Source organism: Hakea prostrata, chromosome 10 (genome assembly GCF_041222555.1).
Source record: "Hakea prostrata isolate BN-2017 chromosome 10, UWA_Hpros_2, whole genome shotgun sequence".
Taxonomy (NCBI): Eukaryota; Viridiplantae; Streptophyta; class Magnoliopsida; order Proteales; family Proteaceae; genus Hakea; species Hakea prostrata.
The window spans coordinates 46,672,531-46,784,997 of record NC_142609.1 but is presented as its reverse complement, the minus strand read 5'-3'; the positions used below and the strand labels follow the sequence as shown (position 1 = coordinate 46,784,997).

Sequence of the window (112,467 nt, the reverse complement as noted above, 5' to 3'; positions counted from 1 at the left end):
TAATAGTCAATCATGTCATTGATGAGAGACTAGGTATTATTCGCAATTCTACTTGGAAGCGATTAGAGATTTTTATTTGTAGCAACCGCTGCTGGCTGTTTTGCCAAAGATAGTGATCATGCTACGTAATCAAAATAAAATCAAACAATTGCGAATCAAATGCCGGATTTACTTGTAAATATTATTTTTTATTTTTACATCTTAAGGGTTTAAAGTTTACCAATTGTTGTCGACGATTGAGGGATCTTCACGCACACCAGAACTATTGTTGTAATCACAATTCTCCTTTAGAGCTGAAACGTACATGAAGTACTTTCTTTAAGGTATTTAGATACCCCGAATTGTGCAATACGGGTTCTAAAAGTGTCTTCACTCCAAGATCAATCAGCCCAAACCAAATATTTGGTAATAACGACGAGTCTATTATGAATTTTAGAATTTATGTTTTTAAACAAATATGATTTAAAATGAACACAAATGCATCAACAAAATAAAAAATCTTAAAAACTAGAATGAAGTTTGAATTAAAAAAATAAAAACCTTAAGTAAAACAAATTGTAACACGATTTATGATGTGCTTTGAGCGCTGAAAATGTTTTCAGAATCAACTTTTATCAAACATTAAAAAAAAATGTTATTCTCATATTTTTCAAAATTGTACATTAATGAGGGAAAAAGTTGTCACATAACCATAGAAAATGTTTAATCTTTCAGATGGTATTATGCTTAGAACTAAGTAGTGTCTGGATGAAAAAAAGAAAATTTTAAAAAAATTCAAAAAAATAAATAAAAAATATGTTAAAGTCCCTTTAAAATTTGTAAATTATACTATAGACGAAATCATAAGAAGCAATAATAACATTAAAAATTGTTCTAGAAGCATAGAAATCAGCAGGTAGAAGTAGAACAGGCAAATGGTACCTTAAATACGAATTCTTGTTTTTCATAGTTTTTTTTGGGTAAATATCACTTACTTCCCCTCTTAGTTGGATAATATCACTTACTTCCCCTCTTACCTAATAAATATATCAAACACTTCCCCTCTCTTAAATTTTTCGGTTAAATTTAACTTTTACCGTTAAATATTTTTGTAAAACCCCAAACCACCATTGGCTAAAAATATTTTTTATTCTAAACCCTAAATCGCGTAATTACCCTAACAGTTGAAATACTAAATTACTCTCAATTAAAATATTTATTAAAAACCAAAACTAAAATCCAAATTATCTGTAGTTATTAAAAGCACAACATACTTTCGTTTTTCTTTTTTCTTTTTTTAAATTATCAAACAATTAGAAAAACCCAAAATAGTAGTACGTGTTTGAACTTTATAAACATACCTTTTCTTTTTTAATTGCATTTTTAATTTTACTTGATAGTAGTACCTGTTTTTCTAATTGTTTGATAAAAATTTAAAAAATTGGGCATGTTGGGTTTTTAATAATTAAAGATAATTTAAATTTTAGTTTTAATTTTTATAACTATTTTAATTAGGGGCAATATAGTATTTTAACTGTTAGGGTGATTTACAGAATTTAGGGTTTAAAATAAAAAATAATTTTAGCCAATGCCAATTTGGAGTTTTAGAAAAATATTTAACGATAAAAGTTAAATTTAACCGAGAAAGTTAACGAGGGGAGGTGTTTGATATATTTGGTAGGTAAGAGGGGAGGTAAGTGATATTATCCAGCTAAGAGGGGGTGTAAGTGCTATTTGTCTAGATAAAAGGGGAGGTAAGTGATATTTACCCTTTTTTTTTTGGATACGAGGTACATCCGGGCCATCTTGCGCGCACCACGATTTACATCCTCAATGGAGTTTTTTTTTATATTTATGCCGCCGAGTGGGTGCGAACCCAAGACCTCCCCTAGGGAAGTTGGATCTTTAACAGCTTTCATAGTTCTGTGGCTTAAATAGGAATTCATTTTCATACCCACGAAAAACAAGAAGAAAAAACAGAAGAAGAATGAATTCACTTTCCCTTTTGGAAAAAAAAATCATCAGAATTCATCTTTTTCCATTTAATTGAGATGACCCGACCGGTGATCCGTTTACCCATTTCGTTACTCTCTTTTTAATTATTTTTATTTTGAAAAGAGATCGATGATTGCCTTTTCCCTCTCTTCAAATTTCGTCTCTGTGCCTCTCTCTCTCTGTGTCTCTGCCTCAGTCTCTCACTGGCCGAAAGAAATGAAACTGAGAGAACCCTAAAAGCTCTAATCTGTTCCTTGCTTCAGTAGAACCAGTAGTCTGAACTTGTTCTCACAGTGTTCAGTTTCTTCTGAACGATCAAGTGCATCTGCGATGCAGGATTTTGTCGGTTCTGTTCGTCGATCTTTGGTTTTCCGAAGCACGAGTGAAGATGAAGAAGGTGGATTTGGAGGTCTCTTTGACAAGATCGGTACTTCTCTTCGAAGATCTAGGGTTGGTTTGCTCTCCAGACCTTCACCTCCAGCACTGCCTCCTATTGTGAAGAGCAATGCACCTTCGATCAGATGGCGCAAGGGGGAATTGATCGGTTGTGGTGCCTTTGGTCGTGTATATATGGGGATGAATCTCGACTCTGGAGAGCTTCTCGCTGTAAAGCAGGTGAAATATTCGAGGTTGATTTTTATTTATTGTGTCTGATTCGCTATTTTAGTTTTCTCGAGCCTTATCGCTACTATTGGTTCCAGGTTCTGATCCCAACCAACAATGCGTCGAGGGAGAAAGCACAGGTAGAGTTTCGGATTTTCTGTGTGTGTTTTTGAACGTTGGCGGCTGCATAATTGATTCTTATGTATTTACTTTAAGCGTTATTGTTTGATGATATAAACTCGTTCGAAATTCCGGATTGTTGGATTTTTGTTCCCCTTGTCTATTTAATTGAAAATTTTCACGATATCAATTGTTCATTATTCTTTCCTCCACTCTAAGAATTTGAATTTGATTGAGTTTATTTGATCTGCCTCCATAGGCTCATATTAAGGATCTTGAGGATGAAGTGAAGCTTCTTAAGGATCTCTCTCATCCTAACATAGTCGTGAGTATAATCTTAGTTACAATGGTGAAAATGATGTTCTCTGTCTTGTTCAACTATGATTTCTATTATTTATTGTCTCACTCAGAGATATTTGGGAACGGTTAGAGAGGAGGGAACCTTAAATATTCTCTTGGAATTTGTTCCTGGTGGATCTATCTCGTCTCTTCTCGGAAAATTTGGGTCTTTCCCTGAACCTGTAAGTAAGTGTGATTCTTGAAAATGGCAACATAGGTTTTTTTTAATTTTTTGCTTACTGATGACTTTTTGTATTCCGACCTGATAAACAGGTAATAAGAATGTACACGAAGCAGATATTACTGGGGCTAGAGTATCTTCATAGGAATGCAATTATGCATAGGGATATTAAGGTTTGTTTGTTTATTTTAAAATGCTACTGCCTAGGAAAGCAAGTATTCTTTTGTTACTTTCTCTATATCTGTTTAGTTCCTTCTACTGCTTTGTGAATATGTTGTTTATTTTTATTTGCTTGCAGGGAGCAAATATACTTGTAGATAATAAAGGCTGCATCAAGCTGGCTGACTTTGGTGCATCCAAGCAAGTGGTTGAACTTGTATGAACTCTGAGTGTCCGTCCTATCAATTTTATTCTACAGTTCGATCCTTTAGCAATATTTCAACTTCATGGAAATGATAAATGTCAATATTTTTTTTATTGATTTTCAGGCTACCATCTCAGGTGCCAAGTCAATGAAAGGTACACCATATTGGATGGCTCCCGAAGTAATTCGCCAGACAGGGCATGACTTGTAAGGCCTATATTACTTCTCCTGGAACTTCTTATTAGCATGAGATAGTTTTATATTGTTAAAACCAAATTTAAATCACAATCGTAGGAGCAATGTGACAACATCCCGTAACAAATCAGCAGCTGTAAAATTAGTTTGTTGGTGTTTTTTGGAGTTGGAACACCATTTTGAGCTTTTTCAAGAGGTTTGCCTATTTAATTATGTCCCCCAATTTTCTTGTGCGTAATGTCCAGCCAATAGCTTGCCCTTAGAAATGACTTGACTGCTTTGAGCCTTTGACATATCATAATAGGAGTTAATTCCGCTCAAGAACCTAATGAACCTTTGGCCTCTAGGCTGGACATTTAGTCTATCTTACCTGGGACTGCTCAACTTACATATGTCTTGGGAAAACTTCCAAGATTCTGCTCTAATTATCTATCTTAATGGTGAGAACATTGTGTTGTTTGAATTTATTCGAGATTCACTCTTCTGCGTTTCATTTCTCAATGTTTCTTGAAATTCTTGTAGAATGAAAGTCAAAGTTTCCTTTTCCTTGTATAATTATACTATTTTTGTTTGTTGTTGATTCATCATGGTGCAGTGGTGTTGGTCTTGTGTCTTCCTTTTGGTTTCACTCTTTTCTATTTTTTGAGGGTCTGTTTTTTTGATGGTTGGGGCGGTGTGGTGGTGGTGGGGGGGGGGGGGGAGGGAGGCTGTGGGTGGATCTTGTTATATCTCATTTTTGTGCTGCAGTTTGCTGATTTCTTCCTGACATTTTCTAGTTCTGCTGATATCTGGAGTGTTGGATGTACTGTTATTGAGATGGCTACTGGAAAGCCACCTTGGAGTCAGCAGTACCAAGAGGTACACAATACATTGTTATTCATAGTTTTACTGCATTCCTTTGACTTCTAAGACTATATCAAATTTGAGTTTATCCTTCTGAAATCATGCATTGTCCTTCAATTCATTAAAGGCTAACTACTTGTGTTTTCTCTAGGTTGCTGCTCTTTTCCACATTGGTACAACACAGTCTCATCCACCCATTCCTGAGCATCTCTCTGTTGAGGCAAAGGATTTTCTGTTGAAATGTCTGCAAAAGTATATTCCTGATTTCCCTTATCCCAACATCCCTGTCCATAAGTGTTGATGTATACATTTATTGTCCCTCGGTGCCATATGATCTTGGCCACATGCAAGGACCATGTGATCTTGCCCTGCATGTGTGGGGGGATTGTTGATGTATATATTTATGTTTCCTTTGTGAAATGGTAGCTAACTGTAAGATGGTTTTATGTATTTCTTATCTTGAATACGATTTAGACTCGGAATCATTTCCTTTCTAATTAACTAATACTTACTGATCATGTTTGGTTACAAGGCTTAAATTGCAACCAAGGTTACGTTAACAATTAATAGGCACGAGAATTGTGTTTTCTAGAACTCCTGTCAGTAGTAGTGTTTATGATTCTCCAGAAGATACCGAAATGTCACAGATAGTGTGGGTGTCAATTATGATTGGTTGCCACCTATTAGTGTTTATGATTCTCCAGAAGATACTGAAATGTCACAGATAGTGTGGGTGTCAATTATGATTGGTTGCCACCTATTACCTTTTTTTATTTTTTCCCGAAACAAACGGAAAAAGAATTTAATCTGAATTGTTCTCTCCTTGTTTATCTTTTCTTGAAACCCTTTTCATTTGACACTTGCATTATGTGGTGTCAGGGAACCAGGCTTGAGACCCAAAGCATCAGAACTGTTGGAGGTAAAAGTTTAGTTCCTATATATCTGAAATATTATGCCACAGGAGTGTTGTTTTGTTTAGTAGTTTTTTGCAAGTTAGTAATTTTGCAGTGTTTTAATGAAGCACCCATTTGTTACTGGAGAATACCGGGAATCTCATCCAATCCTTCGTACTTCATCTATGGTTAGTGTTTCCTTTGGATCTTTGCCACCTTTAATTGTGGTTATATTTCTGATTAAACCCATTTCATGTTTCCTGCTGCTGATCTTATAATACATCATCATCAGGGACCATCTGCAAGTGCATTGCCTTCATCTGGGTCAATTATGAAGAACTCGTAAGTGTTAAAATGAGATAGGTGCTTACCTACTCTGTATTTTCTGCAATCATGACTTTAAGGTTGTTGATGCAGCAGTACTATTCCTGCAATACAACCTCAGACAACCTGCAATGGCTTGACAGATGTTTTTGATGAGGGTAGAGTGGAATGCTCAACTGTATATCCTGAGAAATTTTCAGGGAGTGAACAATGGGGAACAAGCACCAGTGATGACATGTGTATGCTTGATGATAAAGATGATTTATTGCTGGATCAATCAGTAAACCTCACTTCTGTTTCAGCAGTTGACAACTTCAATAAGGTAATGCACGTTCATTAAGTTCCTCAGTCAATTAGCCTTGAGCAGTTACGTGGAATTTCAGTGACCAAGTTTTGTTGGATTTTTTTTTTTGGGTTTGAACCAGAGTTTTAATCCAATGTGTGAGCCTACTGATAATTGGCCTTGTGAGTTTGATGAAAGTCCCGGGCTAGAAAAAAAAGAAGACTTGCAGTCATGTTATCCAGTGACAGGAATATCTGGGAGTCCTAGGGCTTCTACCAAACCTGACAATGATTTCTCATTTCCATTCGGGCCATCAGTATCTGAGGAGGAGGATGAAGTTACCGAGTCAAAAATTATAGCCTTCTTGGACGAGAAGGTATAATTTCTTCTTTTTGTTCTATTGTGTAATCATTTGTGTTATCAGTCATGGTGTCCTCTCCAATGGGATAGAGTTACCTTAGGTTTTAAATTTTTGGTCACACATTGCCAGGCTCTAGATTTAAAGAAGCTGCAAACGCCACTTTATGAAGAGTTCTATAACACCTTAAATGCCTCTGGACCTCCGGGTGTTGTTGGGAGCACAAACAACGAAAATGCTATAAATTATTTGAAGTTGCCTCCAAAAAGCAAGTCACCCAGTCGAGTTCCCAGTGGAACTCCTTCCCCAGCTGTTGATGCTGTGAATACTGCAAGTCCTGGGAGCTGTAGCAGGCGCGTATCTAATATTGGCTCTCAAAACAATCAATGTTTGCGGGAAATTCCTTCACCTCAGCTTAATGAATGGAAAGGGCTTCTTGACAGTCAGCAGGAACCAATCAGCCCAAGGTTTGTTAATCGGTTTGCATTCTTTACACTGTTTGTTTTCAATTGGTATGTTTCCTTCTTAATGCTCTTGTCCTTTCTTCAGTGCAACTTTTTCTGAGAGACAGAGGAAGTGGAAAGAAGAGCTAGACCAGGAGCTTGAAAGGAAACGTGGTGAGTTGTTATTGTTCTCTCTACTACCAATTACATTATGCCGCATCACCCTTTGCTACCTCCTGTTTGAAGTAACAGAATGCCACAAGTCAAACAATGCATTTTCTATTTCACCCCAGAAACTATTTCCGTTTTCAATTACGTCCAACTGATGATCTACATAATATGTAATGTATGTTAAAATATGTTTGGTTGATGTAACAGCATAGGCTTTCTTGCGCACGTTGTCCAACTACCTGAAACAAAATCCTTCTGCTGACAGTCGAAAGTAAACTGCTAATCAGAATGATTGGAAAAAGAACTTGATATGGATAGATAGATTGACCATACAGACACCCCTTTTTCAGTACCATATAATAGGTCATAGATGTAGCCAGTTAGAAATGTTAGTTGTAAACTGTGGAATAGACTTGGGTTTTTGAAAGAGTATAAGATATGAAACATTTATTTGATACAAAATACTAATGAGGTGGCCAACAAGGAAGGAGGGATTTTGAAGGAGGCTATTTGTGTTAAGAAGGTTACTAAAGCCATTGTAGGCCAATTGAAAGGAAAATACTATTTCTTTAGAGGGACTTTGGTGGTTAAGATCATAAGCAGGGGTAGAACCAGGATTCAACATTTGGGGGGGGGGGGGGGGGAAGAATGAAAGTCAGATAACCTTCCCGTTGGGGAAGCACTAATGTTTTTTCGCCACACATATTGTGTGGGCCCTTATAAGACCCATTGGGGGTCCCACCTCTAAATTATTTTATTATATTAAGGAATAGGTCCACACATATTTGAAGAAAAAAGGTAAATTATTGATAATGATTTTTTTTTCTGACAAAATATAGGTAAATTAAAGCAACAATACAAAAAAAAAAAAAAAAAAAAAAAAAGCACATGACTGCAACCCTAAAATTTTCTTTGGTAGGAGATGCAAACCATTTTTTTTTTTTTAAAGTAAGGGATGCAAACCAATTGTAGTTAATTACCTTACTAACTATAGACATTTTATTCACAATGCAAAATCAAATAACAAAAATTGCTGAAGAAATAAAGAAATGGAGAATATAAAATCAAATAAAAAGAATAACAAAAAAAATGGGAAAAGGAGAAACAATAAATAAATTGAGAAAGAGAAAGAGTACCTGATTGTGGAGAAGATTTTTTTTTCCAAATTTTCCTTAACCCATGCTTATAGAAAGGGAAGAGAATAAATAGGAAAAAAAGATGAGAGAGGAGAGAGAATATAGGAGAGAATAAATGGGGATCAAGGAGTTAGTTTCTAATTAGGAATGACATTTTGAATACCTAATTATATTTTTTTTCAAAAATTTCCTTTAACCCACATTTAAAGAAAGAGAAGAGAATAAATAGGAAGAAAAGATGAGAGAGGAGTGGGGAGAATAAATAGGGATTGAGGAGTTAGTTTTTAATTAAGAATGACATTTATACCCATTATTTTACCTTTAAAAAATGTTCTCAATATTGGGGGGGGGGGCACTGTGGTTCCGCCCCTGATCGTAAGTTTCAGAATTCAACTAGCTATTTATACTATGAGAAGCTAATTTTAGGATATGGTAAATGACTAAGGATGTAGAGGATTCATAAAGGTATAAACTTGTCATAAATGAAGCCAAGAAGATTGTGGTTGAAGTGAATAAATATAATATCTTTAAAACAGTTTGAGCGTGAAGGGTAAAAGCTGTCTCTAAGGTAACTGAAAAGAGGGAAAGGCAGAATCAAGATCTGAACCATGTTAGAGGAATTGGAAAGGGAGATGATAAAGTATTAGTAAAGGATAAGGGCATTAAGAAGAGATGAGAATGTTAGTTCTACAGCCTACTAAGTGAACACACTTCAAGTAACGGTTTTTGCAAAACTGCATTATTTATCAAGAAACCACATGTTGATACCTACAAAGAATAAAGTGTCTAAAGTAAAAGAAGTTTTAAGGAAGATGAAAGCAGGCAATGCACAAGGCGCATGAGATCCCAATAGAAGTATGGAAGAGCTTAGGAATCTATTGTTTATCTTGTCTGATCAAGTTATTTAATAAGATAATGAGCACTAGGAAAATGCTAGAAAAGAAGGAGAAGCATCGTGGTTCCCATTTACAAAAATAAAGGTGAGATTTAGAGTTGTAGTGACTATGGAGGCATAACATTAGTGACTCATACTATGGAATTATTGTAGGGGATCATTGAAACCCACTTAACAGACAACCAATTTAGTTTTATGATATGAAGACCCATGGAGGAAGCTATTTAAATAGGAGACTTATGGAAAAGAGATTGCTAGAAGGATCTCCATATGCTCTTTATTGTCCTAAACAAAGCATATAGCAAAGCTCCTAGAGAGTTAATATTGCAATTTCTGAAGAAAAGTAAACATGTGGACATAATAAATGATATGTAATGGTATGGTGACAAGTGTAAGAATTGTAGTGGGACTAGGGTGGTGAATTCCCAATTACAAGCTTTAAGCCAACTACATATGAATGATGCTCTCTTTAGTCTTGCTAGTACCACTTATGGCAATCAATTCAAATAAAAAATCGTAAAGGAAATACTCTTTCTTAAACAAGCTTTAAGCCCTTAATTTTTTGCACTTATATTGGATGATTTAACCGAAGACTCTTTTATTTTTATGAATTAGCCAAAGACATCAAAAGTGAGGTTCTTTGGGTTTTTCTTTTGGGTTGATGAAAAGAAAGCAGGGATAAATTTGAAGTTATCAAGATTATCTTTGGAACAAAAAGTTCCTACACATAGTAGAACGAAGACCTAGTATATGGTGAAACTTGATGAGAGGGAGATCCTACAAAATGAATTTCGGTATCTTGGCCTAATCATAAATAAAGGAGATGTGGAGGACAATATTTCAAAAAAGGCAAATCCGATGCTAAAGGCTTCCACACAAGCGGAGTGGGGGGGGGGGGAATTTGTGAAAATGTGTGTCCAAGGTTTTGTTATCATTGTATGACAATCATTCTACCAGCGATGATGCATGGTGTGAAGTGTTGGGCAAAAAGCATCATATAGATATACCCAATATAGTGAAGGTGATAATAATGAGATGGATGAGTAGCAAAATTGGGAAAGATAAAGTAAGGAATGATTATATCAGAGTTGGCATGTAGCTCTAGTACATGATAATCTACGAGATATCATTTAATTCAGATTGAAGATTGAAACTTAACTGACCTTAGGAGAATTTGTGAGAAAAGACATGGATTGCTAAGGCCTCATATTAAGTAGGACTTGAATAGAGCTTATTGGAGGTGAAGGATCTCCATTTTAGAGTTGTTTGATGCAAAATAACGATGATCTGAATAGAATCCTTAGGGCTGGCATATCTAAGTTACGGTTATTTTTGTCTGAATGTTTTTATCAGAATATCTGACTGCATTAATTGTCACCAAAAACTTGATAGTCGAACTGTGGGTCTTTAGATTGTATACTTTCACTGCATTAGGTCTTTCTTCTAATTGTTCAGTATGTCTGATAACTGTCTGCAGAATTGCTGCGTCAGGCAGGTGTTAGTGGGAAGACATCGTCTCCGAAGGATCGAGTGGCAGGAGTTGGGATGAAAACATCATCTCCTAAAGATCGAGCTTTAAATTGGCCAAGAGACAAGTTGTGGTTTGGATCCCCAGGAAAATGAGTGTACTTCTTCCATATGTATCTACTAAAGTTCGTAACCAAGTTGCGTTTTCCCAGCGAGTATTAATGTATGTAGCTCTATTTTTGGTAAAATGTTCTTAATAATAAAATGTGGCAACAAGCCATCCGTACATGAGAATAGCAGGCAAGGCACCGCATACCTCCATTATGTTCAGTTTTTTGTGGTTCTGCCTGAAAATCACAGCAGTTTACTGTACGGCTTATAAGCTAAAATGTATGTTATGATGCAATGTGAAACATAGTTCAAAGTATTTGTTTGGAGGAAATATATATTTGTCAGGGTTGGATACGTTAAGAACTGTGTTCTCTATTTAGATTGGTAAGAGATGGAAGGCCTGCAAGTTTTTGTCAGGCAACGTACTTCATATATTGAAACTTTGTCAGATGACCATTTTGAATAAGCAGAATGCATGGAATTCTTGGTTAAAAATCCATAATATCCTGTTAGATCCGAAACACAGAATGATCACACTTAAATAAGCAGACTGCATGAAATTCCTGATGCTGATTCAGTTGAAATATTGGTTAATCTAATCTTGAGATATAAGCAAGTACAAACAAATTAGATTATGGAACTAATCTGCATGAGTGATTTGTTTGACTAGGGAAATCTATTAATGTTCTCATGTTTCAGGGCCAGTAGTTCCATATGAAGACTCTTGAGGACTGGTCGGTGCATAAACTTCAAGCAAGCCTAAGGAGAGAATTATTCTAGAGAAAAGAGAAGGCCCTATACATGGGAGAACATGATCGTGAGAAGCAACAGAAACAGATCTGAAATATCCCGAAATGGTTGGGGAAAGAGGGTGGTCGGTATTTTGGATTTGGATTCCTCTAATTTTGAAATTTTCATTGAAAAGAGGAGCTTGTTTTTAATTTGTCATGTATTTTGAATCCGTTGAAAATTTTTCTCTTCATATGAGTGGAGGATACGCGCTACAAGAAATCCAAATATTCCCTTATGGATTTGCACAATAGGATATCCATAGTCCAAATATTCCCTTATGGATTTGCACAATAGGATATCCATAGTCTCCCACGTGTCACAATCCTAGGTACTGATTACACACGAAATTGCAAGAAATGTGAATTATAGAAGATGTGGAATCTCATTCAACACTATCTAACAGACCATTATTACAAACCCCTATTGAGTTTTGTGTCATAGACTTGAAACTTTGTCTGCAATTTAGTATAAAGTGAAGATTGTAAAATCTTAAGCAGTGCTGGGAGAATGAGCCAGGAACGTTGAATCACTAGCCTACAACAGAGGGGGTAGAGAGGCGATATTCAAATCTTTTTGAGGCACTAGGGAACGGTTAGTGGTTTAAAGGAAGGGTGAAAAGTGAAAAGTGAACCTCACTGATGTGAAAGGGTAGGATTGTGTGAGGTCAAATGCTACATATATAATCTTACTGGTCTCATTCATGTCCTCCACTTGATAGAATCTGCTCAAGACTTTCTTCGCCCTTTCTAGGGTAATGCATGGGAGATAAAAATATATGGACAAAATTTAGCTTTGATGCATAGAAACAGGGGGTTTCAACCTGCTTGGTTCGTTAGTTTTGGTGTGTGATTTGAGTATATTCTCTTATAAAGGCCCATTGGTTTCTGTTTTGGTGTGAGGGTTTGGTTGGTTAGTTGGAATGGAAAAAAATTGTCTGCTTTGTGCAATTGTGCACTTATATGTCAAATAGAATGCTATAATTAAAGGTTTAATTTTGAATTAAAAAAATTCTCAAAATTCTTTTAATTTATAAGTTTTCTCGACCACTTGTTTGACATATAAGTGCATTACTGTCTATGACAGAAAGATGTGCACAACGGATGATGTTTTCTCGGCTGGTATTGGTATGAGAACAACACCATTACCTCAGCTGTTACAAAGCACATCAATAAGTCACAAATTGAAACAGAAACAAAACGAAAAAACACAAGAAGGTGGCATGCTACATTGACGGATGAAGAAGAATTTTCTACAACAAAAACCTCTCAATCAATTGTCAGAATGGCATTTCAAGAACTTTAAACCCAAAATCTTAAGGTGAAAAATCCAAATCTTTTATGACTTTTGCTTCCATCACATTTTCAACCAATCGCCACAATAGCATTTCAAGAACAAAAATCCCAAATCTTTCAATGACTTTTGCTTCCATCACAGATCTTTAAAATCAAGATATTCCAGTTGCCCACTAAAATATGGAGATGCAGGTCCATTTTCCAAGTTAACTACTAGAATTTGGGTCACAAGATAAAATCATCACTGGTATAATAATGAATAATTGCTAGTGGACGAGTTCTCATGATTCACAAACCCACAGAGATTTGATCGGATTAATCAAATCCTCCTCCTTGTGGGGGAAAATGGGTCCCTCATTGATCCTAGCCCTGATCTTCTCTGAGGATCCAATCAGTTCTCCGGAAGATGCTCCTTTCTTTTGCCTGATTGAATCTCCAGTAAAGATCCCTTCTTTTCTGAGAAGCCCAGAAATGAGAAATGAGAGATGCCACTTGTTGTCCCATCCTTGCTGCATTAAAGGAAGAATTGTGATTTCCTATTTCCTATTGCTGAAATTGCCCATCAAAAAACACTAGATGGTAACTGATGACACAGATGATGGCGTTTTGTAAACAAAGTCAATCCCAGAGTTTCAGGCACAGATCCATTTCAAATGATGTGGCAGCTAGCTAGATTTAAGTGGGCATACATGGAATTTAAAGATTATATACATGGAGAAGAGACAAATTTATACAAAAGGAAGAAAGAAAAACCAAAAAACTCTCCAGATTAAGAAATCCATCTTTGTCATCCAAATTCTCACCCCATCAGATCCTTCTAATGGTCCTTTGAAAGACACTGTACCCCCAACAATGAGTAAGAGCAAGAAAGCTTCCACAGCTGGGAAAGATCAAGATCACCATGCAGCAATGCATTGAAGGAGAACCACACCTCTCAAGTGTCTACCTCTTGGCCAACACAAGAAACACTCTTCTGTCCAACCCAGCCACCATCTTTTGTTTTTTCTTCTCTCTCTCCTATGTGATTTCGTGCTTTGGTCTCCACATGTAACTCCATGTATACATCGAGTCCTGTTTGCCAAGTCTTTCATGTCATCTGGGCCACCAGTCTCCTGTCACTTTCCATGCATTTCAATGGATTCTGGTGATCAATTTCTCATAAGTAAAACGCAAAGCATATATATGGGTGTGCTTGGATGCTTAAGAGGTTTCCATTTAATCATTTATATATAAATCTGAGTTGGGTTTTCGGAACAGGATAAGGATTATAAGTCTAAGCCATTAAAAACAAAAGGGACCAATCAACAGTGGTGGACTTCAACCATGGCCACGAGAGCTATTTGTGCTTATCTTTCCATGTTGGTCACTTGTGGAGATTGCTATGAGATGGAACGCTTCATCTCTTGGCAACCTTAAGCAATACCATAAAGAAACCAGTATGCATGTCCTCAAGCAAAAGAATGAAGATCAAGAAGAAAGAAGAAAGTAATTGATGTGTCCGTTGAGAAAGAGTTATCGTTATGTTGCTATCCGAATTCTAAGCTCTCTGTTTGCTCCACAGATCTCCCAAATCAAGTCATTTGGATCATCTACTAAAATATGTCGATGATATGGTATGACCTGAACTATTTATAGTTATAATCTATAAGTATGTACCCTCATTTATGAGGTTATTGTAAGATTTCTTTAGATTTTTGTTGAGAGTTCTCATAACGCAGTTCAACAATTAATTGAGAGATCTCCATTTTTTTTTTTCTTCTATATAATGAGAAGATGGACGTAGTAAGCCAATATTAGTGGGTGAACCACGTTAAACCTGTGTACTTCTCATTTTATTTCTATTTTAACTCAACTCATTGATTTCTTAAAGCGTTCTTTCTAACAATTATCATTATCATCATCATCATCGTGTTCGTGGACGGTTCAAATGAGGACTACAAGAATGGCAGAATATATTCTTCTTGATAACGCGGCGAAGGAAAACATTCTCCTTTAAACATTTAAACATGGGTTTATTTGCCACCACTGATCTGTGTTGTCCCTTTGTGCCTGAGCTATACAATCCACATGAACACATAAAACCAGAAACTCCTCATCATGGGTGAGAGACACAGAGAATGGAAACTTGTCATCAACTAGAATAACTGACAATAATTATGGTATGCAGTTACATTGAGATCATCAACACCACAAGAAGTGGGGTTGGAAAAATCCCTAGATTTGGATTAAACAAATCCATAACTTTTGAGGGAAGATGACAGAGTGAGAGAAGTAATTAAGAAAGACAACATAGAAAAAGAGGCAGCTACCCAAGAGTTTACAATGATTTTTTAAGAGCTAGCTACCCAACAACAAGGTTCCTGAATCAACAGCAGTGTGTTCCTATGCCCATCACCTTCATTGCACCTGCTTCTCCTCCTCCCCCTCTCGTAGTTATCCATTTCAACTTGATTATTATTGTCATTACCATTTGTCCCCCAACCCCAGTATTTCACATCATCTTCTTCTTCTCCTACTTCTCCTCCAATTTCTGCTGCTGCTTCTGCCTCTTCTCCTTCGATTTCTTCGATTTCTTTTATTTCTTCTTCTTCTTCATCATCATCATCATCATCATCGTCTTCTTCTTCTTCTTCTTCTTCTTCTTCTACTGCTAATGTGACTGAGGAGTCAAATTCTGGGTCAATTCTTTGAGAGTAATTGGTTGACAAGTGAAGCCTCAAACGCCCTTCTACCCTTTCGGCTTGAAAATATGCTTGAGGACAGGGGACTCTCACTGTTTTCATCAACAACCGTCCTCCTTCTCTGTGGGTCTTCACCTGAACCTGATCAGACCAGCTTATCGTCGTCAATGGTGGAGGAAATTCCCGTGAACTCACGCCTGAGTGCTGTCTCAGAGATGATAAGTTGGGTTGTTCTCTTCTCCTTGTTGGTGGCTTTCCTATGTCAGAGTCTAATGGCTGAATGATGAAATCTTCACTGAGTATAGAACCCGTTTCTGAGCCCAAATTCTCTGTGCACATCTCCAAGCTCCTTTGGTTTAGTGTCAAAGAACGCTTCTTCACAAGAGGGTGGATGTAGGGCTTATCCTTCTCTTCTGCTACTGCTTTGGGAGCTACAGAAGTAGAATTGGTAAGAGCTTGGATGAAGCTCCAACCACCCATGTCGTTGTTTTTGTTTTGCTGATCACCGTTGCTGTTGGTGTTGTGTTCATTCTTGTTGTTGCACTTCTCTTTCAGGTGTTTATCAGAGTCAGAATCTGAGACACTAGCCCCCCAAGTAACATTGAATGATGGGGAGAAGTAGGGAGTAGTTGCAGTCAGTTTGGGCCAGGGCTCCAGACACGATTGCAGCCCATGGCAAGCCACCGATGACATCACTACAATGGCAGTTACGAGAAGAATAATATTAATGAAAAAGTAGTCTGGTTAAGAGAATAAACCAGAAACTTGAAACAGAGGAAAGCAGGCAAGAGACAGAGAAGTTGGGTTTTTGGATTAGAATGCAGAGGAATTCTGGTTAATAGAGAATAAGGGCTGAGAAGGAAGAAGATTTGAAGGTTTAAACCAAAACCCAACTGTGGGTTTAGGTGGAAATGTAGAGCCACCAGAGAAGAGGAGGAATGAGTAGTGAGGGATAAGTGAGAGGCTGATACGCGTATTTGTAGTGCCCAGAGCTCAACAAAAGTGCCCATGGCCCATGGTGGGACTAGGGAGACTTGAAGTCAGAGAAAGAGAGAGGCTTCTTGTGCTCAATAGAGAACCCCTGGATACAATTGGAATGGAATAAGTGCTGGAGTCATAATACATTTATTTTATGGAGAACTCCCATAGATTACTAACAAAATGAAGAAAGACAAAATCAACAAAATTTGGAAGAGAAGGATAGAAGGCAAAAGCTTTCAGTTAGTTTTCATTGGCTTCTGTTAATAGGAGGGAGGGGGGAGAGAGAGAGAGAGAGAGAGAGAGATGAGTCAATTTTAGCTCAAAACAAAAAGCATCCATGCTTGGTGTCTCTTCCCTTACATAAGAGCCAACAAAGCCCATGAATTCTGGGAGAATCTCTTGGGAAAGTGACACTTCCCTACAGCATATTCCTTGAAAGTTGAAACACAATTTTTTTTCAGATTTCTCAACCTTTGTTAAGGTCAAAACTATATCTTAGTGATCTGGCAGAAATCCCCTTCCTTTTTCTTTCGGTCTCTTTTCTTGAACCATTGTTCCAACTGCACCCATTGCAAGTTCTAGGTGAATTTTTGTCCTCATAAGAAAACCTAATATGAATTGCCTTCCAGCCCCCCAAGTATGAAGTAAATCAACCAAGCACTATTTTAAAGCCCAAAAACATTGACTTGGGTAGTAAGCCCTAGTCTGGCAAGCTCAGTGAGATTTGAGAGCCATCAGCAATAATCTTATTTATTTATATACATTGGAAGTCCTAGTCATGCTTGGTGCATTGATCAAGTTCTCACTTACTGAACGCTTTCTTACTGATTCAAGTCTTGAAAACATACTATTTTGGTATCAATGATATTTGCTAAATGCAAGAGCTTTCTGCACTGGCCATCATCGGATTTTTGTATTTTGATTAAAATTTCTTGAGTGCAAAATCAACTAGTATCAAAATAGATTAGTAACAACCATTATAGTTAAAACTTACAACACAATGATTTTGATTAAACCAGAGATCATAAATTGTGGATGAAATTGCTTTTGTGAAACATGATATAATAGTTTTTCTTTCTTTCTTTCATGTCCCTATATTGATGAGCATAGAGATCAGATTCATAATCAAGTTACTCAAAATTTGAACTTCAATTTTCAGCCTTCGAACTTGATTCACAATCTATACTAATTATTTACTAATGGTAAATGGTTTTGCACAGCATCATGCATCATCCACGACCATGAACAGAAACATTGGATGGGAATGAGAGTCTATGATGGCTGTATCCGTCACCGAACACCATGTACAACTTATAATCTGTTTTTCTTTTTCTTTTTTTGGTTGGGGGGGGTATTTATTGTTGAAAAGAAGACTTCCACTGTGCGAAACAAAACAACCAAACAGAGCCAAAGAAGTAGCTGACTCATGAAAAGAAGGATAAATACCAACAAAACTCCTCAAACTGCAATTTCATGAACTGATTTTAATATAAAAAAAATATAAAATAAAAAACTTACTAAAGCAGAAAAGATCTTAAGAAGAAATAAAAAAATAAAAGAACAAAGATACAATAAGACAATCAGATATCTAGTAAATATTCAATTCACCAATCCTATCCAATTTTTTTTTTTTTTTTTTGGTAAATCAATCCTATCCAATTTGCAAACCCCATTTAGTTGAGAAAAGGCTCATTATTTTTGTTGTAATACTCTACAATTTGAAAGCATTTTGTTACTCCAGGTGCATCAGAGATTCAAAATGAACCAAAACATTCTTCCAGAGCTATAAAATCTTCCAAAGGTTTCCATGCATATATTTCTTAAAATGTCTTTTTGCTGTTGGCAGAACAGTCCTGCATTAGTGGTTCCTGTGAGATCTTGTGTCTCTTTCCATCTGATACTCCGACCTTTTGAGTTGGATATTTACATGTATAAATCCCTTCATATGCCTCTCAAACCCTCTGTGAAGTAGTTCAAGCTTTTGAGTTAGATATTTACTCTGGTAATGTCAATGGCTTGGTAGAATGGTCACAAGTCTGATTAAGTTATTTCAGTCACATAACCATGAATACCCAAAATGGCATTAATCCAAATTGACTTATGCTCTGGCTTAGAACAGTAAACCACCAAGGTATATTCTTCCTCCACCTTCCTCTCCCTTTGCTTTCTCCTACCATCGAAAGGGAAGATGGTTTTTGTGGGAAGTGTGGCCCTTGTGTCTGACCACAGAGGAAGAATGTAACAGGTCCATCAACATGAAAGACAAAATGCTTGTCCTATTGATGCTTCTGGGTATGTTACCATTGGCCCCAATAAGAGCAGAGGCGAAGCTCCTTTATAGCGAATCCCTTCCCATTAATAATATAAAAGAGTTGAGGTCATCAACTTTAACCAACAAAAAAAATTAGTAAATGTTCTACTTTGTTATGATCAAAAGTAGGTGAGTATAAAAGATTTTAATAACAGGTGATAAGTGAACTTCATGAATTGTTTGTACAACCGACAAAAGGTGAAGAACCCATTAACATTTAAATAAAAACCGCCAACCTCCTTGAATCCTTTTTAGTTCTCCGATTTTTCTTTTCTATTTCTTGTGCAAAGCACAAGTCACATCTTTTTCTTGTATGCTACTCTGATATTCTAATTCCAGAACTCCAATGTCTTTAGTCTTTAGTCATAATATATTTTGGCTTATCTTGTTTCTGTTTTGAGTAAAGAACCCATCATCTCACAGCTTTCGGCCTGGCCTACCCATTAGCAAGCCTTGTAAAGAATGTCCAAACAGTAATCACACAAACCACTTTGATATAAAAATTACTTGTGTTTCAGAGCCATGAAAAGGGAAGATATGTATCTCTGTAGATTTCTTACTGGTTACTGGATTGAGCCCACTGTCTCATTAAAAACATGTTAACCTGTACAAATCAAGTTTTAGGAGAAGTACAGAAGAACACCAAAATCCAGACTCACTATCACTAACTAGTGGTTCCGCAAACAAAGCTTCAGAACACATGGAAGATAGATAAATTCATTCTGCAGCTATACTGAAACAAGAAGTACAGCTTCCATATAGAACTCTCCAGAGCCAGAGATAGATTATTATCTGAATTCCAAACTATATTTTTCCTAACATAAAGAAATCCAACACCTTTGCAACTAGCTAAAAGATCATCAAAAAGAAGGTAGAAGCTTTGGAACTAAATGCACACCCATTCTCACACCTCAAGAATGGCTTGACTCAGACATTATCTTCATTAATTGAACATGAAAAACTTGCATCCCACTCACTTTTGTCTGTAATAAATTTAAGGGAAGAGGGTTCTTTGATCAAGTTCATTTCGTGTAAAGAAAAGAGAGAGATAGAAAGAGACAGAGCCCTTTCTCTATACATATATTAGGTAGCCGTTGGCCCTATTACATTTTTTCTTATTCTATTTATTTATTATGATGATCAAAGTATCAAACGAAGTGACAACAAGAACACCACACAAGTGTTAGAACTTGACTATCATTGGACGTTTCAAATCTCAAATTCTTGATCCACTACTAATCCATTGCATCTTCTTTTAAAAAAGTAATAATGATGATAATAATACCAATCCATGAATTAGCTTTTAGCCTATAACAGATAAGATCAACTGGGATTTTCAATAGGGGAAAAGGGTTTGAAAAAAAAATTGTCAAACTGAACATCTGCATCTACCAACCAAAACTTCTAGATCAAACTTTGGTGGACATTACCACCCAATAGGAAAAGGGTACATCTGTTTTCTTTGATTAGTCCAAAAGAATGTCCACGACTGGACCTTCATGACAACACACCCAGTTTAGTTGTGTCAAGAATAATTTAATTGTGTTTCTTTTCCTTCATGACTCTGTTAAATAATGTGTTCAACCCATTGGAATATATTTGTATGGTTACTGCTATACCATGCCCAAATATATTTCATGTTAAATGCCTAATATGGTTATATTCGCATTAAGGCACAGAAGAGGGGAATGGTGGAATGGTCTTTTCTTTCAAAATGGAAGAGTAATTATGTTTAGATGCTCAAACCCAATTAATTAATCCTTTTTAAGCCCTCATTTGTGGTCTTAAAGCAAATGCTAATTAAAACTAGAAACACTGATTAATGACCTATACCCTAGGTTTGTTATGAACAGAAATGCTTTTGTATTTTGTAGCTCTTTCTTCCAAGTATACGAGCCTATTTGTCAAGACTCAGTGATGAGAACATGTACCTTTTGCCTACCCTCTAAAATCTAACCATCAAACTTCCCACTTGCAATTTGTCTTTGCTTTTATTCTAATTTAGCCCACAAAGGAAAAGGGATCTCTTAAACTACGAAAAGTTAGATTTCTTCTGTTGTAATGTCCCCTTGGTCTCTAGTGAAACCGTAGAGCTACCCTGGGTTCTTACCTTAGTTTATGATTTCCTTAAGAGGTAACTAAGAAAGCAGAGGGATCCAGTTCATGACCTGCACAGGCATTTCTGGAGTTAAGTGAATTCTCTTAACTTTTGACCATGTTAGTGTTATCTTTTTCTGCTCCATTGTTCATTCTTGTCTAAGCTAAACAAGAAAAAGAATCAAAGAAAGACAGAAAGAAAAGAGAGTCTAACATGCAATGCGTAAATGTGTCGACTGGCTGATGGTCATTTGAGTGCTAACTAGAATATAAACACAAAACTACTTCATTGAGCCCAGGAAAATCATCATACAGAGGTCCTTGTCAAAGCAAAACTTTATTAAGGACGGTGTATGTAATTGGATTGAATCTCAACTGACTTAAATGATTACTGCTTTCCTGAAGAAAATATAAAGGAATAAAGGTCTTATAAAGTCTGTATAATAAAGTAATGCAATATTGAACATTCATTTCATAGTTCTCCATCCAAGCTAGTGGTTGGTATACCAATGGATTGTGATAACTTGTCAGCTAAGCTTCTGGATTTAAGAAATTCAAGGAACAGTGAAGTCAACAGTGTATATATATATATATATATATATATATATATATATATATATATATATATATATATATATATATATATATTTATTTCAACAACAACAACAATAAGCCTTGTCCCAACTAAATGGGGTCGGCTACATGGATTCTTGCCCTCCAATCAGTTCTATTCGAGGCCATGCTAGATACAAGGCCTAAGCTATATATATCCTTTCTCACCACTTCTCCTAAGGTTATCTTAGGTCTACCCCTAGCTCTTCTAGTTCCTTCAATATGGATTATATCACTACTCCGTACAGGAGCATTTATAGGTCTCCGTTGAACGTGGCCGTGCCACCTCAAACGACTTTCTCTAAGCTTATCACTTATGGGAGCAACTCCCAGCCCAACTCTAATATGATCGTTTCTTATCTTATCCATCCTAGTTTTGCCACTCATCCATCTTAGCATCCTCATTTCTGCTACACTGAGTTTATCTATATGATTCTTTTTAACAGCCCAACACTCTGCACCGTACATCATATATATATTTATTTATTTATTTTAGTTAAAAGTCAACGGAGATTTAAGGAGCCCAACACATGGGGTTGCAGAACTTGATTCCAAAATAAAAAATTGCAGTACTAACTTTCAAATATTATAGAATATAGATCACTTAGAACAGTTAGTATAATTGGTTTTGTGTAAAACACTCAACTCAACCATGTTCCCACCATAAAGGGAAAAAAAAAGAGAGGGGGGGGGGGGTTAAATCATGTCATCTTAGGTACATGCCATAGGGAGGCTAGAGGCATGATTACAAGGCACCAATTTTGCTTCATATACATAGATCAGTACAACAACTTAGAACAGTCAGCGTTTACCCAAAAAAAAACTTAGAACAGTTGTATAATTATTTTTCAAATTTTATACCATTCACATTTACAAAGAATTGATACACAAAGATGGCAAGCTCCGCTAGCCACATTACATAGTGACATTAAGCAGACAAAGTTTATACAGGCTTGATTGAAAGGAAATACTATTGAAACTGCTTGCATCCATTTGGCATCCATGGTTCAATATGCCAGTCTCCCACACACAAGAAAAGATAGATGGCTGAGAGGCACCTGCTTATTCTGCAATACTGAAATAAATTGAGCTCAAGATACATGAAGGTTTTGGATTTCTTTCCGTAATGATTTTAGTTTTTCATCAACACTTGTTAGTTCCCCTCGAATCTCCAAAAGATGGTCTAACTTATGTTGTGCTGCATCCCGATAAGGCTCACTGATGAGTTTGACAAAGCTTTCCAAATTCTCAACAGTCTGCAACAGATCCTTCTGCATGGCTACTTCAATTTCATGTGCCAAGGCATCTGCTGTCTTCTTCACCTTGGCAGTCATCACCTTTCGACGGGCAGCAAAATTTGAAATTGCTATGTAACTAATAAAAGATGTGCTGAATCAGGTCCCTGTTCATGACTTAGTTTGAAGTAGTAATTGTATCATAAATAATAGAATAATACAAAATTCTACTCTGTAAAGCATTTCTGGTGGACAAGGAGTAATTGTACAGCATCTTGAGAACCCCCCCCCCCCACCCAACAAAATAAAAAAGAAAAAAAACAAAAAAATAAAAGAAAGATAAATCAATGGGCAACTTTTTCCCTCCTCAAATTCACCACCGAGTTGGTTCAAGCATTTATTTATCCCTGGACTCACCATTACTCATAGTGCCCTACATGTTAATTTCCTCAACATTTTAAAGATTAACCAGTCACAAACCTAGATCTTATATAACAGGTGTGCTGTACAGAAGCATAAAACAATTTTTGTTTTTTCATCTGAAGAAATTCTCGCAGACCTGAAGGTTGTAATGCAGTATCCAAGATATTACTCAAAAAACCATAATAGCACCAGCCAAACAACAAAGTAACAGTCTAGGTCCATATGATTCCCATGACTAATGTATTTCATTTTGAGAAGTGTTGAAACTGAAACATGTTGAAATTTTGAACTATAATTATGCCTCCTTCCTAAAAGCTTGAGCTTCTGGGATGAGCCGTTGTAAAATCATACCAGAGCCATGAAAATTTGAAATCAAACGTTTGATCCCTAGTAAGCATAAGGGGTTTGTATAATGTGTTATTGTGCCCCTATGGCTTTGCATGTTTAGTAGTTCAGTGTCAGGAGAGAGTTATCACATGCAAAGCCATGAGCTTGTGGGCCTGCACATGAGGCAGTCTTGATATACACCGTTCTCAGCACTTCTTGAAAGTTTGACCTTTTGGGATAAGAGATTTTAACAGACTCTAAGCTACAAAGCACTTGCATCTAATCAAATTCCAATTAAAGGTAGATTTCCGACACATGTAGTGGCTCCTTGATACAACCAATCTGCAAATGATTAGCACTGGATGCATGTTTTCAATTATTTATTCCTCGCATAGTTTTTTTCCTTCATCTAATATCCAACTGAACTGCCAAGCAAGTGCAGAAAAAGAGAAGGTAAAACTGGATAGAGGACCAAACCTAAATCACTTTCGATTGATTGAAACATAGTTCCACATTTGGGTGAAGCCATGGGATATAATGATTTCCCAAGAACCAAAACAGAACTTGGTAGTTGGTACAAGTCAAGTTTCCACCATATTTTGCACATTTCAGCAGTTTCGGTCAGCTTAGTTTCGGCAGGTTCAACAATAAAATACCTGGTCCCAGTCAAAAACTGGGAAATCTCATTTTCTTGGCTGGTCAAAACCAGCCATGTTATCAAGATTTAGAATGTCAGATTCAAATACTCTAATCCCTCAGCAAGAAAAAGAAGAAAAGATTCATTACCCGCCAGCAGAACAGAGGCCTAAAGCAAGAAGATCTTCTAATGTGGTTGGTAGAACTGATGTTAGAAGGGAAGCAGATAAGCCAGCTGCACCAAGTCCTCCAAAAGTTCCTAAAAACTGAAAATTGGAAAGAACATGAAACATGGCCATTGAGTTTCCCACTTCAGTTTTCACAGGTGCAAAGATATGTTAAACTCTTTTGCCTTATTAAAGAAACATGAGACCCACCACTTCACGGATTTCTTGCTCAAAAAGTTTTGCAGCAGTACTAGCACTGAAGTCCTCTACCACTTTCATGCTGAGCTCTTCACCTTTCTTCAGCAACTTGTGAGTTTCAACTTCCTGGTTGTGTGCATTTTCAAATGAAGGCCATCTTTTCTCAAAATATTTCCGGTAAAGCATCCCTTCACGAGCATTATTTGACTGTAACCATATCAAATACTCCCCAAGTAGTTTCTAAATGCCAACAAAAAAAAAAGGGGGAGGAAAAACCAACCCGTGAGTCCATGAATAGTCAGATCCAAATGGCTGCATAAAGAATTATCAATGTATCATTACGAATAGATGATTGACCAAGGAAATAAATGATAATAAACATAAGCATAGCCACAAGAACCAGAACTTTTGGAGGACTTGAATGCATTCTCACCCAAACTAATTAAAAGATAGGACCATGAACTTACTTTTGCATCAGAAAGAGCAGGGCCAATAATTTCATCTTGAATACTTGAGGTTGCAGGCAATGAAGCAGGTTTATCTCCTTTGAAAATGTATGACGCAACAAGATCAAGATTTGATAATTGAAGAGTTGATTCTACAACCTTCAGAACACGGGCTTTTGAGTTATCAACCTGCAAATCAGATCAAGTGAATTAACAAAAATCGGTTGACAAAGGACATTCAAGTTACAATGGAAATGGTGTTGCTCAAGGAATCTAAAGATAAAATAGTTTTACAACCGTCAAAATTGAATTCAGAAGGATATACCAGTGATGATGTTTGTCTCTTCCAAGAAAGACTCTCACTTTCCATCTTCATTGCATAAACTTCGACTCCGGTAATGATTTCATTAACTGATGCTAAATCCTTGTTTGCAGATTCACAGCCCTGTCTCACAAAATTTTCGCAAGTAGAAAGTAGTTGTTCTGCAATGCTAATTGGCGTTTCAAGCTTGAGTTGAATTCTTTCCTTTCCATTATTTGTTGAAACATCTAAAAAGCTATACAAGAACTTTTCAAGTTCATAGAAACTATTAGTTCTCCGATCCGGAATAGTGGACAGTGTCTCTTCATAATCTTTTTCAATATCTGAAGAGACAGAAAGTTTTGCTACAAGCGCAGACCGTGCAGATACAGGATATAATGTCACATGTTCAGTATTCAGCAGCTTCTGAGCATTAGCCTTAACAAATGTAGTGGCTTCCTCAAGCTGACATCCAATCCAGAGAAAAGAAGAGTGAGATACAGAAATTTCTAGGAAGCAACATGTCAAAGAAATGACTGTCAAGAACAAATAAAACCCCATCGTGTCAAAGGGAATTTTATTATTATTTTTAATTATTTTTAAGCTTCAGAATGTGCAGCTATGAGTGAGAGCTCCTACCTCACTGGTACTCCGGTAGATGTCAGATTTATTTAATACAAAAACAACCTTTTTTTTCCACTGCTGAATATAACGAAGAAAAGCAACCTGAAAAGTATAACGAATGACAGTTGAATTAGTCTCATGAAAAGAAATAGAAGGACAATATTTTATACTTTGAATTAAAACACAACAAATAACAGGGGGGAGTATAAAACGGAAGGGTCAAACTGGGACTGGGATGACTTTTTTTTTTTTTTTTTTTTTTTTGGGGGGGGGGGGGGGGAGAAAGAGATAAACCTCCAGTTTGCCACTAAGTGTGCTTTTGTCAGATATTTTGGGACAGTGGAGAGAATGTCCGAGAGAATAAGAGGGAAATGAGCATAGGTTTTACCCCAAAATTATGATTAAAGCACTACTAAATTCATCTCTTAACCACCTAAAAGCAAGACTATCGAATACAGGACACCCCCCCCCCCAAAAAAAAAAAAAAAAAAAAGGAAAAAAACCCACCCACCCAAACCCCAGGAAGAAAAAAGGAAAAAAGAAGAAAATAGTAAAAAGGACAACAGTCAGAAGCAATCACATAATACCATTTCACATATTGACAAAGATGAATAAAAAGTAACCATGAAACAACAAAATAAGGATGCAGAGAAATGAAATAATTCTAAAAAAAATATTTGATTTACTAGAACCAAACTAAGTTGTCACACTCGTCTTTCACGGTCGGCCAAGAGCATTTCAATTGCCAGAACATGAGAAGACCCTATTGCAATATTAAGAAAGTTCAACTGCGCCTCTTTATCCACAATGCACTGGGATCAATGTTTCAAAGAGCAAATATGGAAGTATAGGTTTTTAGCATTTTAGCATTTCAATTAACTGAGTTCCTAAGTTTTATAGAATCATGGCAACATAATATGCAACCTTGACAAATGCAGCTTACCTCACTTTCAGCTAATGGCCGATCAGCAGAAATTACAAAAAGAATCAAATCAGCACGTGGGACAAACTCTTCAGTAAGGTGTTGTTGCCGTTTGAGAATCACATTAGTTCCTGGTGTATCAACAATGTTCATCTGCTTCACAAAGAGATTACAAAAGGTCAAGCAAAGTCATCAACTTTTAGGAAACGGTATTATGAACAGTTAGATCATTAAATGCAACAAGGCATGAAATATAGCAAATACCACTGGAAATCATAATAGTATGTTATTGGTTGATATGAGGAGACACAATTTAATCCAACCAGGTATTATAGTGGTATGAAATAAGGCATATCAAACAATACAAAGGACATTAAAAGCATAAATATCAATTCAGAATACATAAATGACTCACCTCTTTAAGAATTGGAGCAGGCAAGGAGTATGCTAGTAGTCCATTCGGATGCTTTTCACAATTTTCTTGCCCATGAGGTTCCAACTCAGAATAGCGTAACAAAGTGATCTCATTAGTTGTAGGGACAACTCCTTCTTTTAAGTACCTTCTTCCGAGGAGTGCATTGATGAAAGTAGATTTACCCGAGTTGAATTCACCCTAGAATATCAAGATTATGACCATGAGGCAAAGAGGATAACATGAAGTAGCAACATTAAAAAGTGCTTTTGGCCATAGAATACAGAAGACTAATAAATAATGGGAGTAAATATATTCCTGATCTCTCTGCACATTATGATGCAAAAACCTAATAAGTAGTACCAATCAAATCAAAGTATACCAGAGAAATTAACTCTGGGAAGTGCATCCACTAAATCAGAAAGCATAGAAATCGGAAAAGTCCATGCAAGATGTTTACATTTAACTTAATATCAAAATACATTGATAAGAAGAACAAAATTCAAAAGAGTTTGTTTACACTGCACAATTTGTCATTCTATTTTGGATATATAAAATATTATGAGTTTATGACCATACTCCATTTTGCTTTAATTATTTTGAACCTCAGGACATTTTCTATCATTGAGTTACATACAATGATTTAGAGTTGGCATAACTGCTTGATCCGGTGTTGTAATTTAGCATCAGTTGCCAGATCCTATGTTAGTTTCTGAAGGGGGGGAAAATGTGGTCTCAAGCAATTTCAAAATAACTACTACTGTGAATTCAGAAAGAAAGCAGACTTTGCAAAGGCTGAGATCATATTCAATTCAAATATATAAAAGGAAAATGTTGCATTATTTATATGTGTTTCTTGATGAATTACACATAGACACATATTCTGTTATTCCCCTCCAACAAATGCAACATTCGAAACTCACAAATGGGTTCAACACATTTCTATTAAAATAGTTCCTTCATATGCACCGTTTTATACTGAACTGACATTGAGTAAACCAAAAGTTTGGTTGAAGCAGCACCCAATCAAGAGCACAGAAAAGGCTCAATTAGAACAAGAAGCTGACAAAACAAGGGGGGCGCAGCTAAGAGAAGCACACTCGATAACACAAGTCATACAAATCTACTCAATAACACAAGTCATAGAAATCTTATTATTTCTCCCTATTCAACATAGACAAATAAGGTTTACTCAAAAACAATATACATGAGTTATTCACCACAAGGACACAAATGGGTACAGAAAACATCAGCACTTAATGTTCATGTATATGGAAAGACATGAAACAGATCACCCAATTTGAAAGAACTAGTAGAGAACATATTTGAAATTTGGAGCTAATACCAATGCATGTCTGTGGGACCAGAGTTTGTTGAAGGACAACACACAATTACCACTATGACCAGCAAAAACGGCTCATCAAGCTGAGCCACTGCATCAGTAAGCAGCACGACATCGTTCATCTGTTAGTCAATGGCAATATTTCCATATGCAATGTCAAGTACAACTCAAAACAATTATAAGAAACAGCAACTCCAAGAGAAACTTCAACTACCAAATGTTAAATTAAAAGATCACCAGTGGTGCCGCTTTGTGGATAATAGCAATTGTCTCTTCCATAACCTGTCTCTCTCGTTCTATGATGGTTTTCTCCCTATCCTCCAGCTTAATGAAGCCAGCATATCCTTTCTTCCCGTGAATTTTTTCAACCACTTCCCCTTTTTCCAGCTTATTGACGTTCTGGATTTCATGTTGGGCTCTTCTATTTATTACATACGTAGTAGAAAACAATTTGTTCAGTGTGTCATCACTAAATTGCTTCATCTCTTCCAATGTAATGACAAGACCACTTGCACCTGAGTTGAGTAACTTTGCTGCGTCTGTCAGCAGGGTGCCCTGTCCTACTAAAGCAATTGTGGTGAAAACTGGTACCTTGGCATTCTGAAGTACAGGGTTCAGTGGTAATTCAACATGGTTTGCTCCACCATTTCTATACAAAATACAATCAACCTCTTCATAATCAAATGCATTTAAGGCAGCAGCAAGTGTATGCAAACTTCTTGCCACTAAAGGGGAGATGGAAGACTCAGACTTGGCCTGGGCCATCATATTCCTTGCAAGAATAGGAGGCAGACCTGCAGGGAGACATATAAGCAGACTAAGACAATATGTGAGAGAAAGAATTCTGTACTTTCAAACATTGTAGACAATATCACATTGACCATGCAAATTCAGAAGCGTTACTGGTTCCAGGATGGATGGACGATGTTGTACTGAAGCACTCATTGTCCTTTTAAGCATATGACTTTAATGTTGTACCCTTCCAAGTTCCACCACTATGACATAATGGCAGTTCAAATTTTTGGAGATGTATCTAATTACACTGTAAGTTCTTGCTCTAATTGATGCAGGCAGCCTTGGCCTGGCTGGACCAACAGGCAACATGATCCACTTTCAAACCCAGACCAAGGCTTAGTCTAAATCAGTTTCCTAGTCTGGGAAGGGCTGGAATTAGTAATATTAGTATTAGTTTATTTAAGAATTATAAAAGCTTGGGTAGGTTATGTAGGAATATTTCATTATTTGTTTCCTTTTCTCAGCATTAAAATAGTACTGTAGTTCCCTATTCCAGCTGGCTTTATTTTAGTGAAGTTTCTATTTTTAAAGGCAAGGCTTATTGCCATTTATTCTTGTAACCATATAACAAACTCTCAGTCTTGAGTTATGAAGTTGTTTAATGAAAAATTCAGTAGAGAGCTGCAGCGTGAGTGTGTGTGATCGAGTTATCATTTCACCCTTCTTATTCTTCTAACTATCTCTGTAAAACCCACCTTAGCATACCCTTCTCAGGACTGCGTTACTAATACACTGACATAAATAGGGGAGATATCTTAGAGTAGTTCTACTTGAAGGTATATTTAAAATAAATAATTTTTTTAGCAGTGTACATGAAATCAGGTTATCAACCATAGGGAGATAAAACTATTCTTACTTAATTCCTGGCCGTACTGATTGTAAGCCATCAAAGACTCAGTTGCCCATTTCACCAATCTGTAAGTTGCCTAAATGGATAGAATTTAAGTATTTAACTATCTACCATGAGACTTTAGACCAGAATCTCTGCTGATCAGAATTCTAAGGAACCAAAACTCCCTACGCTATGATAATACAATACTAACCACAGAAATGGTGGGAGAGGACCCTGTTTGAACCTCTCGAAGATGCTATAAATACTGTTCTCCTTGCCAAATTTTAAAATTTTCTATCCAGTGAACTGAACACCTTATTCTTTAAAAATAATCGCTTTTAAATGACAAAAAGTAGAAGAATCATCTCCAATGGAGAAGTATCAAAGGGAGGAAGAACCTTGGTCCGAGAGCAGAACGCCGCTAGCACGAACAGCAGCTGCAATATCGACACGCTCCGCGATAAGCAGATAAGCCCGATCTCTAACAACCGACTTCAAAAGGCAAGCTGCTTCATACAAGCGGCCACCACTTCCTGGCGAATCATCAAGCACGACAATTCCAACCCATTTACTGAGTGCAACATCAATAACATCCAAAACTCCTTCTTTATCCAATACCTCATCAGATTTCAATTGAAGCACCAGAGTTGGTACCTTAATCTCCGGCCTCTTAAATCCGCCCGGAAACATTATTTGTCCCTGTTGCTGCTGATAATTCGAGTTGGATGAGTTCATTCCAACTGACCCATTGATACATAAGCTACTGCGGTGATTTTGGGACTTGAATGTATATGTTCGAGTTCGACCATACAGTGGAAAGCTCGAAGTGTTACTTTCTCTGAGTACTGCAAAACTCGGAAGATGAACGCAGGTCACAGGTAAAGAGACCATGGAATGGAATGAAAAGAAGGGAAAAGATAGATATCAAGATGGATGCGGAAACTGAAAAATTTTGAAAGTTATAATTTTGCAGGAGAAGATGAGGAATAAGAGTGCATGGTGGTGCTTGGAGAACCGATGGGGACGGGATGAGGGAGCCTTATCTGCTGTCTTCACAAACATCCTGACTCTTTATCTGGACCCTCAAAAGAATTTTCTGCAATGTGCCGTTAGGCCCAACTCATGATGGGCTCACGTGTCTATCATGTGCCACGGTGCATTCCTGGAGTCCGGATCAGCTGCCTAGAAGAGGTATTCGCTTCCTCACACTTTCTCTATCATCCATGCGAATTTCACTAAGGCTTTACCTCTAATTTATGGTGTTAATTTTCGACAATGGCCCCAGCCTTATTGTGGGGGTGGAAGCAAGGTTTAATGTGTCGGCGATATACGCCTATGGGCAACATGAAACCCCAACCCGAAACAACATATTCCAAAAACAGCCCATATATCACCAATTTTAAAATTGGCAATACATCGTGAAAAGTCAAATTTTCAGAGATATATCGCCAAATTCACAATGTCTAGTAGAATTTCATTCGATTTTTGCCAAAGTGATGTAGGACCTCTACAGGCTCCAGGGGGCAGCGTCCCCCATAGCCCGCTGGAATACTTGTGTTTTATTTGCATGTTTACATTAGCTTATATGAGTTTTTCAGGGTCTAGTTTTGCCTGCATATAGTCGAGCATGTGTCAACCAGGAACTTTAGATTAAATTATGATTTAGGCCAAAATAATGCTCCTAGTGTGTTTGTTGGCCTCAAATTAAGCTACACAACAAAATTCAAGCCAAAAATACCCTAAATACCCCCCGGGAAACTAGGGGTTGAATTTCGTCAACACCCTACCAAAAGTAGCGACTTGTCGAACCATGGGTGGAAGTATGAGGCACATGAATAAGTCCAGATCACACATACTTTTTTTTTTTTTTTTGTTAAAGGGAGTACATATTATTCACCCTAATGCTTCTTCACCACAAAATAAATTTTAAGCCTACATTTGCATACTAAAATAGTAATTCAAAGATGTCACTCCAATGGGAGTCCCACATGGACCATCCCTCCCCTGACCGACCAGTGATCCAAATCTTGACGCATATACTTCTTCACTAACGGGTAGAAGCATCTTGAGATCTAGATAATTTGCCTCTAGGCTGGGCATGCGTCGCATCCGTGCATCCTACCCCTGGATGCCCTACCAACGATGACAAGCAACCTCACCAGGCCCAGGTGCAGATGATCAGACCTTGCTTGGGTCGCAAGACCATCAAGCCATTCATTTTGGGCGGTGGGATCGGAATTTCGGTCGAAATTTCAATCTCGACCGTCGAAATTCAACGGTCGATACCGAAATTTCGGATTCTAGCTTTTTCACTTGCATTCTTGATTCTTGTTCCCAATATGAAATATACAGTGCTGGTTGACCGAAAAAATTTGCAAAAAACATAATGTTCCTTTCTATAGCTTTTTACAAGAAGAAAAGAAGACCCCATTCACAGATATTACAAATCAACGCGAGTTATTGACGTAGACACCTCTCAAACTTGTACATGATAACGTAAAGAAAGCAGACATCAAGAAAAATGTAAAAGGACTTGCAAATTTGCGAATAACTTTTGAAGTGCCAATTAGATTCTCCAACCAGTGGTTCTCGTGGGAGTTGATGGCCTCTGCTTCAGTACACTCTTGAACCCACCATACTTTTGCATTGACACTCTGCTCTTCAATGGAGAGACCAATCTGTTTGCGAGTCTTGATGGAGAGAAAGATCCTCGCAACTTTGAGGCTGTGGATTGCTTGGGTGATTTCTTACTCATGTTGATGGATCTAGTGGGAGATATACAGACAGATGCATTCTTGACTCTCACTTGGAATTTCGATGGTGCATTTGGGGATTTAATCAAAAATTTATGTGGAGTTTGTCGAGCTCTAGATATCACAGGAGATCCTGTTTTGCAGAACTTGTGTTGTTTGGTAGGAGAAGAATTGAGAAATAAAGGGTTTGGAAAAAGAACAGTTTTTTTAGCCCAAGGCCTGTTCTTGGGAGATACCCGGTTAGCGAGATGCCAATTTTCTTTCCCAGATCCTCTTTTCCTTGGAGGTGAAACCTTAAAATCAATCCGTGATCGAGCCCGACGAATGCTTTGGCCATTGTTCTCTGATTGAATCGATTGCAAAGCAACTTGTTTCTCTTTCTTTCTTCGAGTCCGAAGTTCTGCATTTTCAGGACAAGGAGTTCGAATTCTTCTTTGGGTGACTGGGGTTTCTGGGTCATCGGAAGGAATTTTCTTGGTATTGGTAGCAGCAGCTGCGACTATTTCCTGTGCAAATCTGCTAGCTTTCAGTATTTCTCCAACTGTCTCTCCTACTAACATCGCCGGCAATGACATCCGACGCCATTCCCCTGTTACAGAGAGATGAAATTGTTGAAAAACAAAGATAACCTGGTAAAAAAAAAACTCACAAGAAATCGATGGAGAAAAATACCGATTGTGGCTCCTTGAAACTTTCCCACCGGAGATTTCCGAGCGGCAGAGTTTTTAATCCTTCAAAGAGGCGAAACAAAAAAAATATCCATTTGACAAGAGAGGTCGAAAAGCTAGCCGATAGAGCAATAAAAAGGAGGGTTTTGAGAAAAGGAACTGAAATCTCTCTCATACCTAAGTGATTCCTGCTTGCATCTGAGGCTGGATTTTAGACAACCTCTCGTACTGCGAGGACTGAGATTCACACCAGATATCACTTTCGTTCCTCCAGAAACTGTGTACTGGAGTTCCTGCAATCGAGCCACGCATCGATCGACCTTCAACATCAGAAAAACAGAGAAACGGCCAGTGGGTCAGAGAGAAACAATAAGAAAAGATCTAGCGCCGCCGTAGGAGCAATTGAGAATAATAGTTCATCTGGGTCCAGAAGACCATTAGGCCCTGTACTCTACCTTCTTCACCGTTTCTCTCAGGAGATTCGGATTGAGAGGAACCGCTGCCATTCTCCTCACCTTTGGTGGGGTTTTGGCAACCATTTTCTCTCCTTTTTTTTCAAGATTCAGAGGTAATGGGAGGGAAAAAGGAAGGAGGTGATGGGTGAGGGTCCTCCTCTCTTTTTTCTTCTTCTGTCTCACTCTAGTGCTTCCTCAATCTTTGAAGGAGAAGGTCAAACGGGGTTTCAGTAAGAAAGAAGGTTCAGGTAACGTATATTTTGTTCCAACGGTCAAATCTACCAATCAGACATGCAACGGCTACTTTAGTTTCTACTTCGGAAGCCGTTCGTTTCAAAAACGTTCGACTTTACCAAATTGATGGTGTACGTAAAAGGGTTACAACGCCGGAGGCGGGGACCACTCAAATAACGGCTGATGTGGCCGCATCCGTTACGTTATTGGCATTGGAATCATAAATTTTCGACGGAGCTCATGTGATCTATTTCACATTTTCACTATTGTTTGGGTAGGGAATTAGTGCAAAGCTCGTCTTTATATTTTGATTATTTATAAAAGCTATACCCCTTGAGAAAGTAGTCAAAGTCCTAAACTAACCCTCGAAGAGATTTGGACTCTTGATTTCTTACCATGAGACATGTAGATGTGCTTTGAGGTCTTGGTTTGAATCTCTGTCCTTACCTCTGCCCTTTCTCATCATTTTGGCCTACGAGCCCCAATTTTGTTCTTTCAGTTCTGTTCTTTAGAAAATCAATGTTATGGCAAACTCCCTAATTTAGGAGACTCTCTTTGATGGTCTTTCTATAAATAAAATTGAATTTTCATTGCCATTAAAGGATTGTTCAATTAGTAATAACCAACACCTCTAAGTGAAGAGATTATAGATTTGACACTCATATGATGCATGTAATATAGTTTCTACCTTGTAATATATATAAAGCTATCAATTAAATGGTAGTGAATGATTGGCATTCCATGTTTCCTCTTCAACTTGTACTTTAAAATGTGTCAAAATTTGATACAGAAGCTTGTTTAAACTTACATTATTTCTTTCTTTCTTTTTTGTCTAATTATTTTCCTGATACTATGTTATTAGTTTAAGCTCCTTCAATTTAAACTTTTTTTCAGGTTCTCAGTTAAGGTTTGATTAGATAAATTCTTTTGGCTGTAGTTATACATGTTGTTTCATGAATCTTTAACAGAATCTCTGTCATGCAAGTGAAATGAGTTTTAGGTTGGAAAATGCTCTTGGAAAGATTAAGACAGTATGTCTCAAATTCTTTGTTTAAAATTTCTCTGTTTTGTGGTGTAAGACTGTAAGAGTTCTTTAATGCAGATTATTATGGAGGATAATATTATATTTGTGATACCAGTAGATATCTTGATACTTAGAACTCTTTCTATTTTCATCACCCTTATGAATTACAAGTTGGTTTTCATTTGATTAACTTCACTGGCTTTCCAACTCTAAATTTTTGCTTAGATGGCCTATGTGTATTCCTTCTTGGGTAGTTGAGTGTAATTAATTTCCAGACATTAATTTTGGAAAATTATTTCATTCGTTTTGTAGTACATTTCATATTGGTTATCAGTGAACTAAGCAGAGCTAACTTAGTCTACATAATTGATGCGAAATTTTAGAGTTCAAGCTGTGCTGTAAAATGTTATTGAAGTTTCAGTATTGTGTATTTTTTGTAGCTTAATCCTTCTTTGTGAAATTGCTGCATGAAAAAGGACAATCAATTTTTCTCTGAAACGACAGAGAAGCTATAGGATGCAGTGTTGACATCTGCTCTTACAAAAGCAAATGAAATGATGTTTGGTTTTTCGGTTCCTTGGGCAAAAATGGTGATTATGCCACTCCAACTGTAACAGAAGCCAAAGCTCCAGTCGCTTAAAACAGAAAGAATGCAAAATCTAGTGGAACCAACTGTCACTATTTCCATGCAAGTATGCAACTGCTGTTTTCTTTCGTAGTGTTGAAAAGTTGATTCAATAGGTATTTGGCGTGAACTACTTTGGTGTGTTTGTAGAGCTGTGCTATTCTCGGACTCCAATGCTGAGAGGTTCCAGTCAGATTCTTTATGGCCTACAGATTTGTCAAAAGAACATATCAATTTAGATGCTAATGACATGATCCTGAACAGTAACAGAATCCTTCAAACTTGTCTACCCACCCAAAAATAAATCTGGATTAACTTATTGTCTCCTCTGCAATTGGTGTTGGTGGAGACGAAAATTCAAGCACATCCCATGTATGACTTTATTGAAAGAGGCTGAGAGATGTTGAGAGATCTGTTGGCAATACTCAGAAAGCTGCTAAAGGCAGTAGTCCTCACTCGTCCTGACTGTCTAAACTCAATTTTCAACAAGCAATTACTCCAATTGAAGTCCCACCGATGAATTGTTCAAGCAGGTCCAAACAATTACAATATAGAAGGTAAATTTTTGATGATCCAAATTGTAATTACTTGGTTAAGTGGAAATTCTGAGGGCATGGTAAGAGTCTTCTAAACTGTGTTTAGAAATTAGCCCTCTGATCCTTTTGTGGACAAGTAGCAAGACTCAGACAACAAAGTCTGGAGAACAAGGATCACCAGATCTCCTTATATACTCATGTTTAATACTCCTCTGCCATATCTGTCATGTAGCAGACTGTAATTGTTTTGATGCCGATGAATGAATCTTTGAGCTGGAAATAATCCCTTGTAAATAAAACTGCGGTCAATTGTTTTGAATCTATGCTTCTAACTGGTCCTTGACACCTAGGTTTTGCTGCAGAATCAATTAGCCCCAGATATCTTTTAATGGCAAAAAATTATTTATTTTAGTGGCAAAAATACTAATCACTTTATCATGTTACTGGAGGAAAGAGTGACAGATGCAACTGATACCAAGTTAGGATTAGAGACAGAATTGAAGTGAATTTCGCTTGAGATTATCTCAATAAGCATTGTATATTTGTAAGATAACGTCCAACAGAATTTATGATCGGTTACAAGAACTTGAATTTGAAATACAGTTCTATTATCTCCAATGTTGCTTGACTGTTTCAAACCTGACTTTGAGTTCAAATCTTGAACTCAAATAGTTACCTGCTAAACTTTAGTAAATGGAAATCCGAAGCTCATATTCATTCGTTAGTTCTTCCTTCTTTTGAGTAAGAAAAGGATGCCCAAAATGATTCAGAACACACACACTTGTTGATGGAGCCAATTCGAGTTGGCTTTAGAGACAACTCAATGTCCTTCCGCTACTCTTAAAACAGATTTGGCTTCTCCAAGCATTTTGTTTCACTTCTAAGCGATCCAAGTTCAATAATAATCACTCCCATGTCCTGGCTACTTGTCCATTCAACAGCAACCCAATGTTTCAGTTGGAAGAATTTCAGGTTTAAACTCTAACCAAAAGGGTAGGAGAAAGAAAGGTCATTTTTATTAGAAATTACAGAGCATCGAGAGATGTTGAGAACCAATAAGCTGAAACTCTTTCTTATCAAGAGTGGTACTAGGAAAATTGGGTGACATTACAGTTCTTCCTCCGAATTGCACTCATCAAGCGATGTTGAGAACTCAAATAAATCAGTGCCAGGTGTTTGAGGCCTATTATCACCATAGCCATCATGTTCATTTGCCTCTTCAGCAGTTGATGGTGGTGGAGAAGAAAAATCCAAGCACATTCCATGTATGACTTGATCAAAAGAAGCTGAGAGATCTTGAGAGGTCTGTTGGTGGTACTCCACTAGCTGGTGAAGGCACTGGTTCTCCCTCTTCAGGTTCGCATTCTCATTAGCCAACCTTGACTTTTCAGCAAGCAATGCCTCCAACTGAAGTCTCACCTATAAATTGTTCAAGAAGACAAAATCAAATTACTGCAGAGAAGATAAACTCATCATGATTCAATTAGAATTGCCAAATTATGTTTTCAGTCTCTTCTAAACTATGTTTAAGAATTAGTCCTCTTATCCTTTTTGTGAACAAGTGATGTTTGTTACTAAAAAAAAAATTTATATTTAACTGAGGGGATTACCAGATCATCTTCTTCATGTCTAATTCCTTTGCCAAAACCATCACGTAGCCGACTGTTCTCTTCCTCAAGCAGAGAACATCTTTCTTGCAAAAAATCCACCTCTAATTTTACCGATTTTAATTCTCTTGTCAATGAAGCTGCTTTAGTTGCCATGGAAACAGCAAGCTGCGGGAAGAACAAAGGAAAGAGGAAACAAATAAAAAATTAGATACATATTACTGAAACCCACTAATAGTAGCATGGAACAGAAATCAAACTCTTACATCTCTTGCTTTCTTTAGCTTGCAGCTTTTGGGGCTTTGCTCAGGGTCTCCTTGGTCATTGGGTGATTCACAAGAGTCTTTCTTTCTCTTCATTCTTCTCTTAGTTCCTTCATGTTTTTCTTCTTCTCCAATTCCTGCTTCCTTTTGAACGCTGTGCATCAATTCAGTCAATTTAGGTTCGGAGAGCTCTTTTGCTCCCTGCCATACAAACAGAGAAATCATTATAGGTTAGATCAAACCGTAATTTAGCTCGATACCAAGTAAGGGTGCTTTCAGAAAGAGAGAAAAAACTGAATTACCTGCAGAGCGGATTCTAATGTGCAGTTAAGATGAGATAAAGAGGAGGCAACTGAATCAAATCCTCTAAGCAAAAGGGAACAATCTTCGTTCAACTGTTTACCATGTTCAGGCTCTGCCGTATCCTACAGAAATCCAAAGAGAAGTCCATGAATTGTTCTTTCCACCATTAAAAAAAAAAAAGTGGGAGTGGTTTGAATAAAAGCAAATGGGAGTGGTTTGAATAAAAGCAAAAGCAGAGGCTCTCACATCTGCTACTTGAGGATCCAGATTAGGGTTAGGTCGGGAACACCGGATCGGAACATCTGGCCTTCGATTCTCTAGAAGGGTGTCAACTCGGGACCGTAGAGCACTCCAATATCGTTTCTCTGAGTTGGGGCTTAGCAGAGGAGAAGACACCACGGACATGGTCAGCACCTGCAGACATCAAATCTAACAAGTAAATGAACCCAGCAATTACTCTTGAAGATACACTAATCTGGTGGCTCTATAGAAGGATGTGATACCTTGGTGCAAGCAGGAGAAAGGGTTTCCAAGGAGACTGCCATGGATATCTCTGAGAGTTGCAGAGAGTGAGAGATATGTCTGAGTTGTAACGGCTAGTTGAGGAGCCTGTGGCGTAGAAGGAAAAGTTTAAATAGATTCGCCGGCCTCTCTCATGTCTCAACGTTCCAAAATAATTTCGAAACTCAATTACGAATTAAAATTCGTTGTTTAACGATTAATAAGTCCGATACGGTTTTCAGGTAAATTTCGTTGGTATTTTAAATGGCGAAAAATAAATAATTGCCTAGCTGAAATGGCGAAAACACCCTTACACCAAGTGATCTTAGGGAGAGCCGGAGAGACAACAAGAATCAAGAGGAGGGTAGTTTAGATTATTCTACAAATGGTGTGAGGGGGAGAACAAGTATGTCAACTAATATTGTATTGGAATAATAAATTCATCTTTTACCCAAAAAGAGGAATAATAGATTCATCATTAGGACATTAAATAAACCCCAAAGTAATAATCCCCCTTTGGATAAAGTTTTCTAATTTTCATCTTGGACCATATTAATAATATGATGTAAGTCACTTAGTATTGGATAAATAGGCTAGTTAAGATTTGAATTAGTTATGAATCAACTTAATCAAATAATACCGTATTTATACCAAGGTTCGAAATATCATTGAAGTTCGGGTTTTGCTAGCCAGCAAAAAGAGTGAAACCCTAGTATTTCAGTCGGGTTTCTTCAGTCTTCAATTTTTACGAGGCTTCTGTAGTATTCACTGGTATTGTTTGACTTTTAACAGGAGACTGAGGTGGGACCATTTGGTCATCTAAGCACGGGATCTAGGCCTTTTGTGGTGAATGGAGTTTAAATGAATCAATCCAAGTGTTATATCCCAAGTTCTCAACCCAATATGTTGTCGATTAATTTGCTTAGTAAAATCTAGATCGCTAACAAGTGTAGGAATAATAGGGTACAACTAGCTAGAGAGGAGTTCATCAGTTGACGATGAAGCTAGTTTAATCCGATAAAAAATAGAGAAACAAAGCAAGACAAGGGAGGAGGAGAAGATAATGGTAAGCCAGCGGCGATCAAAAGCAACGCCGCTACTGCTTCGATATTCTCAATCTATTGGTTCTGTCCTTTGACAATCGGGATTGGGATTCACTGGAATTTGTTACTCTTGTCTCTTCTCCATCTCTACTTACCTTTGTTAGATACTTGATCAGCTTTAAAGATGGGAAAGTCTTATGGTTTCGCAAGAAGGTGGGGAGAGAGTTAGAGAGGTTGGACATAGCAATAGAAATTAGCAGCAGCCATGAATGCTTTACAATGGAGGTTAGGGTTCGAAAGAAAATAGTAAACAAAAGCTACATTCTTTATTTTTACCTGAACTTATAGCGATAAAGTGACTTTTCGGTGATAAATTGCTGATTTTTCGGTGCAATATCATTTCGTAGGGGTTTTCGTTTCACCAACTTTCAAAAATGGCAAAGTACATATCTTACCTTGATTTATATCCATCATCTAACATTTTTTCTTATCTACAATAAAATAAAATAAAATAAAAAATTACATTTTCATAATTATTGTGTTTGTCCATGCATCTTATTAGGGTAACTCTAGTATTAGAGGCCGAGTTGATAATCTTTTAAAGCTGATGCGATACGTGCAGGCCTTTTCCAAACCAAAAGATGGGGGCCCAGTGCCGTAGTATTGAATCTAATTCAAATGAGGAATTTGCATTTGAGCTGATTTTCTTGAACATTTTTTTCCTCATCAATGCATTTGAATAACTTGTGTTTAATTTTATTTCAAAGAAGTGAAGAACTCGAACTCTTTGACAGATTCTTTGACCAAATCTACCTTTTTATTGGAGCTTTTGAAAGTTGTACATATGTCCAATTCTTGGCTTTTGAGTCGTTGTGACCCAGATGCCATTGTTTGTAATAACGTTTTTTGTTTTTTTAAATCTCTTCTTAAAAAAAAAAAAAAAAAAAAAAAAAAAGAAAAGTTGATAGTCATTTATTAATGCCTGAAGCTTGCTCTAGATAAATGCCTGAAGCTTGCTCTAGATAAAATTTGTGCATGGAATCCAATTCTATGAAAGCAATTAACTTGCTTGCTCCCTCCTATCTTTTGGTAGATGTGCTAGGTTTGTTTTGAATATCAGAAGAAGGTCACGTTTTCAAGGTCGAGTGCCACTGCATTGTGTGCTCGATGCAAATTTTCTTATTGATAGAATGTCCAACAATTCAGTTTTCTTTGCACAACAAGATGGTATTCTTTTAGAACCCTCAATTGAATTTGCAAAAATCCTTTAAACAAATTAGTGTCAAGGTTTAAATACCTTTTACTAAAGTTTAATTGTTTCTATTTGGACCATTGGTCCTTCTGTTAAGGATAATTTATATTTTGTTTATGGACAAGTGCAAAGCCTCATCTTATATTTTAGATTATTCCCCTAAAGTATAGTCAAGGTGAACAAAATATAGCTTGGGAGGAGTTCGGATCATCTTCCTTGACGGGGAGCACTCTGTGCTTTCTCGACAGCTGTTGACCACGAATTATAGGGGACCCCGACATCTATTGACCATGAATTATATGCGGCGATATAATTTGTGGTTGTAATACCATCATGGGATAGCACAAAGTGCTCCATGTTAGGAGAAATGATCCACACTCTCATTATTAATTTCGAAAAAATAAATTTAGTTTGGGGATTTTCAGTTCCCAAAAAATAAGTTTACGCAAAAACCGCCACAAATTAGAAATAAATTATTTTTTTTGGGTAGGAATCAGAAATGGAATTATGTTTGTTGCTCTTACACCTTCGCATGGAATTCGAGTTATTCAGGAGGGTGTTTCGGTAATTGTGGGAGAGTTTTGGACTCTGAGGTTGTTCTTGTCACTTGATAAAAGCCCAAGATATTTTGCGCTGGCCCGATACGATCCTTTGTAATGATACGATACTCTTTATTGAATTGAACCTAAACCTAGAAGGCCAAGACCCAAGAAAGAGAGAGAGAGAGAGAAAGGAGAGAAAGGCTTGTGCGAAGCCAAAGAGAGGGGAAGAGAGACTGTAAGCAGAAGGGAATTACCGTTAGTGCTTATATAATTTGAAATCTCAAATACTCGTTCCAATCTTTTGCTCTTTCCCGCCATGGTGGCTCAGGCGGAGAGTAGAGCCTCCCTCGACCAGGTTCAGAAAACTAAGACCTTGATCTACGCCCTCAATCTCATATCCAGGAACCTCCCTCTCCCTCCTGACATCGTAGACTCTGTTTCCTCTATTTTCCTAAATGAAGACACTGCAGATAACACGCTTGAAGGAGGATTTGGTGTCGAATCCCCCAATAACGATGACAATCTCCTCGCTGAGGATGATTCGGTATGAATCCTTTCATTCCCTTTTCGCCTTTTTGACTGTGTTCAATTGGATTGTGTGTATGTTTTCTTTTTGGTGACCTTGAAGGTTGCCTCAACGAACTTCGGTATTGTTGCGCGTGGTAAGGATTGGTCTCTTGTTGGGTTTCTTTTGCTCTTCTTCTGGATAGGTTTATTGTGGAATACGTTGGGCTCCCCCCCTCTTTCTCTGTCGTGTGAAACCTTTCTATTTGTTTGTTCTTTCTAAATTCCTGATGGGCGCGTTGGAATTTAATCTGGGTTTTTTATATTGATGATTTTTGGTGGGGTCTTGTGACTTAAAGGGGTGATAAACCTTGAACAAAATGGTGGATGTTTTCTTTCTGTTACATTGAACTTTATGGGCTAGTGCAAATCACCATTCTCTGGTTTTATTTTAGTTTGTGATTGGGCACCGGGGGGGGGGGTGTATATTCAGAGAACTGAATCTATGAACACAGCTACGTGGGTTCCAGGATAATTTTAACTGTTACCTAAAAGCCTATGATTCAGTGTTGGTAATGGATTTCAGTTCGGATTACCCATCACAAAAGTTGCATAAACTCTTTGGTGTGTGTAATCCTCACTACGAGATTGTAGTGACCTCACACCATTAATTTATCCAAAATTTTGAGGTTGGCCACATGAATGATTCTATCCCATTCTATGAGAAAATCTCTGGGCAGAAGTGTTGATCCTTGTATGTTGGGGTCTGAGTGACAATATGAGTGGATCACGCTGGATAAATCAAACGAAGTTTTGCTTGAATGACAACTTCTGTTAGGTTGTCCAAGAGATGATTTTTAATTTTGTGAATCAGTTAAACCTCATTTTAGGCAGAAAGCTAATGTGAATTGTGTATCAAACTGTTTAGATACTGCTATATGAAAGTAAATCCGACGCTGATTCATTCTAATATTGTTATACTGATTCTTCTCATGTACTATTTGATTGCTCTGGACTTGAATTTCTATAAAACCTTTATGTGCAGAGTGGCCATCAGATTGTTGATGGAGGAGCTTTAATTACTGAGTTTGAGGATGCACTGTTGAAGCAACGACCAAATTGCAAGTCGGGTTTATGGTTAAGAGAATCAAAGGAAAATCGTTTTAGGAGCCACATTCAGCGCCGTTTAACCGAGCTTGAAGGTTTGCCTGCTAGCCTGCTAAGAATCTTAAATCTGAGATTTCTACTTGTGTATTTATGAGCAACGTGAAATGTTTACTTCACTCTTGATCCTATTCTGCTTCCATGTGCATTATCATATTTTAACATGCTCATCTAAGTGCTAACTGCATTTGATATTAGATTGGTTCTAGGTGAAGTTGTCAAGTGCTTGTTGTAGTAACATAGATGAAAATATTTTCTGGATCATTCAGCTAATTCAAAGAAGAATAAGTTATGGTTGTCTTCTGGATATTCAGGGAACATATCTTTCCTTATGATCCTAGATTTAATAATGAAAATCTAAGACAATGTACTAGGTAACCTAAAGATAATCGACAAAGGCATATTGATACACCTGGATATGGGTTGAGTAGGACAGATTCAACTGATGAAATGGTTAAGTTTCAGTTATACAGCAAATTTGTGCTTAGTTCAGATTACCCTGCCTCAATCTGCCAGTCACTTGTCCTGGACCTCCTGGTCCCCTTCTCCAAACCCCCCCCCTCTTGATGAACTATATTGAAGTAAATGTTCCACAGGGGAAGGGAACTCAGGGCCTCTGGCTCTGAAAGCAAGAGTGTTTCACTGTGGCAAATGCATAACCTATCTGTTTGAAGTTCGTTGAAGCCTCGAAGGAATAGATTCAATTTTAGGCTTGACTTTGTTACTGGGCATCGTATTGTTATCCTACTTCAAACATGTAAAAGTTGCAAGTGGCACTCAATGGCTTTTTGTGTGCACATTCTGTTTGGCTATTGTTCTTTACAGCCCAAGCAAATATTTTGCCTTCCAACTGTTGAAAATTTAGGGGCACACGATTCAAGGAAACGGTCTATTGAATGGAAGTTACTTTCATCCCTCTGTGCTGATATTTTTGGCATTGGAAAACTCCTTTACTAGATTCTCTATATATTTTGGTGATGGAGTACTGGAAAGAATGCTAAATTCCAGTTCCTAGACATTGTATAGGTTTCTCATGATTTCTGTGCGGGTATTGACTGTGTGTTTTGGCACAGAGTCATGCTGGTTTGTGAAGGTCTCCTGTCAATGTTCTGCCCTCAACTGTGGTTTTTTTGCTCAATGTGTTATATGGATCACTTTTACCTAAGCAACAAAGTTTGCCACTTATATAATGAATGTTATGTTCTGACTTTTACATTTTGGATTGTACACTTATATGATATTTATCATCCCATGCATTTGAATCATATTTCTGTGGGGTTTTTCTTCTTTGGCATTACAAATGCTTAAGTTCCCCAAACACTAATCTGAAGGGCACACATCTTTTGTGGCTACAATGAAAACCAAGAACATATTTTTTTTCACATAGAGCTATACTTTCTCCTTTTCCGGTTTTTACCTTGAAATTTGTTCCCCAGAGCTTACATTTATACCTTATAATGAACCAGAATTGCCTTCAAGTAGAGGTGAGGTCCTGCAGATGAAGTGCTTGCTTGAGCTTTATGGGCTAAAGGTAACCTTTGATTTACAAACCAAGCTTAATTGTATTCAGTCATTCCAGATCCCCACCCTCAACCCCTAAAAAAAGGACAGGAAGTGCTTTGAATGCTTTATGTGATAGTTCTTCTTGTTCTTTGATCATTTCCCCCATCCCCCAAGAAGAAGAAGAAAAAAAAAACCCACAATTTAACAGAGGAATGACATGTGTCCTGTCCTTGTGGACAAGAATTCTTTTTCTACCAGTTAGCGGAGTTGCAAAGAAAGGTTCGATCTGATGTGAATTCAGAGCACTGGCTTCGTGATAAATGTGCATATCCTGAGAAGCAGTTGTTCGATTGGGGAATGATGAGATTGCATCGCCCTTTGTATGGTGTGACAGATGTTTTTGCAATGGGAACTGATGAACGCTTGCGAAAGAAACGGGATGCAGAGGTTAGTAGTATATGCATTAGTTATTCCCATGGATTCTTTTATTAATGAGGATTTGGGCTGATCTCCACTTGAAAGAGTTAGAGCTGCTATTTTATGGGTCTCAATTAGGTATTCTTTGTGAAATTTTTTTACCTGCTACAACAAAATTGTTTTGTCAATTTATCTCATCCATCAAAGTATCTTGGATAGTGAAGAAAGAGTTTGACATGGTAATTACTTGATGGCTATAACTATACTGTTTGGATATACCCTCAGATATGTGCCTAGATTGTGGCTTTGAGGTCAGGATTATGCTTAAGAGTTTGCAGTATGCTTTCTTCTCTTTTTCCTAATATTTTGTTATGCACTGCTATGCAATTTCCTTGTTGCAGAGGTTGTCAAGGTTAGAGGGGGAGGAAAAGAATGTAATAGAGACCAGAAAAAGGAAATTTTTTGCTGATCTTCTCAATACTGCTCGTGAGTTCCAATTGCAAGCACAAGCTGCAATGAAGCGCCGGAAACAAAGGAATGATGGAGTTCAGGCATGTCTTCTCTCCCTCTCTTTAGAAAGAAAAAGACTTCTCAATCTGGTTTTATGTTGATCATCAATGTAAAATTTTATTCTTGTTCTGTTATCCTGTGTTTGCAATTAGAAGCTTCAAACTTGGAAATTGGAGGATTGAGTAGTTCACCATTTTCTCCTTTTCAGCATCTAACTTGCTTGCCAATACTTGGTTACGCTTGGCAATGAGTTAACACCACAGAAAATGCAATGAAAAATGTTGATATCAGAAAACTTATCCATTGACATGTTTCTCCAGTTTTAGAGTACAGTACACTTCTATAATGGCTATACTATTGTCCTGAATAACTCAAAAAATATTTCTCCACCTTATAATCTTAATATCTTAATTACAAGAACAGAGGCCACAAGCCTTATCCCAACTAAATGGGTTTGGCTACATGGTTCCTTGCCTTCCAATCAGCTCATTTTGAGGCCATAGTAGATACAAGGCGTAAGCCGTGCGTATCCTTTCTCACAACTTCTCCTAGGTTATTCTAGCTATGCTAGTTCTTTCAATTTGGATTAAATCACTTCTCCACATAGAGGCATTTAAAGACCCTTCATTTAACGTGGTTGTGCCACCTCAAACGACTTTCTCGTAGCATATTATTTATTGGAGCTACTCCTATACCAACTCTAATATAATTGTTCCTTTACTTGATCATCTTAGTTTTGCCACTCATCCATCTCAGCATCCTCATTTCTACTACATTAAGTTTATCTATATGGTGTTTCTTATAGCCCAATACTTTGCACCATACATCATAGCTAGTCGTACAATAGTTCTGTAGAATTTTCCTTTGAGCTTTAAAGGTACATGTTGATCACACAACACCTTGTACACACCTCTCTACTTAATCTTCTTTTTTTCCATCAATTCTTTGAGAAGCATCATCTTCTATATCACCTTCTTTATTTATGATTAAGCCAAGGTACCTAAAATATTCACCTTGCGGAATCTCCATCTCATCAAGTTTCATCACCTCATTATTTCTTTGATCACAACCAAAGTTACACACTAGATATTATGTTTTCATTCTACTTGGTTTAAAATCTTTTCATTCCAAAGTTGCTCTCAATAGCTCTAACTTTATATTAATCCTTTCTTGTATCTCATGATCTCATCTATCAAAACAATATCATCAGCAAAAAGCATACACCAAGGAACCTCATTTTGAATGTCTTTGGCTAATCTTCCATTGTATGTTCAAATAAATATGGACCTTGATGTAACGCAACTATAATTGGGATTCACCACCTTTCTTACACTTGTCAGTGAACCATCACACATATCCTTAACTGTGTCTACATATTACTTGAAACGTTTCTCTTCACTCAAATTAACTCTTTAGGGACTCTATCATAGGTTTATTTTATAGGTCAATAAAGATTATGTAATAATAATCTTTTTTACATTCTTTATACCTTTCCATAAGTCTCCTAATAAGGTATGGAAAATAAATGAATGATTGTGAAACTCCAGAGAAATTTCATGCCCAAGACATTAATAGGGCCTACTTATTAACCTAGCCAAGAAACAAAGAGATTGGGGGTGGGGAGACAGGAGAGAGGGAAAAAAACAAAAAACAGATATCTGGTTATCATATTGGAATTTCTGACTCCTTATCTGTCCTCAAACACTGTAATAGGCATGGCATGCAAGGCAGAGGCAACGTGCTACAAGAGCAGAAAAATTGAGGTTCCAGGCACTTAAAGCTGATGACCAAGAAGCATACATGCGTTTGCTGGAGGAGAGCAAGAATGAACGATTGACAACCCTTCTTGGAAAAACCAATGACCTTCTTGTTCGTCTGGGAGCTGCAGTTCAAAGGCAAAAGGATGCTGAACATAATGCCATAGAACCTCTGAAAGGCTCGGATACAGATGATCCTTCTCATTTGTCTATGTCTGAGAGTAAAGAACCTGGGGATGAAGATATTGACCTGGTTGATGTAGATTCTGATAGCCATGCTAAGACAAATGATTTACTTGAAGGCCAGAGGCAGTACAATTCTGTCATTCATTCAATTGAGGAGAAGGTACATAAGTCTTGTTTTCCTAGGGTTTCAGTTATGTTAGACTTCTTGTATTCTTTGAATTTTTATTTATTTTTATTTATTTATTGTTTGGGGGTGAGGGGTTAAATTGTATTCTCTGTATTTAGGCTTAATTCAGTGTGCTTTTATATGTCTACTTGTGTGCTATTGCATGTATGGCATGGTGTAGCAATAGATCTGCACATTCAGTTTGCTAAACATTCACAGCCATCTAACTGGTATTGCATTAGTATGAAATGACTTGGGAAAAGATAGAGCTGAGAAAATTCAGGATTTAATTTGGAATTAATTGGCTTGTAAAATTACTAGTAAAATGAGACAATTGTTTTTGAGCAATTATTTGCATATTCAGCTTTGGTTGAACTATATAATCAAGGTAAGTGATTAATTTTGGACATAGTTATATATAACTATTTTGAGATTTTTTTAATTTCTTTTTAAAACAATTAGACTCGAAAGTCTTGTATTATGATGTAGATTCCAGTGCTACCTAACTCAAATTATAAGGTAAACTATGTTGGAGAGGAAGACTCCACTAAATATTTATCTCCTGTGGTTGTTTTGAGTAAGCTACATAACAGAAGTGATGTTTTATACTTTCTGAAGGCTATGATTGTTCATGATCTTACATTACATTTTCCCTGTATCTCTTATCTGTGGCCTTGGGGAAAGAACATATGAACCATATTTCTTCTCAGAGGCACAAGTATAGGACCACATTTCTTTGTTCATATTTTGATGCTTATTGCAGTTCTTTAAGTCTTGAAATGATTACGCTTCTTCCCATCCCCTCTTTTCTTCCTCTAATGGCCTCATAAATTTATTGAAATTGGATGTTCTTCCCAACTTTCCATGATAGAGCATCTGGGTACATGAGGGTCCTGCTAATACAGGGTCTGGGAGGAATATAAGTATATATCCTTGCCCCTTGCTGTACAGCAGAGGCTTTTTTTTTTCTTCCAAATTTTAACCAGTAAGTTGCAACGATGCAACTTAACCCTCACACAAAGGCTTCTCCTCTAGTTGTTTTATGGAAAATTTCCATTAGAAGTTCTGTGAACCCCAAGCATCCAATTGAGATCAATTTTCATAACTCATGAATTAGGATGTCCTCTGCATCACTCTGTGTGTGGGTGTGGCACTGTGGTCTGTAGGCGTATGTGTGCGGAAATTCCACTTTCTGATCAAGTATAGCACATCCATATGACTATTACTACAAATATCCTGAAACTGTTCGTATAATTAGGAGGCCAAAGTTACACTTGATTTCTAGCAAGATTTAGTATCTCGATAAATATTTCATTTATGAGCATAGAATCTAAAATTTTACTCTACAGGTGACGGAGCAACCAGCCATGCTTCAAGGGGGAGAATTAAGGCCATATCAGCTGGAAGGACTTCAGTGGATGCTGTCTTTGTTTAACAACAATCTAAATGGGATTTTAGCTGATGAGATGGGATTAGGAAAGACAATTCAGACCATATCATTGGTTGCATATCTAATGGAGAAAAAGGGTGTGGTGGGGCCCCACTTAATTGTAGCTCCAAAGGCTGTATTGCCGAATTGGGTTAATGAATTTGCAACATGGGTCCCTAGGTACTGTTTGAAGATCCTGCATCCTTCTTATCGTAGCTTTTTTATTTTTGTGTTATCTTTTATAATTCTTTTCTCATTTTACTCATTTTATTGATATTTTTTACCATCCAGTATCATAGCTGTTTTATATGATGGCCGTCAAGATGAAAGAAAGATTATGAGGGAGGAATATTCTGGAGAAGGGAAATTCAATGTGATGTTAACCCATTATGATCTTATTATGCGAGACAAATCATTTTTGAAGAAAATTCAGTGGCATTACTTGATCGTTGATGAAGGACATAGGTTGAAAAATCATGAGTGTGCTCTTGCACGGACATTGGCAGAGTACGTTTGTTGTACTATTTACAGAGCATTGTTTTCCTTTCCTTATTGTTCCTTGAGTCCCCCCCCCTGGCGGCCTGCTTCAAAATTGGAAACCCAAGACCACAATTAAAATGCTGATAAATCATTGCTATTTCTTCTTCCATGGTGTAATCATTATCTTCTTGTGTATGTCAATTCTATTGTACATACTATTATTCTTTTCTTTTTAGTATATCAATATGTTGACACTAAACACTTGGTAGTTGTTGATGAATCAATGGTAATTTAACATGCTTTATTAGCATCTCCAAGATAAATTCATTTCTTTTATCATGTTGACTGAGTAACTTTTAGATCATTTTTCTCTCCTTCGGTTTAGAGGGTTAATGGAAATTCAGATTGTTAATGATGAGCCAGAATGTCATTCTGTTTTTGAGGTTGCATGATTTAGTGCCTGCTAATTACCTGTATAAAAGAGTTAATATACTGATGTATTTCTTCTTCCTCCTTATCCCTTTTCCCACACAAGTGTAACAAAGAGCATATGCTTATTGAAGTCAAGCTCAATGTGATTCCAGTTGGTTAAACTGTGACTATGATCATGACACTTTCTCCTTTGTTCATAGTAAGAGTTGGGGAAGGTTGGGGGGTGGTTCCTCTTTGTTTTGTAAGGGAGCATAAATGGTAAACTATGCTCGGTTACATTATCCCTAGTAATTTAGAGCGAATGGGTTGTGAAAATTTATGATCTTATGTGAATTGTATAAAAAACATTTAATTTTTCTATCAAAGAATTTGCATGCGAAGTCAACTGAGTTAGACACCAATATGGCTCTCCTCACCTGAACTTGACTCAGCTAAGCTTTTAAAAGATATGCTTTGCCACGTAAGTCTTTTTAAGATCTTGTAAGGTCAGGCTAAGATCCATATCTTCTATCTCTACTTCTTCCCATGTCACATTTGGTCTGCCCCGCAGTATTTAACTCCTCTAATCTGTGTCACGTCACTCCTTACCACTGCACTCTGTGGATTCCATAAAAAGGGGTTGTACCACATTATAACGCTGTCGTCAAACTACATTCTTTTCGCAACCCTCCTAGATCACCTCAGTTTTTTCCATTCCATGTTCTGTCTTTTCTAGTTTTCCCCTCATCCTTTTTAACACACTCTTAGGCTTCAGTGTTTCGTTTATATGTTCTTTTATAGAAGCAGTAGAGCTAGGAAATTATTTCAGTTCTTTTACCATAACACATGCTGCCTGATGTGTATTTAGGTGAACTGGAGTTCTGTAACTTGTGCTTTCATGAACTTGGACATGGCAATTTTCCCTTCCAAATTATGTCAACTTTAGATCAAGCTCAACAATATCTCAGGAAAAAACTGATCAGAAAAAGCAAATACAAGGAAATAAGAGATGTAGTGGTGTTCTTTCTTATTCTTTAGTATTCCAATGCCATTGTGTAGATGGCCTGCAATTGGCTTCTATGCTTGAAAGCAGTGCTGATCCCAAGGTATAAAAAAGTAGTTTGGTTTCATAAGTTTCCCTTCAATGCGGTCTTAGTTCAAGCTAGAACTTATACCCCCATTGATTTCCATTTAATGGTTTACAGCTGCTTCATTGCATCTGAAATTGTATCACATGTGAAGGATCTGAACCACTTGTGGAACATTACATATCTATGTTGGTTCAAACTCCACAAAGTAAATTAGCTATCAACATTCTTCTGAAAGTAGTGTGTACAATACTTTAAATTGTCAAAAATTCAATATAATTTTTTTATCTTTTGTTGTTTCTTTGGGTTCTTTGTATTGATCTTTCCAAGACAGTTTTGTTATGTCCTCCAAGGAGAACTGTTGTAGGTATTTCTAATTGCATCTATCCCATTGTGCAGCTACAAAATTAGGCGGAGGCTTCTATTAACCGGTACCCCTATACAGAATACTTTGCAGGAGTTGTGGGCACTGCTTAATTTTCTCCTCCCCACCATCTTTAATTCAGTAGAGAATTTCGAGGAGTGGTTTAATGCACCCTTTGCAGATCGATGCGATGTTAGTATTTCAGACGAAGAAGAGTTACTGATTATTCGCCGTTTACATCAGGTGGGTGTCGGCACCTTCTCTAACTGTACACAATATTTGTATTGGAATCTTTCTAACTGTACACAATATTTGTATTGGAATCTTCTATAGTTATAATCATTTTTCCTGAGCATCCAGGTTATAAGGCCTTTCATACTTAGGAGGAAGAAAGCTGAGGTGGAGAAGTTCCTTCCTGGGAAAATACAGGTCATTCTGAAATGTGATATGTCAGCATGGCAGAAAGTATACTATCAACAGGTCACTGACTTGGGAAGAGTTGGGTTGGATACTGGTATGTCTACTTGTTGTGCTTGTTAGCTCTTTAGCAAAAGAGAAGAGAAAAATATGTATTGATGCACTGATCAAGTAGCACTTGCAGTTCTGCTTTTCCTGCATAGTTCCTCCTGTTAACTCTTATTTTATTTCTCCTGGGTTCTTTGCCATGTCTTGGTAATTTCGTCATATATCAGCATTGCTATTATTATGTGACAACATTTTCCTTTCCCACTTACTTAAGCTGATTAATTAGGATTTTTTATTTTTTTTGGCCCTCCATGAACTTTGAAAGAGAGAAAATATTCTGATATTTTTACTAACAAGACAGGAATGTGCAGGATCTGGGAAGTCCAAGAGTCTCCAGAATCTATCAATGCAACTCAGGAAGTGTTGTAATCACCCCTATCTCTTTGTGGGTGAATACAACATATGGCGCAAGGAGGAAATCGTCAGAGCATCAGGCAAATTTGAGCTTCTTGACCGCTTGCTTCCAAAACTCAAAAGAACAGGGCATAGAATTCTGCTTTTCTCAACAATGACCCGTCTGATGGACATCCTTGAAATTTATTTGCAACTACATGATTACAAGTATCTTAGACTTGATGGCACCACAAAGACAGAAGAAAGAGGGACTCTACTTAAGCAATTCAATGCACCAGACTCGCCTTATTTCATGTTTCTTTTGAGCACCCGTGCAGGGGGCCTGGGTCTAAACTTACAAACTGCAGATACTGTTATAATATTTGATAGTGATTGGAACCCCCAAATGGATCAGCAGGCAGAGGATCGTGCCCATCGTATAGGGCAGAAGAAGGAAGTGAGGGTCTTTGTGTTGATTAGTGTTGGATCGATTGAAGAAGTTATCCTGGAGCGTGCAAAACAGAAAATGGGCATTGATGCCAAGGTCATTCAGGCAGGGCTATTCAATACAACCTCCACAGGTTTGTTTCTTATTCTTAATCATATAAAGGTGACATGCTGTGGTGATTATATTTTCTGGTCATTTTTTTTCAATTCCACTACAGGCGTCTTTTTGAAAACACCAACCTTTTATATATAGTAAAGTTGCAAGTGCAACTGCATGTATTAACTCGTATCCAAATATGATTCTGAAAGCATGACTAATACTATGTTGATGGATCAATTGGTCTCTGATCTCTGTAATATGTTTTTTTTTTATTTATTTATTTTATTATTTTAAGAAGATTGTATTGGGAAGTGGAGGAGTTTCTTGGGAAATGGGGGACAAGAAGATACATGGAGAAATTACTACTATTATTTAAAGTAAACTAGGAACTTAAAAGTATCCGATTGGTAGCCGATTAGATGCAACAATTGTGATAGGTATAATTTCGATTTTGATTAAAGTAACCAATTATTTATTTATGAGTTCTTAAAAAATGGGATGAAATTAATATTAACTATTATTGTAGTTATGTAGTGTAAAGTTGCAATTTGGACATCAATTTTCAATATCTCTTCAATTAATGAATAAGTTCTTTTTAGGAATTGAAAAAATATCCATGACTCTCCAGTTCGTGCTTTTATGGTATTACTAATAAACTTGCACGTGTTGGCATGTGTTCAAATCTGAATTATTATTAATATACTACCCATCATTTAAAGCTAGAGAATTGTGTCATCAGCCAAATTGAAATCTTGTTCTGCCTAGAAGGGTGAATTAGGTATACCAACTGATGTCAATTCAGTTACTTTATACACAGTTAAGGTATAAAAATGGGAGAGACAGATAAGGATATGGGGCAAGTGGTGCTAAGTTGACTGTGCTTGGAAAACTTAGAGACTCGGAGATAGAAAGAGACAAAGAAAAGAAATAAAAAGGTGTAGGTTTTCTTTTGGGTAGTAAAATAAAAAGGTTTGGTTGGGAAGTGTAGGAGTCAGGGAATGTATTGATATTATCAGAATTATTTGCAGGTTTTTCAATTAATGAATCTTCTCGGATTGTTTATTGGTAATTACTATATGGAATTGGGTGAGGAATATATATTAATGTTAATTTTAATAATTATATAATTTTGTTTATACGTTTTACTTTATTTACTGACAACTGGAAAAGTTGTGTGAGGGGGGGGGTGAGGGAGAGAGTAGAATTTATTAGGGAGTGGAGTAGTCAAAAGGATGTATATGGAACTACAATGACTATTTGAGGGTATTTTGAGTACTGGAAAATTGGCTTCAGTTCATGCATTTATAGTATAATTTAGTATGATGTATTTGACCCCAAAAAATAGTATGATACAGATGCCATTACCACTTTTTGGGTTAAATCCATTTTCACCGGTGTTAGGTGTTTTATCTTTTATGCTCAAGAACTGAGAATTCGAGTTTCCTGGCAGCACAATAGAGTAAGGTCTTCGAGGTTGGGATCTACACCATGTGATATATAACCCTCTTTGAATTATTGTCTTTATTTAGTATGAACTAAACATAATGATAGTTTAATAAAATAGGTCACTTGATTGGTAATAAGTAACATGTCATTGAAATGAGAGATTGCTAATGCACCAGAGATCAATTTTAAAATTTGAACCCAATAACACCAGCACATCTTGGATGTTTCCTGGTAGGGATGGTCCTTGGAGTTGTCGATGTTGTGAGATAAAGTTCCCCACTTCACGTGTAAACTTCTTATTACATGATCAGCTGGTCAGTCAAGGAGTTTCTTTACAGATTTGGCACTACAGACACTATTCCATTTTGACACGGGCTTGTCTCGCATATGTTTGTGCTTCCACTTTATAGGTCTTTCTTTTGGCACTCTTATTTTATTTTTTTTATTTTTGGAGCGGGGGCGGGGGGGGGCAGCATGTGGAAGGAGTAAGAGAGCCCAGCTTTAACTGGTTGTGCCATTGTGGGCTTGTATTCTTCTTCTTTTTTCTTTAATTTGTTTCGTTCAATACCCCCACAGCACCCCACCCCACCCCAAAAAAAGAGGAAAGAAAGAATTTGTGCTGCAGAGATATTTTAATTTGTAGATATCATTGTTTTCTTGAAAAAGGTTTCTTAGAATGTGAGGAGAAAAGGATTGGAACCATGTGCGACCCATGGTATCTCTCCCCTCCCTAAACATGGGGGTGGCTGTATTGATGAAACCATATTTCCTGCACCACAAATGGTGTGGTGTGGTGGATCCCCCAATTGCAGCGTGGAAAACCCTGCCCAAAAGTATGAATATATATCAGATGTAATGCTTGAAACTTAGTTCACACATTTCCCTTGCCAGTTACTGTAATGTCAATACCCAGCACTGAATACCATGAAGCATGTGCTACATTTGTGTGGTTTCTAACTAGAGAAAGAAAAAGAGGGAAGTTTTTACTAGATTTATTTGCAAATTACGTATTAAAAGAAGTTGCTATGTGGTCTACCTCTCCGAAAGAATAATACCTAGGAAAAATTGTGCCATGATTTTGTACTTGATAAGGTTCAGTCTAGGGTTTCTGTGAAAATTACTTACTCTTAGGAACATTTCAGTAGTGCCTCAGTTCTTGTCTGTATTAGGTTACTCCAATTATGTGATATAATCTTTTAATCAAATAGTTGTGATTTTGTGATGATTCAGAAATTTAAAGCCTTGACCCAAGTTGAATTTTTATGTCCATTTGATTTAAACTGTACTTAAATTCTTTAGTCATGCCAGTTTGGTAACTTTGCAGGGATCATTACTCTGTAAATCTGTTAATAAAGGTTACTTCTAACCATTAGTTTGCTTCTGAGTCTTCTTTCTGGTTTCTTTCTTCTTCAACTGACACTAGCTAAAAAAATCTCCGCAACAGCATGATGTTAAAAGCTTAGGCTGCAAGTGTGAAGGCCTGCTCTGGATTTTGGCCCCTTAATTTCTAGACAAGGATATGCATTTCAGCCTTAAAAAATAATCATGTGATGTATAAGTATAATCTGTTTCTGAACCAATTAATCTGGATGCTTCAGAAATCCGCTGCATTAGTATTTTCTATGACTTTCATTGGTGTACACGAACTTTATTGGTGCTTGTGTGCATGAACTATAATCTTGCACATGTTAAATCAGCTGTTATTGCTATAGATATCTATAATAGATTATTCTTCTTCTTTTTTTTTTTTTTTTTTGGGGGGGGGGGGGGGGATCAGCATACTCTATAATGTATTTATAGCAATTTTCAGGAATATATGAACAAATCTCTGTTATTCAGGTACTGGAATCAGGCTGGTTCCTTGCAATTGGATTCACTTTTGAATGGTTATATTCATTTTTAGAGGGTCCACCTGCTCTGTTAGTATATCTATAAATTACCAGGAATATTTTAAACTATCTTCTATTGTTAACTGAATTGATTGTGTGAGATCAATTATGCCAAGAAACTTGGGTGCAGTAAACTGATTGCTCCTTTCTGCAGCTCAGGATAGAAAAGAGATGTTGCAGGAGATCATGCGAAGAGGTACAAATTCACTTGGGACAGATGTGCCAAGTGAGAGAGAAATCAACCGTCTAGCAGCTCGAACAGATGAGGAATTCTGGTTGTTTGAGAGAATGGATGAGGAAAGGCAGCAAAGGGAGAACTACAGATCAAGGTTGATGGAGGAACATGAAGTACCTGAATGGGCATATGCTGCATCTGATGATAAGAGAGACAAGGCCAAAGACTTTGATACTGAAGTCAACCAGATTACAGGGAAGCGACAAAGAAAAGAGGTCGTTTACGCTGACACATTGAGTGACGTACAGTGGATAAAGGCTGTTGAAAATGGTGCAGATTTGTCAAAGCTAATGACTAGAGGGAGGAGGAAAGAACAGCAGCAGCTTCTTGATGAGGCAAATGAATCTCTTAGTGATAATTTAGGGGGAGAGCAAAAAGAATTTGACACGACGAGTCTGGATGAATCTACAGTGAGAGAAGATACAACTGAAGATTTCTCAGGTTGGACACCTAAGAAGCTTAAATCTGGACCAACACAGTGCAACACACCTGAAAATGAAGGTCTCAGGGGAAGTAGCTGGAGCGGGGATATCTTTACATGGAAGACCCATAAGAAGAAGAGATCAAGCCATGGTGCTCCGAGTTCATCATCATCTGATGTAAGAGGGCAGAATTATAACAGCAGACTAAATGGATGGGTCTGATACACCCCAAATCATTTTGAAGGATGTATTTATGTGTAGCTCGAATGAGTTTTAATGTATTATAGTTCCACGCAGTCCTATTCTTCGGGTGGTGATCATGTAGTCATGCAGATCTCAGGGTGGCTATTTCTCTGCGCTTCAGTGTAGCCTGCTCATGCTATAAGCCACCTCTTCTCTCTCTTGCTGGTGACACGCCACCTGATCTGTACTACAATGTTAAATTTTGGTGCTGCAAATCAGAAGTTTCTCGAGAAGGCTTTAGCAGCATGGTTATGCTCTGCTTTAAACACCCACTCCCACCTGCCCTTTCTTTGTAGTACTCAAATGTAACATCTTGTGCAGCAAATAGGAAATTATACATTGTTTATCTAGTAACAGATCAATCAGTTCCAGAGGCTTAAATGATTAACCTGCTGCTTTTCATTAATCTGATTTTCTACAAGAAATACTGCTTCTGCTATCCTGCAGATAAGTGGAGTGGTTAACAAAATGATTAAAAAAGAACGTCCAGTTGCTATCATTGAACTATCAACCGGTTAATTTGGATATAATTGGCTTCAAATCTTCTTGTTCTTTCAATTGATGCAAGTGCAATTTGGCTTCTTGGAAGCAAGTGGTTTGAAGAGAGTTAAAATTGACATTGAAGGCTGGTGGGATGAAAATTCACCAGAAAATCCTTCATTGCCTCTCTGATTTATATAATTCCATATAAACTATGTTTCATTTGGTATCTGAATTTTGAATAGTAAAGCATGATCTAGAGTTGTCATGTGTGAATCTTTACGCACTAAACAGAAATCATTCAAACCCTCCTCTGCAACCATACTGCCACACAGAACTCTTAACGGAGTTTGAATTCAACCACTTTACGTAAACCTGTGCCCTAAATGATCCAACACAAAAAATTATCAGGTTCCACTGGAAATCCTGATGAGGGTTAGTGAGACCACGAGATTGGCTCCCAGATATCAGAATTACTAGCAAGCCAATTTTATGCCAGTCGATTTTTCTGCACCTCCACAAGAAATACCTTCATTACTGGATGTTAAGTTCAAGATGATTTTAACTGTGCATGAATATTGCATTACTGGGACATTCTGTTTGGAACCGTGATGGTTACAGCTGATTCCTGTAATCATTTTTCCCTTTTTATTTCACTTCCACAGCTTATTTTTTATTTTTTTTTCAAAATCTCTGCCTGAGAACATACGCTATGTGAATGAAAAAATACACCCACACCAGCTCCCATCTTAACAGTAAGTTATAAAAGCCATGCAAGAGGTCGTCAGAACTTGTTACCCAAGAAAAGGGATAGTGTTACAACTTAACTCTATTGGGGGCTCACTAGAAATGCAAAGATGCTAATAAAGCCAGCTTTATTATCAGTTTTTTCCATTTTTTCAAATGCTAAGAAATGCAAGTGAAACCCTAACATAACTAAGACGTGACGAATTACATATGAAATAAGATCAGAATCTATCTTACCACTGTCAAAAGATTTAACAGCTAACACCAGCCCTGAATAAATAATGGTTCGTCCTGTAATAAAAGCAAAGCTACAATTACAACATCTATAACCCTTCTAATTTAATTGCTGCAACTAGAGTGATGCTACAAGGGAGTAGAGACAAGCTGGTCAGCAAAAGTCCTGACAATAAGAAAACTTAATTTTTAGCTTGCCAAGGGTTGAGAATGAAGTAGCAACCAAGAAATCATACCTGAAATTTCCAGCCTCCTACTGCTCTTGGTTTACTTCAAGTTTCTTAAGCTTTGATTCCAATTCATCATCACCTTCATCACCTTCATCACCTTCCTCTTTGGATTCATCTACATCCTCTTCCCCTTCAGGATCGTTCTCATCCAAGGGCCCAAGCACTTCAGGGGATTTTTTAAAGATCTCTTTTAATTCATCGATACCTTCATCAGAAATAAAATTGGCATTGAGGTTCAGCAACTTGAACTCAGGCTTTTCCACCACAGCCTGTGCCAGAAGCCTGGCACCAACCCTTCTTATCAAGTTAGTACTGAGATCAACTTCCCCTAGCTGGTTATGGCCCTCTTCTAATGCTTTGGCAATCATAATAGCACCCACGTCCTTAAATTCATTCTCAGCTAAGTTCAGTTTGATAAGGGACTTCTTTGCTTCAACACAGGCAGCTATAGCAGGAGCAGCTTCAGCAGTGATGTCATTTCCAGCCATTTCCAAAACTTCAAGTGATGGAGCAGATTCTTTGAAAGCATTAGCAAGAGCAATAGCTCCTTCGTCTTCCAGGTTCAGGTAGCTCAGGTAAACCTCTGTAAGACCTGCATGGCCTGAAAGAGCTTTGCTCAAAGAAACTCCTGCATCCACACCAAACATATTATCCCGTAGATCAACCTTTTTTAGATGAGTGTATGTTCCAAGTGCCTCTGCAAGGGCAATCCCTCCTTCAGAACCTACCCTTGTAGAGGAGCATCTGAAATCTTCCAATGCAGGGGATCTCTTCACAACCTCAGAAATAGCTACAGCACCGTCATCTCCTGTCATATTGTTATGAAAGTGAAGGACCCTAAGCCTTCCTGTGGAAGGAATTAGCTCAGATACTGCACGTGCAGCTTCCTCAGAGATTCCATCATTAATCAAATATAGCTGCTCCAAGCTACTCTGAGATTTCAGGAGTGCTGCAAATGCCCTGACCCCCTTCTCACCTAAGGCATTGTTCGAAAGGTCCAGAGATTTCAAGACACAATCTGCCAAGGCTGATGAAAAGATACTCATCACTTCAAGAGCTTCTACTTCTGGCCTTCCAGCAATAAAATCTGATAGATCCACTTCCGTTAACTGATCTTTGAGGGAAACTAGGATGGGCTCTGCAACACGTGCTGCACCAATGCCAAAGCTTCTGTTGCTGAAACAAATTTTTGTATATGAATTCCCCTGCTCTTTTAAAGGCCTGAGAAGCTCCTCAGTCTCCTGTTCATCAATAAAGGCTCGACGGCCTCCAGAGATGTCAAAACAAATTCCTTGAGATGGCACAACTTTGTCAGTTTCTATGAGTTCTCCATCCCTTTTGAGGGCCTCTTTTAAGAACCTCCAATAGAAGTTTGCTAGATTCCTTGGCATAAATTTGCACTGCAGAACTTCCATCACCATCTGATTCCTTCTCATGGTGTTCACTTGCAGCAGCAAAAGCAGAATCTTCTATTCGTTTGGCATTCTCTTCAGCTTCTTCTTTGCTCAGGAGACCATACTTTTTTGAGAAAAAGGACGGGGTGTTAAGGTTCGTAGCCATTCTTTCCACAAGCATAAGCCGTGTACTCTCGCTAGGGGGCCAAAGTTTAATTGAAAGAGGGCGCTGTTGAGGAGTCTCCATTCTGTCCTGCAACCATGAGTTCATAGATTATGAAACCATACGTTAAAAATGAAAAGATGGTGGGCAAGATTTCATAAATGCTACAAAGTTCATAGGCAGCCAATTACACGTCGTCTATAATTCCCTGCAAAAAGTAGGAGGATGATGATGATCACCACTAGATTAAAAGATAACAATAATATAGGAGAAGTTTGTCAATGAAAGGGGGAAAAATCCATATCTACCCACCTGAAACCATACATTAACTTAGCTCATACCAACTTTATTGAAGTCTTACCTAAATATTGATAAAATATTCTTAAATTTTGCTAAAGAGTTCAGTTATGGACAAAATAATCCAAAGTTTCTTTCTTCCCACGTCTTCAAGCACATGTCATCTCTTTTCTATAATTACTCCACAAGATTACTCTAATAAATGGAGGCTAAAGTGCAATGTTAACATGGGTCTAGTGAAGGATCCAAACTTTAAATGAAGGCTGAAGTACAATGGAAGCTCTAGTTACTTAGTGTTATTAGATCTTGCTTCACCTGCTAATAATGCTCCGGCTTCTTCATAAACAATAATATAAGAATAAGAATAAATATAAAAATATAAAAACTAAATGAATATATTGCATTTTTTTTAAAATTTGCATATTCTATATGCTGGAGTTTATCCACCAAACTCTGCAGGAAAATAAAAGTAACAGAAGAAGTAAAAACTAGATAAATCAGCTACCAAGTTTTGCTGATATATTTATAATTTACATCAGGAAATGAAAAACCTATAGAGCTCAAAGACAAAAAGTTTTAACCACATTACAAGATCGTATCTCCAAAACGAAGAAACATCATGTAATCATTATTACACCAGAGGGACAAGTAAAAACCGAAGATACAATAAGATTTCAATAATACAGTGAACCAAGGTTCAACAAGACATACCTTCCATTCAGCTGCTAATTCATACTTCAGTAATAATTGTGGTAGCAGACCCAACAATAACACTAAACTAAGGAATTAAATATATATATATATATATATATATATATATATATATATATATATATATATATATATATATATATATATATATATATATATATATATATATATATTTATATATAATGAAGCTAAAGCAAGAGGTGAGGAGGAAAAAGAAGATCCAGGGAGCTAGAAACTCGGAGTAAACAAGGACAAAAAAGGAGCAGAGGTGAGAAAAAGGAACCTTTCAGAGAAAGGTGCAGCACAACCCCCTAGATAAACATGATAAAGCACTCTGAAACTAGAAACTTTCCAGAGCTTTCGAAGATTCTAGAAACAAATTCAACGGCAATCTAGTGAAACAAACTGAAATAAGAACCCAAAAGGATTCAATCAAAACTATAAATAAATAAATAAAACAGAAATAAGAAGGTAAAACTAATCTGATGCATGCATCAGGGTCCCCTCGACTTTGCACTTATAGAACTGGCCTATACACCCACCATAAGAATAAGAACCTTCTATGACCATAAAACCCATTAAGGACTTAAAATCAGTCAACTGTTCAATCTGTCTCACAATTGCAGTGGAAGGGATATGAAAAGATGAGGAAATGAACACATGTTATTTTCTTAATCATTTTTATTATCACGTTAAAATATACAATATGTGAGGGACAGGGCTGGGTACAACAGGCAATAGTTATATATATTTAAAATAAAAATTAGAACTATAAACACTACTTAAGAACAAAAATAAGGCCACAACAGGTGATATTTATATATAATTAAGATAAAAATTAGAACTATACACACTACTTAAGAACAAAAATAAACTATCCGTAGCTAGAAAACTTATTTCAAAATAGTTCCTTATGAAACCCATCTGTTTTAAATGACCAAGAGTTTTGAAAACCTTAACCACATTAGAAAATATGCACTAGGCATAATTGACGGTACTTGTTTTCCAGAAAAGTAATTTGGTGTGGATTGATACTGGTTTGCATGGCAGTACACTTTTCACCTCATGCTATGCTACTTTCCGGCTATATCGACTAAAGGGGCTTACAATCTATTACATATAGAGAGAGACCAACAACCCAATCCATTAACAGACTACATCCAACAGAAACATCAATGCATCAACAAAATTTGGGACAACCACTTCTAAAAGGTGGTGCTCAGAGGATGGAACTAGTCTATCAAAGCAAACTCAACTCTAACTCCTAAACCTTGAGAATGTCAACCAAACCCCACACCTGTGGAACAAAGGCACTTTCAGAACTGTAATTGGACCCAGTCTAGGGCGTTTTCATGGCACCCAAAGAGCTTTATCCCATGATTCGATGAAAGATCAGTTTGTGACTCAAGAAAAGAAGACTAATCAACATCTCAAGGAAGCATTGCAAGCAGAGAAACCCTTCTTGAAACAAAAATACAAGTTAAGTGGCAACAACTTGGAGGCGAGAAGAATAGTTTTTTCTGACAACTGTGGACTGCAGACAGAATTTCAATCATATCCTTGATGATAAGAAGGCTGATGGGCCTGCTTATTTATTACCCAAGCTTAATTAAAAGGAAGATAGTAATCATTTCTCAAGTGAATATCTGGTCATGATAAAAAAAAGAAGAGCTGTAACACATGGGGTTTTTCCTAGTAGATCTTCCTTTATATAGAGCAGTAGCAGAATTCGGATCAGGAAGGTAGATCCATCTCTTACCTTGCTGCAGAGGTTTATATTTTTCTCACTTAAATCTCCGCAGATAATCTCATAATATTTGCAAAGGCTGAAAATACTTCATTTTAGCAGTCTTAGATATTCGCAGTGATTTTGTATCTTCAGGGCTACTACTCAGAGAGGTAACTCCTCAAGATTCCAGGCTTTTCCCCTTAAGTATGACAGATTTTTTCAAATTCCAAACTGCTTACTCAATACCTTACAGTGTTGAGTTCAGGAAAGTTGAAGGTCAAAGACGATCCTATCCTCTAGCTGACATGGACTTCTTACCTTATGCAGGTTCCCAACTTGTCAACCTTGTGCTCCAAGGTGGATATTATTACTAGTCTGATATCTTTGGTTTACAAGGTAAGGTTATCAATATGATGGAATCTACATTCTTCCACTTCTTACGATCAGTTCCTTCAGTACAGTAAACTTCACATTACTTGGGACCTTAGTCTGTAACTTAAGCAAGAAGTGGGTCCGAGGATTTAAAGAATAAAAAATATGAATATGGCAAGTATTATGAAACAAATTTGGTAGACTGCCAATAAGAATAGCCCCTGGGTCAAAAGGGTTCATCACAAATATTCAAATAATAATTCAATACAAATGCCAAAACATTTATAATATTGCTCCTAGCACAAAATTATGAAGTACATAACTTGAGCAGAAGAAAATAGTGTGCTGCATCATAGGCAATTAAAAGCTCACCCAGATTTAGCTCAACCATCAGCACACTGTTGGAGTTCTTCTCAAAAGAATTAAGGATCAGATTCACTATGATGCTGCGTTCAACATATTATCCTGAAACTTCAGCCTCATTAGATCCTGTCGACGTTTGCAGAGAGAGGGCTGTGAAGTATCAAATGTTTAAACTCCTATCACTTCTTTTAGGCTTTTCACTACTAAATTGACTTGTGAATTAGTCTGTCATCCAACTCCAAAGTTGCTTGGGATCAGTGAAGTAGTTTCACAACATTTCCTTAAATGTGAAGAATTGGATATGCATACTAGAAGATATGCCAACTGTTGATCAACTGCTCAAGGAGTATTAAAGTCACTGCTTTTGGTTTTTTCAGCGGGACTGATCTGAAGAGCAGGAAACATCCCTTCTTCTCTGACTACAGTTTTACTTTTCATATTCCGGAGATTCTCTCTGTCTTTGTTCTCACCTTGCAGGCTAGCGGCAGCAAACAATTTATAATATATCAGAAGGCTATTTGGGTAACACGAGTTTGAATTGTACAAATGTCGTTGGTTTAATCAGCAAGCAAGTGTTTTGCTTTTATGGCTCTCACATTTGGAAACAAACTAAACTTAAAATTATTCAGGAACAAGACCAGGCAGGGGGCAGAGATGGTTCAAGAACATAAACCTAACATGATGGACCAATGCTGCACTATTCCCTCACTAGGAAAAAACTACCCAGAATGAACTTTTGTGTGGGAAAATGTTAGTTCAAGTGTAATAGATCCTAAATTCTAATACACTATTCATGGGTTGCTTTAGTGGATGGTTCTATTATTATCAACAGCAATGACTTCCTTGATTAGGATAGGGCCTCCTATTCTGAACTAGCAAGGTACGATGATGACTCTGACATATTTTATTTTGTCGGGACAATGTAGGAGAAATTTAACCTCTCAATGAAGCTTCTTGTCGACAAAGGTCCAAATTTCTGTTCTGTCAGAAACTAAATGGCCACTAATGCATCCCATTTGGCAGGAGATGAATCAGCCTTTAGTTTACACAGCCTCTACCCTTCATGAAGATCAGGAAATTACGCTATCTCCCAGAAATTTTGATGATAACCTTTTAAACCATGTTAATCATTGTATTTACCAGAGACAGTAACTCCTTTTTTTATATATATAAATATAAATTATCTTACCAATCCAAAGAAAATATATAGAAAAAATAGGAGAGAAAGTATAGGCTTGGAACTATATAGAAAGTACCGGTATAGGATCCAGAAAATTTGGACAAACTGCAAAACGCTAACCTTACAGTAGTTATCAGTCCTCTTAAATGTATAGCTATTATTCAGTCTGCAACATGATAAAATCCAATCAAGAAAGCACTAATAAGAAAACTAAGCTTCTTCAGCGAAATCCAAACAAGAAATATCCATTCAGCAAGGAATGAAACTACAATCATCGCAAAACGTAGAGTCGAAATACAAACAAGAGAGTGACCAAAATCGATTTATCATATCCAAAAATAGAATATGAAGGGAACGCGATTGAGTTCGCCGTCAATGTGAGAAAAATGAGAAAACCCTAGAACTGCTTTTAGCAGGAAAATGAAGGGGAAGTTTTGATAAATTAAGAATGCAGGAAAGGAGTGTTGAGGAGAGTAGAAACGTACCTTGCTTCGGCTGCTTTTGGAGTCGCTCGTTTTGCTGATCAACAGAAAGAGCTATGAAGGAGGGGGTAATGGCGGACGGTCTTGTATGGTGGTTTTGTACTTTTTAAGTGTTTCTGGAAGGGCAGGGGCGGTGGAGGGAAAATGAGATTTCAACTGGGAAAAAATGGAGCCAAATTGGATTCGCCTGGCCAGTTGTAGGTTTCAGATTTGGTTTGGGACTCATAAATGATAAAAGACACGGGAACTCGAGTTTGGGAATTGACGCCGTTTAGTGTACACGTGTTAAGCGTCTATTGGTCCAAAGCGCTAATAGGTTTGAGCGGCTACACGTGATACAAGTACGATCAGCGACCCCGACAAGGGTGTGCTCCCGATACGCTTTTTGACCACGAATGCAAGGGCAGCCACAGGATATATTAGCGGCCCACCCCGCGGGGCACGGGGCCGGGCCCCGCCACCCACGGGGGCAGGGAAATTAAATTTTTTTTGGCGGGCCCCGCGGTGATCGAAACCGCCGGGGGGGCGATATATTATGGATCTCATCCTTCTTAAATTTTGAATTAATTTTTATTTATGAATTTCACTTGATTTTTGATTTTGTGATTAAGAAATGTAAAGAGAGCACCAAGTGCTTTCCTAAAGAAACATGATCCCAATAACAAATGTGTTCCTTAACCATTTTAAACTACAAAGTAGAGGGTGAAGGCTAAATTGAGCTTAGTAAGATTTTTTATTTTTATTTTTTTTTTTTTAATATTTATAGATGAGCCTATAACACCTTATTGTTTGGTTCAAAACCATTAAGGGAGCATATTGTTCTCCCCTAAAAGAGAAATCAGTTGCCCACAATATTTTGGTTATAGAGGTCCGCTCACCATGGCATAGATTATACTAGATTTATTTTCAATTCAAACTTGGTGCAACTATTGAGCATTGAAAGAAATATGTTGAAAGCAAGGTTGGTAGAGTGTTAAGATTCATACTTCTTAGTAGAGAGATCATGTGTTCAACCATTAACTCCCTCTAAGAATGTAATTGAGTGCACACAAGTTGGCTCGGTTCACACCAATGCAATATAATACATCCATGGGCAATGAAGAATTTTTCAGTATGTAGATAAAAATCAGAAAGAGATCTCACAACCAATTGCCAAGAACAATATCACAAGAACTCTCACCCAAAACCCTAATTTAAAATTTTCAAATCTCTCCATAATGTGGCAAGAGAATATACATGTATAACTTCCCCTTATCTTCTTCCTCTTTTTCTTTGGTATCTTTGCACTTGGATCATGAAAGAGACACCAAGTTAGCATGATCAATCAAACCCATATTTCTTCATCTAATCAAAACACACGATTATAAAGCCAAACGATCGGATAAGGAAATTGGGAGGTGGTAGAAAGGGAGACTATTTGAGCAAATGAATCAATAAACACATGTTTGATTCCATCAGCATTTAACTTTAAACCGTACTGTTGCCTCAAACCTATTTTATGAAGCAGTGTATACGAAACAATTAGGATTCTCGATGATTTCAGGGTGTTAATGGAAGAGGTGACAAGAAGAGATGAAGATGAAGGGGGTACAAATTGATCACTTTTCTCCTCTTATTGTGGATCACTGCCTATATAAAATACAATCAAATTTAATAACTCAAACACCGCATTCGCAGCTACAAGAAGCTTTCTCAACCCTAAAACACAAAGCCAGGTATAGCTCAGGGTCTTTTTTTGGGTAGAAAGCTTAAAGACAGCAGATTCTTTCATGTTTAGATTGGTTTCCAAACGGATACACTTGAAAGCTCAAAATAAAACGAAAGAAATAACATAGATTATTCCCCCAAAAATAAATAAAAGAAAACACAATATCAGACCTAGCTGAAGCTTCTATCAAGAACTCATTTTGATTTCCAATGCCATGGAATTATTATAAATAAATAAGAGAGGCAGTTTTCTGCCCTCGTATGTCATGTATTTTGAATGCTAAAACTTCATTTTTGGAACGAAACACCAGAAGAGTACGTACTTCTTTACCCAGATATTTATTTCAGCAATGCAAAACCACTGAAATTTGACAAGAAGAAGCTCACTTCTTGAACTCGTTAAAAAGAAGAAAAAAAATTGTACCCAACAGAATGATTAATGATACATTAACCATCTTGTTTATCAAAAGCAACCACTCTTTCTTTCCATCCTCTTCCACTCATCTAGAGCTACAAGTGGATTTTGCTCAGGAAGGATTCCTGGTATCCAGTTTATTTCGTTAATGAATTGGGATTAGGATTCAAAAGAGGTCCACAACTACCTCTACTTATATTCTGAAGCCGAGCTTTTTATTTGATTCAATGACATTCATGCATTAAACAATATATTAAAGATCAAGTTTAACACCATATCCACATTCGATTGGAACACAAACTCAAAAACACTCTCGGCCAACTAGTAAAATTTGCAGTAAGACCAAAGTCATGCAGACAAATGCACTGTGAACTACTACTTAACAATCTGCATTAGATACGAAAAAAAAAATTGGAATTTGAATAGTGGTCGCCATTACCAAAAAGGGGAAAGCCAAAACCAAGAACACAAGGATAAGTACCATTTGATCATGAGCTTTCCCTTTCCCACCCTCAACCTCCAAAACAGAAAAATCACCCACGAATTGCCCTAGCAAGTATCAATTGTGAATACTGAACACCCATCATATCACATTTAAAAGGCTACTACTACCCAGGAATCAAAAAGAGATGATGAAGTTTAGAATCTCACTCTCCAAAAACAGAAACAGAAAATAAATTAGGGTTTAACATCATAATATAATATAAAGAAATTTCATAACAGATTAGGCCAGGCTATATCAAACGCGATCCACTAAGGATTAAGGAGGATTAAATTCAGACCCAAAAATTTGAAAAACAAAATTGTTCAAAACTGAAGCTTAAACATACTTGAAAGATACTAATATCTGATGTTCAATTACTACAGAAACAAATCTAAAACAGCGCAAATGAGTAAGTCTCGACCCATGAAACGAATCCCTGCAGACAAACCTCTCCTCCCATTTGATCTTTGCTTAACGGTAGGACTTCTGGAACCTCGCACGAGCACCACGACCACCAAACTTCTTGGGCTCGCACCGCCTTGGGTCTGCAACTAAGAGTGTTCGATCATACCTGACAAGGATATCTTTGATCTCCTTCTTCGCTTGTTCATCCACGTATTTCTGGTAGTACGCAACCAAAGCCTTGGCGATACTCTGACGGATTGCGTAGATCTGAGAAGTGTGACCTCCACCCTTTACTCTGATCCTCATATCAACACCGGCGAAGCGTTGACGTCCGAGCAGAAGGATCGGTTCAAAAGCCTTGTAACGGAGGATCTCCGGCTCCACCAACTCAATCGGACAACCATTGATCTTGATCAAACCTCTCCCACGCTTGCAGTGGGTAACCGCGACAGCGGTCTTCTTCCGGCCGAAGCACTGAACGGAATCGGTGGTGGGAGCCGCCATGATTGATAACCCTTGCTTGCTTCTGCTCTCACCGTAAACCCTAACCCTAACGCTCGAATGTCTCACTAAAATCACAAAAAGCCCTCATGCGCGTATGTGGAGATTTTATATTCGAGACGATTGTAGACTTCAATTACCGTCTATAAAAACTCGAATATGCAAATTTTCTGCTTTCTCCTAAGGTTTATCAGTTATTACAACATGCACCCTGTAGTGTAACTATTTGCACACTGACCCACTTGGACTTATAAGTTATAACTTTTTTTTTTTGGGTAAACATAAGTTAAAACTTGTTACGTCTCGAAGATGTTGAACCCGGGACTGTATTGGTGGCACACTGCCACGTTCCTGAGTATCGGAGTAATTGAATCCGCAAAATCAAACCGATCTGAAACGGCCATTCCAGTTGCCAATTTCAATTCCCGGCTTTTAAAAACGGTCGGATCAGTACAGTAATTTTTAGAGTCTAGATCACTTCTCAGTACTTTTCGATGCTTTTTCAGTACACATTTTGTGTGGAACCCATGTGAGAGACTACATATGATCATGCCTCCAATTTGTAGGATACTCTATGTTTATTTGTTGGAATAAAGGTGGGGTAAAAAAAAAATCAAAATTTCCTTAAAATCTTAAAAAATATGGTTTGTTTGGTTGTTTGGGATGAGAAAACTAAAGACAAGTTTTTTTAAATTAAAGTTAGGTGGCATTTTAACTTTTCCACCCAATGTTTTTTTTTAAATCCCACAAAATGTATGAAAAATTTTGTGAAAAGTGTAGAAAATTAGAAATTGAAACCCACATTTAATACATCTCCACAAAATCTATTAATTTCCTTTCATTCTCCCTCACCACATTATACATGAGGTTCATATATTTTTTTTTCTTCTCACCCCTTTTTTCCCACCCAACCTTTGCAAATAAATGCAGCAGGGTTCCAAAAGTTCACAACCATCATTTAAATAGGAGTTTAGGATTCACATTTCTATCCCTGTATGTGCTTTTCTGTCACTTTTCTACACAATATGAGTGAAATCCATCTTTGAATATTAATAATAAAATAGATTAAAGATGTGATCAAACCTCAAGTGGACCCCATTCTTATTATGTGAAATATCATGAATACATACCTCTCTTGTGACGAGAAATTTAACTTCCCTTCCAACCAAACATCCAGATCAGATTTGATGAGGTTATGGTTGTTGTCATTTGTCATTATATCCTTGGACTTTCTGTTGTTGTATATTTACTATACCAGATAAGCAACACAAGGCCTTCAGCTAGATCAGCTTTGATGCATAGTGCTTCAATCCGTATAAATACAAAGTCAAATAAGACTCTTTTGTTGTCTTTTTTTAGCTCTGATGCATAGTGCCTTTAATACTTATAAATACTCATCTAAGGGAAGCTTGAGGAGTGTAAAATGAGTTTCTCTCTACAATGTATTTTCTATTCCAAAAGATTAGTTCCACCAATTATCAGCTCAGTCTTTTAGCCTGTTTTTACATGGAAAAATGAGTAAGAACAATAACAATCATGACTGCCTTTTGAGGTAACGAACAGTTCACCTACTACTTAATCTTTGCTACAGCACAAGTCCTTCAAAACTCAAGGTAAAAATGACTTCCTTTCATTCTTCAGGCCGCCTCTCTGCTTGAGGGGGCTCCACACGAAGTGTCTCCTTTGTAAAGCTAACACTGTAGGATGCTTTGGCTTCCATGAGCCAACCTGCATTGGTGGACTGCCTAAAAATTTCCTCCTTGTACCAATTGGTGTTGCTTCCACAGATGTAGCAGCAGTTCTAAGTTCTTTCAATGGCGAGAATATCCTAGAGACCCTCCGGTTCTTCTGTGAATCCCCTACAAATGAAAGCCGTCCCATCTTATTGGAAGTGGGGGCTGGTGTCATCATCGAATCAGGGCGAGTCGTTGCAATAGACACCCGTCTCTTGGGCTGATGAACTTGGTTGGTTACAGAATTGTAAGTAGGAGCTCGAACAGCTGCAATTGAGATCCTTCTTGGTCTCATTAGAGTCTTTGTGTTTGTTGTTGTTTTAGACTCTTTGTCCTCCATTGAGTTTGACGTGGCAATGTTATATTTCCTGGGTGGAGCTGGAGACTGAGGCAAAAGGTTGGTGATTCCTCTTAGTGGCGGTCTCATCCTTGAGGGAGCCAGTGGTGGTTTTTTCTCCCTTGTGTTCTTCTCAAGTGTCTGTGCAGATGAAATGAAAGATCTATTTTCTAGCTGTAGTCTAGTTTTCCTCTCCTCTGCGAGTTGCCTTTCAAGATCTCGAACCTGATGCATAAGTTGAATTATCTCATTTGCAGTGTGACTGAAGCTTACTGAAATTAAATGCCCAAGAAGGAAAATGACATTTTCCTAAGGATTACTACAATTACCTTTTCCTGAAGGCTTCTGCATAGTTGTTCCCTGGCTGCGGACCTCAACTGCAGTGACTGTAAGCTATCTTGTAATTTCTTTGTTTCCTTCTCATCCTGTCTTAGCTTCTCGGCCTGTGTGACAGTTTAACACGATAAGTAGTATTAGGTGACATCAAAGTCAAATTCTGGTTCTATATCTTTGTATCATCGTTGTAGTAGCACAAAAAATTACCATCTGTTTGTACTTGAAAAGTTCAGTGGGGTCTGCTTGTTTACGTGCAGGGCCATGCTCAATTCCTCTGACTCGGCTGGCAAAGTTAAGCGAACAAAGGGTCTCTCCCAAGTCTGCAGCACTTGGGCTTATTTGAACAAACATAAGTGTTTTGCAGTCTCCTCCTGTATACATTGGGATCTGATCAGTCTTAAATACTGAAAAGAAATGAGAACATAAAAATTCTGAGATCTCATGAACTAATCCCAAATAGACTCCCTTACTATTCAAGGATCAAAGAAGGCTTCTGGTATCTTAATCAGTCAACACAATTACATGTGAAATAAATGTTTTAACACTTTTAATTGAGAAAACAAAAGACATCCAAAGGTCTATGAATGTGATAAAAAATAACATTTTTTAGCTATGAGGATTAAAGGATATGTTATTTTTTCCCAAATGACTTGAAGAGAGAAGGTAATGCATATTCTTTGTAACAAGATGAAACAGGATGCTGCATCCGAAACAAGACTCTGCATCTTCAGAATAGGAGGATATGTTCACCATGTACATAAGATCCATTAAGGCCCTGATTTGGCTAGTTTATTCATAAACTTTTCATGGACCTGGATATATTTTGACTTGATACTGTGACTCCTAAACAGAGAAGGATATCTCAGAGTAGAGAAGGATATCCCAGAGTAGAGAAGAATGTCCCACATAATTTGAAATAAATTCCAAACTGGAAGAAGAAAAGAAGCTAACCTAGAGAACTCTGCAGCAAATGGGTGAGCTTTGAGTTCCTATAAGGTATGTGTGCCGTCTTGTTGGCCAGTGCAGATATAACATCGCCCAGTGCTGAAAGAGACTTGTTAATGAACTGAGACTCCTTCAGCCTTTCACCCTCAACTTCAATCCTGCCAACTCGCTCACTTCCTGCCAAGTCAACCAGCCAGAGGTGGCTCCTGGTCTTTTGTCCATTAACCAAATTCTCTCCTTTTACAGTTACTCGCAACAAACTGTGTTCACAAATGAAAATTAGTAAATAGAATATTATGGTTACTCATGCCTCTTTATATTCCCTTTTGCTTTTGCTTATGAACATATGATCAACCTAAGTTCAACATGCAAGACTATTTGATTTAAGCATACAGTGATCAAACAACAGTTTTAAAATTTGCAGCCACCAGATTTTTTGGGGGGTGGGGGGAAGGAGATTTGGGGGATGGTTGGGTTGGGGTGGGTGTGTGCAGGTTTCGGTGGTGGACTACCATATTCATATGCAAAGCAGATTAAATAGTTACCAGTGCGAGCGGCTGCTGAGCTCATTAGCATTAGTTGATCCAACAGATCGGATTTGGTTTCCAGTCTTTAAAAGTTCCCACACTTCATCTGTGCCATAAACACGAGCTTCAAATAGCCCAGGGACTTCCTGCGTTCCTTCTGTTGTTTGCTTTATCTCCAATCTTCACAAATTTCACAAGCAGCAAACAAAACATAAGCTTACTTTTTCATCTCTAATTTTAAAGGAAAACAGATACAATTCAAGTTTCTTACTGAATTGTGAAAGTCAAGGAGCACTTACTTCTTCACTGGTTGGTCGGAATTCTCCGCAAGAAGATCTCTAATCTTCTCATTGTAGACTTCTAGCATGCTAACAGACAAATCATACCTCATGGTAGTGCTTCTCAGCTCCGAAATCCGGAACAACTCCTCTAATGCCCTATAATTAACTCCTCTGTTTTCAGGTGTTCCTTCCATAGTAAATGTCTTCCCAGTTCCTGTCTGCCCGTAAGCAAAAATGCAGACATTGAAGCCATCGAGAACTGAAGTCACCACAGGTGACGTCTGTGCAAAAACAGCCTCTGCACATTAATGGAAAATAAGCTTAAACACAAGCACTTACATCAATGAAAACAATGTTCCATAACTTTAGATTGGAAAGGCTTATTCTGATCAATTTGGATTCCCAAGGCTGGGGCAAATCCAGATTAGGTAATGGCCAATTTCCATCTAAATCAGTAGGGTTGGGGATCTACAAGCAGATCCTAAGTTTTCCAGGCCCAGACCAATGACAGCATCCAACAAGAGGAACAATTACCTTGGTTGGCATGAGGACCAAATACGTGATCGAACTTGAATTGTTTTCTGGAGGAATCAGAGCAAATGATTTGTAGCTCAGAATCTTGACACGAGTTGAAATCTACCACAGATGACAATCCACTTTCAATTTCATCGCGGTTTAGAGGTCTGCATCTGCAGAAGACTCTAATATTTCCTTTAAGCTCGATTATTTCATTATAGAGCCGCTTCCGCTCAGAGTACTCCTCAAGATATTTCTTTTTCAGTGTTTCATATTCAGTACCTGGCAGAACAATGAAAATGACCAGTAAATCACCATAACCAATGGTCAGTTGTAACTGAACATGAAGGGAGGACGATTATGGATCCAACAAAACATACCTAGAGATTGAAGAGCAGATGAAACATCAGATCCAGGGAAGGAAGCTGCAACAACGCCCTTTACTTCAACAGATAGAACCCCGTGGTCCCTCTTCAAATCCTGGATGCGAAGGAACGGGGGAAGAAGAATAAGATCGTCGTTTATCGATTAAAAGTTCCAGCTCGTACTAAAAGTCTATTCAGAAATTACCTGAATTTTGGTGTTTAAAGCATCAATCCGCTGCAAAATGGGAAGATTCTGTTCCTTCCCTTTGTCGTTATTTTCTTGTGCTTGATCTGAGACACCATCACCCAAATTATTAGCAGAATCAAAGAATGGAGAAAATCACAGAAAGACATATCCGATTAAAGGATACAGAAATCTAAGCTTAGGGTTACCCATCAACCGCTATTTACAACAATCTGTTAAGAATACAAGAAAACTAGAAAAGCAAAAAAACCTGAGGAAATCCGTACCATCAACTGTGAGATCGCATTTCTCCAAGATCGTTTCCAGGGGTTGATCTGAAAAAATATCGACCAGTCTCAACGATTATGTTCCAGCAAGAAAAATTACGAGCAACGAAAGAAAACCAAGATAAGAGAAAGATGTATACCTCCCATGGCGTTAATTTTTTGTAAATCGGAGCTCTTGCTGAACCAAAGCTAGATTCTAGAGCTCTCGCTGAACTTCGAGTAGAGGACTACAGACGAAAGATGGAAGATGGAGAGAGCGAGAGAGAGAGAGAGCGAGAGCAAGAGCAAGAGCAAGAGAGAGCGCAGGAGAGAGGGAGACGGAGAAAGATTCTTTGGTGCCCTGGTCGTTCTAACGGTCATATAGAGTGACTAAGTTTGATTTTGAATTGCAAACAAGCTTGAACCGTTGGATCTAAGGTTCTGTCAACGGCTAGTTCTTCAGGCCCTGGAAGAACGGTAAGATTTGAAGTCTGGAACCGTGGGGGGAAAACGTTTTGAGCCTTCCTTGACTCAACGGGTCAAAGCCGAGTCTAGACTCTATCGGGCTTTGCTTGCTTTGTAGGTCTTCGGCTGAGTGCAAGGTTCCAATTTCCAAAAATCACTCTGTGCCATAGGTGTAGGACAACATTTGGAAAGGTGTCGATGAAACATCGACTCCTACTAGATGCGTTATTTTGACCTAAACATTAGGTAAGCTAATATTCCTAATTGACACATGTTCGGCTGTATGCAAGCAAAATTAAAAGTCTAAAAAACTCACAGATTTATATGAAATCTTGTTTGATCTACACAAACAATGTAATAATCAACGATAACGAAGCAAGATGTACTCATGAACTTCGATTATCAAACAAAATAGGTTTAAAATGCAAGAAACAAAAGAGATAAGTGACATTGGCGACATATCAGCGATATATCGTCGACTGTGTCATGTTGCCCCACTCATACATGGCAATATATCGCCAACACTTCAAACCATGGCCGAGTGTAATTTGTGGATAAAGGTATGTTATCCAATGGGAGCACAACGTGTGTCAAATTAAAGACCAAAATGATGGATTAATCTTTTTTCAAGTGAAATCTGCCTGTAGCAATTAGAATAACGTTTTCATTTAAAATTTTCTTTCGTTATTTCAAAACTAGTAGAAGATAATTTATATTCAACAAACAAAAAGGAAAAAAACCATAGCAGGAGAAGAGAGTGAAGAACACAAACCATCATCTAAATTCAACTTTGGGATTTAATTAGTCTTCGTATCCTTTTTTCTGAAAATCTTCAAAGTAGAGAGACACATAGGAGACAAACGAGAGGTGGAGATGGAAAAAAAATCCTCTCGTTATGGACGTGTTTTCATAAATTAGAGGAAAAAATAAAAATTTCCAAGAAAAGACTAATTTAGCGGTGCTTGTATTATATTTTCGATTAATTATATAAATATTAGCTTGGACAAAATGATAATTCTTTTTTTTTTTTTCTATCAAATGTAAAAATGTCTCATATCTGTACAAACAGATATGTGGGTTAGAAAATTTTGTGTGGGTGAAAGATCCGTATTTGGAAATTCATTGATTAGTTCACCAGGAAAAAGATAAAAAAGTATAGAATATACTCTTCCTTTTTAAATGCTTACACAAATCTTAGGAACGGGAACCCGAGGGCCGCGGTCCTTTACACAAAAACGCGGGGTCCGGATTCAAAAAGCCACCCCGAAGTGGAGAACAAGGGGTCTCCCCCAAACATAATTATGCCCACCGCAAAGAAATATAGTTGAAATCTCAGATTTTGAAATCCCGGTGTCCCGGCTCTGTACCAAACAGCCCAGAGAATCTAGACAAGAAGTAACCCAGCAAGCCAACATGGCCATGGAATACATAAACAAGAGACATCAGGAAAACTGGAAAACCAACCAGAAAACAGAGCAACAACTCCACTCTTGAGCTACTACAGAATTGTGTTATTTCTAGTCTGCAAGCTGTTACAATTTTAGTTCACTGCCAGCCTAGTAAATGACAAGAAGAAAATCAATAGTAGTCCACCATGTAACTTAGAAATCATCTAAGCATAAATGATACTGTTTGAAATCTGGTGATAATTTTCTACTACACACTCCTTGATACAATTGTTTGTTATTAATGAAGAAGACAATAAATGCAGCTAAATGTTGAAGAATGAACCTGATAAGGAATGCATTAGGGTATAGTTGGCATTCAATACCTGAGCCTTTAAATGTAGAAAAGCAAAAACATTCATATTTTTCATAAATACATCTGAAAAAATAAACTCCAGTGATCTTGATATCACAGAGTTGGTTCAACAAGCATCGAGCAAATTCTTTACGAAAAGTCTCAGAGCAAACTACTAATATACATCCACCCATATAGACAGCAAACAGTGTTTCTGAGAATCTCAAACTACAATAGCGGTCTCAGGCTATCTTTCTCAATAGCTAAGGTTTCCTGGTTGGTTCATGACCAATCACCAGATCACCCACCACTGAGCTCAACCAATCAAGGAACTAGGAAAGATGGTTTCTTGCATCCATCATTTCAATCTAGCTCACTCCTCTGGCATGCAGAACATTTGCACTGACAATTTGAATGTCAAAACCAATCCACATGCTTCCCAGAAGCTTTTGGTTGCTTCTTGGGTTTCTGATACCTATTGTTCTCAAATTCAGCTCTATTAATGAGAGAATACAGCATGTCCGCCTCGGCAGTACTATCGTAAGGCACATTCAAGACACTTCCAATTGCAAAAGGAAAAGGTTAGTAACACAGCAAAATATGAGATCCCAAAATTTATCATATTAAGAGTTGTACCTTTCAAGTAGCTCCTCCAGAATAACTCTTTGAGATGGTGTAACATAATGGATGCATTTTCTTGGGCATTGCCCAACAGCAATTTGGACCCGGTAATCATCATTAGGTCCTGTTAAACAAATATAGGTTTGGAATATGAAAACATGATTACTGGAAGGTAGACATATATCACTTCAGGTGGTTGGTAGTGGTACATGCTCAGTTACATGGGTTAAGCAAGTCAGGTTCATCAGAAGCTCCAAGGTTTAGGATATGGAATCTCAGCTAATACAAGGTCATCAACTGGAAATGGTGATCCCATAAAAAAACATACAAAATTGTGACATCGCAAAGAAAAATTAAATTAAATTAAATTAAATAGTGGAGTCAGATTTCACACTGCTTGAGGTTGCAGGTGATTAATTGGACAGTGTTGGATATGTTCCCATTTCAAGTTCCAGCCAAATGAAGGGCATGGGTGTCCAGACTGCAAAAATGTTTAACTCTCCATTATGAGATGATGGAGCAGCCCCTACATTAGTCAGTATATTTATAAGCATTTAACTAGCCTCTTCTGACCATCCAAATTAATCATGATCTTAGATGGGACTTAGTACATATAAACATCCTGCAAGGTTACGGGATACTTCAATATTGCACTCTTCAGCTGATCAACAATCAAAGATGTCGTAGAACACCCGTCTCTAGTGAGACAGAATTAAACATATGCATATATTAATATTTATGGCATCTTCAGCAAACCCCACCTTCTCCCAAATGTGTCTTTAAACCCAACTGTCAGAAATTGGGTTTCCATATCAGCTTATTAATACATTTGCTTCCATAAAAAAGGTGACACTCCTGAAAGTTTGCTTGTTTGTTTCCTTCTCATACATTATAGGATGGGAGCCTGCTAAGCATATTCAAGAAACTTCTGCGAATGAGAGTGGGTAGGTGGGTGCATAGTTCATGTGTCAGCATGTGACTTCCTGCATTAGAGGAGTTCAAGAGATTATATCCAACTGACCTTGCTTCATTGCACGAGCTGTACCAGTCGAAGAAACAAAAGAGAAAACATGGGGTGCTTTTTTGACACATGAAAATGGACATCCTGCATGGATATAAATAAACAGTAAAAGCAAAAATGCATTAGCAGTCAGTCACTACAAGCACAATGGGAGGAGGTGGATGTGCTTCTTTAGATATCATCTTTCACTAAGAACTATCAACAGAATTGATTATTCACCAAGAGAACCCCAGGGAAACTATATACTGAATTTAAAGGGACCAAGCCTTTTGAGGAGTAATAAGCAGTTTGATACTTAGTGCCCATCCAATTAGTGAACCCTTATATCAGCTGTTACAAATCACCCAGAGCTGGAACTATCTGGTTTGGGTTCAGATAAATCTGGATCGATGGAGCCATATAGATGGATAAGTGAAAGGCCTGGAATACTACATTAATGCCTGTTGTCAAGTATAATGAAATGTAAACGTTCATAGAAAAGGCTTCTATAATGTCTAGTGCAGCAAACATCTTCTCTTATTAAGGAATTTGACTACACCCAAGTGATACGGCCAATGGTATTCTGCACCTAAAATGAGTGAAGTGTATGAACATGAATGATTGGCTTCATTGATATACTAACATCATTCCTGGAGACCATCCCCAAGACACCAACTGTACAGTTCAGGCTTCCCTAATTGTGAAATGCTGAAAACCTTTTTGGAAACGAATGGTATAACATGTTTGTGGATTTATCAGCGACTATGAATTCCTTTTACTATTCAACTTATTTAATCTCTAACGAGAACAGGGTCCCTTATTAACTATTTCTTTTCTTTTTTGGGGGGTGGGGTTGGTTACTGTCGGGCACACTTCTAGCATTTGAATAAATTTAAGTAGGTATAAACAAATATACCAAATACAAGGTATCTAACAGAAAGGGACTCTGATAAGGTAGTCACTCATCCGTGCAAGACAGTGGGTTACCTGCCAAATCCCATGGCACAGAACAAAGTATAATGGGAATTTCAGTTACTAAACTCACCCCGTTTATACCTTTTCCAACATTTGATCTTATCCGGTGTGCTACCTAGCTCACAGGTAGACACAGGCATGTGTTTAAAAGATAAGGAAAATCATCAAGAATACAGCACTTCCCGTTTATTCTATAGGAGAAGGTCCATACCAAAATCTATACGTGTGACAGTCCATCAGTTAAACCATGTTAAGGGTGGGATGACAACTACAAAAACAGGAAAAATAGTTGATCGAAGCGCCTAAAGTCTGCAATTTTTTACTATCAACTAGTCTAGGAAGTCAAAAAATACCCTTTTTTTTCCTCCACTGGGGACAAGTGTTAAATAAAATGAAAATGCAGCAGCCACACTAAAACCTGAAAACCTGAACACAAACAGACTAAGGGTTGAGTACCTTTGCCAACACAGAGAGTCTCATTAACGAAAACATCGAATGCTTCACATTCTGGCTTCTCGAAAGGATCTAAACATTCACTGCAAATGCATCATCTAATGAGAACAAGGCACATAATAACTAAGGAATTCCAAACTCCAAAGGGAAATGATTTCCATGTACATATCCAGGTAGAAACTCCAAGTATACCTCTCAGTAGTCTCCAATTGGAGCGAATCGGATAGCATCTGCAAAGCCAAACGACAAGCAGTTTGCAGCAAAGCAATACATTAGTAAGAGCAAGAACATTAGGTGAACACTTAAAGTTACTGGCCGCCATACCTCATATGCCTGAATCACTCGCCGAATCATCACATCTGATTCACTAGCATCTTTGCTTACATCGGGATGGAACTCCTTAACCTGAAAAATCCACAATTTTCATACTGGAAAATAAACCCAGAATTCAGAGTGTACAAACAATTAACGAATTTAAGGACAAGAAGCTTGACATAAAAAATTTTAAGTCATGCATACTCTAGCACGAAAAGCTGCTTTCAGGTCAGCCGGGGAGCAGTTCCGCTCAACTCCAAGAACGTCGTAAGGAGAGGAGGTCGAGAGCAAGTCATCTTCCTTTCCACTGCTCCTGCAATTCACTATCAATGGAGATATTCGGGAAGAGTTAGGGCAACAAATGGGAGCTCTATGGATTCCCATGGGGCTTATATTGCCAAAGAACAAGGTACCCATTTCCCTTTCTCTTTCTCAAATTTCCATCTCTGTTTCTGATTCTCGTTTCTCACCATCTTTACGGAAATACATGGCCGATAACTTAGATTGCTCGTAAAATTTTATTATGACCGAAAAAATTTCGACGTTAACAAGTGGAAATTTAACGTCGAAATTTTTAAAATATAATCTATTAGGTTTGTTTGGTTACATGAGCATGGAGATTTTAAATCTATGAATAAATATTTTAGGCTGTTTGTTATATAAATTCAGATATTTCAATAATCCTACATTAACATATTTTAGCTGAAGCCAAAAGTTAAAAAAAACCTTACATAAAATAAGGAGAACGCATAACACCAAAAAGCCCAGATGCTGGAAAGATGTAAAAAATGTGTCACATAAGAGAAATCCTACCATTGTTATCAATGAATATTGTTCATTTGGTCAGCAAGTAAACAAAGATGAATGAGAGCTAAAGCAATTCGTCAATGGACGGATCTTATCAGCAACGCGTGCATGAATTATAACAAATGGTTCAGTATCTATTAGGAAGAAAAATATTCACAATAGTAAGTAGTCAAAAGTTCATCAATCATTGATAAAGAATAGTTCTGAACAACACCACCCAAAAATTCATAAGGTAGAAGTTTGTGAAGAATAGTGGAAAGCTCACTCTTCCAGGGATCTCCTCCTCCCGTCTTTTCAGTGTTTTGTTCACACACTTTAGTTGCCTATGACGACATTATTGAATCTAGATTAAAAATATTAATCATCCCAATGCATAGAAAATTCAAACCATGCGTAAAAAAAAATTTGGTGAGAAAAATAGAAAAAGTGGAATTAGTAGTTTAATAGTAATAAGGTGTAGGATCAAGAAAATAATTGAAAAGAATTTTTAAAAAAGTGTGGGTTTATATTAATTAATATATATATATATATATATATATATATATATATATATATATATATATATATATATATATATATATATATATATATATTATATATATATATATATTAATATATTATTTTATAAAGATTTGAAAGAGATGAGATAAGAAACTATTTAAAGAGTTGTCTCTTCATTATCTACTTCCTAATTGACAAACCTAAAATCTCCATTATCCACTTTCTAACAAAATATACACCCTAGATTTTGATATTTGGGTAGATTTAAGAAAAACTGTAAAGATTATGTGAATTCAATAATCTTCTATTCATTAATTTTGCAACATGTGAAGACCACAACTGCACACAGCATACCATTAAGATATTTTGGACACAGCATACCAACTGCACACACGCACAAACCATTACTTGCTCTTGAGTTTTACTTCTAAAGATAATGCTGCTAATTGATCGACGATTCAAATATTAGTTGCAACCTAATCTCTGTTTCCCATGTCAAAGGTTAAGATTCCATAACTTGCAGAAGATATTATGCTTGCTTTATTTGTATTGACAGTCGTTTTAATGTCACTTCTATATATACTTGAACAAGCTGGCTGGAACATTCGACAGATTTTTGACTCAGACTTGCTTCCAGAGCTTTCAAAAAAAACTCACAGCAGCAATTGATGCGCTTCCTGGCCTTGATGGCTGTAGGAGATGGGCTGCACTTTTTTTCAAAAACAGAGAGGAACCGACATTTTTCTTAGATGCCACGGACGAAGACAATATAACAGTGCATGGTGAGTTTGTTCCAATGGGTGAAGATTCAAGGCATCAGAGAAATTTGTTTATGTAAATTTGATCATGACAAATTTTCTTTACTCAATTTTTTGGATAGCCATTCCCTTCAGGGCTGGTTTTTATGTTTTTTTAGTAGCGTAGAGGGTGGAATGTATCAGTGATATGCCAAGAAGCAATATGTGTTGTCTTTGGATCATGACAATTTTCTGTACTCCTTTTTCAGTGGTTCATATGGTCTTTCCCTGCGCGGCCCCCCCCCCCCCCCCCCCCAACTTGTAGATCACAGCAGTTGCTGCAGTAGAGCAAGTTTTCATTAATCTATTTTACTAAATTCTTCCACATTCAAGCGCTGATGGCCTGTTGTGGCTATGAATCTCCATGCAAGTGTCATTCAAACTTCTTTACGGCATCAAGAACATCTTCTACAGACTTAATTCAATCTCTAAACCCTGAATTATCCTTTGACATATCCTGATGAAACTATACCAGAAGATGAAACTCTTTTGTAGTTGGCTGATCTACACTGGTTTCCCCCCCTTCTTTTTCCCTATATTAAATATACCAAATTAGAAGACTCAATGTAATTGAATCCATGAATCACACAACCAAACAATTTTTCAGATTGGTTCAGGATGGATTCATTCTACAGAATTAGGTAACCAAACAATTATCTCAGGATGAGATAACCAAATAGTTATTAATGAACCATAATAACATGGAATCTGGTAACAAAATGCGCTCTAAGGATTTGTTTTCATTTGGCTGGTCGAGAATTGATTAAAAACATGATATTTTTGCTTTTGGGCTCCTTGAAATACTAATATATCTATTGCCAAACTTTCACTGACCTCTTGTTGAAATTTTCCTTCCAAGTTCATGCATTCTGTTAAAGTTGATTCCTAGAATGGCAATTTGATTTGTTCCTTGAGCCACAGGAGATTATTCTGTCCAACAAAAATGAATAATTAGGTCTGAAAGAGAGATACTTTTTAAACTTTAGGACGTTAACTTTTTGGTTGTTTTGTGTTTCTTTCTGTAAATTCTAAACTTCTCCCTTTATGCTGGTGCTACAAAATTTTTCATCTATATAAATTCTAGTGTTTGGTCCTGTGCAACAAACCCACCTCATCTCTTGTGAGTTATTAAACTACTTCTTCCACTATGACATATTCCATTTTGTTGCTTGGATTTATGATAACAGCATACTTCAGTGTAAGGAAATTTGCCTTTCCATTTATTCATTTAATGTCGTTGTGTTTGATCTTTCTTATTTGGTTATTTATTATTGTTGTTGTTGTTGTTTGATATATAAATTGTAGGGTTCTCAAGCTGAAAATGCTTTTTCAAAATATTGGGAAGAGAATATTGGTCTTTCACATCCTCCGCATTGGTTAGCTGCAAAGACTTCTCCATTAAGCCTCTCTCAGGTCTCACTCTATATGAAACTCATAGAGGAAAAAGAGTGGGCTTCCCTCCTACCTTCATTCTGTAGAAATGCTAATATTGCTTGTTCTTCAAATGCATTAGAGGAAGGGGCAAGAAATGATACAGCGCTGCCACCAGTAGCTCGATGGAATCCTGCTAAAGTGAAATATGATGACCTTGATGAAATACCCCTCTTAGTTTCCAGCCAAGGGGGGTTACCATATTTTCGGGAGTCGATAGTGAAAGAGGGAAGTTTCATGCCTATCCCTGATATGAGAGATCCAATCTCATATAAGTCATTCTTGCCCCGTTCGCTCGCGTCAAAAATCCCCTTTTCCTCTACGAAGATCCAGGATCTAAAGAAGATTTTTGGTATCATAGATGAATCAGACATGGATAAGTATATTCAAGCTTCCCTCAAGGTATGCGAGCAAAACCCCATTCAAGGAGAGCAGTGTGCTTGTGTGATTTCCGCAGAAGATCTCATTGATTTTGTTGTCAAGAAATTAGGGCACCGTGTAAATGTTTGGAGTACTGAGAATGTTGAAGGATCTTATGAGAATGTCACTATTGGGACTATGAAACTTATCTATGGAAATCTCTCCGAACCTCCAGCCCTGTGTCATAGTCAGCCATTTCCATTTCAAGTGTATTACTGTCATGTTCTTCCAAAAGTAAAAATTTATGCAGTTGATATACATGCTAAGAAGAAAGTGAATCATGCAATTATGGCATGCCATTATGACACGTCAAATTGGAACCCAGAGCATCTTGCTTTCAAGTTTCTAGGTTTTGGTCCTGGCTTAATTGAAGTTTGCCATTGGATAAATGAGAATGGAGTTCTTTGGACAAAAATGCTTGATTGATATAATTCAATGATTTGATGTACTCCAGTTTCCTTGTCATTGGTTTTGCTAAATAAGCTGATAAATAGTCATTTAATCTTTTTTTCTTGTTCTTTAATTTACTCTTTTCAATGTGAATGATGTTTTCACTATTCTATATTAAAAATTTTAATCTATTTATTTGCAAAATTTTCTTGGATAACAATTGTACCATTCTTGTCAGTGCTTTCTAGGAATCCCTTCCTTCCAAAGTTTTCCTTTCTTGTTGATGCATTTTATTTTTAATTATTTCAAAGTTGGTCACTAAAACAGCAATTTTAGTGTTTCATGAGCCAATCACATGGGAGATTATTCTACCATTACAAATGTATGACTTAGGTTTGTTACAAAGAAAAAAGATACATCTTAATTAGTTATTGTGATCTTGACCCTCAAATGATTGATTTAGTTGGTAAAGATCAACGCTTTGTATTGTATGAGATTAATGCTTGACAATCATATTTTGTTATTTGTGTAATTAATATTATGTCTCCATTGCTGATTTCATGGATGTACTTGCAAAGTTGAATACAATTACTTTGAATTATCATATATAGTCCAAAAGAAGGGGAAATCCTTGGAACAAAAACTAAACAATATGTGCTCTTTGTTAGACGTATATGGACTCGACCAATCTAGAGTATAAAGAGTTTGGATGTTAAGGAGAGTATAACATTCAAATATCTTAAGTATATCCATGGTGATGTGAATGACAATGATAAGATTGATACTACCCTTTTTGCAATCACTATGGGACTAGACTTAGCAAAGAAGGAAAAAATTCCAATCACTCATATTTAGTGCAACGATGATAGTATCGCATCTTTATTATTAAAGTCTCCAAAGACAGTGTGTCCGCTACAACCTTTAACAAATCTTCTTGATATAGTGGTTAAAATGAAAAACCTAGAAGTGAATGCTTGCTCTACTTTTCAATCCCCCACTCTTTTAAATTTTTTTGTTAACCTGACAATAAAGGAAGTAACTGGAGCTAATGGATATGCTATGACTAATCTAGGACATATGATAGATATGATATATCGACCAAGTTGACCTCTGCTAAAGATATCATTGATTTTGTAGAGAAATTAGGGCATCGTGTATGTTTGTGGAGTATTGAAAACACTAAAGGATCTCATGAGAATGTCGCACCAAGGTGCTATGAAACTCATCTACGGAAACCTCTTGAACCATCAACTTTTATGTCATAGCACACCGTTTCCATTTCAAGTCTATTATTGTTATGTTCTTCCCAAAGTAAAATTACATTAGTTAATAGTTGAGATACATGCAAATAATAAGATGAATCATGCAGTCATGGCATATGCCACATATTGCTTTCAAGTTGCTACGGACGAGTATGGATCCTCTCCACCCAGCTCATATATCCGTATGCTTACTCACATGAATTATGAATGTGAAACTTACAATGAAAAAAGTGTGAATGTGGGTCACATATTCATGTGACTGTGAGTCTGTGACTCTGTGAGTATATGGGCATATGGCTATACGAGTAGATTGGGTGGAGAAGATTCAAATTCGCTAACGACTAGGGTTTAATTGAAGTTTGTAATTTCAATCCGTACTTTTCCCGCGTTCTGTGTTTGACCGTTTTATCTTAAAAGTTCCAATTTTTCCGTAAACGAAACCTCTCTCTCTCGGTCTCTCTAATCTCAACTCGACAACGACCAATTCAAGCAAAACCTAGCCAGACATGCTCTCCACCTCTCTTTGTCTCTCGATCTCTCGATCAAATTTCTTTTGATGTATCAGATACATACGTACTGAGCCATGGCGTTTCTTTCTCTATTGTTTCTTCTCCTTCTATTTGCTGCCGTTTTTTCTCAACGGTCACCTCCCGAAGGTAATCATCTCAATCTCAATTTGTTAATCTCTCGTCAGCTTCCATCTTAATTTCACCTTTTTTTCATCAACCCATCTGCGATGCTCTCTTAATTTCAGGTGTTCTTATTGATTGCGGCGCCACTGTTTCAACCGAAATTGCTAACCGGGAATGGCTCCCTGACAATTTCTTCATCACTGTTGGCGTACCCAAAAAAATATCCATTCCAGGGATATTTCCAACTCTCTCCACCCTCCGTTCTTTCCCTTTCCTTGCCGGTGCTCGCCGGAAATTCTGCTACGTTGTTCCGGTTCTCCTCGGTACGAAGTACCTTGTCCGAACCACTTACTTTTATGGCGGTGTAAACGGTGTGAAATCGCCGCCGGTGTTTGATCAGATTGTAGATGGAACTGTATGGAGTCTTGTGAACACCACGGATGATTATGCGAATGGAATGTCGTCTTACTATGAAGGGGTGTTTAAATCGAAGACGAAGTCCATGAGCGTCTGTGTCGCTCAGAACAAATATACAGATTCTGATCTGTTTATCTCTTCGTTGGAGTTGGTGGTTTTGGGGAATTCGGTCTACAATACCACGGATTTTGGGAACTACGGTCTCAGCTTGGTTGCTAGACACAGTTTTGGGTACGCAGGGCCAATCGTAAAGTAAGTCCGAACAAATTCACTTAAATTCTTTACTAAATCAAGAATTATATCAAGGAACATTGATTGAACTCTGAAGAAAGTTCTAACCCCCGATCTCATAGAAAAAGCTGATTTTATTACCAAATGACAAACAAAACAACCCAAGAAAAACAGGGCTAACCCTAACATGGTATTTGAACATGATGGAAAGATCCTAAAACAGACAATATTTAGAGACCCCCTTGCCTTTCATTTCTTTTGTAATTGGAGGTCTATTTTTTGATTGATTGATTGAAACCATGATCACCAGATTCCCTGATGACAAATTTGATCGATACTGGGAGCCATTCGGAGACAATGATCCTACAGTACGAAGCATCAGAAACTTCTCTTCTTCTGGGTTCTGGAACCTTCCACCAGATAAGATATTCGATACTGTCCTGACGTCCAAAAAATCAATGAAGTTGCAGTGGCCTCCAGGATATCTTATAAATGATACCTATTACATTGCATTATATTTTGCGGATATTAGTAATGCCTTAACAGGGAGCTCCAGAGTATTAGACATCACATTAAATGGAGTAGAATATTATAACAATCTGAAGGTGACTCCAGTTGGTGTAGATGTCTTTGCGACTCAATGGCCTCTTTCAGGACTAACACAGCTAGAACTGACTCCTGCAGCTGAATCAGATGGCGGCCCCTTGATCAATGGTGGGGAGATTTTTGGTTTGTTGCAACTGGGAGGAAGAACTATCACCCGAGATGGTTTGGCTACTGACACTCTTATTTGTTGAGTAAACGTGGCATGTTTATCTGGAACACTCTAAACCTTCTAGGATCCATGGGGGCTCCTCTTTTTTTTTTTTTTTTTTTTTTGTATGTATGTGTGTGGTGGTGGTGGGCGGGTTTGCATCTAATGAGACATAACTTGAGATAGCATGGTCAAAAGTTGACTTGCTGCTAGCAAAATGTTGTGTGAAACAGCATAAATGGTTGCAAAACAGGGATGTCTATTGTGATGCAATCAAACATTTTGAGCATTCTGTTATTTGTGTCAATTTGGAAGGACTGAGTAATTCTTGGGCCATGACCATCATAAAAATTGTTCTATCAAATAGTCAGTCTATAAATATGGTCCTGTTTGTGGTTGAATTCCCTGAGACAGGTGGGGGTCTCCAAAAGAATGTGCAAGGTTTCTTCTTTGCTTGAGTCAATTGTTCTCTTATTGTTAGCACCATTTTCTGAAATGGCTTTCGATTGCCTGTTGCAGCAATTGCTTTGGCCAAAGTGATACATAGTCTGGAGAATCCCCCTCTTGATTGGAGTGGTGATCCTTGTTTACCTCCTGCATACTCATGGACTGGTATTTCATGCTCTAAAGGCTCCCATATCCGTGTTGTGGCAATGTAAGTTGGCACCTTGATCATGAAAAACTTGTAGTCTATTGTCTGTTTTGACTCTTCTGACATTGTGTACTCTTTTGGTTGCTATTCCAGAAACCTTACAAGAATGAGTATCTCCGGAACTCTATCACCGTATATTGCCAATTTGACTGCATTGACTCATATGTAGGTTACTGAAAAATTATGTTTCTTGAGTGAGCTGAGTATGCAGTGACAGATTTTTCTCACGAACAATATCATATTCTGACTAACAGCTGGCTTGGGAACAACAATTTGACTGGGCCAATTCCTGATCTCACCCATCTAAGGATCCTTCAGACGCTGTAAGTTTATGGGTTAAATATTCCCTGCTTGCTCAGTTTTTGGCTTTGGGTTAACGATGGTGGATCCTGTATCTCATGAGCCATCATGTTAAAAGAGCTCTACAGTCTCCATTCTCCTACACTTGGAGAACAGTATTTGAAGTTAGAGAAGTTTATACATTCTTGGTTACTTTTACTGATCAATAATAGAGTGTATCACATTGTTCCCATTTTTGGGAATAAACACCTGGTGGAACACCTTTATAAGGTGAATTTAGTGAGTTCTGATGTTTCAATGGCTAATATATTTCTCTAACTTTTCAAAGGCACTTGGAGGACAATCAGTTTAGTGGAGCAGTTCCCTCGTCGCTTGGGAACTTGACAAGATTGCGTGAACTGTAAGTTTTACTTCCTTACGATGACATGTAAGCATTTGGGTCTCTTCATGTACTTACCACCATACTTTGCCTGGTCTGGAACTGAAAGATACAATTATGAAGATTTAGCCTGAGGTTTATTTTTAAACCATGAAGTTTCAGTTACTATAAGGGGCCTTGGAGCAATGGTTGGTGGACCACAGTTGTAGCCTGAGGTCAAGGTATTGAAACAGCGTCCCAACAAAGACTGTTGGGGGAAGGAAGGGTGCATAGGAAAAATGCCCCCCACCCCCCTTCCAGTTACTCTGACAATGGCATACCACACACAGTATGCTAGATTTAACTTTATGAGGTTATCAGTTATCACTTATCAGATAGCATTTAATCTCAAGTACTGACAATATTCTACCAAGATCAGTTTCAATAAGGAATGTCTTATTCACCCAAAAGAAAAGAGGGGGTGGTGGTAGGGGGCATGTTTTGGTAATGGAAGAAAATTAGACTATGCAAACTGAGGAGTAAAACAGGGACCAACTAAGGGTGCTCTAAACTTTTGTGGCTTGATATTCTAGGAATGGCTGCATATCGATCATTTGCTGCTATGGAGAGATATTATTCTTACGCCCGTTTTATAGATAACCATAAATGTAATTTCAATCAGTTTGGATCCATATATATCTAGTTATGGCATATGTATGGTTTTAATATTTCCTTCAGTTCTATGATTGTTTCTTTAAACCATAAATGATTGAAGTCAGAAACAGTACAAGAGACAAAATAGATTTTATATATTAAATGATGATTTTGATTCATAACTGATGGCCTCAACTTTAAACTCTGCTGTATATCATGCTTGTTCATAAACACACTGTATATCACCTATCCATCCTTGATTGAATTGTCTTTAAATAGATAATCTGTTCATTGTTAAGTTGCAGATTGCATTCTCAAAATAGTCTGCATTATCCTTTTCCTAACCAGCATATTATACTGTCTACCTTTATTTTTTACTTTTAATATTCTGGTTTGTCTATGTGTTGTTGAAACCTCCTTTTTTTTTTTGAAAAGGGGTGGGGTGGGGGGATCTTAAAAAAGTTGAGTGGTAAGCATTTTAGCCATATCTAATGGTGCACTTGTATTTCCCATGATTTTACTCTTCATCTTTGTTAAAACATTTTAGTGATACTTGGCACTACTATGGTTTGTCTTTGCTTGTATGCTTCAGTTTTTTACAAAACAACCAGCTCATTGGCCAAATTCCAAAGAGTCTGAAAGAGAAACCTGGACTGAACCTTCGGTGAGTGTCTACCTACCTCAGTTCATAGTCATCCATCCTATATAATTAATATCAGGCAATTAATTGATTTTGTCTTTTGCTTAGGATCTCCCCTGGAAATAACTTTTCACGGTCACCACCTTCTGCAAAATAATGTGTATCAAGGGTAACATAAATCTCTCTTGCAATTGAGGAAATCATTTTCTGATATACAAATTTAATTTATGTTGTGTGGTTCCACTTATTCCAGAACCCTCTGCATGACATTTTCACCTGAGAAGCTTCAAGATGCAAATACGCAAATGGCAGAATTCAAGAGTTTTACATGCTGAGTGCTCTTTAAATGATCAAATGAGATCTCACTGTAATTTGCATTACCGAAATACGTGCTTGTAATTCTTGTATACATGTGATCAAATTCATTCATGCTATTTGTACAAACTCTGAAATATCCTTCCCAAAATATCAATTTTGAAAAGGAAAGTCATAAAGAAGATGACTGAGAAAGTCCTATTTTTGAAATGTAAATATTTCCTCTTTTGTATACATATGGCAATTTGTAGAGTCAAATATGTTTGGTTCTTTTTTCCTTTGTGTGGGTAATTCTTGTCCACATATTGTCAAATTTGTGTTAGCTTCCGCAGATGGTGAAATTTCAAGTTCCAAGAATAAGTTTGAACTTGGAAGTTGAATATTTCATCTGACTGAAAATGTTAAAAGACTTTCTCATGCTTAATGTGGATATTTAGGTTTTTGCCACATGGAACAGTCAGTCCAAGTAGTTGGAATAAGGCTTAGCTGAGTTGAGTATGCAGAGACATGAGATAGCTTAGCCTTGAACTTCTGCAGATTTGGCATCTTTGTTCATGTATACGCTATGATGGCTGATCAAGAGTAAGATTAATGAGTCTATACCTTTTCTTTTCCTGGTATGGATGAGTTTGTTCCATTAACTAAATGGGGATGGTGAGGGCAAGGCCATTACCTAATCCTGCTTATCCTATTTGCAGCTTAACTGTGAGGACGCTAACAAAGCAATGCTCACCATTCCCATGGCTGATCAAATCGGTAATTTACCTCTTCTGCATTGAAATTGGTGAACTTTCCTTTTCTCTTTAGGTTCTAACTTGCATCATTTATTTTCAAATTGAAATGTTGATTGAGCAATAAATTAGGTATCTTCCCATATTCTTTCCATTCAATGTTGTTCACATTATAGAAGCAGCATTTGTGGGAGTTTTTGACCAATTGAACTTCACAAAAGAAAAGGTCTTAAAACATCAATAGGTATTCATTTTCTTGCCTTCTTCTGTTCTGTATCTTCTTCTTTGCTCTCAACTTCAGTTGTTGGCTAGTTATCAGCTACCCATTAGATGATTAGATCATCTCACATCGTTATGGCTTCCATTATGTTCATCTTAAGATTGCTTTGAGCATGTGGTTGGTTGTTGTAGCCTGATGCCTTGTCCATATTCTGGTATTAAATTTACTGACAAAAAGGTAAATCAGCTATTTAAACTTTGAAGAACATGAATCACCCCACCTAATTAGAGAGAGATTTACACTATTATAATCTGATTCTGTCTGCATGTTCCCTTAAATATACCTAAATCTAGATCATAATTACTCTGAATTGTTGCAGAGAAAGAGGATCGACAGGGTGTCTGACATCTAAAGGTTCCATAAATAATCAAGAGCTGTTTCTTTTCAAATGGCAAAAAATGCCAGGGTTTACCAGTTCAAGCTGATTTTTTGTCATCTGAAGTGGTGCTGAGAAGAACGGCCAAGCCTCAACAAGAGTCTGCACAAGATTGATCATCAATCAAGTCATATCCAAGTTGTGTAATATAGGACTTCCATATTGATCATTGATTCATAATATTGTTGCCTAGCATGTGGATTGTTATTTAGCATTCCCATAAATATAACTTCCTTTAGGTCCTATTTGGTTATATGAATCCAAAGATTTCAAATCCTCTGGATTCATGAATATGAGATTTATACCTATTTGGTTGTGAAAATCTCTAGATTCATGAAATCTAGAGATTCATGTTTTTATACTAAAAATGTGAATTTGTAGATTTATGGGTATGTGGTGAAATTCAGAGATTTCATTGCTACTATAAAAGCGCTAAGCATTTGTGCATTTACAAAAATCACATCGACCAAATAGTTTTTTAAGATGTATCCACATATTTTATTCCACAACCAAACAGTTACTTTTTTGAATTATCACTCCATAAATTTGAAAATTTTAAATATTTGAAATCTACAGCGTCATGTATCCAACAGGCCGTTAAGTACTTAGTTTATAATCATCCTGTTTTGGTCTTCAATGTATTGTCTTGAAGGTGAGAACATGGAGTTCAATTTGTTGGGTCTTAAGGGAAGGAATAAGGACCAAGGTACCGGGCAGCGCTCCAACCGACAGGCAACACCAGGCAGTCCCCCACAAATCTCTTTCTCCCTTACTACCAATTTGGGCCTTGATGATTCTCCTTCCTTCCCTTCTGTTCTTTCTTATTTAATTCCTTCTCAATCTCTCAATCTCTTTATTCTCCTTACCACTTTTTTGTAAACGGTTTGAGTTGAAACCCACTTTTCTGTTTCATTTGCTTTGAATCAGAAGTTCAAATCCATTTGATAATTCACCTTTGCAGTGGAAAGTAGTCCGTTAATCTTTCATTCTGTTAAATTTGATAATTCATTGGGTTCCTTCCCCTTCTGCAGTTTAACCCACTTGAGTTTTATCCATATCTGAGATCTAGCTAGCGTTCCTTTTCTGCAACCAAATATCAACGCAAAGTGAGGCTTCATTTGCTTTTCTTCTTTCATGGACCCTGCACATCCTTTGTGATTTCAGAAATTGAAACCTTTCATGACTATTGATTCACTTCAAGTGCTTCAAGATCCTCCATTTGATCCATCTCCTCTCTTTTAGTCTTTTGAATGATGTCTTCATCCTAGTTTTCTTTTGAGTTTTGACTACTCCTTTGACCAAATTATGAGAAAGGGATTTCTTTTTTATTTTTTTCTTTGTTCTGAGAGAAGGGGACATCCAATGAAATGTATGGGTGCTCGTCGGTTGCAGTACACTTTCATCTCCTATCCAATTTGCCAAATCTTACACATTCATAATAAATCATCATTTGGTCTGGGTAATCCATGAGAATCTTCTGAAAACATTAATTATTCGTCTTTCTTTTTCGAGAGTAGATGGCTCAATCGATCAACAAGAGGTATGAGAGTCATGAAGGGAGATTGAAGGAATACGAAATTGTCCAAAGATGGATGACATAAGGGATGAAACCACATAGTTGAAATCAGTACCAATATTATATGTTTTGAATTAAATTTCAAACTTCTTCAACATTGGCGGGGGCATTCCATTTTGTTTTATTGTATTCCTTGTATGGTTTTTTTGTGGTAATGTTCGTTCTATAGTTTTTGACCTTGGATGCGTTTACTAAATGAAATTTTCCTTACTAAAAAAAACATTTTTCATTGTAAAAGTGTGGGGCCAATTTAGGAATATAATAAGATTTCTTGGGGGTAGTTCGGGCACTAAAATATATGTGTTGACCAATGAACTACTGATAGAAGCGACTAGCGAGCGCCATATCAAAAGTTCAAAAAATTTCAAATCCCAACACTCCACTTCCATCTCCTCGAGTCTTTCCCCTGCAATCACTACAGAATCCAAGCGCAGAGCAGAGAGAATGATTGAGAGTGAGAGACACAGACACTTCTCCGTAGATTTTAATACAATTTCTGTTCTTTTTTTATTAGTTTTTTAAATTTCAGTTTTTTGTTCGCTTCGTGTCTCTCTCAGGTTGTCAAATTTCTTCCTGTTCTTTAAAGTAACGGCAAAGATTACTATTCTAAAAGGTTCCACAAGAACCAAACAGAAAGTTGTCTCTCTGCTTCAAATGGGATCGACAAACCACAACAAGCCTCCTCTAAGTGTTTCTGCCCCTCCTCGCAGTCCTTCAAATGTTAAGGTTAGGTTTGCCCTTATTTTTTTCACTTTCTGTTTTTGTTTTGAGGTTTTCTTTCTTACAAACCCTTTTGCTCGTTTTAATTTTTAGTCTAGGGTTTTGATTCTTTCCTTGCTCTAATTTGTTTTTTGACAGAGAAAAAATAACATTGATGAAATCCCAATAAATAAACGTCGGAAGGTTGGATCAGCGAATGGTGGTCGGACCCGTCAACCGTTTTCTGTAGTGAATGCTGCTCAGGATCTTGCTACAGACGGTGATCCGGCTAGTACTGCCAGCTCTGAATGTGGTGGAATTGAGTTTACCGTCGAGGATGTAGAAGCAATACTCAATGAGAAGATGAAGGGAAAATCAAAATATGACTACAAGGCAGATGGACCATTTAGCTTGTTTTATTAATTATTTGGGATAATGCTTGCTTTATTTCAAATGGTTAGTGAACTTACCTCATAATTTTCTGGTTTTTGCAGGGAAAATGTGAACATATGACAGAGTATGTAAAGAAACTGCGGCTTTGTCTCAAATGGTTCTTAGAGCGTGAAGGTAACCACGTCTTTGAGCAGGAGAAGCTTAAGAATATGGTGGAATCTGCTGAGAAAGAGCGTACTGAGCTCGGTAATTTTTTGCCCTTTCTTCATTTTATTTGTGTTGGAAAAATTCCAATTTTACATGAACTCATTACTCAAACCTGGTTTTAGAGATACGGATGAAAACCAATGAAGAGGAAAACAATAGTATTATCGCTGAACTTGAGAAGAAGTATGCTTCTTTAGAGGCTAAATGCACAAAGGAAGAAGCAGACAAATTGGTAAGATTTGTTCTGTCCCATCCTTAATAACTGTCTTATATATTTTTGTTTTGGTGTCATTTCATTTATTTGTTGTTGTTGTTGTGTCTTATTTTTTCTTTTTTCTGTAATCAATACCCGTAGACTGCACTTGATTCTCACAGAAGAGAACAGGATGCCAGAGTTGCTGCTGAAAGTGCATGGGCTTCTTTATCGAGTGAGCTCAAGGAAACTCGTGAAGAGCTCTCAAGAGCTTATCTGAAGGTAGTGCAGAGGTGTTTTTAATTGATTAATTTTTTGCCAAAGAAATACCCTGATACTATAATGATGGTTTGACAGATATCTGATGATAAAAAAGCGCATAAGGAATTGCGAGAGCATAAGACAACCTTACTGCGAAACAACACAGAACTGCTGACACAGATTGCATTAGTCAACAGGACCCTTGAACACGTACAAAATGACAATTCTGCTATGGTAGAGGAACTCAGCACCCAAAGGGTTCAATTGGCTTATTTTGAAGTAAGTCCGTGTGGTTCAATGTTCATTTACAATCAGATTTACATCTTATTCTGCACATTTATATGCTTCTTTCCTCACGTAAGTAGCAGTTAACTATTTTGTACTCTCATCTTGAATTTTCTCTTATTTGGAAATGGGTCATGCAACTTTTGAGGGTTCTCTTACTAGCTTTATAATGGGAGCGGCAGTATATACAGTATTGAACTGAAGTAAAATGTCTTGGATTTTTTGAAAGGCCTTAGTTTGATATGCATTCATAGTAGTCCTATGCAATTTGCCTTTCTTTAATGAAAACTTTTCTAACTCTATATCTTCCTCGTAACTGTATTGAGTTTATGACAGTACCACAAATGCTGTTACAAAGTTTTTTCCTGGCTGTGAGATCATAGAGACTGCTAAAGGGCAGTAGGAGTGTCTGGTACTGAGGCCTTCAGTGAGCAAACGAATAACAATGACCTACTATCTTCCACTGTTCTTTTCACGTTATGGGTTTCATTGCCAGTGTTTAATATTGGCTTCTAATCCAATCCCCCAGGTTACCTAGATTTCTTTCATTTCGGAAAGCTTTGGAGGTTTAACTTTTTCTGTTTTATTTAACTCTAACAAAAACCATGAAATGGGATCCTAGAATTGTTAATGTTGACCCTTGAATGAGGAAGACATCTATAACTAGTGGATATAAATCAACAAACTAATTCCAACTTTTACTTGGAGATGAGATCATTGGGTATTTGAGGAAGTGTTGGTGGAAGTGCTATGCAGGACAAGGTTGGCTTTTTATATGTAGGTTGCAGATCATGAATGATATGCAGCAATTGCTTCCTTATTATAAACAGATATGGTAGATGGGTTAATTGTCAATATTGGAGAATGGGTTAATTATAGTCTAGATAATAAATGCACAAGCAAGAATAACAATGTGGCCATTTTTCTTGCCTAATGTGATATGCATCATGTGACTATTTTTCCAGGCTTCATACAACGAAGCTGTCAAAAAAGAAGAAGCACTAGTTAATGAAGCAGCTACCCTCAGAGGAGATCTCCAAAAAGTGAGGGTGGATTGTGATGGTCAACTATTGCAGGTGCAAACACTGTCTGCTGAGCTAGTAAAGCACCAAGAAAGTACAAAGAAGACATCTGTTGAGTTGGATGACATGATGAAAAAATCTAGTGCTTTGGAGGTTTGTTAGTATCCTTTGTTTCATGGCAAAATTTCAGATCCTTGTTATGGTAAGCCAATCCATGTTGGTTTTTTTTTGCAGGTTACATGCTCTTCACAGAGAGATCAGATACAGATACTGAAAAACCAGTTACAGGTGATATTATGTTTATAAATAGTTTGTCTCTCAGATCTTCCATTATGCAGGCACCCATGTGTACAGAGTTAATGCTGATTGGTAACCCACATTTTTGTGCCTAGAGATTCGATATGACAAGAACTGAATTTGAAGAACAGAAGAAAGTAACCGAAGATTTAAACAACTGTCTGGCAGATGCAAAGCGTCAAATTATTGAAGCAGACAAGCTACGGAAAAAGTTGCACAACACCATTTTGGTAAACTCTAGTATTTGCAAACACAACCTCTACCCCTTTGTGGACTATTTTAACATCTTTTTAATGAATTTTGTACACTCGGCAGGAACTAAAAGGGAATATCAGGGTCTTCTGCAGAGTTCGACCCTTATTGCCAGAAGATGGTGCTGGATCAGACATGGCTGTTATTTCTTATCCTACATCAACAGAAGCCCTTGGAAGGGGCATTGACGTAGTGCAAGATGGTAGGTTCTATTATTTCCAGTTCAATCTATGTATTGAAGTTGTTATATGTTTACCCTAAGGTAAAAATTATTCTGCCAAGTCTTGTTGGCTAAATCAAAATTAAATTTCAATTACTTGGCAGGGCAAAAACATCCCTTCACGTTTGATCAAGTATTCACTCATGAAGCATCACAACGTGATGTTTTTGTGGAAATTTCACAGCTGGTGCAAAGTGCCCTAGATGGCTATAAGGTGGTCCTTTGTGATTTTTCATTTCCTTATATTACTTGACCTTTTTTTTTCTTCTATTTGTTTGTGCTTCTTTGTGGGTTTCTTTTTTTTTTTCAATGACAACTTGCTAATTCATCACTGAAGTTCTGAATTATGATATTGTATGTCAGTTTGATCTATGGTCATGGCAATGTACTTGTGGTGGCATATGTTTTGAAAATTGCTTAATTATCTGGTTGAATAAATTTTATTTCAGGTGTGCATTTTTGCCTATGGTCAGACAGGCTCTGGTAAGACTTACACCATGATGGGAAAACCAGAAGCTGCAGAGCAGGAAGGGTTAATACCTCGCTCATTGGATCAGATATTTCAAATTAGCCAGTCACTCATATCACAGGGATGGAAGTACAAAATGCAGGTTGAGTAATTACTTGTAAACCCTTTCTGTTAGTATGTACTCTCTGGCAAGTTCATAAGTATTTTTCTTCTTTGTAGGCCTCAATGTTGGAGATATATAATGAGACAATTCGTGATCTGCTTTCACCAAGTCAATCCGATGGTAGAAAGCTGCATGAGATTAAGCATGATGCTAATGGGAACACAGATGTCACTGGTCTTACTATTGCTGATGTCTGTAGTGTCACTCAGATATCGTCTCTTCTTATGCAGGCTGCACAAAACAGGTACATTGATAAAAGATGATATTTTTTCTACATGGAATTTTGGATGTCTTTCTTTATATTTTTTTTCCCTTCCAAATTACCTTGTAGTTCGAGTACAAATTGCTAGACGTTTGATGGGATGGAAGCCGTGGCTATTTCTTATTTCAGGTCTGTGGGCAAGACCCAAATGAATGAGCAGTCTTCTAGAAGTCATTCTGTATTCACCTTACGGATATCTGGTGTTAATGAGGTAAATACCCATCCATAGGTTCATTCCACTGATTGAGCACTTTCATTTACTGACAGTATACCATGGTTTGCTAGAGTACGAAACAAGAAGTTCAGGGTGTACTTAACCTTATTGACCTGGCTGGAAGTGAAAGACTTTCTAAGAGTGGTTCAACTGGTGATCGACTCAAGGAAACTCGGGTGAGTTTCTCATTTCTTTTCCCTTTGTACTTCCTGTCTTTTCTTCTCAAAGTTGGATTTCTAATTCCTTTATGACAATAAACAGGCCATCAACTTAAGTTTAAAATGCTTAAGTGATGTCATTTTTTCCCTTGCGAAGAAGGAGGACCATGTACCATTCAGAAATTCGAAGCTTACGTATCTTCTTCAGGTAATGGTAAAATTTGTCTCAAATGATGGACCCAAATTTAGGAAGAGTTATCATTATATTTGCAGCATGCAACCTTCGCATTTGCGAGGAAGGGGTCAGTTTATTGTGTCTTGATACTAGTATTGAGCATCTTTCATTGCCTTCTCAGTGAACCAATGATATGCATGCAATTGATTGTCCTGATCTGTGCTCTCTATATTGAGTTATTATGGAATACAATAATTGTCATTTTTTGCCTAATTTAATTTTTGGGCTATTAGGGGATTATTGACCTCCTTTTACTTTCATTGTTGAGCAGCCTAGCCTACGGGGGGACTCGAAGGCACTGATGTTTGTCAACATCTCACCTAGTCCATCGTCAGTTGGAGAATCACTTTGTTCTCTTCGCTTTGCTGCTAGAGTTAATGCTTGTGAGATTGGGATTCCCCGGCGTCAGACAAATGTGCGACCTCTTGATTCTCGCTTGAGTTATGGTTGAAGGTGGTATTGGTTCCTCTGTTTATCGGGTGAATATTAGTCATTGTAGACGAAACAATTCTTTCTAACTGATTGCTTGGTTTATGTTGCAAATGAGTTGGTGGAATTGTTTGACTTTAAAACTTGATTTGGTGCCAGAAACGCTATTGGTTTCTTACCACTCAGGCTCAAGTCTGGTTCTTGCAACACATGTCTAAAAAAAAAACGCTACTGGCACCTAATCAGGTTTTAAATCCAAACAATTCTACCAATCATTTGTAACATAAACCAAACAATCCTTAAGTCTCAATAGAAAAGCTTCAAAATATGAAGTAATACAAAATAATAAACTTCGAGAAAATGCATTGAGTATTAAATGCCAAAGCATAACTGTCATGCATCATCAGCTATTTCAATGTTAACAAAAATCTTCTATGTGTCATTAGTTGATGAGGCTTTGGGAATGCAGTCAGCATTTTCACTGGCTCAACTACCTATGCTTCCTGAAGCCGTCGAAATGTTGAATAAGATTTGAGTAATTGTTTGGAAGAACGTCGTGTTAACCACCAAAGGCATTTGCAGGATAACATGCTCAGCGTGGGTGCTAGAACAGGGGGGAATAGAACAAACAAGGTAGATTAAATCAGAAACTAGAAAAGGAAAAGGAGAAAAACCCCTAACCTATGAATCGCATGTAGAATGAATTTGAATAGACGAAGAACAAGAGTTGCAGGGATAGGGACGCTTCGTATTCTCTGCTTCCTCTTCGCCTTTCTCTTCACAACCAGAGTTTCTCGTTGATTTTGTATTATGGAACGGTTCACGGTTTATGGATTCTGATTCGATTCAAATCGGGTTATAATCTGTTTTTTTTCTCTCTTCTTTTTCACATGTTTATTTCAACGATCGAATAAATGTGCAATGCTGAAGCAAAACCCGTTAGGCAGTGTATTGTTGTCAAGAAAGAGGTGATTTAAACACCGAAGGCCAACAAGACAAGGTTCATACTACAAAAATATAGAGGATGTATACTTATGAAAGTATAGATTCCTCTTGAGATTTCAAAATGTAACATGATAAGTCATTATTTTAGACTTGAAGCATTTTTATTAGGTTTATTTTTACAATGATATGCACTATTCATTTATCTTTGAATGAATGACACATGTGTTGAAATATTTGACTACACATTTGACTACTTTAGTCCCACATCGCCATGTGGGACTAGAAGGGAGAGGAGGAGGCTATAAAGTAAGCCTCCTCTCCTTTTTGTAAACCCCCAAAAGGGAAACAAAGGAACCCCGATTATTATTAAAAGGGTTGCCGGGACCCGGGGTTTCCGAATGTGTTCTTTTTTTGATTGCCATTACTGATTACGTGTCTAAAGGTTTAGGTTAAATTAAAATTAAAAAAAAATATTTTCTAAATCTTATCTCAACTTTTGGATGTGATTGATAGACATGTGTTTTTTATCTAGAGAAATGAATAGTTTATTTCTTTGTCAAAAATGGAACTGATAAAATTTCTAGACTTGAGAGGTACTTATAAAGTTATTTTCCTTTAGATAAAAGGGTAAAATGACAAGCACGTTTTACGTAGAGTTGTGGATCCTCTACCTTCGCGAGGTAATACTCATTTTCTTGCATTTTTCTGTTCTTTATTCTTCTCCTTTTCTATCAACTTCAATTGTTCACTAGTTACCAGCTACCTGTTAGATCGTCTCACATTGTTATGGCTTCCATTATGTTAATCTTCAGACTGCTTTGAACATGTGGTTAGCTGTTGTGTCCTGATGCCTTGTCCATATTCTAGTATTAAATTTACTGACACAAAAGGTCAGTTATTTAAACTTCAAAGAACATGAAACACCCCATATAATTAAGAGAGAGATTTACACTAATATAATCCGATTGTGTCAGCATGTTCCCTTAAATATACCTAAATCTAGATCATAATTACTCTGAATCGTTGCAGAGAAAGAGGATCAATAGGATGTCTGACATCTAAAGGTTCCATAAATAATCAAGAGCTGTTTCTTTTCATATGGCAAGAAATGCTAGGGTTTACCAGTTCAAGCTGATTTTTCACATAATACTGTATGGCTTTATCCCACAGTGTGTACTTTGTGTTGATCAATCTCATTTGGGTATCTTGGGTTGGTAGGGAAATGAGATCTGTAGTAGCAGGAGATAGGAAAATACATATGAGATTAACTATATAATTGATGTTCCACTTGACCCTCCATGTCCAAAGATTAAGGTGCCAGAACAGCCATTAGATCCTCATCAAAGTTACCATAAATCTGTAGGATCTCGATGTTTTATGTTAGCTGAGCATAAACAATTGAACAACAAAGATGAATTTGCAATTCCTTCTAAAGTTTAAAATTGAGCTATCCTAAATTCCTGCATCTGTAAGCTTCTCTGGTTTTTTTTCTTTCTCTGAATTCACACATCAGCTCTTTCCATGGTTTGCAAAAGAAAAGATACAAACTGTTAATGTCCTACTAGCCACCCCAAAACAGAAGTCATAACTTACATACATAATGCACTAGATCTGCAATCCAACATAATTCATCTAAATATTACAGAGGAAAAGAAGAAAGGATAAACATTTTACACAATCCTACAAGGCTACAACCACAGAGTGTAAATCATTAAATCATTAAATGTTGGCCTTGGTAAATTATTTGGTCCCAACCCTGGATTGACTAGTGGACTCAAACAATAGGAATTTATTTTTGTGATTTAAGAAATTGAAATTTTCCTGAGGTACAGAGAAGGAAGAAGGCAATTTTAGTAACATCAGATTAAGACAAACGGTTAGCTAGTCAAGGGAGGAAGACTCCCCTAACTTATTCAAATACATCAAATATCAGACCCATTTACATCCATTAACACATTGGAATACTTCCACAAGCTAACCCTGGAAGCTTACTAACCACAAGAAACAAAAGTGCAAACCACTGTAAATTTAAGACTGAAGAAACAAGAAGATGCATAAAGCATCTGAAAACACAAACTAGTAAAGACTGAAGAAACCATCTGAAAACACAAACCAGTCAGGAGTTGCAAGTTAACCAAAAGTGGCACACAATATAATGTCCTCCCTCAGGCCATCATCACCCATATTATGAGCGTGAAAATGCTCGTCATAGTATTCGAAGAATTCACGCACAGGCCTCATGTTAGGACGAAGTCGATCAGCCCGAGGAGGACGTTGATCAAAAGGAGGATCATCATCGAAGTTCCATACGTATAACCGTAGGGCACGGTAACGAAGTTCAGGGGGAACCTGCGAAAACTATTCCAAATCTCAAGAGTTGAATGCCTTTCGTAGACGGCTCTCTTGACGTCATCTAAAGTACATTCCTCGGGAAGAATATAAAAATCATGGTTAGTAGTCCAGAATAAGACATAGACAACCCTCCTCCACTTGGGTACCAGATAAACATTGACTTCTACATTATCCTCCAATATAAGCCAGTCCCCCATACTTCGATCATCAAAGCTCACTAGAACTATTTCTTCTTCTTCCTCCCCAGGGAGACGAAGGTGATGTGTGATAACAATTCTTTCTCTTTGATAATCAGTTAGTAGTTGCAGTGTGTTCTTGATGACAGATAATTTGGTTTCCCGCTCGAAAGGAATGGTTATAATGCTTCCGTCCTCCATATTACACCTTAGAAGCATCTATTTAACATAAACCAATAGAAGAGAATTAGAATTTAAAAAATAAATAAATAAAAGCAAAAAACAAAAAATAGAAGAAGAAGAGCACAGAGAAAAAAATTTACAATTGAAAAAAAATTAGAAAGTAAAGGAGCAAACACAAGAGAGAGAAAGTAGAGAGTAAGGGAGAAGAGGAGGGAAGTGAAGAACCCGTACTTATAAGTGTTTGCATGCATTTATTGTTGAGGCATTTGAATCATACCTAACTTATGTCAAATTATACTCAACTTCTGTTCTACTAAACTCTTTTTTGTATCAATTATCATTCTCAATTATGAGAATTTTACATTATTTTAAATTGTTTGGCCTCTATTATCAATTTTGTTTTTATTTAAAATAATAAAAAATGTTCATTTTTTGATATATTTCAATTTCCATGTTAATTTGTATTGATATATTCTTTTGATTGTTGTCTTCTAATTTCTCATGATGGTACCTATTTTTTCCGGATTTACTATCAATTTTGCCAACACTTTCTCTTTCTCAATAGTCAGACTGTCCATTAGCACCCTTGATAATGTAATTTGCATGCTCACTAGCTTGGTCATTTCATTTTTGTGTTGTGGTCTCATTTAATTCATCCCCTAACTATGGCATTTTTCTCTTTTTAATATGTGGGTGACAGCTAAAGATGGCAACACTAGGCACGTTTCACTTCACAATAAAGTAAGTACTTAGTTGATTAATGTCATCCTGTTTTGGTCTTCAAGAGGTGATTTTGCTTCAGTTAAATGCGCAGGACGGTTAAGTGGACCGTCGGATCAAGTTGGAAAAGATCGTGGCCGTTGCTTCAGTGCTGGCCTCAGTACACTTCCACTCTTGTCCAATTTGCCAAATCTTACACATACATTAATTTTATTTTTAAGACTTGATGTTTTCATGATTAGATTTATAACAAATTATCATTCGGAATTTTCTGAAAAATCTTTTTCTTTTGAAAGTAGTAGGCTAAATCAATCAACAAGAAGAGGTATGATAGTCGTGAAAGGAGATTGAAGGAATACGAAATGGTCTAAAAGATTGGATAACATGAAGGATGAAACCACACACTTCAAATCACATATTGTATGTTTTGAATTAAAAATTTGATGTATTCTACCGAAAAAGAAGAAAAACTTCCTTTTATTTTTGGTAAATGAAGATTTTTTTTTTTGGGTAAGAATGAAGAACTTCTTTTACAACCCATTTAAGTGGGAGGGACTAGGGAGGTTGAAACTCTAGACACTTTTCATAAGGGCTAAACATTATTAATAGTCTAATACAAAAAGTTACTGGTTATCACCTCCAATAGAATGACCTTGATTTTGTTAAGTAAATTAATTTTAAAAAATGAAATGACTATAATACCTATTATGTAACTAGATATAAAATGTAATTTCAAAAAACATTTAGGGCCTCTTTGGTTACATGAATCCAGAGATTTTAAATATCTGGATTTATACGTGTTTGGTTGTGAAAATCTCTGTATTCATGAATTTTAGAGGTTCATTTTTTTACGCTAAAAGAATGTGCGACCTCTTGATTCTCGCTTGAGTTATGGTTGAACGTGGTATTGGTTCCTCTGTTTATCGGGTGAATATTAATCATTGTAGGTGAAACAATTCTTTTTGCTTGGTTTATGTTGCAAATGAGTTGGTGGAATTGTTTGGCTTTAAAACTTGATTTGGTGTCAGAAACACTACTGGTTTCTAACAACTCGGGCTCAAGTCTAGTTCTTGCAACACATGTTTAAAAGAAAAAACGCTACTGTCACCAAATCATGTTTTAAATTCAAACAATTCTAAGAAAAGACGTATGATGATGGTATGGTTTCTTGGAATAACTATGAGGAGCGAGGTGGTATGGCTTTGAAAATAAGAAGTTCAAACGTTACCATATTTGAGGGTAGTATGGTCATATTAAAATTATTTAACAGTCCTAAGTAACGAGGTTAACGGTGGAGGGGGTATTTGCAAGGTTTTTTATTTTTATTTTAGAGGGGGTTGGCCTTGTTTCCCATGAAAATGGAGGGGCTCATGTAAAAAACTCTTGAAAATAAAAAGTTCAAACGTTATCATATTTGAAGGTAATATGGTCATATTAAAATTAGTTAACAGTCCTAAGTAACGTGGTTAATGGTGGAGAGGGTATTTGCAAGGTTTGGTTTAGGGGGGGGGGGGGTTGGTTCCCAAGAAAGGGGGGGGGGGGGGAAAAAAAAAAAAAAAAAAAGGGGAAAAAAGCACCCCCCCCCCTTAGAAAAGAGTTAAATGACAAGCACATTTTACATTGAGTTGGATTTTCTACCTTCGCGCGAGTAGAGGATTGTGGTATCTTCGTGAACACAACTTTTGAAAAGCAAATTATGGATTCAAAAAGGTTTTATAGAAGGATAAACAATGTGGCGGCAAGAATCTGATCCTCAGAGATTTTTTGCCGATCATAAGTGAGGGAAGGATTTGCTGTATATAGTTCCTACTCATAGTTCAGATCACAAAATACAAAGGTCTCTGCGTGACAAACACTCAGCAAATTCGAGTCTGTGGCATCTGCTGAGTGTACCATCATCAACAAACAAAGTACTTTCACTAGAAAAATATTCTGATGGATAAGAAACTTTTCTCTCATGGCGTGGTAATTAAGCCAATTTTGTATTACACTTAATAATCAAGGTGCCAATGCTCAGAAAAGAGGGGGGGGAAATGCAAAATGGACTAAAAGAGCTGAAACAAATACATATTTGGGGATATTTCCAAGCAAAAAGAGCTGAAAACTGAAACAGACTTCGTCTTTACTCCTTTTTAGTGGCACTGGATCTTGCTTTTAGATTCAGAAACACAGCCCTGTGTTTTCGAGGGAAATGAAGTAAGGTCAGCATCAGTTCAGACAAGTGCAATACATTACAAAGAGAAGAAAAGGAATGAGAATGCAATGGCATATTTAAAGCTCCAAGCCACACAAAAGCCAACATATTTGATTACCAAATTAGTTTTCCAAAGTGGGGGAAGGTCAACATTTTCATACAAAACCTTGATTCTTCTCTCCCCTTAGGAGAAGTGCAATGGGATATCTGAAGTCTCAACAGCAAGGTGACTACAACCCTATCAGCGCTCATCTGGATAAGGATGTCTTCTGTTCTAGGAATAGATACTTAGCTATTCTTTAGTAGCTTGAGTGTGAGTATGTGTGTCTATATATACCCTACTCAAATGTGAAAACGCTTCAGTCCGGCCCATTAAATTTGCAGGACTGTCCTGCGAAATTTCAGGCCGTCCAGATCCGAGATCTCGATCCAATGGTCTAAAATGGCTTGTTGAATGGTCCTGCAAGTCGAAGCGCCGGACTAAAGCAAGGTCCATTCAAATGTAATAGTATTCTTCTATGCTAACCATGTGGCTCCATTAGGCCCCAAATGGATGATACCATTTGTAGACCTTCAGTGGTGCGGCATGCAGGTGCTTTCTTATAGTCTTTGGGGGAAGTCCTTTCCCTACATAAATAAGATTTTTCTCCCACACAATTTTTTGGTGCATATAAGATTTCAGTGATTGCAAACTAGATGGAATATATGGGTTGTACAAAGAAAGACAATATAATAGAAACCAACGAAGAGTGGGGGAGACAAACAAAGGAAATGAGAAGTACCAGCATAAGGCAACAAAGCTTTGGAAACAGAACACGAAATTGCAGTGGCATACACTGATAGTTCACCCAAGATACATTAGGCCAAAACTGGAAAGTACAGAATAATGTTTCAGTGTCTTTAACCATTCATGGATTCCTTATCTTGCCAGAATCCATCCCAACTTCATATGGTTTTTCCTTTGCTTAACATTAGCTCCATGGCTGGTATTTAACCACAGTTACTTAAGAAACTTCACAGATTTGACATATCTTCGAAGACAACCAAGCTTAAAGTCTAAGGGTTTCTGGTTTGCAAAGGTTCCAATATCAGGGATGGGAAGCAAGATCTCTAGATTCTCCTCAAACTTAGATGACTCGTACATTGCCCAGTACTTGGTACGAGCTTAGGCTATCTATTAGTGAATATCAGAAGCCCAGTTTTGGGAGGGATGGGAAGCAAGGTCTCTAGATTCTCTAGATAGTAATATTCAATGTAGTCCACATAATACAAGCAGCATTTGTGGGTGTCTTAGACCAATTGAACTTCATAAAAGAAAAGGTCTTAAAACATCAATAGATACTCATTTTCTCAGCTTTTTCTGTTCTTTATTCTTCTCCTTTTCTATCAACTTGAATTGTTCACTAGTTATCAGCTACCTGCTAGATCACCTCACACTGTTATGGCTTCCATTGTGTTCCTCTTCAGACTGCTTTGAGCATGTGGTTAGCTGTTGTATCCTGATGCCTTGTCCATATTCTAATATTAAATTTACTGACAAAAAGGTCAGTTATTTAAACTTTAAAGAACATGAAACACCCCATATAATTAAGAGAGATTTACACTATATAATCCAATTCTGTCAGCATGTTCCCTTAAATATACCTAAATCTAGGTCATAATTACTCTGAATCGTTGCAGAGAAAGAGGATCAATAGGATTTCTGACATCTAAAGGTTCCATAAATAATCAAGAGCTGTTTCTTTTCATATGGCAATAAATGCTAGGGTTTACTAGTTCAAGCTGATTTTTCACATAAAACTGTATGGCTTTATCCAACACTGTGTACTTTGTGTAGATCAATCTCATTTGGGTATCTTGGGTTGGTAGGGAAATGAGATCTGTAGTAGCAGGAGATAAGAAAATACATAAGAGATTAGCTAAATAACTGACGTTCCACTTGACCCTCCAAGTCCAAAGATAAAGGTGCCAGAACAGCCATTAGATCCTCATCAAAGTTACCATAAATCTGTAAGATCTCGATGTTTTATGTTAGCTGAGCATAAATAATTGAACAACAAAGATGAATTTGCATTATCTTCTAAAGTTTAAAATTGAGCTATCCTAAATTCCTGCATCTGTAAACTTCTCTGGTTTTTTTTCTTTTTCTGAATTCACAGATCAGCTCTTTCCATGGTTTGCAAAAGAAAAGATACAAGCTGTTAATGTCCTACTAGCCACCCCAAAACAGAAGTCATAACTTACATACATAATTCACTAGATCTGCAATCCAACATAATTCATCTAAATATTACAGAGGAAAGGAAGAAAGGATAAACATTTTACACAATCCTACAAGGCTACAACCACAGAGTGTAAATCATTAAATCTTTTATCTCCCACCACTTCCTTTCTTAAGAGAAAACATAGGAGAGAATGTACTAGTCTTTGTTTGGGTGCAAGGAGGGACATGAACAATAGGCCTTATTCTTATACTAGCTGACGATCTCGTCCGCTCCAGTTCTTTCTTTATCCTCTTCACATGCTTCTCTCTGTTCCATGACTTCTCTTTGCGTTCCTTCCCATCTTCCATTGGGCAAATGTTACCAAGTGAACCCGAAGAAGATGATGAAGACGACGAAGATGGTGACAATGAAGATGCTCTCTGTTTCCTTAGCCTTAACAATTCCTTCCATATAACAGTACACTTAGGGGGCCGAGGAGATGGATCATCATCCATGAACCAGCTGATTCTACTCTCCTCTTTCTCCTCCTCTTCTTTCTTTTTCTCATGCTCCTCATTTTCCTCCTCTGACTCCTTTGGTTTTAGAGAGATCTTGTTGAGTTCCTCTGCTTGATGTGTTGCCCAGAAAGGAAGCAGCTTACCTTCAAAGAAGAGCTCATCTGCTGTTAACATGGAATCACTACTAGCACTGCTGGATAGGAACTCGAAGTCTACATTACGTGTTTTCTCTTGCTCTGTGTCATGGTTTCTGCAGATCTGGTCAGAGTGTGGGGTTATGGAGAAGAAACTCTTGGTGTCAAGGAAGTCAGAAGAGAAAGAGATTCGAGGGCCTGATGTTGGCTCCATGGATCTAGAGGATGTTGAGGACTGAGGAGAGTCTCCTTGGGTTGTGTTTTAAGTGGTGCATGGGGGTGTATGTGTGCGTTTTAAAGCAAAGGTGGTGAAATTTTTAATCATCTTTTTGGCTGGTAAATGCAAATGTTGGAGACAATGAGATTATAAAACTAAGTGGTCTGGTGAAGCCAAAACAAGTGGGCTAAGGTTTTGTTTAGAATATGGAAACAGCACATGGAGTCCATTGGAGGAAAAAGATGTTCTTTGGAGAACTAGATGCAGCTAAGGAGGAAAAAGTGTTCAAAAAGGAAAACCCACATCATAGACAGATTAAAAATGACTAAGAGTCAGACAAACTCTACCCAAAGAAAAGAAAAGAAAAAAAAATTTAAAGAGAAATAAACCCTAAATTGAATTATAAGCTTGTAAAGAGGATTGAAGAAACCATCCCTGTTGTGGTCCTTCACAACAGGGTGGTCTGTGTCGAGTTGGGATTGTGTCCTCTTGAGGGTAGCGTATAACATTATTTCCTTTAAAATTTGAGAAATTGTAATTTCCCTGATACCATAGTGATGAAGGTTGAGGGTAGTGTTATACATTACCCTCAAGGGCAATTGATTTGGGTTCTTCTTCATGCCGTGATATGAACTGCCCTACGTGTCGAGTGTCGAGTGTCATGCATCAGTGATCCTAGCCACGAAATGTCTGATCAAGGGCCTCTTTGTTGTGTGAAGGATTATGAGAGGTACTCCAAGACATCCTGCCCCTCCAATTTTTCAAAAATTTCTTTTTGACTCTCATTTCATGTGTGAAATATCAGTACTTGGTCTCTCTCGAAGTTAAATCCTAGCTCTGCTACTTACGAGCCTTCTTCCCTCTCTCCAACACCACCCACCACAAGAAAAAAAAAATGTGGAAAGATATGGACAATAGACATTCTTTGTACTTATTTCACTAAAGCTAGGTTCATATTTAATTATATTTATTGATCATAAGATGAATTTAATATGTATTAGTCAAAGAGATAAAGCTGGTAAGCTTTGACGCTTGACTCCTTTTTTTCACAAGGCTATACATCACATGGATTTTAAGCCCTGGCATGTGGTCACATGATGAACATTTCATGCCATGTGAAGTTCCACCCACCACTAGATTAAAAAAATAAGGTAACTAACTAAAATACCCTTTCAAAATTTCATCAGTAATGTTAAATTTGCTAAAGTTTCTCATCAAGAAAGAGGATGGTTTGGTCATTTAAATAGGTCTACAAGTGGTAGATATCATGGTTATCTTCATAGGAGTTACTTCTAGGATTTTGGCAGCTCAGTTGTTGCTTAGACAGCTAGTAGACATTACAGGTGGTCTTTAGAGTATTATATTTTTGTATATATAGATCCTGACAAATCTATGAATAGTATTTCAATGACATTTCTTTGGTAAATAAAATACATAGAAAAATAATAGCCATGATGCCTGAGATTGCTTGCCTTTCACATGTGAGTATTTTTTTTCTATTTTTTATTTATGTTGTTGGTCTTATTTTGATGATAATATTTTTTCTAAGTTGGTTATAATGATATAATGAATTAATCAATATTCCATCTCAGTCATGGCCCTTGGTATCAGTGATTTATTTTGGTACCTACCATAGTCAATATTGATATTAGTCTTGAAAGTTGAAACAAGACAACTAATATCTAGTATCAAACATAGCTAATGCACAAGATTCTTGCCACAACAGAGAGATTTTTATGATTCAAAGTCATGATGACTAGAGATTGCAACGAAGCAATCTTAAGTATTAATCTAAGGGTGTCAAAATTTGTTTTTATACGAGTAATTTTTCGACACTTGAGCTGCTCCGACTCTCTCTTTAAACTTTGGATCATGTGTGTAACTAATGCTGACCATGTTATGCATTTATGCATCTTTAATTCAAGATTTGCCATAAAAGAAAGGAAAGTCAATTGATTTACATTTGGGTTAGAAAAAATTTTATGATTAAATTGCAGTTAATTCCATATTGGGCTTGTAAGCAAACATTGATCTTCACAATCAGAAGCTCTTCCCCATGAGTGATCTTTTTTTTTTGGTCAAACCCATGAGTGATCTTGTAGCTATAATTATCAATGTCTCAAAGAATGCCATTTTCCATTCCTGGAGAAGTGGAACAGCAATTATAGCACCACCCCTTTTTCTTGAAAATTGAAATCCAAATGGGGACCACAAGTCCACCACACTAACCATTAAAAAACCCACTACCATGGGGTCCAAAATATGAAGTGGATTCTATTGATCCCCAAGCTCTGCTAAACCTGATTGTTTAGGCTTCTCTTTTTGAACAACCATGCATGCAAGTTGTTTGTTCACTATTTTTTCCTATTCTCAATGAAACTTGTAAGGAAGTGAGGTTCTACCAGGTTAATCTATGCAGAAAAAGGGAGAGAAAAAAAAAATGGTCCATTGAGGCTGGACACATGCAGAATCATGTGGATTGGGTTCTGGGTTTGAAGTAGAACATAGCTGTTAACGTGAACCCTTAGTCTTAAATTTAATTTTTATCCTTGTGTCAGCTGTAATTAGAAGAGGGGAACTGGGGAAGCAATTAGGTTTGACTCGATCCTTAAGTGCCAGCTTCAGTTGTGATCTTCTGGCGAGAGTTTCTTAATGGATTGCAAGGAAAACATGCATCTCATCCAGAACATGATCTCTGACTCTTTAATTGACTCTTTCAAAATCTGATAAATAGTATAACTTTACCTAGAAATCCTTCTTTTCAAGCCTGAATGCTAAAGTTGAATCGCCATGAATGCTACAGGCACCTTGTAATGCCTGCCAGACTAGTCCACCAGTCTCCAGCAGCAGCACCTTAATGAATCTCTTAAAGTCCAGAAAGTAAACTAGACAGGCATAATGCCCCCCCACTTGGACTAAATCCAAGAAATTTGGCAACTTGAAGAATCTGAATCATTTCAGTGGTTGAAGCCTATTACAACAAATTTGAGTTTTTGATTGTTATATTGTGTTTCTTGTCCGATCTGGGTTTAGCAAA

The 112,467-nt window shown here is 37.2% G+C and overlaps 13 protein-coding genes and 1 pseudogene across 14 annotated transcripts; 5 read left to right on the top strand and 9 right to left on the bottom strand.

The window, feature by feature from the left end:
* The first annotated feature begins 2,119 nt into the window (after window positions 1–2,119).
* LOC149003497 (mitogen-activated protein kinase kinase kinase NPK1-like) lies at window positions 2,120–11,532 on the top strand. Of its 2 annotated transcripts, none has more exons than XM_089137347.1 (17): window positions 2,120–2,589; window positions 2,676–2,717; window positions 2,957–3,022; window positions 3,108–3,218; window positions 3,310–3,390; window positions 3,516–3,593; window positions 3,706–3,788; window positions 4,553–4,634; window positions 4,771–4,871; window positions 5,499–5,538; window positions 5,641–5,700; window positions 5,805–5,854; window positions 5,933–6,158; window positions 6,262–6,495; window positions 6,610–6,944; window positions 7,027–7,094; window positions 10,600–11,532. In XM_089137347.1, the coding sequence occupies exons 1-17, from the start codon at window positions 2,305–2,307 to the stop codon at window positions 10,743–10,745; spliced, it is 2,088 nt and encodes a 695-aa protein (XP_088993473.1). In that variant the 5' UTR covers window positions 2,120–2,304; the 3' UTR covers window positions 10,746–11,532. The 2 variants fall into 2 exon arrangements, with proteins under 2 accessions (XP_088993473.1, XP_088993472.1); XM_089137346.1 differs by having other exon boundaries at window positions 5,930–6,158; window positions 10,600–11,530.
* A 3,417-nt stretch (window positions 11,533–14,949) lies between these two features.
* FAF1 (FANTASTIC four-like protein (DUF3049)) lies at window positions 14,950–16,456 on the bottom strand. Its single transcript, XM_089138174.1, has one exon. It carries the CDS (start codon window positions 16,156–16,158, stop codon window positions 15,115–15,117), a length of 1,044 nt encoding a protein of 347 aa, XP_088994300.1. The 5' UTR covers window positions 16,159–16,456; the 3' UTR covers window positions 14,950–15,114.
* Window positions 16,457–22,215: 5,759 nt separating this feature from the next.
* Window positions 22,216–31,150, bottom strand: LOC149003495 (putative transmembrane GTPase FZO-like, chloroplastic). Its single transcript, XM_089137298.1, has 11 exons — window positions 30,525–31,150; window positions 28,737–29,293; window positions 28,553–28,621; window positions 27,161–27,358; window positions 26,767–26,898; window positions 25,839–25,925; window positions 25,224–25,664; window positions 24,920–25,087; window positions 24,465–24,692; window positions 24,238–24,353; window positions 22,216–22,840 (listed from the first exon to the last, which is right to left on the bottom strand). Exons 1-11 carry the CDS (start codon window positions 31,015–31,017, stop codon window positions 22,558–22,560), a joined length of 2,772 nt encoding a protein of 923 aa, XP_088993424.1. The 5' UTR covers window positions 31,018–31,150; the 3' UTR covers window positions 22,216–22,557.
* Window positions 31,151–32,423: 1,273 nt separating this feature from the next.
* Window positions 32,424–34,309, bottom strand: ATN (cyclin family). The gene is made up of 4 exons (XM_089137414.1): window positions 34,003–34,309; window positions 33,725–33,867; window positions 33,552–33,610; window positions 32,424–33,468 (listed from the first exon to the last, which is right to left on the bottom strand). Exons 1-4 carry the CDS (start codon window positions 34,084–34,086, stop codon window positions 32,693–32,695), a joined length of 1,062 nt encoding a protein of 353 aa, XP_088993540.1. The 5' UTR covers window positions 34,087–34,309; the 3' UTR covers window positions 32,424–32,692.
* A 2,519-nt stretch (window positions 34,310–36,828) lies between these two features.
* LOC149003493 (GRIP/coiled-coil protein) lies at window positions 36,829–39,200 on the bottom strand. The gene is made up of 6 exons (XM_089137662.1): window positions 39,098–39,200; window positions 38,841–39,008; window positions 38,594–38,716; window positions 38,295–38,492; window positions 38,032–38,196; window positions 36,829–37,840 (listed from the first exon to the last, which is right to left on the bottom strand). Exons 1-6 carry the CDS (start codon window positions 39,137–39,139, stop codon window positions 37,529–37,531), a joined length of 1,008 nt encoding a protein of 335 aa, XP_088993788.1. The 5' UTR covers window positions 39,140–39,200; the 3' UTR covers window positions 36,829–37,528.
* Window positions 39,201–42,074: 2,874 nt separating this feature from the next.
* Window positions 42,075–57,907, top strand: LOC149003492 (putative ATP-dependent DNA helicase CHR12). The gene is made up of 12 exons (XM_089136339.1): window positions 42,075–42,476; window positions 43,482–43,638; window positions 45,067–45,131; window positions 45,362–45,550; window positions 45,922–46,071; window positions 47,744–48,133; window positions 49,489–49,748; window positions 49,860–50,075; window positions 51,947–52,154; window positions 52,272–52,425; window positions 52,748–53,350; window positions 56,806–57,907. Exons 1-12 carry the CDS (start codon window positions 42,249–42,251, stop codon window positions 57,528–57,530), a joined length of 3,345 nt encoding a protein of 1,114 aa, XP_088992465.1. The 5' UTR covers window positions 42,075–42,248; the 3' UTR covers window positions 57,531–57,907.
* Window positions 57,908–58,785: 878 nt separating this feature from the next.
* On the bottom strand, window positions 58,786–66,146 carry LOC149003491 (RAN GTPase-activating protein 2-like). Its single transcript, XM_089136340.1, is given in 4 exon segments — window positions 58,786–59,178; window positions 59,249–60,583; window positions 60,585–60,884; window positions 65,937–66,146. Coding segments are annotated over 2 exon segments (1,617 nt in total). The 5' UTR covers window position 60,884; window positions 65,937–66,146; the 3' UTR covers window positions 58,786–59,178; window positions 59,249–59,265.
* A 2,663-nt stretch (window positions 66,147–68,809) lies between these two features.
* Window positions 68,810–69,532, bottom strand: LOC149003490 (small ribosomal subunit protein uS9). The gene has a single exon (XM_089138325.1). The coding sequence runs from the start codon at window positions 69,446–69,448 to the stop codon at window positions 69,011–69,013; it is 438 nt and encodes a 145-aa protein (XP_088994451.1). The 5' UTR covers window positions 69,449–69,532; the 3' UTR covers window positions 68,810–69,010.
* A 1,056-nt stretch (window positions 69,533–70,588) lies between these two features.
* Window positions 70,589–75,246, bottom strand: LOC149003489 (P-loop containing nucleoside triphosphate hydrolases superfamily protein). Its single transcript, XM_089138214.1, has 11 exons — window positions 75,097–75,246; window positions 74,957–75,004; window positions 74,691–74,776; window positions 74,501–74,600; window positions 74,139–74,402; window positions 73,623–73,902; window positions 73,342–73,503; window positions 72,803–73,056; window positions 72,059–72,222; window positions 71,845–71,958; window positions 70,589–71,740 (listed from the first exon to the last, which is right to left on the bottom strand). The coding sequence occupies exons 1-11, from the start codon at window positions 75,101–75,103 to the stop codon at window positions 71,054–71,056; spliced, it is 2,166 nt and encodes a 721-aa protein (XP_088994340.1). The 5' UTR covers window positions 75,104–75,246; the 3' UTR covers window positions 70,589–71,053.
* A 1,816-nt stretch (window positions 75,247–77,062) lies between these two features.
* Window positions 77,063–81,037, bottom strand: LOC149003488 (Chaperone DnaJ-domain superfamily protein). Its single transcript, XM_089138573.1, has 7 exons — window positions 80,709–81,037; window positions 80,514–80,594; window positions 80,382–80,419; window positions 80,193–80,272; window positions 78,783–78,866; window positions 77,777–77,885; window positions 77,063–77,699 (listed from the first exon to the last, which is right to left on the bottom strand). The coding sequence occupies exons 1-7, from the start codon at window positions 80,919–80,921 to the stop codon at window positions 77,558–77,560; spliced, it is 747 nt and encodes a 248-aa protein (XP_088994699.1). The 5' UTR covers window positions 80,922–81,037; the 3' UTR covers window positions 77,063–77,557.
* A 2,997-nt stretch (window positions 81,038–84,034) lies between these two features.
* On the top strand, window positions 84,035–84,886 carry LOC149003487 (polygalacturonase-1 non-catalytic subunit beta pseudogene; annotated as a pseudogene).
* Window positions 84,887–86,568: 1,682 nt separating this feature from the next.
* Window positions 86,569–91,255, top strand: LOC149003486 (putative LRR receptor-like protein kinase At1g51890). The gene is made up of 10 exons (XM_089137677.1): window positions 86,569–86,768; window positions 86,867–87,413; window positions 87,703–88,160; window positions 88,666–88,801; window positions 88,892–88,963; window positions 89,053–89,121; window positions 89,427–89,498; window positions 90,703–90,774; window positions 90,859–90,919; window positions 91,004–91,255. The coding sequence occupies exons 1-9, from the start codon at window positions 86,696–86,698 to the stop codon at window positions 90,905–90,907; spliced, it is 1,548 nt and encodes a 515-aa protein (XP_088993803.1). The 5' UTR covers window positions 86,569–86,695; the 3' UTR covers window positions 90,908–90,919; window positions 91,004–91,255.
* A 3,112-nt stretch (window positions 91,256–94,367) lies between these two features.
* Window positions 94,368–100,781, top strand: LOC149003485 (kinesin-like protein KIN-14C). The gene is made up of 18 exons (XM_089137981.1): window positions 94,368–94,482; window positions 94,586–94,754; window positions 94,887–95,120; window positions 95,222–95,366; window positions 95,450–95,559; window positions 95,683–95,802; window positions 95,878–96,060; window positions 97,032–97,241; window positions 97,323–97,376; window positions 97,481–97,615; window positions 97,701–97,839; window positions 97,962–98,071; window positions 98,307–98,468; window positions 98,546–98,733; window positions 98,881–98,962; window positions 99,037–99,141; window positions 99,227–99,331; window positions 99,630–100,781. The coding sequence occupies exons 2-18, from the start codon at window positions 94,683–94,685 to the stop codon at window positions 99,807–99,809; spliced, it is 2,334 nt and encodes a 777-aa protein (XP_088994107.1). The 5' UTR covers window positions 94,368–94,482; window positions 94,586–94,682; the 3' UTR covers window positions 99,810–100,781.
* A 7,685-nt stretch (window positions 100,782–108,466) lies between these two features.
* On the bottom strand, window positions 108,467–109,462 carry LOC149003484 (uncharacterized). Its single transcript, XM_089138341.1, has one exon. The coding sequence runs from the start codon at window positions 109,425–109,427 to the stop codon at window positions 108,729–108,731; it is 699 nt and encodes a 232-aa protein (XP_088994467.1). The 5' UTR covers window positions 109,428–109,462; the 3' UTR covers window positions 108,467–108,728.
* Between the last annotated feature and the right edge of the window lie 3,005 nt (window positions 109,463–112,467).

Bases quoted from the DNA above. Each gene is read 5' to 3' on its own strand.
- LOC149003486 (XM_089137677.1), top strand. From the start codon at position 86,696: ATGGCGTTTCTTTCTCTATTGTTTCTTCTCCTTCTATTTGCTGCCGTT. The intron at 88,964-89,052 runs GTAGGTTACTGA...TCTGACTAACAG, and splicing joins TTGACTGCATTGACTCATAT to CTGGCTTGGGAACAACAATT. The intron at 89,122-89,426 runs GTAAGTTTATGG...AACTTTTCAAAG, and splicing joins CTAAGGATCCTTCAGACGCT to GCACTTGGAGGACAATCAGT.
- LOC149003497 (XM_089137346.1), top strand. From the start codon at position 2,305: ATGCAGGATTTTGTCGGTTCTGTTCGTCGATCTTTGGTTTTCCGAAGC. The intron at 3,023-3,107 runs GTGAGTATAATC...TGTCTCACTCAG, and splicing joins TCTCTCATCCTAACATAGTC to AGATATTTGGGAACGGTTAG. The intron at 4,872-5,498 runs GTATATTCCTGA...ATGTGGTGTCAG, and splicing joins CTGTTGAAATGTCTGCAAAA to GGAACCAGGCTTGAGACCCA.
- LOC149003488 (XM_089138573.1), bottom strand. From the start codon at position 80,921: ATGGGTACCTTGTTCTTTGGCAATATAAGCCCCATGGGAATCCATAGA. The intron at 80,273-80,381 runs GTATACTTGGAG...ATGCATTTGCAG, and splicing joins CAATTGGAGACTACTGAGAG to TGAATGTTTAGATCCTTTCG. The intron at 78,867-80,192 runs GTACTCAACCCT...ATATCCATGCAG, and splicing joins GACTCTCTGTGTTGGCAAAG to GATGTCCATTTTCATGTGTC.
- LOC149003490 (XM_089138325.1), bottom strand. From the start codon at position 69,448: ATGGCGGCTCCCACCACCGATTCCGTTCAGTGCTTCGGCCGGAAGAAG.
- LOC149003492 (XM_089136339.1), top strand. From the start codon at position 42,249: ATGGTGGCTCAGGCGGAGAGTAGAGCCTCCCTCGACCAGGTTCAGAAA. The intron at 50,076-51,946 runs GTACGTTTGTTG...CCCATTGTGCAG, and splicing joins CTTGCACGGACATTGGCAGA to CTACAAAATTAGGCGGAGGC. The intron at 52,155-52,271 runs GTGGGTGTCGGC...CTGAGCATCCAG, and splicing joins TTATTCGCCGTTTACATCAG to GTTATAAGGCCTTTCATACT.
- LOC149003493 (XM_089137662.1), bottom strand. From the start codon at position 39,139: ATGGCAGTCTCCTTGGAAACCCTTTCTCCTGCTTGCACCAAG. The intron at 39,009-39,097 runs GTATCACATCCT...TGATGTCTGCAG, and splicing joins TTTCTCCTGCTTGCACCAAG to GTGCTGACCATGTCCGTGGT. The intron at 38,493-38,593 runs GTAATTCAGTTT...TTTGTATGGCAG, and splicing joins CATTAGAATCCGCTCTGCAG to GGAGCAAAAGAGCTCTCCGA.
- LOC149003489 (XM_089138214.1), bottom strand. The intron at 74,777-74,956 runs GTACGGATTTCC...ATGGTGTCTCAG, and splicing joins ATGCGATCTCACAGTTGATG to ATCAAGCACAAGAAAATAAC. The intron at 72,223-72,802 runs GTTAGCTTCTTT...CAATGTATACAG, and splicing joins TTTGCTGCAGAGTTCTCTAG to GAGGAGACTGCAAAACACTT.
- LOC149003495 (XM_089137298.1), bottom strand. From the start codon at position 31,017: ATGGTCTCTTTACCTGTGACCTGCGTTCATCTTCCGAGTTTTGCAGTA. The intron at 25,665-25,838 runs GTAGGAGCTCTC...ATTGGATGTCAG, and splicing joins TCTACCGGAGTACCAGTGAG to CTTGAGGAAGCCACTACATT. The intron at 22,841-24,237 runs GTAATGAATCTT...ATCTTTTATTAG, and splicing joins GGCCTCTGTTCTGCTGGCGG to TTACATAGCAATTTCAAATT.
- FAF1 (XM_089138174.1), bottom strand. From the start codon at position 16,158: ATGTCATCGGTGGCTTGCCATGGGCTGCAATCGTGTCTGGAGCCCTGG.
- ATN (XM_089137414.1), bottom strand. From the start codon at position 34,086: ATGGTTGCCAAAACCCCACCAAAGGTGAGGAGAATGGCAGCGGTTCCT. The intron at 33,611-33,724 runs GTATGAGAGAGA...GCCTCTTTGAAG, and splicing joins TGCAAGCAGGAATCACTTAG to GATTAAAAACTCTGCCGCTC. The intron at 33,469-33,551 runs GTATTTTTCTCC...TCTCTGTAACAG, and splicing joins GTTTCAAGGAGCCACAATCG to GGGAATGGCGTCGGATGTCA.
- LOC149003484 (XM_089138341.1), bottom strand. From the start codon at position 109,427: ATGGAGCCAACATCAGGCCCTCGAATCTCTTTCTCTTCTGACTTCCTT.
- LOC149003485 (XM_089137981.1), top strand. From the start codon at position 94,683: ATGGGATCGACAAACCACAACAAGCCTCCTCTAAGTGTTTCTGCCCCT. The intron at 96,061-97,031 runs GTAAGTCCGTGT...CTATTTTTCCAG, and splicing joins TTCAATTGGCTTATTTTGAA to GCTTCATACAACGAAGCTGT. The intron at 99,332-99,629 runs GTAATGGTAAAA...ATTGTTGAGCAG, and splicing joins AGCTTACGTATCTTCTTCAG to CCTAGCCTACGGGGGGACTC.